This window comes from Canis lupus, chromosome 18 (assembly GCF_003254725.2).
Source record: "Canis lupus dingo isolate Sandy chromosome 18, ASM325472v2, whole genome shotgun sequence".
NCBI classification, from domain to species: domain Eukaryota; kingdom Metazoa; phylum Chordata; class Mammalia; order Carnivora; family Canidae; genus Canis; species Canis lupus.
In genome coordinates this window covers 54,800,186-54,905,094 of record NC_064260.1, presented here as the reverse complement: position 1 = coordinate 54,905,094, position 104,909 = coordinate 54,800,186, and the positions used below count along the sequence as shown (strand labels likewise).

General features: G+C 56.8%; 3 protein-coding genes across 11 annotated transcripts; 2 read left to right on the top strand and 1 right to left on the bottom strand.

Moving 5' to 3' along the window:
• Window positions 1-1,344: 1,344 nt before the first annotated feature.
• On the top strand, window positions 1,345-9,551 carry PPP1R32 (protein phosphatase 1 regulatory subunit 32). Of its 3 annotated transcripts, XM_025446326.3 has the most exons (14): window positions 1,348-1,660; window positions 2,184-2,321; window positions 2,746-2,863; window positions 3,127-3,280; window positions 4,281-4,409; window positions 5,013-5,076; window positions 5,548-5,660; window positions 6,020-6,079; window positions 6,221-6,307; window positions 6,642-6,755; window positions 6,848-6,942; window positions 8,603-8,767; window positions 9,217-9,298; window positions 9,446-9,551. In XM_025446326.3, exons 2-13 carry the CDS (start codon window positions 2,213-2,215, stop codon window positions 9,284-9,286), a joined length of 1,278 nt encoding a protein of 425 aa, XP_025302111.1. In that variant the 5' UTR covers window positions 1,348-1,660; window positions 2,184-2,212; the 3' UTR covers window positions 9,287-9,298; window positions 9,446-9,551. The 3 variants fall into 3 exon arrangements, with proteins under 3 accessions (XP_035557782.1, XP_025302111.1, XP_048952489.1); XM_035701889.2 differs by lacking the exon at window positions 6,020-6,079 and having other exon boundaries at window positions 1,345-1,660; XM_049096532.1 differs by lacking the exon at window positions 2,184-2,321 and having other exon boundaries at window positions 1,349-1,660.
• Window positions 9,552-22,563: 13,012 nt separating this feature from the next.
• Window positions 22,564-29,194, top strand: LRRC10B (leucine rich repeat containing 10B). The gene has a single exon (XM_049096533.1). The coding sequence runs from the start codon at window positions 22,600-22,602 to the stop codon at window positions 23,476-23,478; it is 879 nt and encodes a 292-aa protein (XP_048952490.1). The 5' UTR covers window positions 22,564-22,599; the 3' UTR covers window positions 23,479-29,194.
• On the bottom strand, window positions 28,540-89,936 carry SYT7 (synaptotagmin 7). 7 transcript variants are annotated; one of them, XM_025445674.3, is made up of 13 exons: window positions 89,785-89,936; window positions 66,356-66,459; window positions 62,101-62,180; window positions 57,767-57,898; window positions 56,619-56,846; window positions 52,744-53,112; window positions 48,804-48,926; window positions 43,806-43,941; window positions 39,168-39,438; window positions 35,300-35,469; window positions 34,777-34,891; window positions 34,069-34,268; window positions 28,540-31,784 (listed from the first exon to the last, which is right to left on the bottom strand). In XM_025445674.3, the coding sequence occupies exons 1-13, from the start codon at window positions 89,813-89,815 to the stop codon at window positions 31,680-31,682; spliced, it is 2,064 nt and encodes a 687-aa protein (XP_025301459.1). In that variant the 5' UTR covers window positions 89,816-89,936; the 3' UTR covers window positions 28,540-31,679. The 7 variants fall into 7 exon arrangements, with proteins under 7 accessions (XP_025301459.1, XP_025301461.1, XP_025301460.1 ...); XM_025445676.3 differs by lacking the exon at window positions 56,619-56,846; XM_025445675.3 differs by lacking the exon at window positions 57,767-57,898.
• Window positions 89,937-104,909: the final 14,973 nt, after the last annotated feature.

Here is a 104,909-nt window from a genome sequence, read left to right as displayed (position 1 = left end):
CCCCCTTCCCTGGGTACCCTCTTCACCCACATTTTGCTTTCCCGTAGGAGTCGGGGTGCTCTGGAGCCAACACACCAGCTCGTGAAAGTTGAAGGCAATACCTCCAGGAAATTTGTGAACTGGTTGGTAAATTCTGCCATTGGTAAAAATCAAATTATAAGTACATCTGGGTGGCTCAGTCGGTGAAGCATCTGCCTCCAGCTCTGGTCGTGATCCCGGGGTCCTGGGATCGAGCCCTGTGTTGGGCTTCCTGCTCAGTGGGATGCGTGCTTCTCCCTCTCCCTCTGCCTGCCTCTCCCCCTACTTATACTCTCTCTGTCTCCATCAAATAAATAAAACCTTAAAAAACCAAATTATATAAACTTACAATTTATTAAATTATATTAAAAACAAAGGTAACAAAGACTTCAAGGTCATCACCTCCTTGTTATGGTACTACATTTGTCATCCATGGTCTTGAGGTCACTTCTGACTATTGGATCCATATGGTGCAAAGTCTACCTAGTGGGGGCTCCAGAGAGGCTGAGTATGACTTAGCAGCTCCCTGCTTGGTGACCTTGCCTTGGTAGTTTGAAAGCAGCCATGATGGGAGCACAGAAATGTGGCCAATGCTACATATCAGGGCTCCCCACTCCCACTCTGCCCCCCAGAGATCCAGCTGTTAGACATCTTACATGCCTTAAAGCTCCTGTGGAGCAAATGGGCCAGCACAGGGGGAGCAGGGGCCATGAGCTGGATCACTCCCATTTGAATCCTTCACTGACTCTGAGGCCTGGGCAGTGTCCTTGGGCTTCACCTTTCCCATCTGCAAAATGGGCTGAGAACAGCAGTCTTGAAAAACCCAAGAGCTGAATCCACTCAGCCCCACAAGGCAGGTGCTGTTGCAGTCCTAGGTGGAGAGGAGGGATTGGGGGCCAGGAGAGGCTGGGCCTCTCATCAACAGGGACCCATTAGCCTTGAGCCACTCGCAGCTGCTGGGGCTTGTGGGCCTTGTGATCACAGTGCCCTGCTCACAGGGTGGCTGGGGGGATTGTCTGAGGTAACAATGTGTGTGGAGGACCTCAGCACCAATCTGGCCCCAGCAGGACACAGGAAACAGGATCCCTCACCGAGAGGCTGTTACAGTGGGATCGGGGCCCACCCACCTTTGAGTCTTGGCTCCTCTCTTTATGTTTTCGAGATCTCTGGCCAGTCAAGACACTGCTAGTCTAAGCCTCGTGTTCCCCATGTGAGAAGAGGATACTAATAGCCACCCGGAGGAGCCACTCAGAAGACTGCCCGTAAAGGATGTAAAGTGTCTGCTGAGAAGTGGATACTTAATAAGTGGGAGTGATTGTTCCAGATTATCTTTTATTTGTTGTCACTCACACAGCAACTCTGCCCAGCCCTGTCTGGGGAAGCTGGCAACTGGGGCAGGGGCCGGGAACACAGGACCTTGCCTGGGCAGCTGCCCTCGGCCCCGGCCCCGCCGGGTCAGCCTCTCAGTGGGCCCTGGCCCTAGAAGGCCTTCAGAGGCTGGGGACGCTGTTGCTAGGCACCAGTTGCTAGGCGACACACTGTTTCTCCTGGCCTGGCCACCTCCCAGAGGGCCTGGGCTGCTCTGGAGCAGCTGCCTCCTGCAGCCTCTCTCGCCAGACCTCAGAGCCACAGCAGAGGGCAGGTGAGGGTGGGGCCGGCTGTGGTCGGGGGGGCCCCCCACCCAGGAGGGCAGGCCCGGGAGCTGAGGGAGAGACAAGGAGCCTGAGGTTGGGAGTGAGCTCCAGAGCTGGCGAGGCTAGGAATTGCCAGATGGGAGGGTGTTGGTCCATTCAGCCCCCAGAGGAGGCCCTGAGGGGATTAAGATCAGGAGCTGGGAGAGATACCCTGGACCTGAAGCCTGGCTCCAGTGCCAATTATGAGCTAATCCTTCATTACTTGGAATCTTACTTTCTCGGCCATAAACTGGGGAGATAATAAGGTGGAGGGGAAGGTGGGATGAGTTAGAGGAGTTGTGTGTTGACAATGATCAGTCCTTCCTTTAGTCTGGGGTGTGGGTATCTTGGTGGAGAGGGACAGGCCGAGGGGAAGGAACTGGCTGGGTGGGGTTCGAGCTTCGCCTCCGTGGCCTCTGTAGCCTGGGCCTGAGACAGGCTCAGGGTCTTTGGGCCACTGAACTAATGGGAGTCCTGGTGCTTCCTTCCTAGGCGACCCCCGGGCCCTGCCCCACGGCATCATGATGGGGAAACTCCCCTTGGGGGTTGTCTCCCCTTATGTGAAGATGAGTTCGGGGGGCTGCACGGATCCCCTGAAATTCTATGCCACCAGCTACTGTACAGCCTATGGTGAGGGCACCTTTGTGCAGGAGCCGTCCCAGGACACCGGCAGGATGCAGGGAGGCCCTCCTGCTGAGTGAGGAGCAGCCCCTCTGGCCTGTCACAGTCAGAGGGACCCCAGCACTGAAGTGATCCATCCCCTGAGCCTCCCGAGGCCCGTGCCCACGCTTGTGCTGGCAGGCTGGGTTGGTCCCGCTGCCCCATCCGTGATTCTGCCACACCGACCTTGTGTCTACCCTGTCATTTCCACTTCTTGCTGCCACAGTGTCCAAGGGCCAGGCTTGTGTTCCAGCCCCTGGCTCTATGCCTTCTCCATCCTGAGGACCTTGGGCCCCTGGGAGGTTTGCCAGCCCTGCCTGGGAAGTCCTGCTGACTGTTCTTCCAGTCCGCTGCCCCACGGCCCTGTCCTGTCTCCTGGCTTCCTCTCTGGCAGGTCGGGAGGAGTTCAAGCCCCGCGTGGGCAGTCACGAAGGCACAGGCTACAGATCCAGTTACCGGCCTGTGGTCTCCTACCATGCCAATCTCGATGCCCTGGACAACCCAGCCATGGGGTACAGTCTGTGCAAACCCTTCTCCCTCCCTGCCCCCTGCTGAAACTTAGCTCTCATGGGAGCTCATCCGACCGACTGCAGGCTCCTTGCATGCAGACCCAGAACCTGGCCTGGCCCAGGTCTGGGGCCCTGGGGCACTCGGGTCACAGTGCCCGCCTGGGGCCCCAAGGGAGGCAGACTCCTGAGGCATCTGCTGGAGGTTTGAGGGCACTGTAGCCTCCAGGTGGCCCTGGTAATGGGTCCTGTTCCTGCCTCACCCTCAGGGAACAGGTTGGCCACAATTTCCAGTCGGTGACCAATCAGAGTTACCGCCCCTTGGAGGTGCCTGATGGCAAATACCCACTGCCCTGGAACATGCACCAAACCAACTCTGGCTACTCTCGGGAAAAGCCCAGCACCACGACCCCTACTAAAGAGGTCAGTGCTGGGCTAGGGCCAAGAGAGGGGGAACCCGAAGCTGGGGTGGGGGAAGGAGCGTGAGGATCCCTCCACAGGGTGGAGCTGCACTGCCAAGAGTTGGTCAAGGCTGAGCTCCTGGGCACAGAGGAGCCATATGCAGGCTGGGAGCCTACTCCCCGTATCACCTCTGTCCCCATCCTCGTCTGCACCGTCACCTTCCCTCCACTTTTATCCCTGTCCCTGTTGCTGCCATCACCTCCACCACCCTGACTCCCATCCCAACCACAACCCCAACCCCAACCCCGTCCCATGGTCTCCAGTATCCCATCCACATCCCCAAGCCCACATGACATCCTCACCATCAATGTCACAGTCACTTTTGTCATCGTCATCCCTATCTTCATTTCTATCATCATTATGACCATTGTCATCAGCATCGGCAGCAGAATGGATACTAAGTCACTCCACTCATTCATTCATTCATTCATTCATTCATTCAAGCAATATGTTCTGAAATCTATATAAGAAGGTGCTAAGTCCTGGGGAAAAATTCAACAGGGAAGAGGCAAGGGGTGAAGTTGCATTGAAATGGTTGCGGCTATAAGCCAGGAGGGTGGGGAAAGAGCTGGCTGTGGAGACATTAGTCAAAGACCCAAGGGAGGTTAGTGTTCTCTAAATGTAGCCATGTGAGAGAAAGAGGGTTCCAGGAAGTGCAGACAGCAAGTGCAAGGACCCTGAGGTGCCAGTATCTGATGTGACAAAGAACAGTGAGGAAGTGGGTGGCTGGAGCCAAGTGAGGAGCTAGGGTCCTTGTGGGTCACTGTCAGGCCATGGGGTTCCACTCCAAGTGCCGTAAGAAGATTGCAGGGCTCTGAGCAGAGGAGAGACAGGACCTGACTTTCCTGTAAAAGGACCCCCCAGGCTACAGGTACTCTGTAGGAGTCAAGGGCAGAAGCAGAGTCAAGAAGTGACTGCCACCCCCTCACCTGGAGTGTGATTGGCCATTTCCTCCTCCCAGGTCAGGAAGGTCCATTTTGATACCCAGGACTATGGGGCACAGGCCATCACAGGGCTGGAGCCCAAAGACATGCCCCTGCTCCACCAGCAGCAGGGCAAGGGCTCGCTGGAGTGGGAGAACGCTGGACATGTGAGTAGGCAGCCCCCAGTAAGGGCTGTGAGCTGGGCAGAGGGGCCGACCCACCTCCTCCCCCTCCTAGAGATAGGTACTGCTCCGACTCACCCAAGAAGCCAACCAAATGTGGGCTCTACATACCTAGAAAAGCTGGGGAGAGCCAATGGGACTTGATGTTTCCAAGAAAGCATCCAAGTGGTCGTGACGGGCTTCCTTACCCATGTTTTAGGATTGAAGCCCAGAGGCCCCTTCTCTCCCCTCACCCATCCAGGCTCCCCAAGCTTTGGGTGGTGAAGTGTGATGTGAGCACTTTATTCCCATAGCTTCTCTCCTTGCATTGGGCCCCTGCCTTGTCTGGGTCCCTAGGTCCCAAGTTCATTACAAGGAGTCCAGTGTGGGATGTGATGGGCTTCATTGTCATGTCCCACTGCGTCCCCCTGGTGGAATATATGGTGCTCTGCTGCCCCGTCAGAGAGGGGTGAGTGCTGGGGTGCTGTACTGGCCCTCCCTTTGCAGACTGTATTGCACAGGTCTACCCGGAGCACCGATGACTGAGGAGCTGCCCCCTGGGCCCTGGTCTACCCTGTGGGCCCCAGCCCTCTGCCTTCTATGTTCCAGGGCCCGCGATTCATGACCTCTGAGTATAACTCCAAGTATCTCAAGGAGCCTCCCAACCAGCCAGGTAGGCACATGTCTGAGCTCATGCCTCCCTCCCACTATACTCTCGTACCCCTGACCATGAGGAGAGGCACTGGGGGTTCCAGACAGAGCTGGCAGATGACAAAGAGGGCACCAGTGGAAGAAAAAGGATGTAGAGGCAGCCTGGGGACCTGTGCCTTAGTGCCGACCCCCCAAAAAACAAGTCACTGGCTTAGGAGGGCTGTTGGTCCTGACCACAGCTGCCTCCCAGCCTGCCAGTCCCTGCCCTTCCTTTGCCTCTCCTCTTCTCTTTTCCTGTCTTGTTCTCTGTCCTGGACTCTGAAGTCTTCCTGCTGCCCACGATCCTATAGTTCGGGTGTCCAGATCCTTGGGGCCAGCTCCTTCCCCACTGGCAGGGATGCTGAGCCTTTGGGGGCCATGTGGTTGGGCCGGTGGCCAGGGTCAGGGCAGGGGTGCAGCACACCCTTTTGCAGCACACACATGTCTTTTGCAGATCTCTTGCAGAAGAAATCAATTGGCGCCAAGGAAGAGACTGGCTTCACTGAAGAGTCCCCCAAGAACCCCATTGTCTTCCAGCCGCCCTCCCAGACCCTCCCTGGGGACCCAGTAAGTCAGGTTGGGGCCACTAGCATCTCAGGGTGACTTCTGTTTTTTTGCAAAATATGAGCTCCAGAGCCCTGTGTTCAAACAGATGAAGTGTGGGTAAAAACCACTGCTTTGGTCCATCCCCACCCAGCTTATGGATGAGAAGACTGAGGTCCAAAGAGGAGAAGAGGCAGAGCCAAGGTTATCCAGAGTTTGGACAAGAGCCCTGGCCTGCTGGTTCTCAGCACTGTTTCTCCCCAGACTCTTCCCTATCCTCTGTTACCCCAATTATGCCCACTTGCAGTGAGCCCTCCTTTGGGCTCAGGACACGGGGCGGCTGCCTCTGCTGGGCTGACACGTCTCTGCGGTCCTCTTTCCAGGTCCTCCTACCTGGCAGGAGTGTCACCAGGTCCGACTTTCTCCCCATGACCCACCCTCATGTAAGCTGAGCCCGGGGGGCGGGGGGGAGGCTATCTGACCCCACAGCCCGGGGTCCTTCTGTGCGGCAGTTAGGACAGCACCCGGAAGGCCGCGGGAGGAGGAAGCGTGCTCTGGTGCCAGCAGCTGCTCTGATGCCCTAGGGGGACGAGTTCCTGCCTGTGTTGGCCAGAGGATCCGAGCGGGAGACGGGCTACAGCCGAGTGAATGAGAGGATGCTGAACCTCAGGGTGAGTGGCCTTTTGGGGGGCCTCTCAGAACAGCAGCACTCCCACGGGAGGGGGCAGGGAGTTTCCTTGGACGCAGTGGCATTTGGTCGTTGAAGGATGGGAAGAATCAGGAGATTTGCACCCCCCCCCCCCCCCCGGGGAAGGGCGAAGGCCTAGTTACTGGCAAGTGATGGGTGTCTTTGAACCAGGGAATTCTGTGTGCCTGGAGAGGGAAGGACGAGGTCCAGGGGCTGGAGGCAAGTTAGGGCCACACGTGCCTCTGCCTGCCCTCCCTCTGTCCCAGCTGCCTCATCCTGGCCACTCACCACCCTTCTTGTGGCTCCATTCCCTGCAGGTGTTGCCTTCAGGCCCAGAACCTAGCAGCATGAGCCACCGGCAGTTCCAGCCCCCACAGCGGGTACAACAGACAAACATTGCCCTGCTGGGCCGGGAGACCGTGGGGAACAAGGTGAGGCTGGGGTGCCCAGCACCCCCCTCTCCTGGGGCCAAATCTCCCACCTGCTCTGGACCTGACAAGTCCCCTCCGTACCTCTCGTGCAGGAGCCCACGGGGTACAGCCTTAACAACCCCAGCTACGTCCGGAGCCCCTATGACCCCGACATGGACAATCGGTACCTGAGCACCTACAACCAAGGGTGAGCACCCCCTTCCCCACCAAATCCAGGGCTGGGAAGCTGGCATGCATTTTACAGACAGACTCGGAGACAAGTGATGAGCTCAGAGCCTGTGAAATAGAGCAACACTGGATTAATGTGTGTCCCCCCAGAAGCAGCCCCAGAGCCAAGGATTTGAGTGTCAGCCTCTTCCTGGGGAGTGTGGGGAAGCTGGAAAGTTGAGGGGGGAAGGGAAGGCAGCCCAAAGCCAGCATGTTATTAACCAGATGTCCCAAGGGAGACTCTAGAAAACAGTGCAATCACACAACTCAGAAGGATCCCAGTTGAGGGGAGAGAGCTAGGGTCCTGATACCCTCATTAATTAACGGCTGTCCCCACGGGCTGTCCTAAAAATCCCAGGCACTTCATTGCTAGGAAAGCAAGCTCCAGCAGCCCAAGGGCAGCCAGCCTTCCTGTGTGCTTCTCTCTGATGCAGTGCAGGCCACTGATGCCCAGGCTGGTGGGCAGGGGAAGAGAAAGGGGGCTGAAGGGGGTCAAGGTGGTACAGTACAGTATGGCATCTGCTAAGATATTTGGTGCAGTCCGTGGTGGGATCCCATGGTGGAGTCATCAGTCCCCAGAAAGTAAGCTCTTTGCCGAGCCTCCAGGAGGGCTTCCAGGAGGAAGTGGCCCTAGAACCATGGGGAGGGCTCCCTGGGCCAGGACTGGATGGGGAGTGGTTATAGGAGTGGGCTAAAGGAGGTATAATTAATTACTCTGTCATCTGTCAGCATGTGTCACCTGTTCCTCACTGGCTCCCAACTCCTTGGTCTCCCAAGTTGCCTCCATCCTTGGGGCTAGCCTCCCTCTTTGGGATGGGGACCTTGAGGTTCAGATGGGAGAAGTGGCGCCCGAGCCACGCCGCAGAGCTGTGACACACATGGCTGCTCTACTTCCCATGAGGAGCGAGGGGGAGGCACAGAGACTCTGCGGGGTGTCAGGGGACAACTGTGTCCCTGCAGCTCCCTAGGCAAAGCCCCCTCCTGTGGCTCTGGCAGACCCTCAGCCCCAGCCACGTCTATGGGGTCCTTCTCCCACCAGCCCCTCGGCTTTCTGGAGCTCCTGCCAGGTGTCAGGCAGTGCAGCTCCGGCCCTTGTTTCTCTCTCTGCAAGGCCCCCTTCATAAGCACAAGGGCAAGGCCCACATCTTCCTCGTCTTGGCCCTTTCGGAGCCCAGCCCAGTGCTCAGTGAATAGCAGCAAAACAGAAGCAAAGTGAATGCCTAGAGAGAAATGAATGAGACAGGGTCTCCCCTCCTCACCCCTGAGAAGTTCACAGGCCAGGGAGGGAGGCGGCCCACAAGCAGTCCTTTCTGCTCCAGAGTGCAGGCTGGCACAGCACCAGGCAGGCCCATGTAGCTCAGGGTGGGGGGTGGGGGGTGGAGGGCGGGGGGGGGATGGGTGGCAGGCAGAGCCAGGATGGGCTTCCCGGGGAGGGTCCGCAAAGGGAGGGGGGCTCAGGGAGTGCCTGGCAGAAGGCGCAGCACAGGCAGGATCAGGGAGGCCATCAGGGAGGCAGGAGGATCTGAGGCCACCTGTGCTCTGCTGGAGCCAAGCTTCCTGCCCAAGAAGGGCAGAGACTGCCGAGATGGGCAGAGGCCAGCTGACAGCCGGCATCCCCCCCACCCCCCGCTTTGCTGCAGGTACTTTGAGAATATCCCCAAGGGTCTGGACCGAGAAGGCTGGACTCGAGGTGGCATCCAGCCGCAGAAGCCTGGAGGCTATGCCCTCAACCAGCCAGTCACCCGCACGGAGCCCACTCCCAACCGCATGGAGAGCCTTCGGCGCCTGCACCCCCACGTGGGCAGGTAGCCGGCCCTCCCTCCTACTCTGTCCTTTGTGGCATAGGCTTCTCCCTGGCTGTCCGAGAGGCCCGTTCCCTCTCTCTGGCTTGTTTGCTGCTTTCCCTGCTCCTCCCCTGGGCTCCCCAGTGCCCCCTTCCTCTGCAGGGCTGCCCCCTACACGCCTGTGCCTCATTCCGGTCCCAGAGGCCTGCTCCACACCTGCTCCCCGCCAGGCTGCAGGGCGGGTGGAAACAAGGCTGAGGACACTGTGGTTCTGCTCCACTCTGACTCCTTTCTGCTCAATTCGGTTCCTCAAAAATGACATTTCTAAGACAATGGCCCAGAGTTGTCAGGCAAAGAATGTTTGCGGCTTGGCTGACCTCGCTGAGGGCTGCCCCAGGGGAGGGGCAGGCAGAGGGAAGATCCAACCTTGCCCCACGTCCCCCTCACCTGCACCCCTCTCCTCCCTGCAGACCCCTGACCTCTGCAGACCCCTTCTACCGAGCTGAGTCTCATAGCAGCCGCTTCACAACACCAAACTGAACCCGAGGCTGGGTAAGGGGCTCCCTGCATGGGCCCTAGGGCAAGCAAGCCCTGCTAGGTCCCCAGCCTCAGAGCCAGGGCTGGGAGATGAGGGCCTGTTGGGGTGGGGGAGTGAGAACCACCCTGGAAAACCTCCGGCCACATCTCTGTTCCCCACAGGTTTGCTAACCCAACAGACAGGAGCCAACTACTGTCCCATCCCCATCCTGCCCTGCTGGGACTCCCCTGGCTACTTTCCTAGTGAAATAAAGAGCCACGAAGTGGACCAGTGTGTCTAGTCACTGGCAAGGGGACCTGGGAAAAGGACGGGGTAGTAGGGCGAGAGTGCAGGAGGGGAGGGGCCGGGGCCACTTTTGGAGTCGGGGAGGTCCAGCTGGACTCACCATGACATGTGGACAAAGATGCAGATTCCTCTCCTGTCAGGGGGTCTCCTACAGCCTGTGCTGGGGAAGGCAGGAAGCCCTGGCAGGAAGCTGGGGGGACAGAGTGGGGAGTGGTAGAGGGAGGTAGAGGGGGGCAAAGGGGGCTCGAGGGGACTCAGTGTGTATTTATTTATTTATTTATGAGAGATACAGAGAGAGAGACAGAGACACAGGGAGAGAGAAGCAGGCTCCCCGGAGGAAGCCTGACGCGGGACTTGATCCTGGGACCAGGATCACGCCCTGAGCCAAAAAGCAGACGCTCAACCGCTGAGCCACCCAGGTGTCCCATCAGTGTTCTGTTCTATAAAATGGGGGCAGAGGGATCAGAGTGGTCCTTCCAGGGCCCTTCTGGGTCCCATGTTGATGGTTTAAAGGAGAAAGAGCACAGAGGGGCAGGCACTCACAGAGATCCCTCTCCAGAGACAGACTGACAAGGGTCTGTGATGGATGGACACCTGGACACTGCCGCAGGGAGGGCTGGGGGCTGGCTGAAAGGGCTGGTGTTAGAGAAGCCCTTTTGTGAGAATTAAAACAAGGCATCGCCCTCCCCCCAAGCAGAGTATCTGAAGAGTAGACTTCTTGTGGGAAGGATGCATCCCTTCCTCCAGATGCTGCAGCCAGACACCAGGGCCTCAGCCTACGAGGCAGAACCTGGGCTGCCTCTCAATGTCTTCCGTCACCTCTACCGGGTGCATTTACACAGTGTACAACTACACAACTGTATGCTGTGGCCCTGCCGGTGCCAGCTCCGCATTTTATAAAGGGGAACCTGGACCCAGAAAGATCCCACGAGTTGCTTGAGGTCCTATGGGCAGAGAGGCAGCAGCCACCCAAGGCTGAGATGTCTTCAGCACCTTCCAGGCCAGCCTGCCTGCAGGGGGGCAGCAGTGGTCTAGCTGCTTCCCGCCCCCCCAGTGGGTGTTTGTGGGGCAGTGCCGCTGGCCCCGGGGCCCAGGTGTACCAGCCTTCTTGAACGGCAGGCCTGGGGGCTGTCCTCGCTCGGCCTGGCTGGGGCTCCATGTGGGATGTGGGTGGCTCCAGCTGGCTCCAGCCCTGGAGGAGGGGGAAGCAGGGGACATAGAGTCTCTCGGTTGCAATCCCAGCCAGACTCAGGACCCAGTGACAGCCCCACAGACCGTGGGTGGCTCCTGCTGCTCCGTGGCCTCCAGCACTGTGGGTGAGTTACCCAGTGAGAGATCCAGAGATCTGCCCACTGGGCCAGGTCCCAACAGTGGCCTGGCCACGATGAGCTGGGGCAGGGGACCCCTGGAGATGTGTGCACACTAATCCATTTGGACACATAAATGCCCCCGCTTGAGCACATACAATGCAACACACACATAGGCAGATGCAAACACACACAGATGCGCAGATCTTCGCATAAACACTCAAATGCTGGTCTGTACAGATGCACACACGCAGAGGCAGACCTGCAGACACAGCAACATGCTTAGACACACCCAAGCAGACATACAGAGACAGGACAGACAGACACGCACACCCCCCACTTGACGTCTCCACGTCCTTCCACCACTGTCTTGTTATAGCTCATGTTTCTGCTCCCCTCTCCTCTGTCTGGCTCGGTAGAGGATAGGGTGTCGGGGACCCAGGAGCCTCATACAGCCTTTCTCAGTCCCCTCCCCCTCCCATTGTCCTGCACCCTGTTTCCAGGCATGTGAGCTGGGCTGCCCCATGATGTATCCTGAGTTGGAGGGACCCCACCGGAGGGGGAGGTGGGGCTGAGCAACACCCTCTCTTTCCTTTAGCCCCTGCCTTTGTCCCCTGTGGCCTCTTTCCAGGCAGCCCAACCTTGCCTGCCTGTTTGGATCCTGGGCCCCAACCCAAGGGACTGTGTGAGGACCCGGTGACCCAGGGCAGGTGGGAGCAGGAAGGGGAGCTGGGAGGGGCCAATGCCTGTCTTAGGCAGTTCTGGATCTCCTGCTTGGTGGGGTTGCGAGTCGCCTCCGAGTCACACCTGCCTTCCTGACCTCTGACCACCCCACTGAGTTAGGGCAGGCCCTGCGGGAGAGGGCAGGTGTGAGCCAGACCTTGAAATGGGCAGCATGGTCAGTTGTGGGCGCTGAAGAAAGCCAACCTGCAGGTGAGGACTCAGCACAGGGGCCAGCTTAAGGCTTGGCAGGATGCCAGGGGGCCGGGGACAAGTAAGGCTGTGAGGTGGGCAACCCCACAGGGAAAGGGACTTGGCTAGGTTTCAGGGGTCTTGACTACCACCAGGAGGAGGTCTGTCCTCCTCCCCGGCTATGGGACTCAACAAGGCACATGTCTGTCTTGTTCACAGCTGCGACTCCAAAGCCCAGACAGTGCTTGGCACATTTGCAGGTGTTGAGTAAATATTGCAGAAGGAAAGAAAGAAGGAAGGAAGGAGGGAGAGAGGGAGGGAGACAGGGAGGGAAGGAGGGAGGAAACAACAGAAGGAAGGAAGGAAGCCCCAAATTTGGGCTTCTAGGTGTCACCAGCCTTGGCCACAGGAAGTCAGCCATGCAGGCTCCCTGCATATGCACAGGCTGGCAGCTGAGGCCCTGCTGTGCCCACCCCCACTTGCCTGGATGTCACAACTGTGACCCCACAGGACCCTGTGCTTCAAGCCTCCAGGCCACCCCTTCCCTCTATATGTGCCCTCTTGCTCTCACATCATGCCCAGCCTCTGACCGACCCCAGCCACACTCTCTTGTAGGGTCCCAAGGGCCTCACATCCCAACCTTGACCCCCACAGACCCCTGAGACCAAGACAGGGTCTGTGCAATCCCCTCTGTGTTCCCACGACAGGAGGGATGGAGACTTCCCATCCTGTGACCACTCAGGTTACTGAAACCCCATGGAAGTGAAGGCCTCTGGCCTGTCACTCCCACCCTGTGCTGCCAGGTAAGTGGGGACATGGATACTGTGGGCCCCATCCCCTTGCCCTTCTGAGACTCGTCCTTGGTCTGGCCCCAGCCAGCATCCACCCAGTGTCCTTTCTTCTCCCTGAGCTCTGGAGTCAGACCGCCTGGGATCACTCCTGGCTTTCCACGCCCGAGGCTGCCCCCTGCCTCCAGCTGTGGAGGCCCCCGGACCAGTCTGAGCTGCCGTGGATAGCAGGACCCAAGCCTTGGGTGAAATAAGATGATGGGTATAAAGTGCTCAGCTGGAGACTGGTGGCTGCCTTGATGCTGGAGCAGAGGCAACAGAGGCCCAGGTAGGAGTGGGGACCTGAGATAGTCACAGGGCCTGGCCTTCGTCTGCTGCTTCGCCCCAGACAGGCCTCCTCAGGACCCTTGCCCGGGAGCAGTGCCCTCCTGGGTAAGGTAATCCATGGCCTAGAGGCCAAGGCTGCCCTGTCATGTCTCCGAAGCCAACTTCTGTCAGGTTCTCCTGGAAGCAGCCTGCCTCTGCCTTCACCTGGAAGCCAGGCTTGGGGCGTGGAGGTGAGTGGGTGCTGATCGTAGCTGCTACCAAAAGCTGCTCCTCCTCCCCACAGATACTTTGGAAACCGTTCTGAGGTGTACAATGACAATGATTAGCTTTATTAAGCCCCCACAGCCTGCTGGGTGCTGGGAATATTCCGTGGGTCTTCCTCTTTTCAGCAAGAACATGGAGGGGGCTCCCTCCGGGGAAGTTTTGGGGACACAGGTGGGTGCTGCACTGACAGCAGTGGTGTGGGGGTGTGGAGCCCCGGGGGCTGATGGGACAGCAGGATGGGGAGAAATCTGAATGCCACGCTCTTGGGCCCCACTTCTGATGCACACAGACGCATGTGAGACTGCTGCCTGTCACAGCGTTGTGGCAGCTGATGTTGACAGGTACCATCTGGCCCAGGTCAGGTGGTGACATGTGGTGCCACCAGCTCATGGACTTGACAGCTGGCCAGCTGAGGAAAGGCATCTGTCTGTGGACCTGGAGGCCCCAGTGTGTATGTATGGAGGGTAGCAGGAAGCCTGCATGGGGAGGATGGTGGGTTTGCCACACCCAGACAGATGGAAGGCCTGAACATGAAAATCTGATCTCCACTTTCCTCTCTGACCATCTGGAAGGCCACCCATTCTCCTGGAAATTTTCCGAAGAGCCAAATATGCAAGGGTAGAGGAGGAGTCAGATGCAGGAGATTCCTCCCACTGCAGGCCTCAGTTCAAGGTCAGAGGACAGTCTGCTGGGCCTCCCAGGCACCGAGATACCCTGTGCATCTCAAGAGACGCTGCTACAGACAGGGCTCTGCCAGGGAAGTTCTTGGGATCATCAAACTTCACTCCTGGAAAGACCTTTGTGATCTATCACCAGTTAATCTGGGCCAGAGATGAAGCAGCCTCCAAAGCCACACAGCTTGGTGTGCTCATACTCAGCTGTCTGTGCTCTGAACAAAGGTCTTTCCCATCATCACATGGCTGAAATGGGGCTCTTGAGCAGGCATCAGTGGGGGGTCCAGAAGCTTCCCTGGGAGAGCCAGTCATCGCATTGGCAGTTAGCAAAACAGGGTGCTTTGTTTTCTTTTCCTGAAGAAGGGATGTCTGTGAGTGTGAGTGTGTGTCTTCTGAGGTCCCCAGGTTAAAGGACAGGTCGGAGAGGCATCAGTCTAGCCCACCTATCCTAAGAGAGAGAGCCTGGGTGAGATGCTTCAGCATACCAGGAGTGCTATTTAGGAGAGACTAAGGGGCTCTGGACCCCAACATCCTTACTGAGGCCTCAATGACAAGGTACAGTCTCTATGGTAAGAGACTTGCAGCAGAGCCATGTTCTCCCGGAGGGCTCTGGCACCAGGGGTGGAGGCTAGTTCTGAAGAACATAGGCAAACTGAATTCGAGCATCCACAAGGCACCTGGCGGTGTGGGCACTCCTAAGTGTCACAGTAAACCCCTGTGGCATGGGACAGTGGACCCTCCACTGTGATCATGTGGCTCTCCTACTGTTCTCAGGCTGAAGTCTGATCACATGGGGTAGCGGTCAGAGCTCTTTGCAAGCAACAGACTTTAGCTGATGTAAGCAGAAGAGGAATTTATTAAAAGGATTTCAGAGCTCACAGATCTTCAGGTAGAACCGAGAGCAAAGCTGAGAGCCTATCCAGCCAAAGATGGTGACCACAACGGTCCCATGAGCCTGGGCATGTCTCCCCCACCACCGGCCACTGGACACTAGTCCTGCTGCCCCTTGCCCCCACCCAGCCTTGGAAGGGATCCTGCTCAGTCGGTTCTGCTCTGTGTCTCTCGTTGCCGATTCCACATCAGGGGTGGGTGCGTCTGATGGGTGGCTCCCAGGTCCTACATGTGCACCCAGCTTGCAGGGTGCACGGCAGCAGCTGCTCAGCTGTGTGCACAGCCACTGTGGATTTCACGGACACACAGTCAGGAGCTCAGGAACGTACGCTGCTCATTCTGTACCTGAACTTAACAAAGACATCCACCAACTTCCTCATCCCGTTTGAATTTAAGTTATTCATTCAAGACTCAAATCCCACGAAATCAGGAGTTCTGCCCCTCTTCCCTTGCAAGTCCTTCTCCCTAGGATGGTGTGGAGCTTGCTCTTGGGGGAGAGGCATCCATCTATGTGGAACCCCCCTCAGACGTGTGATCTTTTTTTTTTTTTTTTAAAGAACTTATTTATTTATTCATGAGAGACACAGAGAGAGAGGCAGAGACACAGGCAAAGGGAGAAGCAGGCTCCATGCAGGGAGCCCAATGCGGGACTCGATCCCGGGGTCTCCAGGATCAGGCCCTGAGCTGAAGGCAGATGCTCAACTGCTGAGCCACTCAGGCGTCCCCAGATGTGTGATCTTCATAGGTTGTGGTCAATCCACAATGTGTTCTCCTGGAAGAAACTATGACCCTCTGACCTCTGGTTGCCAGGGTAATGCAAACAACCCTCCAGCTGGAGCACATAGGCAGCCCCTCCAGGTCCATCAGTTGCTGTCAAGCACCCCAAGTCCATCCCAGAGGTGCAGAAACTTCTGGATGTTCTCCCTCGTGATATAGGGGAGCATAAAGGATTCAGGGGAGAGGCTAGCTCACCTTAATTTCTACTCTATTGAGGCTTTTCCATAGAGGCAGCGGGGTTTATGGGAGGCCTCTTGCATTCTTAGGCCACATGTCGCGAGGCAAGGACAGATTCCTTCTGCCCTGGTGTCCCCTATGGGTACCTGGGATGTTTTTCATGCCACCTTCTGCCTCAGTCCAGAGCAGGTGGTGCCCGAGCTCCTTGACAGGCTATCCATCTGTAGGGGTGTTGCTCTGCCTCTTCTTTCCCACCTACCAGTTAAGACTTTATCTCTTTTTGGGTGGGATCCAAGCTCCTGCGATGACACGTTTCCCCACTCTAGGGCTTATAGCATTAGCTCTCTTCTCGCCAAGTTCAAAGCCAAGCTTTTGGACCTTCAAAAAATGTGTCTCTCTCAACCCAGCTCTGGCATGGCTAGAGTCTGAACTCTGGGTTTCAAAGCCTCTCTTGCAACTCAAAGCCAAGGAATTGACTCTTTGTTCTGATTTCCCCTGGAGAGCTGGAATATAGGAAGCCAACTTAGTGTCTGACGGATGGGAATGGATATGTTGAAAGTTGTCCACGGTGGAGCATCACTTAATATCTCAGAACGACAATCCCCAGGTCCTGTATTACTCACTGACGCTTCATGATAACTCTTCAAGGGTGGGTGACTGACCCTGTTCCAGGGCCAGAACTAGGGTGAGGTGAGGGAGGCCTTTACCAGGCACAAAATTCAGAGAAGTGCCGAAAAACTCAGCAATCAAGATAATAGTTTAATGCAATTACTTAAAAAAAAATAAGAGTGAATGCAAAAAATTCACAATGAACAAAATAACATTTTAATAAAGACAGGTTGACTACTACTAATTGTTCCTTTTGCCAAAGGCTCCGATACTGTTCACCTCCACTAGCCCAGTGAGGGTTCAGCACTGATACTGATCCTATCTTCATTTATTTATTTATTTATTTATTTATTTATTTATTTATTTATTTATTTTTTCCTATCTTCATTTAAAATGTTAATATTTTGGGCAGCCCGGGTGGCTCAGCGGTTTAGCGCCGCCTTCAGCCCAGAGTGTGATCCTGGAGACCCGGGATTGAGTCCTATGTCGGGCTCCCTGCATGGAGCCTGCTTCTCCCTCTGCCTGTGTCTCTGCCTCTCTCTGTGTCAATCATGAATAAATAAATAAATAAAATATTTTTTAAAAAAATAAATAAAATAAAATTTTAACATTTTGGGGCGCCTAGGTGGCTCAGTTGGGTAAGTGTCTGAGTTCAGCTCAGGTAATGATCCCAGGGTCCTGGGATCTAACTGCACTGGGCTCCCTGCTCAGCGGGAAGCCTGCTTCTCCCTCTGCCCCCTAGTGCTCTCTGTCTCTCGCTCATAAAAATAAATAAAATCTCTTTAAAAAACTGTATTTCTCATTCACCTGACACTTTAATGTGGGTCAGGTCACTCAGCTCTAAGTGGTGACTTGAGGATCCAGCTTTTCCACCTTTAATACTGCAGAAAATCAAAAAGTAGAGGATTGTGTGTGGATGTGGCATATATCACCTGCCCACCTCCACTAGCCCAATGAGGGTCCAGGCCCCACCTCCTTGGCCTGGGAGAAGTAGTTGGGCTGAGTGCTTGGGAAGAAGAGGGAAACAGAAGTCGAGACCCTCAGCAGCCCAAGCCACAGGGAAGGGGGGGGCCATGCAAGTTTTTGGCGGTCCCCATTGAGACCCGGGTCTATAGTCCGTTTCAGAACAACAGATCCAGCCTTGACCACAGATCTAGGAACGTATTAACATAAGGGCAGCTGCTAGCCATGACCACTGTGGCTGCTTCTTGGGAGAAGGAGCTTTCATGGCCAGAACCCATTAGAAAGATCAGGTTCCTGTCCATGGCAGGGAGGTGCAGCCTTCGCTCTCATGGCCTCTTTTGCGCTACCTCTGGTGTCCTTGGAAGGGACAAAGGAGAAGTCTCACCTTTCAACGAACCAGGCAGGTCACTCTCAGAGCTCAAGTTCCAGGGGAATGTGATCCTCAGGGCATGTCTAGGCTCTAGTTTCAAGGGAGTCTGGGGAGCAGGTTGGCAAGGGCTGAGCTAGCCTCATGAGTTTGGCTACCTATTGACGGGCCCTGGTCTAACAACGGGTCGGAGACTGCCTGGAATTTGCTGATAGAAAACCCTGAGCCCAGATCACAGTCCTGGGGTGCCCCTGGACTTGGGGACCTCTTTGCTCTGTCTTCTTGAACCTGTTTGAGGTTCCTCGGCTTGTCCTGTGGGTTCTAGAATGCTCCCAGTTGGTCAAACACATGGATCCCTGGAGCCTGGGATCAAGATCTCCAAGTAGGGCAGTCCTGGAAGCCTTTTTGCTGTTTGCAGGATGGGAGCAAGCATTTGGACAACCTTGGTGGTTTCTCCCAATTTCCCCCAGCCGAGAGATATAATGAGACATAGTAGGCAAAGCCCAGATGTTGCTTTAGGATGGCCTGGTTTTGCCCCTTCCTAGCTGGGTAACCTTGATCAAGCTACTTCTTTGAATTCATTTCCTCTTCAGTCAAAGAAGGGAGATTTAATACCTGCCTGGCAACCCTGCGTTGGAAGGCAGATGAGAAAACCTACAGGTGATCAATAAGTGATAACCAGCATTTTTCTGTGGAAGAGAACCAAGACGAGAGGGGTACAAGTTGCACAAACTCCTTCCCCGCCAACACACACACACACACACACACACACGCACGCGCGCCTTTCTTGCAGACACAGTCAAGAGATCCTGTTAAAATACGTGTCAGATTGTTTGCCACTAGCTGTCTCTGGACTCATCCACATTCCCCCTTGCTCCCCAGGCTCCTTGCTGCAAGAACACACACACACACACACACACACACACACACACACACACCCCACCCACTCCCTGCACTCCTGTCCCAGGGTGTCAGCACTGCCCTGGAGGACATTTCCCCTAGACATCTGCCTGCATGACTTGCCCCCCTCCTCCTTCCCATCTTTTCTCTGAGGCCACCCTGTCAACGAGGTCTCCCTTGCCACTCTGTTTTAAATGGGGTCCTCCACCCTCCTCCTCTCTCTCCCTTGCTTCATTTCCTGCATCACCTGCCTAGCACCTGACAGACCGTGAATGCATTTTGTTGATTATCTCCACTCACAGGGATAGACATTCTTCAAAGTCAAGGTTTTTTGTCTATAATGTTCACATTCACAGTAATCCCCAGTGCTTAGGCATACAAGTAGGGGCTGCGTGTTTATTGAATGGATGCCTGAGTGGAGAGGAGAACTCACATTGGGAGGAGGTACAGGTCAGGGGAGTGAGCCGTGGAATGGAAGACACGGTCGATCTCCTCTTTCTCCAAATGAGGGAGGTGGACTAGACCCCAGGAGACCATAAACCCCTGGGAATTGTGCACATCGGTGGTGAGTTCCCGCCACCAGGCATTGTTTTGGGATGAGGGTACCTGACTTCTTGCAGACATTTAGCAGAGCTAAGCGTCGTCCCTGCTTTCGTGTTTCAGGGTTGGATCTAAAAGGCTCAAATCCTTGCTAAGAACCTACGATACTGACAATTCCATGATCTTATTCTAGTCTCAGCAGTGACCAGTCCTGCTAAGCGATCCTGGCCCCAAAGAGGGGAATGGGAACCAGAGGGGGCCTTGGCAGGGTCAGCGTAATGGGGCAGAGGTACCCATGGGGACATGGGAAGGCACAAAGGAGACTTCTTGCTGCATGTGTGGCTTTCTTCTTCTTATTTGAAGGACAATAGATATATAGCAAGTATGACAAAATTTGAACAATAGTCAGTGCTGGATACTGGGCACAGGGATGTTTATCACAGAGAGCTTTGTACTTTTTCTATATTTCAAAAAACTCACAGATTTGGAGGTGGGCAGAGCAGTCACAGCTCGTGATTAGGCATAGAGAAGTCGTTCCTGGGGGGCTGGAGAGACTTGCACTTTGGGCATTTTTCTGGTGTGTGTGGGGGCAAAGGGGATGGCCAGGGTCTGAGCCCATCCCTGGAGCAGCTGGAGCCCTTTCTTCCCCCCACTTGCTCCCTCTTCTCGGGTCTCAGTTTCCTGCCTTCCTGGGGAGTAGGGAAAGGCTGAGAGGCCCGGTGCTGGGGGTGAAGCTAATTCATTAGTGACGCTTGACAAGGACTGGGTGCCTGCAGTGCCAGCGTGATTCATCAACATGATTGCCCTGCTGCCAGCCTGCGTGGGCCTGGAACACCAGCACATTTTACCTTTACCCACTGAGAAGGGCCTGGTGGGAGGTGAAGTTACATGATTTACTCAGAGCAAGAAAAAGACTCAGAGGAAAAAGAGGGCTGGTCCCATGCGCCCTTAAACCCAGGAAGCTCTGCTAGGCTTGTGCGGGGAGTTGCAGGGGCTCCTGTAGCTCCTGCCACGCCCACAGAGCTCAAGAGGGCTGCCTGGTGCTGGAGTGCCAGCTCCAAGCATGAGCATGTGGTGACTGGGGGTGGGGCTGGTTGGGCTTCCTCCTCCACAGCGAATGTTCCCTTAGGGAAACTGTTTGGGGGGTGGTGGTGGTGGGGGGTGCTCATCCTCTTCCCCAGCAGCCTGGCTGGGTTTTCTTCAGTCTTTTGGTCTCTTCCAAAAAGTTCTCCCAAATGAGTAGAAGAGAGAGTTGACTGGGGTTTAGATGAGGCCCAGAAGGAACCCAGAACCCTCTTCCACCCCAGGTCTGGTGTCTGGGCTCCACTTACTCTCTGCCTGAGTCCCCTGCCTCAGCTCAGAGTCCCACCTTCATTTTGTCAGTGCCCCTCCCAGGACAGGGGTCTGTGGCTGGGTTCCCAGCTCACAACGATACCTGCCTCTGTCTCCCATCACTTGTTTACCCCATGCCTTCTCATTCCTTTATCCGACAAATATATATTGCACATCTGAGCAAAAGAAGTCAGAAACAAGCAATCAAACAAAAGGCACTGAATAATCTCATTTATATGCAATTCAAGCACAGGCAAAACTGATCCATGAGGATAAAGGTCAGACTCACGGTTGCCTCTGAGAGGCGGGGACTGACTGAGGGACGCACACGGGATCTCTGAGTGATGGAAACATTACACGGGCGTTTACATTTGTCAAAACTCATCAAACCGTACACTTACCATCTCAGCATTTCACGGTATATAAAGTTTGTTCCCATTTACAAGATGTTAAAGTTTTTCATTGAATACCTACTAGGGGGTCGCCTGGGTGGCTCAGCGCTTGAGTGTCTGCCTTTGGCTCAGGGCATGATCCCGGAGTCCCGGGATCGAGTCCTACATCGGGGTCCCTGCATGGAGCCTGCTTCTCCCTCTGCCTGTGTCTCTGCCTCTCTGCCTCTCTCATGAATAAATAAATAAAATCTTAAAAAAAAAAAAAAAAAGAATACCTACTAGGTGCCAGACCCTGTGCCTGCCAGGAAGGAGATAAATTTGCCCCCAGGGGAGCTGACGTTCCAGCTTACAAGGGGTTCTCATGCTCACCTTGCATTGGCCGCTGCTCTCTGCCCCTGGGCTGGCCTCCCTCCCTCCCTGCGGTGGGGATGAGAGTGGATGTGGGTCAGAGGTCTGGGTCCTTGCTGCCTGGACAGGGCCAGTTACAGGGTCACGCCCGCCAGGTTCAAGGGGAGGCAGGGTGGAGGGGAGGAGGCACAGAGCCTGCAGATGCTGCTGCCTGGCTCTAACCTGTAGTCGCTGTGTGACCTAAGACAAGTTCCCTAGTCCCTCTCAGGCCACTTTCCCATGTTTCATATGGGACTAATGATGCTCTCCCTGAAGTTTTGGCGAGAGAGTTAAATGCACTGTTTCTGTTTATTGGTGTGGTACATGATTAGGAGCACGAATCCCAGCCACTCACCAGCGAGTGGCCTTGGGCGAGTCAAACCCTCAGAGCCTTAGCTTCTCCACCTTTGACACCGGGGTGATGAGGGTGCCTACCTCGGAGGTGTGCAAGGATTCGGTGCAGCGCTGGGGACCCGGCAGTCCGGGAGTGGCAGGAGAGCAACGAATGGTGGGGGGGGGGGGGGGGGGGGGGCACAGCTGTCGGAGAGACCGTGCGCGACAGAGCTGCAGAAGGACCGCGGTCGTCCTTGGTGGCGCTCAAAGGGGCCCACGCGTCCCGGTCCTCTGCCCGCCGCAGCCTCGCACAGACCAGGAGGGACGAGGCAGGAGACCCGAGGTGGGCGCGCTACGGGGAGCCTGTGGGGCATGGGGGCGGGGCCTGAGGACGGAGCCAGCCCCGCGTCCCTCCCCGCGTCCCCAGATGTGACCACCCCGGAGAGGGCCGGGAAGCAGCGCCGCTCCGAGCCAGCATCGTGAGGTGACCCCGCGGGGACAACGGCGATGAGTGGCCGAGAGCCTCTTCCCTTGGGTCCTCGGTTCCTTGTGACTCGCGGCGCCCGGTCTCCGAACGGCCCGAGGTGCCGGAGGTGTAGACGGCGTCGGGCGTCGGGCGTCGGGCCGGTGCGGGATGCTCAGGGCGCGGACCCCGGTCCCCCCGCGCGCGCCTGCTGCGGGCCGGGCCGGGCCGGGCCGGGGCGGGCGGGGGCGCGGGGACCCCGGGCGGGTGGCACCAGGCCCCGCCCCGCTCTGCCCCCGTCCGCCTCATTGGCGGCCGCACGCGCGTCGGGGGTTGCCAGGGCGACGGGCCGCGGAGCCGCGAGGCGCAGCGAGCCCGAGTCAGTCGCCTGCGGCGGAGGGAGCGGGGGAGGCGGGGGGCGGCGGCGGCGCAGCCCGAGCGGGCGCCTCCTCCCCGCGCGGCCCGGCCCGGCCCCCCTCCCGGCGCAGGCCCAGGCCCAGGCCCAGGCCGGGGCGGGGGGCCCCAGGAGCCCGCGCAGCCTCGGCCCCGTCGGGGCGGCCCGGGGGCGGCCGGGGCGGGGCGGGGCGGGGCGATGCCGGGCGGCGGCCCCGGCCGGGGCCCGTGACCATGGGCGTCGCCGAGTCCACGCCGGACGCGCTGCCGTCGGGCGCGGAGGAGCAGCTGCGCAGCGGCGAGCAGCAGCTGGAGCTGAGCGGGGGGCGGCTGCGGCGGCTGCCCGGCGCCGTGTGCGCGCTGAGCCGCCTGCAGAAGCTCTACGTGAGCGGCACGGGGCTGCGCGAGCTGCCCGAGGAGATCGAGGAGCTGCGCGAGCTGCGCATCCTGGCGCTCGACTCCAACAAGCTGGAGCGCCTGCCCGACGGCCTGTGTCGCCTGCCGCGCCTCACGCGCCTCTACCTGGGCGGCAACCGGCTGCTGGCGCTGCCCGCGGACTTCGCGCAGCTGCAGAGCCTGCGCTGCCTCTGGATCGAGGGCAACTTCCTGCGGCGCTTCCCGCGGCCGCTCCTGCGCCTGGCGGCGCTGCAGTCGCTGCAGATGGGCGACAACCGGCTGCGCGCGCTGCCCGCCGAGCTGCCGCGCATGACGGGCCTGCGCGGCCTGTGGCTCTACGGCAACCGCTTCGAGGAGTTCCCGCCCGCGCTGCTGCGCATGGGCCGCCTGCACATCCTCGACCTGGACCGCAACCGCCTGGGCGGCTTCCCCGACCTGCACCCGCTGCGCGCGCTGCGCGTCTTCTCCTACGACCACAACCCGGTCACCGGGCCCCCGCGCGTCGCCGACACCGTCTTCCTCGTGGGCGAGGGCGCCGTCGAGCGAATGGCCGAGCGCGACGAGCCCACGCCCCGGCCGCCGCCCCGGCGCGCGGCTCGGGCCTTGGAGGACGAGGACGAGGAGGACCTGCTGGGGGGCAGCAGTGGCTCCCGGGCTCTGGGGCCTCCCGCGGGCAGCCGGCCTGCCCTGGAAGCCGCCCCAGGACCGGGCACCTGAGCCCCGAGCTGCGGGCGGTGGACGGGCCGTTGTGGGACCAGGGCTCCGGGAAGGCCCGTGGGCAGCAGACGGACAGGCAGGCCCGGGGAGAACCTTCACGCATTCCTGTCCCCCCCCCCCCGCCCCCCCCCCAGAGACCCAGAGGTCCCGGCTTAGTCCATGCCCTGGGGCTCTGCAGGCTGCTAGAGCCCCTGACGGCACCGTCGAGATGCTGGCTTCCTTCTGGAACCAGGGCACTGTCCGCAGAATCCTCACCCCTGGCTGAGCCCGGATGTCCGGGGCCCCACACCAACCCTCTTCCTCCTGGAGTTTGGATCTCCCAGACCCGTCCTTTCTGGTACAGGAGCCGCTACCTCTGGGGTGGACCACATGCCTGTGGGAGACAGACTTGACCATGGAAGAGGGCCTGGGCCACGCCCCAGTGCCCGGGAAGGAAGTGGGAAACTGGGATTGGGGCCGCAACGCCGAAGCTGCCCTTGCTCCTCCACCGGGCTCATTGCACATACCTCCCTCTCCAGGCATCCTAAAATGTGCTTGGGGGAGGGGGTGCTTGGAAGGGGGGGTCTCCACCGCCCCCCGCCTTTGGTCTGTTCTGTGCTCTTGGCTCATGCCTGGAATCTTGCTGGAACAAGAGCACGCGCTCTCCCTTTCCCACAGCCTGAGCCTTCCAGCTATCAAGTTTGAAAAGAAGCCACTGTGCCTCTAGGGCCTCCTGCTTGGAAGAGAGAGGTTCTCTGCTCTGGGAATCTGCTCCAGAGCCTCCCCCACTGCCTGCACTCTCCATTCCCTTAAATGGACATAGTCAGGGTGGCTGGCACCGCGTGGGGGCATGGGACAAGCCCTGTGTGCCTCCACTCCGTCACCAGGGACAGCCTCAGGGGTGAGGAGTAGGGTGTCGCTCTGCAATTCCCAGGGCCGAATCTTTCCCATCCAAGCAATAACGGGAAGAGGGGGCCAGGGCCAGGGACACTCAGGGACATCATCAGGGGCTGGGGCCCCACATGGTAGTGTTATCTTTAGGAAGGAAAAAAAACAACTGGCTGTAAACATAAATTATATTTCTTGGAGAAAGAATGTGCGTTTCCCACATGCCTGTTTATTTATAAGCCCTGGGAGCACCGGGTCCCATCGCTATGGGGAACCTGCACTTCCCTTGGCACTGCCCTCTGTCCACATGCCCCCGCTCTGGGTCAGGCTGCCCATGGCCAACAGTCGTGTCCTGACTGGGGAACTAGTATCTGTCCTCAGTTACAAATGGCTTTGGCCGCTCGAGCCTAGTCTCCTGTCTCGTTCTCACTTGCTCTGCCTGCCAGGCACCCCTCTCACCCCCTTTTCTGTCCTTTCCAGCTTAATTTGTAGGTTCCCGGCTCTTAATATAATTTGAATCTCCCTCCAGCTGGGCTGACCTTTCAGTCTTCTTTTCACTGGTACACTCCCCACCCCCACCCTCTCGCCATATTTCTATTCTTCCCTCCTTTCGTATCCCTCGCCTGGTTTTCCCTTTTTTTAGTCTCTCCCTCTTTATCTCTTTTTTACTCTGTCGTGGTATTACTTTCTCCCCTGGTGGTTCAGGGGGAAAAAAAATAAAAATTTTAAGAAAAAAATCTAAAGCATCAAGCCTAGAGGCCCATCTCCCATGAGAAGATGGTGCCAGGCCACCATCACCATGGTGACAGGGCTGATGTCATACAAGACCCAAAGGTCAGGTCCAGCCCAGCAGCTCTAGAGGGAGGCTTGGGATGGATCTGGGAGCAGTCGGCTTGCAAGCGAGAGACAAGACCTTGAACAGACAGAAGGAGCTGGTGTGTGGGGAAGTTGGAGGCTGCCTCCTGCTCCAGGAGGACGAGGGGGTCAGGGGCTTGGCTGCAGACCTTATCCCTCCCAGGGTTCCTCAGGTGCCTCTGCTCCCCTTGCTGAAGCTCTGTCAGGGCCCACGGGCCTTCTGGGATCTGGGACCTGGGAGGAAGGAATTCAAGATTTTAAGATCACTCAAGATGGGAACGCAGCAGACCAGAGACTGTCCTCTTGCTCTATAACTCCTACTAGGGCACAGAGGAACTAGCCCTGGGTCCAAACTCAGAAGGCGTGCGTTCCAGTCCTAGTTCTGCTTTTGACCAAGTGACCCTGGGCAAGTCATGGTCCCCTCGGCCTCAGTTTCCCCATCTGCACACACAGCTGTTGGGTTTATTTAGATCTGATGCTACAGCTCAGGACGCCATGGAACCTGGTGTTTGTCTTCCTTCCTTTCAAGCATATCTTAGATGTAGGGGAAATAGGGGTTTGGGAAGAGCCACAGTCGCCCCAGAATAACTGCTGGCCCCAATAGCCCAGATTTCCTTCCTCTCATTGGTGTATTTCCCTGTGCCTCTCCCACTGCTTCTCTTGCCTGAGAACTCTAGGTGGGGCAGACGCCCCGTGAGTACCCCTGGGCCACTTCCAGGAACAGAGGGCCCTGCCTTGCTGCATTGTCAAACACCCTTATCCACAGCCACTCACTAGCCAAGCGGGGGCTGCCAAGGCTGAGTTTCTCTGCAGGGAGAGTCAGAGCCCAATTCCTAGCTTTGCTATTTGCTTGCTCTACCACCAGGAACCAGTTCCTCTTGGAAAATTAGTTTGGTTAAAGTGGCTGTTGATTCCTGGCTTGAGAGCACTATTGAGGGTAGTCTTGGTCTCCATATGGAAACGGAGAGACCAGGGTAGGAAGGGGGCCATTGCCAAGGACAGCTGGGCATCATAGATCCCCTCAGTGCTGAAGACAGCACAGTATTGGGAGTCCCAGCTCACCCCTCATCTAACTGCCTGTGACTGCTCACTTGGCCTTGGGGCAGCAGGAAGAAGGGGAAAAGACTTTTGGGGGATATTTTTAACAGTGGCCCTGTCCATAGTGCCCCAGGTTGTCTGGGGCAGTCAGTGGCAGGTGGGCTTTGGGGGAGGATGCTGAGGAAGCCCTGCAAGAACTGTGTTTGTGCCAGGAAGTTCGGCATCAGAGCAGGAGGGCAGGCAGTAGGGACTGTGATGACAAATGAGCAGAGGCAGCGGCAGGGCTAAGGACAGGCCCAGTGAGGGAAGGGCTTGCTCATCCATGGGGTTCAGGCCGCCTATCCCAGTGCTGAATCCACACCCTGGGAGATCCCCTCTGTCCTAAGCTGATGGTCAGATCTCCATGTGGAATGGGTGGGACCTGCTCTTGCCCTCTCCCAGAGCCTCTCCAGAGCCAGACCTGGCCAGCAGAACAGCAGAGACTGGTGTGTGTGTGCATGTGTGCATCCTTTCTTAACTTTGGTACAGTCACCCCCGGCTCCTGACCCACCCTCTGGGGCTTGGGAACTGGGGGCCCTGCCCAGAAGCACCTGCCTGCCTCCAAAGCCACTATATTGGCTCGCTCAGCCACCTGCCCCAAAGCTTCCTTAAGACACCTGGGCGCTCTTGTTCTGAGGATGGACGTTTATTAGTACACTTGGGTGTGCCACACAGAACATGTATTCAGACAGGGGTCCCTGCCCAGGGGGGCTTACAATCTAAACAAGACACAACACACACACACACATGCACATACACGCAGGACACAGACACTGGGAGCAGGGCATCTTCAAGGGACACGAATAGTCAGGGGAGCCACAGGCTGGGGCATACAGCATGTTCAATCATTGTCTGTTGGGGAGGGAGAGGAGAGCAGGACGTGGCCCAGGATGGCTTTTGGGAAAGCAGTAGGATCCAGGAGGGAATTGCATGAGGCAGAGCACACCAGAGGCCACCAGTCCCAGGCACAGGGAGAGATGGGTAAATCTCTTGGTGAAGGCATGGATGCAGAGAGAGCCAACAAGGTGGAAGAGGGAGAACCAGGCAAAAAGTCCAGGAGGAGCCCCTGGGCAAGGGGCTGCCACATCTGCCAGGCTTGATGTGTGTGTGGGGGGGTCCCTGCTTTCGGGCCTGGCTTTCCAGAGCCATCGTTCCAGAGAGATCCTGAACAGGCATGGGGTGCTCTTCAAACTACTTACCTGACCTTAGGGCTCCCTCTAATCCCTGGGACAGAGATCAGAAGCCCAAAAGAAAAAAAAAAAAAAAAAAAACACCCACCTTTTAACGAACACTGAAGCGGGGTTGTAAGAAATTCATGGGGCAGAAGGGGACAGGGCAGGCAGCCTTAGGTGGGGGTACCTGGTGCAGGGCAGGGAAGCAGTTGCCCACCCCAGGTGCTGGAAAGCAGGGGTGCAATGGCCCCCTTTGCTCTGGCGGGGGGCAAGGGCAGTGGGGGGACACATGGTAACAGAGGTGCGGTTGTTCCTTTTGTGTCTGCGACAAATTAGCACCTTCCTTCTAAAGTACCCTGAGAGCTGCCAGGCCTCAGCTTCCCCCCAGGCTGTGTGTAGGGTGGCAAGGGAATGGTTATTGCTCTTTCAAGAACTAAGGACACTGGTCCCAGGAGAAGGACATTACTTGCCCGGGACCACAGTGGCTAGAGAAGGAAGACACCAGGGCCCAGTTTCTTCAGACTGGGATTTGACCATGGCCTCTTTGGAGTCGGAAAGACTTTTCTAATCCTACAGGATTAAATCAGAAAAGGGTGGAGAGAAGCCAAAGATCCGGCCAACAGACCCGGAGCTCTTTCTTTGTCCCCACAAGGACCAGGAAGGAGACACTGCTCTGAAACCACGATGGGCCAGCCAGCAATCAGAGGGAGGTCGGGAAGGTGGAGGATCCCGCTTTGGATTGTCTGACCTGCCTTGGAGGGTTGTGATGGTCCCCTGGGAACCAGGAGGTAATGCTGGGCTGGGTGAACCAGAGGGTCTCAAGGAGACTCCACTCCCGACAAGCCTCACTTCAGGCCTGATCAGGATGGATGTATGGCTGCTCTCCTGATTTCTGGGCAGTTGGTGGGTTCAGATTCTCGATCTGAGCATAGGCTGGAAGCTCAGGGAGAGCCTTATCACCAGTGAACCCAAATCCCAAAGGTGACAAGGGGGAGACTCAGTCCCAGGCTCCCCATCCCCCTCACGCCACTGCCTCTTCCCCTGGGAGGTGAGGTAGGACTGGGGCCCGCAGAGGAAACAGCCGAGGCCCTACTTTTTCACGATCCTTTATTGATCAGAACGGGCCCTGCCACAAAAAGCAGGGCCCATTCCCACAAAAATATGATTTTGCAAAGAGGAAATCTTGCTGGCTTAGAGGGTGCATGTGGTGGAAAAATTTCGTATGGTTCTTTTTTTCCTTTTTTTTTTTTTTTTGTCCTGTTTTTCTTCATTTCTCTTTGCTGCATTTTTTTTTTCTCGTCATAGTGGGTTTCTGCCTATCTGTCTCTCTCTCTCTCTCTCTCTTTTTTTTAATAAAACACTTGCACTCAAGGACTCCAACACAATACAAACAGCGGCCACCAACCCCCACCCCTGGGGCCCCAGCCAGGCTGGGGGCTCTGAAGGCCCCCTTGGCTTTTTTTGTGGCTGTTTTCCTTGTCCCTTCCCTGGCGTCTGGCGCCAGTGGGCAGGTGCGGGGTCCTGTGGCAGGTGGAATTTGTACAGCAGTTATGTAGGGAGACGGTCACAAGAAAGGATACCTGAACAGGATAACAGCTAAGTCTGGGGCGCCCACAAAGACAGCAGATGACGCTCATGAAGGGGCCTGGGACACAGTGAAGAAGAGATAGATGGGCCCAGGCCAGCCTCGGCTATCCCTGGAGACTGCAGGGGGAGGGGCAGGCAGGCCTTGCTTTCCGGCTACAGTAATAATACTTTGCTCCCGGGTAGCACCTTCACAGTCCTCCTGCCAAACCCCCAGGTCAGGTGACGGCGGCCTCACAACCTCCCCTGTGAGGTAGGTGAAGTATTATTACCATCATTTTACAGATGGGGAAACTGAGGCCCTGCGAGTGTGGGTGATCTGCCCACGGTCCTGGGCCGGTGGCAGGGCTTCCGTGCCCTCCCCCCAGCCTCAAGCTCCCCATCCCTGTTCTCCTGCAGCTGTAGCCCGCCCCCGCCCTCACGCCTACCGCCCCTCCCGTGCCACCCGCTGCCCCTCCGGCCCTGCTGCCTCTCCCTGGCCTCGCGGCATCGCATCTGGACGTTGGGAAGACGCAGGCGGGCGGGGCTCACCAGCGCGCCCGGGTGGTCCGAGGGGAGCAGGCCCCGCCCCCGAAGGTGCTCTCCGCATACGATTGGCCGAGAGCTGGGGGGCGGGGCTCGGAAAAGGGGGATGCGGTTGCCCCCGTCGCAGGTTGGTTGGTTGGTTCGATCCCCGCCCCCCTCGCGCTCTGCCTGGGGCAGGGGGACACCGGGCGGGGCTGGCACCACGTGGTGGAGGGACACAGGGTCTGGGGGGGCGAGGAGGTGACAGAGCCCTCGTCTTGCAAGGCCTCCCGCAGCCCCCCTGGTCACTTGCACACAACGTGGAGCGCTGCCCTCCCGTCGCGCTGGGGCTGGTCGCCAGCCCGCCCAGTGGCCCCGCAGCTGGTGCATCTTCAACAAAGGTACAATGCAGAGAGATTGGGGCTTACAAGGACTGTGGCTGACTCCTTGCTTTACCAGGGCACTCTTCAATCTACACAGCGACTCCCCCACTCTGGATGCTCCTCCAGACCCTCTGGGGAGGGGACGCGCGCAGGCGTGGGGGATCCAGTGTAAGCCGTGTTGGTGCGCGCAGCTCCTGCGGGCAAAGGGCTCCCAAGTCCCAGGCTTTGGCGATGCTCCAAGCGGGGGCCCTAGCCAGGGAGCCCCTGGGGCCGGGCCCACCCGGGACGCGGCCGTGGACGTGGTGTCCGGCGCCACCCGGCGGCCAGTGCCGGGAGGGTCGGCCCCGCGCGGTGTCAACGCCCGCGCCCCGCGGGGGGCGGAGCGGCCGAGCAGGGATTACCCCAACCTGCTGTCCCCAAGGGGAGGCCAGCTCTCGTCCCTTCCCCCCTTCCCGGCTGACGCAGAGAAGCCACAGCGGCTTTGTGCGGGGCAACCTCCCACTTTGCACAATCTGGACTTTCCCCTGCTTCCTTTGCCTGAACTGAGGGGCAGAAGGCGCTGCTCCCAGGAGATGGGAGGGGGGTCGGGAAAGCTGGGCTACAGACCCCCACCTCAAACGGAAGGGACGGCGTGTGAGCACAGGGGTGGCAGAGGTCTGCACAGACAGGGAAGCAGCCTCCTGGGAAGCAGGGAGAACGCTGCCAGCTGGGCTGGGATCTGAGATCTGGGGAGGCTGAGGGCGTCTGGATGGATGGGTGTGTTAAGGGAAGAGAGCTAGTGGGGGCTTGGGACCCCTGAGGAGGAAGAGAGGGGGCCCTGGTGGATTGTGATACGCCCAGTAGGTGCTGAAGAGGTGTGAAATGATGTTCAAGAGATGAAATCAATGGACAAGGCGCTCCTGGAGAACTTGGAGCAGAGAAGGGCGTGGGGTGGAGGTGGCAGGAGGCAGCTCCAGGGTTTGCTCCCCTTCCCCCACCCCACCTTTCCCCTCCCACCCCGCACCCACCTCTCCTTGCCTACCCCCAGCCCTGTGCGTTGACCTCTCTCAGCCTCCTGCCCCACCCCACTTTACGAAAGCCTGCACTCTCTGCACTGCGGACCCCAGGAGGACAGGGAAAGTGTGCCCCCACCCCCATACACACATGTGCACACACATGCACACGCGCGTGCACGCGCACACACACACACAAACGGTGGACACGACGCCAAGTACACACGTTGCAGCTCCAGGACCCTGGAGCGGGCTATATACTATCCTTGGCATTCAGGGCCCAGCCAGCACCTGAAACTGCCCTGGGATGGGCCTCTCCCATCCATGCTGGGGCCAAACGCCTCAGCCTCCCCTCTCCTGGGCCCACATCGGGAACTAGGGAGAGGGCAGCTTCTCTCCACTCCAGGCGCTGCCTTAAAGAAAACGGGGGACTATGCCCACCTGGCGGGTCTCTGGAGGGATCTGCCCATCTGCCTCTTTGGCCTTCACACTCTCCCCCACTTCTTTAGTATCAGCAAGTTAGGAAGGCAAGGGGCAAAGCAGGAAAATGGCTCCCAGAGCCCCTCCCCCAGAGCTGGACTGGTGGAGGATGAGGCTGGTACTTCCTTGAAATGGGGCCCAACCGACTCCTGGGACCCCTCCCTGGCCAAGCCCTCAGGGTCCTCCCTTCACCTATGGTGGGGGGCCAGGCCAGGCATTGTGCATAAAGTGGTGGGGGCATGATGGGGACCCAGGCCCTCAGCCCCCTGGGCCTCCCTTGGCCCCACTTAGGCCTTGAGCTGGTGCCACTGGGCCACCGGCTGCCGGGGACGGGCAATCATGTCCTTCCAGTGCTTCACCTCCCCGGGCCCGCTCTTCCATGACAGGTAGATCTAGGGAGAAAGGGAAGAGCAGGGTATCAGTGTCGATCTCAGAGGCATTGTCCCCCACCCCCACCAGGGGGTGACATGCCATCTCCTCTGCCTGCATCTTAAGATCAGGATCACGGGGACCAAGGAGCCTCCACCAACAGTGACAACCTACCCTCGGAGGTTCCCTCCTCCTTTCTCCTCGCCAGCCTGACCTATTTTCCTTGCTGTGCTTCCCTCTGGGAGCCTGGGCATGCCTGGCCATTTCTCCTTAGATTCCTGACCTGTTCTGAGGTGGGTGTGGAGGCAGTTAATCCCATGCCCTTTCCTGCCCTGTTGGCCACCATCTACCTCTTCTCACTTTCAATTGCACCCACTTCCTCACCACTTAGTGAGGTGAGGGCTTTATATACTCATAAAGGTCAAGGCTTACTGAAGTCGGGGCTTTATATACACAGATCACTGAATCCTTACCTGTGAGGCAGTTGTATTATCCCCATTTTACAGCTGGAGAAATGAAGGTGCAGAGAGTGAACAGACTCACCTACAGTCATGGAAGTTATAAGTGGTACCGAGGAATTTACATCTAGGCCTTTCTGGCTCTATACTACAAGTCTGTGCCTTCTGGCTTGTTTTAGGGGCTTCGCAGCCTCGTGGAGCTGTGTGCTAGCTGACCCCAGCCTCGTGACTTATAAGCACTGGGCTCCCAAAGCTACCCAGGCCAAAGTGAGAACCAATCCTTCTCCACCTTGGCTCAGTCAGCCGAAGGTAGGACAGTTTCAGAAGGAGCTATAATTGGTATCTCAAGAACACCCAACACCAAAAGGCCAGGCTTCAAAAGAGCTTCGTGGGGTGCCTGGGTGGCTCAGTGGCTGAGTGTCTGCCTTTGGCTCAGGTCGTGATCCCGCTGGTACTAGAATCAAATCCTGCATCGGGCTCCCTGTATGGAGCCTGCTTCTCCCTCTGCCTGTGTCTCTGCCTTTCTCTCTGCATCTCTCATGAATAAAAAAAATAGAATATTAAAAAAAAAAAGAGCTTCAAAGTAGATATGATTACTTGGCCCTTGGCCTGAGCTGGTCAAGGAGGGGGCTTAGTAGGCTGCAGGCTTGCTTGGAACACATGACCCTGCTGGGGTATGGATGATGCTGCCTTGAGGAAGGGTGCTACTGCTGCTACTTGTGCCCATAGGTTGGCCATCATATTCCCTGGCCCTTGCTATCCTCTTTGAGGTCAGCTGCTTCCCTGGACCCCAGTAGCTAAGTTCTCTATCTCCATCTGAGAGTTGTCTCCATCTTGGCCCTCTTCCCCTGTGGGGGCCCAGGTCACTCTTTCTTGTTTATCCCATACAGGGCCATGCCCCAGGTAATGTGAATTTTTTCCTCACATGCTCCTGGTGTCCACCCTTCCCCTTCACGTCATCTGCCCTTCCACCTATCCTGATCACTGTTCTGCACTGCTCCTGGCCAAAGCTCTGTGCCCCAATGGACAAACATGCCCTTAGTAGGAATGCCTCAAAAATTACTTTCATTATAATGGCAGCTCACATATACATGCTTTAAGCGCTGTGCTAAGCACTGATTCCCAAGCCCAAACTCTCGACACTAAACCATAAAAGAACATGGGGACAGACATTTCAAAGTAGAGAAACAGAGGGGTTTATGTCACAGAATCACATCCTGGAAAAGCTCAAGGCCAGATATGGACTTTTTTTTTTTTTTTTTGTGAGTATATGAGGAGAGGTCACTTCCTACAAGGAGAACATCCATGGATCTCAGGCAATGCAATTGTTACACCACTCTGTGAAGGGCTATAGGGTCAGTACTACTGGCTCCATTTTACAAGTGGAGACTCTGGAGGTCAGGGAGACACATGACTTGCCCAAAGTCACACACCATTTAGCAGCACATGAGGTGAGAACTGAAGCCTGGTCTTTGGAGCCTGACTGCAGCTCTCGACTCTGCTCCACATAGCTCACCCTCTGAAGCTGGGACCTGGGTAACACTGCTCTGTGGTCCTTATCCTGCCTGAGGGTCCTGTCCAGAACACTCCTTTTGCAGGGATCCAGGGCACTTCTTTCTCCCACTTCCTCCCTTCCATGCCCTTCCAGTGATCTGTCCTGTGCTGACCAACCCACAGTCAGACACTTGGGGAAGGTTTTGTCCTGTCCCCTCATTTTTGGATGAAATGGAGGCCCAGAGAGGGGAAGGGACTGGCACTTACCTCTCCCACTGCCCATCCCCGAGCTCACCTGCTACCCCTGCTGCTCCTTGTGAGGACAGGTGTGTCGCCCCACCCTCCAGGCCCCTACCTTGCCAATAACGTCATTGCGGCTAAGCTTGTCCTTGTCCATGACGGTGATGATGATGGTCGTCTCCCTCAGCTTCTCTGTGGGTATATCGAAGGCAAAAGACTCGTTGAAGATGGGGTTCAGGTTCCTCTTCATTGTCACCGTCTTCTTCTTCTCCACCCGCTTGTCCTTGTACATCAGCCACACCTTCACGTAGGGGTCTGGGGGATGGGCAGGAGACAGGTCAGAGGGACAGTGAGGGGGCTCCCCAGGAGAGGCTGCTGGGGCAGGAGGGACTGTGTGCTTTCCCTGGAGGGTGAGGAAAGCCCCAAGCAGCAAGGAGAGGCATCTGAGGGACCAGTGCAAACTGGAAGCAAGCTTGGCCATCACCCAGGTGCCCTACTGTGGACACAAACAAGGACACAGAGCCCCACAGAGGCCTGATCTGGCCCAAGGTCATGGATGAGAAGTGTCCAGGCTGGCGCTGGAGCCCAGGTCTCTCCTTCTCCTTGATTCTGGTCAGGACAGAGTCCAAGATGATACAGACCCTAAGGGTTCTCCCATGGGGGCCACCTAGGACTCTAGGGTAGAGGAGCTGAGCCCAGAGGTAGGGGTGAGAGGGCTGGGATGAGTGCCACAGCTCAGACCCTGCTCCCACATCCAGCATGATCCTTGTGTTCCCACAGTCTCCCCGGTCCATCCACCCTCTGTGTTGAGAGGCCTCAGCACCTGATGTGCCCCCGATGTCCATGGCTTTGAGGTTCCGAGCTTTGATGATGTTCACGATGATGGAGTTGGCAGAGGGGTTGTAGCAGAGAGATAAGAGCAGCTCCCCTCGGCTCCCCTGTGGGGGACAAGGTTGGGGGTAAGCCTGGGCCATGGGGAGAGGTGCTCCCCCCTCTTGCCTTGGCTCCCCACGGGATCCGTGTGGGGACTAGGGGAGGGAGGTCAGTTAGAGAACTCTGTGACTGGCCCCACTGCCCCAGGGCCCTCCCTGCTGTGGCCTGGCAGCTCACCCACCCCCATCTGTCACTTCCATCACACCTGGTGTCCCCTCATCTAGCAGCCTTGTGCACCCTCCCATGGGGCCCCTGCTCCCTGAACAGAGTGCCAGGTCCTTCTCACAGCTCAGGCTATTCTCCCCCGGTGCCAGCACCCAGTGCTGAGACCGAGGCTACAGGTGGACTAGGACCAGATCTGCCAGCCCCACCCCACCAGCCCCCACACCAGGGGCCCGCAAGAAGGGCCTTACACTCCCATCGCTGCATGGCTTCAGATCCTTCCAGAAGGTCTGCATCTGGGTCAGGTCCACCTTGTTGAGAGGGATGGACACCTCCCCAATGGGGTCATTGCGGCTGAACCGGTCATAGTCCAGGACCTGGAGGTAGAGGACCCTCTGCACCACCTTCTCGTAGGGGAAACCTGGGAGACAGACAGCATGGATGAAGAGGGGACAGAGGGGCCACATGGGGTCCAAGCAGGTCCGCGCTCCAGGGCAGGAAGTCCCTGAGACCGAGAGGGCTGGCCCTGTGCCTGCCTGCCGTCCCCTCACCGAGGCACAGCACACGATTGCTGAATTCAGACCTTCCTGAAGCTCAGCAAGACCTGTCACTGTCCCATTTGTCCCTCTTAACAATTCTCCAGGTGGACAGCACCTTGTACATTTTACAGGTGAGGAGATGGCACCTCAGGTGGCTTACATCACTGGCCAGAAATCTCCTGGCTAATAAAGAGAAGACCAGGGACTGGTTATGCACTCGTTTGTCACATGTCTGTCTTGGTGGCCAGGGCAGTGGCCCCTCTCTCCCTGGGCAGCCCTGCCACTGCCACTCATCCAGGGACAAGCCTGGGCAAGTGGCCCTGTCTGAGATGGCCACGACTGCCAGAAAGCAAGCCCTAGGAGGACTCAGGCGGAGGCAAGTGGACGTAGGTCCCGAGATTCCACGCTTCCCCTTCTAGTACATTAGCCTGTCCTTCATCGTTCCTCAACAAATCCTGAAGCTGCCCCCTTCTCCACCACCACCCCCTCATCTAAGCTGCTGGAGCGTTTTGCCTAGATAGTCACAAGAGTTTCCAAACCACCCTCCCTGCCTGCGCACTTTCTCCTACCATCCATTGTCAACATAGCAGAGCAATCCCTTAAAAATAGAAATCCCATCACGACACTCTCCCGCTTAAAGCCTTTCGGTGGCTCCCAGGGCACTTAGAGTAAAAGCCATGTGCCCTGCTTTGGCTCCGAGTCCTTCTGTACAACCTGGCTTGACATACTTTCCTGCCCCTCCCATGAGCACTCTTGGCTCAACGGTGGGCTCCGGCCACACCGGCTTCCTTACCAGCTTTCAAGCACCAGCTCCTGTCTGGAGGTCCCTCCACCACCTGCCCTGGCCTAAACAGGTCTCAGCTTTCCTTCCTGATGTCCCAAATGGCATCAGGTCCCCTGTTCTCGATTCCAGCACTTTCTTTTCACATCCCACACTGTGGGCTGTAATACAGACTCATCTGTTTCCTTGAATCTGATTCCCACCAGGCTAGGATTTCCAGGAAGGCATCTCTGTCCTTAGCCACAGGATCCTAGCGTCCAACACTGTTTCTGGCACGTAGTAGGCACTCGATAAATATTTGTTTAAATGAATCAATACTTGAAAGGATAAATAAATAGCAGCCAAATGGCCTGATGGAGCAGCAGGAGTGTGGGGGAGGGGGTGGGGGTGAGGAGGCCATGCAGCAGCCAGGGGAGGGAGGCTGAGGAAGGGCTGAAGCCAGAGTCATCGGGCCTGGGGAGGCTTGGTCAGAGGAGGGGCCAGCCTGGGCAATGCAGGGGCTGCAGGTCAGCCTAGAGACCTGAGGTGGTGAGATCCTGAACCATGGTGTGAGCAAGAAGAAGAGAGGATACCTGACACCTTAGCCCAGCTGGTGGAGAAGATGGAGGGAGAGGAAGAGCTCTGGAGGGTTCTAGCACTTCCAGCCAGATGTTAGAAGCAGAACTGTCTCTGATAGGAACTGGTGTGCTGGAAGAGGAAGTCCTATGTTTCCTAGCCCCTGAATTCCTTCAGGGTTTCCTCCTCGCACCGAAGGGGGCTACATCTGGCTCATCTTGGGTTCCCCTGGGGACCTGCCCAGGTGACCTTTAGCATCGATTCAGGTGAAATGGTTCTAGAAATGTTAGAGGCTCCAAGAGGTCCCCACACCTGAGTCAGCTCTCTCCAACAGCAGAGGAGTGAGTCTCTTATTTGGCAAATGCCTATTCATCCATCAGAACCCATCCTGAATGGCCCCTATTCTGGGAAATGTTTTCCAGCACCATCAAGGGGAGCGTCTAGTAGGTGCCCACAGCATCGGCCATGCAGCGTATGGCTCAATTATCTACACACCTATGTCCTCCATTAGATCAGGAACACCCTGAGGGACAAATGGCTCTTGTTCTCTTTTGCACCCCCAGTACCCAGGATGGTGCCCAGCCCGTCGTCGGTGCTAGATAAATGTCTGCAGAAGAGACCAGGGAATCGAAGTTCTGCCTGTAAATCTCACCCCACCAGCTGGCCTCATTCATCCATCTCCAGACAGCTGAGCCTTCCACTGATTTGTCTCATCTCTAATCTGGCCCCCACACTGACTTGGGGAAGACAAGGGTCTGCAAACACACAAGCACCCACTAGCTCACCCTCAATGATTCAGCTGAGGTGAGCTGGTTGTCATCTTGCAGAAGGGGTGGGGTGCCAAGTGGTTGGGACACCAGGTGGGGAAGATTCCCTGGGACGCACACTGAAAATTCTAGAGGGCCGAGGGGCACCTAGCAGTTGGAGTGGTAGGGTTTATTCTCATTGGCTGACCGTGTCTCAAAAGGATAACAGCTTCTCTAAGTGGAGTCCAGGCACCAAAAAGGCCTGGAACAGAAATCACTCCCTGAACACAGCCCAGCTTCCTGGTTACCTTGGATCCTCAGAGATAAGAGATAAAGGTGGCCTTCAGAAGGGGTGCAGGAGAGAGGAAGGACATTTGTCTCAGTGGCCTCTAGGAGCCAGACACATGTTCAGAGCTGTTATTCCTGTGTGTCTGGATGTGGGCGGGGAGAGCAGTATGCAGGGTAGGGTGGGGAGGGCTCAGAGCAGGGGAACAGACAGTTTCTTTAACAAACTAGTGTAAAGGGTTTTCCAGGTATTATAAGTCCTTTCATAATTTCCTGATTTGTTTCATCCTTGCTATTGCTATCTTTGCTTTTAAAAAAAGATATTTTATTTATTTATTCATGAGAGACACAGAGAGAGAGAGAGGCAGAGACACAGGCAGAGGGAGAAGCAGGCTTCCTAGGGGGAACCCAATGCAGGACTCAATCCCAGGACCTCGGGATCACGCCCTGAGCAGAAGGCAGACACTAAATCACTGAGCCACCCAGGTGTCCCTCTATCTTTGTTTTATAGATGAAGAGAGCACAGCACAGAGAAGTTCGGGAACTTGCCCTGGTCACACAGCCAGGAAATAAGTGGCAGAGCTGTGTTTCAAACAGACAGCCTGGGCCATAGCCCATGTCTCAGCCACTACACTATGCTCCTGGTTCTCCACTTGTGGGTCCTGAGGACGACTCCCTTCCTGCCTGCCCTCCTCAGGATGAGTTCCATGTCTGGGCAGGAACCCCAGATAGTGGCCTAGCTGTGCTCCTCAGCCTCTGGCTGTCATACCCGATCCCAGCTACACATAAAATGCATCAGGTTGGGCAGCCTGGGTGGCTCAGGGGTTTAGTGCCACCTTCGGCCCAGGGCCTGATCCTGGAGACCCGGGATCGAGTCCCACGTCAGGCTCCCTGCATGGAGCCTGCTTCTCCCTCTGCCTGTGTCTCTACCTCTCTTTGTTTCTCATTAATAAATAAATTTTTTATTTAAAAATAAAATAAATAAATTATTTATTTAAAAATAAATAAAATAACGGGGATGATGAATTCCTGAAAAAAAAAAAAGCATCAGGTTAACTGGGCTGAGACACGTGCCTGTGTGGGTGAGTACCAGCAGGCCTGTGCGTGTGTCCATGTGGGCTTCCAGGAGCGCATTGGTGTATGTGCCTCTGGGCAGGGCCTGGTGCAGGGGAAGAGGGGACTTCGGGTGGGGGCGGGGCAGCAGCGGCCTCACCTTCAAAGAGGAAAGTCTCATTCCAGTGGGGGTTCAGGTTCTTCCGCTTCACCTTGGTCTCCAGCTTGTGCTTCTTGTCTGGCAGAAGGTAGATCTTGACAAAGGGGTCGCTGGTGCCACTGAAGTCCTTGGCTGGCAGCTCCTGGGCCTTCATGATCTTCACGGTGAGGGTGGACTCTTGGAAATTGTAGCCGACGCTGAACTGGATCCGGCCCAGGTTCTCCCGGCTGCAGCCCTCGTGGGCCTCATCCTCTTCAGAGCCTGGGGAGAGCTGGGGGTAGGGGGAGAGGGCAGCAGGGTTGGGGAGGATTCTGCTTCCCCCAGGCCCCCACCACAGCCCAACCACACTGAGGAAGCCTCCCTGTGCTTGGAGCCAAGTCCTGCTGCTAGGGGCTTGCTCTCCCTCTGCTCACAATGTGGGACTGGTGGTGGCCCACCTCGGTCATATTCACATCTGGGCGAGGGTGGTCAGGTCACACAGGAGGGGCAGAGCCAGAACAGCCCCTGTCCCCCTACCAGGAACCTGAGAGCAGTGTGCACCCCACTCCCCAGCCTCCCCTAGAAGCTCTGGATCGGCCCACTGGCCCTGACCCCTGACCCAAGCTCCAGCACGCTCAGGTTTTGGCTCCCCACTCTCCTCCCCAACCCCACCCACACAGCTGCCTTGGTGTCCCCTGGGCCCCGAGCTCCCCCTCCTGCTCTCCACCCTTGACAGCCAGGCCAGGCCAGGGCTCACTGTGAAATGCACCAGCACAGAACCTGGGCTACAGAACAGATGAGGGAGGTTGTTCACATCTCAAAAGAGTTTACCGAGATATTTCTTTGGAAAGTGACTCTCCGGGGTTCCAAGGATGATGTGATTTACAAAATGAGAAAGGCGACTTTTCAGGAGCAACGTCTAGTTTGTGTGAGGCATAAATTCTCGTAGGAGTGCTAAAAGTACAGGTGTCCAGGCCCCGTCCTCAGAGAGCCTGATTTGTTGGGGCTGGAGGGGCTAGGCCAGCACAGTGGTTTACAGAGCATCTCAGCTCACTCCTAGGAGGCACCGGGGGCTGAGGGCCATGAGGAGGAAGGGATCTACCCGCATTCAGTCCCCACCTCCCAGGGGCAGGCTCTTGGGCCAGCCCAGCAAGGGACAGGACAATAGGACATAGGCGAGGAGGGAGGCAGGGTCATCACCTTCCCAAGCCAATGATGAAACTCTAGAGGGAGTTAATTTGGGGGAGGGTCTCCCAGCCACATCTCAGCTGTGGCTGCTCAAGGGAATACCTGCAGAAGTGTCCCAGCAGCCCAGGTCCCGTCCCAGAACCATGGGTCCAAGTGGCCCAGGCATCTCTCTCTCTGAAAGCTCCCCAGGTGACTGGATGGGAACCAGAGTTGGAACTCATGGTAACTGCTGGCCCATTTTCCCTCCCCTCTTTCCCTACAGGAGCCTTCCCTGTGCCTCCTTCGTCCTAGGGAGCAGCCCCAGGCTCTGAAATACTAAATAATACAGATAATAAGAATAGACATAGTGTGCACCTACCATGGCGGAAGACTCTTACATCACCTTCTTACTGAATCCTGACAACAAGCAGGGCGAGGCGGTTATCACCACTCCCTAGCTGAGGAGACCATCTCAGAGAGGTTAAGTCACACAGCCAAGATTGCACAGCATTATGGACCCTCTCTGACCTGAAAGCCCACTTTCTACCGCAGAAGACTCATGCCCCAGGGCAATTTGGAGACTCCTCCCCCCCAAACCCACCACCTCAAGACAGGGAGAACTCACCTGCCCCAGGTGAGAAGATTCAAATCATGCTAAGAACAGCAATGACCATGTCTGGCCTCAACCTGTGCCCTGTGTTTTGACTCATTTACTACCTCTCTGCCATCTGCGTGAGGCAGGCACCAGCCCGTACCAGCTGGGTTTTGAGCGCACAGAGGGGACTCACTTGCCTCATGTCACCCGAGTGTACAATAAGTTGAAACTCACAGCCAGGTCAGCGCCCAGCCATCACGGGGGCCCTTCCAGCTCCCCTCACTGACACCGAAATCAGCAACTGGGGCTTCATCAGCCACATGCTGGTCCTGCCTGGAGCTGGAAGGAGGGCTGAGCAGCCTCCCCTGCTCTTCCTCACAGTAGAAGAGGATCCCTCCAGCTCCTACCCAGTTGCCAGATCCAGGCAACCCTGCAGGCTCCCCTCCTGACCCACAGAAAATGTGGCTTCCCTCCCCAGGTACGGTATCCCCCACCCCACCGCCACCCCTGCTCCTGCCTGCTGTTGGAACCAGCCTCACTCCCTGTGCATCTCCGATTCTGCACCTACAGAATGGGACCGTAATATACATCTTGTGGGGTTCCTGGGACGATTAAGTGGGCTCACGTCCTGCTCTGTGGTCTGGCCCCTGCCACTGCTGGCTCCGGAACCCGGAGCCTGGGACATGCATGAGTAGGCAGTGGCAGCAAAGCACTTGCCCCTCCTGTTCCTTGTATAGTTTGGGTGGAGTCCCTGGTGACTGAAGCCCAGTGACCCCAGCCCCTCTGAGGTCCGTCTGGTCACTTGGCTCTCGGTTCCCAAACAGGGTAGTCTGCGGGGTGGGAGGCCCAAGCTGGGCCTGGCTCTGTACCTGTTCCCAGCTTTCCCAAACCATAGTCCCAAGTCCTAATTAAGGAGCTGGGGCAGCTTGAGGAGCTGTTTCCATGGCAACCAGATGGTCATCCCTACCATCTGGTAGATGGTACCGGGACCCCAGGGGAGGTGTCACCTGAGCCCCTGATCCAGTAGAAGCAAGCATCCAAAAGCATGCCAGGGCTGGGGTGACCGGATAAGGGTGAAACTTGGCCTCCTCTCTTGATCCCGTTCCCTTAGTCCCTTCTTCTGGACAGCTATGGTGGGGTGCCTGGCTCCTGACCCCCACCTTCTGATGGCCTGGGGGCTGCTGTCTTCCTCATCACTATGAATGACAATGACCCAGCTCTGGTCTAGGGCTGGGCAATGAGACCTCACCTGCCCATCTCTGAGCATCTGCTGAGCCCTGAGCCCACAAGTGGGCCCTGGGGCCTACGCTCCCTTCCTCTGTCTGAGGCTGTCAGTTCCTCCCTGGGGGCAGTGCAGCAGCCAAGCTGACTGGGAGTGGGCTGTTCCTGTCTGGAACCCAACCACTAGGAAGCTGTAAACAATTAAAAGGATGGGCAGGGAGGCAGCATAGGCTGTGGCATGGCCCATCCAGAGGACAGTATGGCAGGGCCCACCTCCCAGAGGACAGAGGAGGGCCAGGTTCATGGGGGCCTATGGTGGGCCTGGTGGGTGAGGCCCAAGGGAGACCAGATCTGGAACAGGGAGAATCTGATGCCCTAATCTGGATCCGAGAGAGATGCATATCCTAGGGCCCACTCAGTCCTGCTGACTGGGAATCTGCATTTTTAAAAAAGTTTTATGTATCCAAGTCATCTCTACCCTCAGCGTGGGGCTCGAACTCATGATCCCAAGATCTGGAGCTGCAGGCTCTTCCAGCTGAAACAGCCAGGCGCCCCATGGGAATCTACATTTTAACGACCTCCCAGTGATTTGTGTGCTTATTACAATTTGAAAAGTGCTGGCTAGAAAGGGGCAGTGGGGGTGATGGTTGGGGCTGGCTGGAACCCTAAACGGCAGAAGGGGAGGGCCTAGGGCGCTGGGGCCCCAAGGAGCGTGGCAGCTGCAGTGCCAGGGTCTGAGCAAGGGAACCTGGACTGGCAAGGGCTTGAGAGCCCACAAACTTGCTTCCCTCTCTCTACAGGAGGGATTGGGGAGGGGACTTGGGTCAGGAAGTGGAAATGACTTGTCCAGTAAGCAGGCATCAGGTTCTCAAGCTCATGCCCTAACCCTCCTTGGGACTTCTGAGCTGGCAAACCTTTGACTACACCCTACAAACCCCCAGCTGCCCCATCACAATGTCTCCACCTTGGGGCCCTGGCCCTCCTTGGGCTCTTTGGCCAGCACAGGTGAGGCAAACGGCTGGGACTCATGGCTGCCACCAGAGGGTGCAATGCGAAGCCTCAACCTCTGCTTTGGTGAAAACACCCCAGAACTGTAGGGCTGGGAGACTGGGGGTGGGGGAGTGGGGTGTGCACAGAAGACGCTCAGCACAGTGGTTCCCCACTCTCCCCACCCCCGCCAGGAATCAGGACCTGGGGGTTCCTACTCTCCTGTTATTTTTGGGCCCCGCTGGACCCCAGCAACGGGAGTTGAGGGAGGTCCCTGGAGGGAGCTCTGAGACCCGCTCACTGGGAGCTCCACCTCTGATCTCCACTCAGGGGGAAACCACTCCGAGAGAGGGGACACACTCAGCCCCAAGCCTTTCCTCCCACGTTCATAAAAATACCTTCTACGAATCGGTTTACTTGGATCCCCAACTCAAAGACCCAGAGAGAAACTGGAGGAAGTTGGGCATTCTTCTTCTCACTTAACAAATGAGGAAACTGAGGCACAGAGAGCCTGTTCTGGGGGAAAGGCTGAGAAAAGAACCCAAGCCTTGCTTGCTCAGTCACCACGCTGGTTCCCTTTCCTGAGCAGGCAACTCGCGTGCTGTCACCAATTTTCACACACGCCCCTCCCCGGCCCCGGCCTCCCAGCCCAGCTCCTGCCTGGTGCCCCGGCATCCTGCCCTTCTCACCATGAGCATCTCACTGGTGAGGGAGTTGACAAGATCCGAGACGGAGGAGCGTGGCTCGGTCCGGCGGTCAGACTCATCATGGGGTGTCTGGCCTGGCACTGGAGCTGTGTTCACTGCTTTCCCTCCTGCAGGTAACCTGGAGGCGGGGGGAATCTGAATGAGCACAGGTCGGCGGGTGGGCTGGGTTGGGCACCTTTGCCGGGGTGGCGGTGGCACCTCGTCTGAGACCCACGCAGCCACCATCTCCTTCCTGCAGGCCAGCGGGAGCTATGCTCTCGTCCACAGGGAAGCCTGATTTTCCCCTAAACCAGTGCCCAGGGCCCATCTGCCTCACCTGAGCATGATGCGGCTAGACTGCCCCTGTGAGCACCGTTCTGGTGGGTATTCCCACTGTTCCGGTTCCCCAGAAAATCCCCCACCATCCAGTCACTGCCTGAATGGTGGTCTCTGAGCATGGCCCCGTTCCCAGAGGCCCCCTGCCATCCCTGCTTGCTCCAACCTGGCAGGGGAGGCCCCCAAGGTGGCATGTCCAGGTCACCCCCTGCGTCATGACCCTCTGCAAACACACCCAGAGTGCTATCTCCCAGAGGCCCCACCTGTGTTTGTTCAGGCTGAGAACACATGGCCTTCAGCCACGAGACAGACTAGGTGAGGTCAGGACCACTGTCCACACACTGGCCAGTGGAACTTTCTACAATGACAGCAGCGTTCTATTATCTGCACTGTTCATATGTGGCTACTGAGCATTCGAAGTGGCCAGTGCGACTAAGAATAGAATTTTTTAGTTTTGTTCAACCAAAACTAATTCAAACAGCCACCTGTTGGGTAGGGTGAACCTACACCCTCTTGCTCCCCAGTCCCCACCGGCCTCCTGCTCTGAGGACTATGTGTGGGAGAGATGGGGCACCACTGAGAAGCCCTGTATCTGCCATTCCATGCGAGGCCCTGCGTGCACCCCGACTCCATACTGCTCTTGGGAAGCTGGGCTCTGTGGCCCAGCAGCTGGGTGGTGAGCCCAGGCTCTGTCCAGCCGAGGCTCAGAAAGGGGGCACTAAAAACCTGCTCAGGGACCAGGCTGGAACATCTCATGAGAAGGAAAGGTGGGGCAGGCAGCAAGGAAAATATGGGAAGACTGGCAGCACGGGGCTCAGGACAAGCTACCATAGAACAGCTCTGAGAGTACCAGAGCCACAGACTCGGAGACACACACAGGCTGGACAACACCCTTGGTATGGACAGGCTGCTGCTGGCACACGGTTGACCACGACAAGCAGACAGACATGCACAGAATATGCCAGGCCCTGGAGGGGAGATACCAAGACCCAACAGCAAGGTGTGCACAGCATGCCCATGCATGCGTGTGCACTGACGCACAGACACACACACACACACACACACACACACACACGAGTGCACACAAGCCCGGCAGACACCCAAGGGACTGGGGAGAAAATGGCAACGAGGCAGGTCGACCAGAGCAGTGAAATGACACACACACAGCGATGTGCACACTTAGATCCTGGGAGGAAACATCCAGGGAGACTCAGTCATGCCGCCGTGTGCGTGTGAGTCAGGACAGACTGAGTCCGGCTGAGCAGCAAGCACTTCAGGGACACACGGCCTCAAAATTGGACACACACGCACCTGCCATAACTCGGCTCTGCCTTGACAGCGCAAGACACTCCGCCCCGCCTGGGGCCAGCAGGGGGTCCCCTCCCGGAGGCGAGGCCATGGCAACACACGCACGCACACGGGGACACACACGCGGACACGTGCTTACGCAGACAGGCACGGGGAGGAAGAGGACACTGAAATAGCTAGAGAGGTAAAGTCAGGTTAAAAATAGAGCGGGACAGGAGGAGAGCGCCAGATTGACTGCTGAAGGTATGAGAAAGTTGGTTATTTTGGCCACACCACAGCATCAGCACAGCTGTAAAGCAGCCTGGGAAGATGGTCAGCGCCACTGAAGCTACTGGAGGTCACAGGACAGAGAGGGACAGAGAGACAAGTGCACAGAGAGGCAGAGGGGGAGGCGAAGGAGCCTGTCGCTGGCCCAGGGACATCCCTGTGAGGAGCAGATGGGAAGAAGGAGAGGGGGAGAGAGGCCAAGAAAGGTTAGTCGGAGGCCAGTGAAGAAGGCTGCAGGGCGGACAAGGAGACGAGCGAGGCGGCCGAGAGGAGAGGCAGAGAGGAGGCAGGGAACACACACCAGGACAGAGGAAACATGGTGGCTTGGGGGTGAGGGGAGTAATGGGGGGCCAGGTCCCTGCCCTGCCCCGCGCCCCACTTGAGTGGGGGTGGGGCACGGTGAAAACCATTCGGATCCCGAGGAGCCACGGAAGGGATGGCAGAGAGCATGACATGGGGATGGAGGCAGCGCACGGTGGGTGAAGGCAGCAGGGCACGGGAGCCACGGTTGGTTCTGGCCTCCTTCCTTCCTCCCTCCCTCCCCACTGCAAATGCATTCGGGTCTTGGGGCCCACTGAGGCTCAGACACTGGGAGATCCGGGATGGGGGGCTTCCAGGCCACCAAGGATCCTGGGAGCAAGGCAGTGACCAACCTTCCCATCTCCATGATGCTTCTAGATGCACCCCCTCACTGATCTGGGAATTGGAATGGCTGCTCCTCCTTCTGGGGCCTTCCTGTCATCCAGGGATCTGCTGCTGACAGACCTCCCCAGGATAGCCAAGGCCCACCCACACCCCAGGCATCCAGCCAAGGGGTCAGCTGAATGGGAAGGAGGGGTTTGGGGTAAAGGGGCAGACTCTGGGTCTGGAGGCAGAAGCTCAGGCGAAGGGGACAGCTGACCCAAGCCTACCATTCCGAGGTCCAAAGAGCTAGGAGTTCAGAGGAGTGGAGCCCTAAGGTGCCAGATGCCCGGTGGATGGTGTCAGAGCCGCTTGGGGCTAGGGAGGGTGCCAGGAAGGAAGCGCTCAGTTCTGGACACCCTCACAGGGCCCAGTTGCCCAGGAAACACCCCAGAGGCCACGAGACAGAAGGGGTGGGCGTGGCCAGGTAGGAGTGGCAGGTGTCCACCCTGAAAGGAAAGCCAGGGGAGGGGAGGGGGCAGGGGGGGGGGGGTGCAGGGCCCAAGGCCTCCACCTCCACCCACACCCACCCTTCCCAGGAAGGCAGGACAGCTGATGTAATGGTCAGAAGGGATGGGCGTGTTAGAGTACGGAGGGAGACCTACATGGCAGAGGTAAAAATAGGCTGTGGGTGGAAATGGAGCCAGCTAATGAACACATGGGTGACGTGAAATCTCGTTTCCAGCCTGTGTCTGCTCCTGCACACTTCACACCTTTCCCCGGCAAGGAGTCGGGTTCTCAGCAGACTCCCAGAGGCCTCCACCCCCTCCTGCCGCCTCTCCCCCGTGGCCCTGGCCCTCTCTCATGGCACTGTGGTCTGCCCGGGCCCAGTCCAGGACCTCCGCGGTGCCAGGTGGGCTGGAGGTGGCAGGCTCTGTTCCTCCTGCTTCCCAGGACATGGGCTCAGGGTTTGACACCATCTGTGCCACTGAGTGAAAGATCCCATCCCTCTCTTCCCTCCCGCCCTCTGGGGATTTCTGGCTGTGTCCATCATAGACATGCAACTGTGAACTTAGAATGGGAAGAAAATGAGAGAAGCCGCTGGCGGGACAGGCAGTCAGCTGTCTAACTCTTGGCCTACCCTTCGGTAATCCACAGGCCCCTAGTGGCAGCCTGGGACAGTCCCCTCCTGCCTTATGGGCCTCAGGGAATGTCAGCATCCCTGCCCAGTGCACAGGATCTGACAGGCCCCCCAGCCTGAGGGGTTCTTCCCTCATTAGAAGCATAGCATGCCCAAGCTGGAAGGGGTCACCCCCTTCAGTCCTTCGTACAACAGACAAGGAAGCAGAGGCTCAGAGAGGGGCAGAGACTCGCCCAAGTCTGCAGAGCGTGGCTCTGGCACAACCAGAGCTAGAAGGCCAGCATCCTGGCTGTCAGCCCACAGGCTCTCTTGTAGGCCTTTGGAGGAACCCTCCCTCTGTGACTACAGGTGTGTGGCTGACCCAGCCCAAGGCCAGGTGATGGGAGGCAGCCAAACCAGGTGCAGGATCACCCCACCTTTGCGATGCTGCCTGAGCTCCCAGCCCTCCGACCTTTCCCTGTCTCCTTCCCCATGAGTGCTCCTTGCCCTCCCTGAGACAGGCGGGAGATGCTTCCCTGAGTTCCTGGTGGCAAAGACTTGGCTAAATGCCCAGCCCTCTACTTGGCCTGTGCTGTGGCCATACAAGAGATTCCAGAGGACCTGCGTAGGGCTCCCAGTACCAAACAGGGATACTGTTTGGTACTGGGAGCCTAACTGGCACTTGCTGGCTGCTCTCAGCCCCTTACCCTATCCCCTCCTCCTGGTACCTCAGGCTCAGAGCTTCCTTTTGGTTCTTTCTGGTCACCAGGCCTGTCCTATGCCCCAGACCCTCTCCACCAGGGCTCCTCCACAATCAGCCAAGCAGCCCAGCCACACCCACGCAGTACCCCAGCAGTGGGGTACGCTATTACCCCCCTGTGGGACCTCCAGGCAAGAGGGAGGTTGGGGTGGCAGGGATGAGGGAGAATAGGCTGGTGCCCCTTCCCTGCATCCCCCCGCCCACCAACCACCAGAGAAACTGGGATTTCAGGGTTGGGGGTGGGGCAGAGATGAAAGATGAGGGGCAGCAGTGGGCGGGGGGCGGGGGGGGAGCCAAGCAGGGAGATGGGGCAGAAAGGCTGGCTTGCTCGGGCGAGGGCAAGCATGCCTGGGGAGCAGGCTTGATCCAGAATGGTCCCAGGACAGCCACGCTGGCCTCGGACCCATGGGACACCCCAGGGTGGCCTGTGTGAGGGCACCAGCCGGGGAGGGGGCTGTCCTCCCGCTCCAGGATCGCTGAGGGCACCACCGCCTCATCCAGCAGCTGGGCCAGGGCTGGTCAAGGCCAGTAGCCTCTCTGCTCCTCCATCTCTGCCGCTGCCGCTGCAGGCCTTTGCCTGTGCTCGTACCTCTTGTCCCCCTGAGCGTTCTGGTTCTGCTGGGTTCCTGGGTTTTGCAGGTCAGGGATATTGGCAAAGTCATCCTGTTCCGAAAGCCCTAAGACCAAGGATAGCACCACCATCCTGCCTTCCCTGCCCGAGGTGGGCAGCCCACCAGCCGGGAGGAAACGAGGAGGCCCCACGAGTGGGGTCGGGGAGGGGAAAGAGAGAGACAGAGACAGAGACAGAGACAAAGAGAGAGAAGAAAAAAGCGTAAGAAACTGGCCCTGCAGGAGAGAAACCACACTTTAGCACTGTCAACAGTTGTAGTAGAGCAGAGTCGGGCGGAGGCAGGAAGGGAGAGAGGGAATGAGGGAAGGTGTCCATGGCCTGAGACCAAAGCCTGCCTTGGGGCCAGAGAGCAAGATGCTCTGGAGGCATTCGGGGAAGGGGCTGGGCAGAGGCCCGCTGAAGTGGCATGTGCCCGGGATGCTGCCAAAGAAGACTTGGGGCAGGCCGGGGGAGGGGAGCATAGGCTCTGGGGCATGCAGACTTCCAAGGTGAACTCCTCTCCAGCTCAACAAAGACCAGAGGCTACTTGCTCTGGCCATCTGGGCCCCTGGGAGAAGAGGGAGGGCCTCCATTGCCATCGTGCTTTGGGATATGCAGGCAGGTTTGGGCTCCCAGGTGGGAGGTTCTTAGAAAGTTTGGAAATCCGACGGGCATTGCACCCTGTGCTTATGGAAGGCCCTCATAAAGACATCATCTCTGGGACATGGACAGCCAAATGGCCCCGACACCAGGAGGGGTCCCTGAACACACAGCCCCGTAGAGAACGGAAGTCCCTTCTGGCATATCAGGTGTGATGGCCATTGTGGGCCTTCTCTGGAGTTCCCAGGAATAACTACTGAGGCTTTTGGGTCCAGTTCAGCGGCCTTTCCTTGGAGAAGCAGTCCAGAAGTCACCAAAAAGCCAAGGTGGAGAGAGAGAAAGTGCAGGAAGCTGGCAAGGTCTGTAGGCATCCTGGTAGGACTCAAGGGAGCCTGTTTCTGCAGTGAGGGAGATCTGTTAGAGGCTGGAGCCATCCTGCTTTGAGGGAGGCTCGGTCCAGGCAGACAAGGAACTGGCAGCAGCCCGGGGCCAGAGGTCAAGGTATGATGTGATGTTTTCCATATGGGGCATTCTCAGAGAACCCCAGAACAATGGCGGGGTCACCCTGCATTTTCCAGGGACAAAAACGTGACCTGCTGCTCCTCAAATTCATCAGAATTCATGGGCATTTTCTGGGTATTTTGTGGAGCTCATCCGGTGCTGGATCTCTCATTCGAATACAGCAAGAGCGGTATCTCGTTTGGGGGAGGCAGGAAAGCATGTCTCAGGAAGGGCCAAGGGAAGGATGGTGTAAGCTCAACAGACTGTTCCAGAGAGGTGGATCGTGGGTTGATCCACTGTCGAGGAAGGCAAGGTTTAGACAGGAAGAGGTGGCCGTGGTTATTTCCTAGAGAGGTTGTCAGAAAGGGAACTCAAACAGGTGAGAAGTGGCGCCTGGGGCAGGCGGGGAGCAGCAGGAAAAATGGGAGAAGGCAGTGGGGGCTGGGGCAGGGGAGGAAGCTAAGCGGTTGGGCTGCCTTCTGTGCCATGCATCTTGGTCCTGGGCACATTACTCCATGCTGACACTCTTGCTGGCATCTAACTTTTGGGAAACAAGTCCCCCTTCCCTCAGGACAAATCCTCATTTTCTTTGTTCTGCCCACCGAGGTACTGTTTCAGAGTTGGTAAAATTCCATTTGGCTGCTTGGGAGCAGGATGAGCTGGTAGAAGGAGAACCCAACGAAAACAACATGTTTTTCCCTGGTTAATGCATTTTTCAGATACTCCTTTTGCTCTCCTTAAAAACAAAACGGAAAAAAAAAAAGGCTCCTCTGCATAAATTCCCAATTTGTCATTCTTGCCTGCAATACAAGCTGCAAGGGTGAGAATGAGAGGCAAGAGGAGAGTCTGTGGTATTGTGTGTGTGTGTGGGGGGGTCATACCCATCAAGCAAGAGGAGGTGGGGTCCAGGAGGCCTCGCAAGCCCTTCCACCCTGGCTCCCTACCTGGACCAGCAGCATTTGGGACAGGAGAAGGGCCTCAGAAGCACACCAGCTAAACTGTAAGGCGGGGGTCAGAGGTGGGCAAAGTACAGCTGGTGGCCTGTCTTTCTACAGCCCGCAAGCTAAGAATGGCTTGTGCATGTTTAAAGTGTTGCTTTAAAAAAATGTGATCGAGACCACGTGCCCCATAAAGCCTAAAGTATTTATAATCTGGCCCTTTACAGAAAAATAACTTGCCGACCCCTGCCGTGAGGAATGACAAGTGGAGGAGGTGGGGAGTTGTGTGATCTCTAGTGATGGCCAGCAAATGAGAGGCCCATAAAGCCATGGTGGGTGCAGAAGTGCAGACAAAGGATGCTGGCACATGAGTGCTGCTCATCAAATCCCAGTCGACCAGTGCTGCAGCAGGCAGGGAAGAGTTGGTAAACAGAGGCTTTCCTGCATCTGGCTCCCTTCTTCCGGGTGCCTGGGGACAGCCCCCTGCCCTAGTCTGATGGTTCCTAGAACAGGAAGCAGGGTGATAGCTGTGCAAAGAGCAGCCTGAGGGCAGGAGGAGCAGAGGGGTGTGGGGGCCCTCTGGCTCCCTGTTCTGTTCAAGCCACAAAAGAACCAATTCCCTGGACTCTCCTAATCCACACCTGTGCCGCCGTATCTGTCCCAAAACAAACTACCACCAGGAGGCTCTGCTGGGCATCTTGTTTCATGAAGACACCAGCTGGATTCCCAAGGGTCTTTGGGTGGGGGAGAGCCCCTGCAGATGTGCTGCCTGGATGTGCCAAGTAGAGTCGGGGCAGCAGGTGCTGCCAGGCCAGGGCCACAGGCCATTTGCATGGGTGTGGGAAGCCGGCATGGCTAGGCCTCTTCTGTTGGGGTGCCTCTGCCAGGGGCAGGCCTCCCATCTGCCCTGGAAGCCTGGGCAGGGGTCTCAGCTGGAGAGGTAGGATGCATGGAGGGACCTGCTTGCTTTCAGAATCCACACATCTTGCCAGTGAGGTGGGCCTTGATACTGGCCTTCCCCTTCCTTATATTAGGCCAGAGGCGGCAAGTGGTATGAGGGAGGTCCAGGTCTGCCTGGGCTCTGAGAGTGAATGCAGATGCCTGGAGTGATGCCAGAGAGAGGGTGCTCTGGGCAGGGCCCCTACCTGTGTGAGGGGGACAGGGGCGGGACAGCATGTGACCTCGGGGAATGAGGAAGGGCTACAGTTAGATACCCTCAGTGATATGTGGTTACTTCTCAGACCTGTGCCCTTGAAAGAAGGCTCTGATTTAGAAAGAATGTTTTCTAATGCTTTGAGGGGAACATCTGAGGTTTATCCTTAGGGGATGGGTCATTCTGAGAGCTGGATGACAGGTGGCTACAGAAGGTCACAGAGGCAGAGGACAGAGCTGATGGCAGGAACCGGGGAAGTGAGAGGGAGGAAGGAAGTCCGGGAAGGTGAGCAGAGTCGGGTTACAGGGAAGAGGTATTTGGAGGGTTAGAGGCAGGGCCAGGAGCCCAGGTTTGGGAGGAGGGGAGCAGCCTGGGACTAGCAGCAAAAGGAGGCAGACCTGGTGGCCTCAGCAGCATTGTCCGGTGACTGTACTGACTTTTAGCAGGGGGATGTGGGGGTGTGTGGGGCTTCTCCAGGCCCCAGGAGGCACCGAAGAAGGGGAGCTGGGGTCCTCAGAGGGGTGGCTCAGATCCTTCCATGGGGGGGGGGGCTTCAGGCAAGAGCCTCGAGCCACAGGAGGCTGGGGAGGGGTCGGCCAAGTCTGCTCAGCATCCTGCCCCGGAGATGGAGGCCAGGAGTTGTGCAGGGCCAGCCGCTCCCAAGGAGATGAGAGGAGGGAGGTTGGGTTGGGAGGAGGGGGCTGGCCCGCTCAAGGGGGGGACTTACAGGAAGGATTTCATGTCCAAGCCTCGGTTTCGAATCTGCCCCACCACGTGGTCCCAGCTGCCTGGGTTGGAGCGGCTGCGGCCACCGGCCGCCCGGTACTTGGAGCCGGCTGAGGCGCCCTGCCGAGCCTGGACTCGGCCGGAGGCCCGGGGGTTGGGGCCCGGCGCCGAGGCCATGTGGGCCTGCAGCTGGCCCAGGCTCTGGCTGGTGGTGGGCTGGCTGGGCTGCCGGCCCCGCTGGTGCTGGCTCAGCGGCTGCTGCAGGCTCTGCTGCCGCATCAGAGTGCGGGGTCGCTGGCATTTCGGTTCTCCCGCGGAGCTGGGGATAGACTCAAGGGTAGTGGCCGTGGACAGGGTGGAGTCCTCGAAACTTGGGGCAGGTGAAGGAGAGGAGAGAAAGGAGAAGCAGGTGAAGGGATCACAGTGGAGGAGAAAGAAGCCAAGGGTCAGGACTAGGAGGCCCCAGTGCAGGGCGCGCTCTGCTGGACCTCGCTGGGCCTCCATTCCCGATGTCGTTGCTGCTGCTGTAGCTGCCACCACGGTCCCCTGCACCCGCCTGAGGCCCCCGGGTCAGCCCTGCCCGGCCCACCCTCTGGCCTTGGCTCGGCTGGCGCCCGAACGCCTCCTGTCTGAGCAGCTGAGGGAGCTGTGGAGACTGCGTGGTGAAGGCGTCCCCGGGGCCCTGGGCCTGGTGTGCCGAATGGCAGCGGGGAGAGGGAGATGGTGCCACTCCCTCCCCCGGTCTCGCTGGGGGATCCCAGGAAAGTCTGCCTCTGTGATCTAAGGACAATCGGCCTTTGGAGACACAAAGAAATCCAGGCCAGCGCAGAACTGGCCTAATAACGTGTGGCAAGTCAGGGAAAGCCAGCAATTCTTATGCTGGGGTCACGGAGGCTGGGGACGACGGTCTGAGGACACCCTCTGCCCTCAGACCTCTGCCTCGTGGCCAGGGCTGCCTCAGGACTCAGGCTTTGGCACCCATCTCTGCCCTCCTGCCTGGGTTCCTTGTTTCTGAGTTTCTGTGTCCCTTCCTGATATCTTGGGAATGACTCTCAGTCAAAGGAGGGACCCGGGGAAGAAGCAGATGAGGTGGGAGCCCCAGGAACCAAGTGTCTGGCCCCTTCGCCCCAATTCTGATGGAAAACAGGGTGACTATGCATTTGCAAGAGGGCACCCGCCTAACAGGCCCATTGGCATCCCTGAAAAATGCTGATAAGGGGCTGGGACAGGCAGGAAACCGGACATGGCTGATTAGAGGCGGTAGGAGGTCAGAGTGATCTGGGGTTCAAGCCCCAGCTCTACTGCTTCCAAGCTGTGGCATGTTTTGGTGACTCAGTTTCTTCATCTGAGTGTCTTCATAAAATCTGGATGAAAAATCATCTCTGGGCTGCCTGTGTCAGGGCTGCCATGTGGACCAGACCTAAGGAGGTCAGGCCCAGGGACACTGTCAGGGCTGCCATAAGGACCTGATGAAGTCAGGCTAGAGCTCCCCTGCCAGTGGTATCTGCAAACTTCTCAGGAGACGGAGGTAGGAGGAGTCAGAGACCCCTGGCCCGCCCTCTTCCCAGGCAACCTGCCTGCTTTGCTCCCTGGCCAGAGATTTCAGCACATCCCACAGGCAGGGCCAGAGCCTCAGACATCCCAACCTCCTCCTCTGTCCCCTCCCTCCATCTCCCAACCCAGTGGTTGAGGGCAGGGGTTGGCACACTATGGTCTGTGGGCCACATCTGGCCTACCACCTGTCTTTGTAAATAAAACTTTATTGGAACACACTGTCATTCATTTATATCCTGTCTATGGCTGTGACATGCTTGAGTGGCCATCAAAGAGACTCTGGGGCTTGCAAAACCTAAATATTTCCTATCTGGTCCTCTGCAGGGAAAGCTTGCCAACTCCTAGTCTAGGACCACACGGTGGCCATGTACCTCCCACCGGGGCTGCCTGAGGGAGGGGCCCCAGGGCCCTTGGAGCTGCTTTCACCACTGCAACCAGACCTCAGCTTTGCTCCTCCCGAGCCTACCCTGGGAACCAAAGGACATCAGTTAGACTGCCCCTGTGGGCTAGAGAGAGAAAGAGAAAAAGAGTGAGAGCAAAAGAGTGAAAGTCAGAGAATAGTAAAGAGAGAATGAGAGAGAGGGGAGAGAGAGAGAGAGAGACAGAGGCAAAACATGGCTTTAGCTGGGAGCTGGGGGGTCTGGAGGGGGCAGCAGCCTTGCCTAGCTCAGGCCTGGAGCCGGGGCTACCACCAGAGAGAGGTAAAGGCCTGGCTGGCCAGGTAGGCTCACAGCTCCCTGGGGGCAGGCCAAGGCAGGGGAGGACGACACTTGGACGGCCTCCTCCTCCTCTTTGCTGACCTCATTTTGGTTTCCTATCACATCCAAAATTAGTCCAATTTACAACCTCTCAGTCACAGGAAACTAAAATTGGTGCCTCTAGGCCTGGAGCCAGCGGATGGCATGAAGGCTTCAGCCAGCCTGGAGTCTGTGGCCAGAGCAGCCTGGGGAGGGAAGTGTGCTGGGCCTGGCTCTCCAAGGGGGTGTGGGGCTTCCTTCCCTGACCTTACTGAGTCTCTGAAGCTGTTGTCCGGGGAGAAATCGGCCTGTGTGCCCTCAGGCCAACAAGCAGATAAGGTCTCCACACAGTGACCCTCAGTGGTCCCAAAGGCAGGAATCCTAGGCCTTCTGAAGAGAACTGGGGGCAAGAGTGGGGGGTGGAGGCACTGAATGGAGGCAACAAGCTGGCCCCCAGCTAAGGAGGGCTTGGGCCTTCTAAGTGAGAAGTTGCTCCCTTAGCTGAGAATGAAGCTGTTCTGATTGTTGCAAGTGGAGCCTGCGTCCCAATGGGTGAGAACGGTAGGAGTTCAAAGGATTTAGAGAGCCTGGGAGGGCTCAGCTGTGGGGAAATGGAAGTTTCTAAAAGCCAAGATGAGAATGAGGCTGCCCCATGGTAGGGGAGGAGAGAACATATTTTCTGCTGTGAACAGGGGCCAGCCCTATGTACATGGCCCAAGAGATGGACCATCTCGTTTGGCAAAACTCAGAGAGCTACTAAAAAGGAAACAGCTCTTCCATCCGATGTCCAGACCACCCCTGCCAAAAGAGAGAAGCTAGCTGCTGGGGAGGGGAGGGTGCTCAACAACCCAACCGCCAAGAACACACCACCCAACAGCTGCCAGCAGGACAGCTCGCTGCCCAAGACTGGGACAGCCAGTGGGGATGGCTGAGATGAGGATGGACCAATGAGGGTGGCCCAGATGCTCATGGTGGGCTTACAGGACAGATGGTGAGGGGGGCGGGGGCGGGGGAGGGTACAAGCAAGAGTGGGACAAGCCAATGGAGGCAACCTGATGGTCAAAATGGAATGGCTCAGCCTCTGGGTCTGGGGCCATTTGCTGGCTGTAAGAGGGAGGCTCAGTGGCGGATGGGTGGCATCAAACAGAGGCCAACTCCCCAGGGACGGGATGGTCCAATGGCTGAAAACCATGGGTAGTCCACAGAGGGATGACCTGGCGGCTGGGATAGGGAGTCCCGCCAATCAAAGAGAATGGGATGACCTGAGGACTGAAATGAAGCTGCCTGGGGGGTGGGGTGGGGGTGCAGAAAATGAAATGACTTGGTCACCGGCAAGGAAAGGGACGGATGGGGAGGATGGGGACAGCAGCCGGGAGGCTGAGATGTGACATCGTATGGCTGTTAGTTGTGCCCGATGGCAGGGATGATGTGCATCTCATGAAGCGATGGAATGAGCCAGGGGCCAAGGACGGCACCTCTGGGGGGGCAGCAGCGGGGCATGCTGGGGGATCCCCGCTGTCCCCCCGCCCCCTGCGGGCGGTCCGGCCTGAGCTTGGGCTCTGGTGGCCACAGAGCCATGACTCACTTGGACAAGTTGAGCTTCCCTGCGGCCAGGTGGCTCTGTACCGTCCGCCAGCGGCCTCTCCCCGCCTTGCCACTGCTGCCCGGCTCGCTGGGGGCAGCCCCACCGCCGCTTCTCAAGGCGTCCTCTCCGGGTGGCGGCACCGGCGCTGGCTTCTCCCCCGGCCGGCCTTCCCGCTCCACCGCCAGCCCCGCCGCAGCGGCCACCTGGGCGCCCGACAGGAGGGTGCCACTGAGGCACGCGGGAGGCAGCCGGCCAGAGGGGCGCCGGGGGTGGCGGTGGGGGGAGAGGGTGGGCCACACGTGGGGGTGGAGGGGCGAGGGAGAGAAACAATGACAGATAAAAGAAAGAAAGAGACAGAGAGAGAGGAGGAGAGAGACAGACGGACAAGAGACAGACAGAGAGAGAGAGAGAGACATCAGCGCTGCGAGTGGGTTACAGCAGAGCCTGCGGAGAGGAGGGGCCGGGCGGGCTGGGGTCAGAGAACAACGCACCACGACAACGGAGGGGCGGCCCCTCCCCACCGCCTGGGGCAGGGGCAGCGGGGGTGGGGGGAGGGCAGCCACCTCCAACTCTATCCCACAGGACAACGAAGGGTTAACGACGGAGGAAGAGCGGGCTGTCCAGGCCAGGAGGCCCCAAGGCAGGGAGAAAGAGAAAGCCGTGTTAGTCAGAGTTCATCACCACCACCACCGTCACCGCCATCACCGCCACCGCCACCACGACCACGACCACCGACCACCGACCACCACCACCGACCACCACCACCGAGCAGCCAGGGCAGCAGCACACAGCAGGGAGGAGGAAGCGAGCCACACCGAGAGGGGGGACCAACGGGCAACCCCATCCTGACTGCACAGAAGGGGGTGGGGGACCGCGGGGGGCCAGGGGGGAGCCAGGTGTGGCTGCGGAGGGGCTCTCCTGCTCAGCTGGCCCTGGCGGGGAGGGGACAGTGGAGACGGGTGGGCAGGTGAGGGGAGGCAGGAGGGGTTGCTCGTCTCCATGGCCAGCCTGCCCATGGGTGCACGGGTGGGGAGGTGGGGGACGGGGGATGGGAGCCGGAGGGTCAGTGAGGGCCAGGGGGGGAAGGGGGGCGTGCGCGGGTACTCGGATACTCAGTACATATGATCAAACCAGGTAAAGTCACTCACTTGAGGGACAGTCGTGGGTCGCCATAAGGGGCGTAGGGTGAAATGTTTAGAATAAACTCCTTGGGAGGATAGGAGCTCCATTTCTGCTGCACTGTGCTCTCATTGTTATTCCAAAAGTCTCTGTCTAGATCGCTGGAGGGGCAGAGAGAGGGGAGAAAACAGGGAGATACAAGAAGAAACAAGAACCGCAAGTCCTGCGGGGGTAGAGGGGACTGGGGGGGGCAGAAGAGACGGCCCCCACCCCCCCGGGGCAGCACACACAGAGAGCGGAGAGGGCCAGGGTCTGCTCCTGCAGGAGGAAGAGAGGAGGCAGCTGTGCCACGCACACACGCACACACGCACGCCCGCTCACACACGCGTGTCTGCACACGCTCACACACTTGAGGGCCGGGAGAAGCGACGCAGAAAGGAGGCGAGTTGCAGGTGGGCACACTGGAGCCTCACACCCGGGAAGCTGGTGGGAGAGAGAAAGATGGTGAGAGGCGAGGAGAGGGCAGGGGCTACAGGCCTAGGGTAGGATGGTGCAGGGAGCGGGAGAAGGAGAGGGTGCTGGTTTCTGGCTGGAGAGAGCTGAAAGGTAGATCAGACCCTGCTGTCAACTTGCTGGGCACATCCCCCCTCCTGGCCTCAGTCTCCCTGCTTGCCAAACCAGAACATTGGCTGCATCTGCTGGGGTGCCAGCTCTCCTACAATCGAGACCCAAGGTTCTCCCCTCTTCCATGCACCTCCACTGAGCCGCTCCTGGGGCTCAGCTCCCTGCCCATCTTTCTCCTCCTTCCATTGGCCCGAGGTCTTCCAGCCTCCTCTGCTCTCTCCCCTCCTAGGACACAGCCTTTGCATGAGCTCAGTGGGATCTCAGCTGAGCTGAAGACAGTCTCCACTCATCGCAGATGTGGTGGTTGGGTCGTCCCCCAGAAAAGAGAAGCATCTCCAGGCCTCTGATCTTGCTGAGGATGTGACAGGTCACCCAGAGCCCAGCAGGTCCAGTGTTTTGGGCCCGTGTGATGGTAGCCTGTCTTTCTCTGTGGGCGCTGATAGGCAGACTCAGCCTCAGGTCCTCAACACGTACCTGAACTGCCAGCCAGGGCAGCCTCTCCCTGTGCCCTTGATCCTTTCCAAGGTGGAGCTGCTGGGTCTGGAAGGGACCCTCTGACCCAGTCTTCTCACCCCCTCCTGCCCTGAGACAAGTCATATGAATGCAGCAGATGTGCTGGCAGCACAGGGAATGTGGGGACTTACACTGGGGGTTGGCTGCAGAAGGCACAGCCTGGAAATCCCAGAAACCAAAGGCAAGGGGCTCCATCAACTTGTCAGGCTCCTGGGGCCCTGAGGGGCAGGCCTGGGAGCACAGGGAGAGGAAAGGCAGAAGAAACAGGCCACAGGAACATTCCAGAAGGGAGCCATGCCTGAGCCCTCAGAAATGCATCTAGGGGAAGGAACTGGGGGTAGGGGAGTTGGGGGCAGGGCTTGCACTGAGGCTGTGCCAACTACTCAAGGTCAAGGCAAGGGCCCTGTGGAGGGGGGAGGCCACTGGGAAGGAAGGCACATCTCCTGAAGATGGAGCAAACATGTTCTTGGGAAACCTGCTTCTCTCCCCACCCCCTTACCATACCTTGACCTTGACCTTGACCTTGGTTCTTAGCCTCAGACTTGGGAACAAGGCAGAGAAGCTGAGCAGCCACTTCAGGCCCAGAGGAGGTGGTGGTCCTGGCCCAAGGGGGTGAGGACAGTGCCTGCCTTTCCAGAGTGCACCTCAGAAATGTCTCACAGGGACTCCGTACACAGGGTTCAAAGCCAAAGTCCTGGGCCAGTTTGTGAGTGGCACAGTGGAGGCTGAGGTGGGAGAGGCAGGACAGGCCTTCAGCCCTGGGAGGCCTGTCCCTGGGGATGCTGCCTCAACAGAAGACCCTTTTCCTGCCAGAGACATCCTTTTACATCCTCCAGTGTAACAGAGGGATGGAATAGTTGGAAGCCTCCCTCCCCCTGCCCTCTCCAGATCTCCAAAATCAAGGATCATCCGATCCTAGATCCTAGAGAGAAAGATCCATCAAGGTCATTTCTGCCAGGCTGGGATGCTGACTGTTGCGGTACTGGAAAAGATGATCTTTAATTTTAAAAGCTTGGGAAACACAGGTCCCTTTACTGTAGGACTTCTCAGAGCCTTTACTATGTCACTGAATACTGGTATCTCCAAGAGGGAGATAGTGTGCAGTTTTCCCCAAACTTATTTGGTCATGAGACCCATGAAACCACAGTGATTCATGGCATAACTATGAATCATTTATGGAGTGCTTTGAGGAACACAGTTTGGGAAATACTGCTAAAGAATGCAACTTCCCAGAATCCTTGACAAAAGATCCCTTCAGGCATGCCTGGGTGGATGAGCAGTTGAGCGCCTGCCTTCGGCTCAGGGCATGATCCCGGTGTCCTGGGATCGAGTCCTGCATCGGGCTCCCTGCGTGGAGCCTGCTTCTCCCTCTGCCTCTGTCTCTGCCTCTCTCTCTTTCTCTCTCTGTGTGTCTCTCATGAATAAATAAAATCTTTTTTTTTTTTTTTTTTTTTTAGAAAAAAGATCCCTTCGGAGGAGGTCCTAAGTCTATGAAGAGATTGTGCAGGGTAAGCCCTGCCTCCTGCCACCATACTGGCCCTGGGCCCTGGTTAAGAGGTTAAGGCCTAGGAACCCAGGGCATGGAGACTGGAATGGTGGCTTCCTTCCCGTAAGGCGGGGGTTCTGACAGCTCAGCGGGGTGGGAGCGGGCAGCAGCCCAGGGCTATAGAGAAGAGGAGATGGCCACTGTCTTAAAGCATCCGTGGGTGCTGTCCCAGCCTGCCCACTCTGCTGCCTGCCTTCCCCCTTGCCGGGCATCCCATCTCCTCTCACGGGCCCTTTCCACAACTATCCAGAACGCGTACATCCCAGGTTATGGCCACCGGCAGAGACAGGTTCCCTGGCCCAACAGCAAACTGGGTTAGAGGGGCCTGGTCTGGAGGTGGGATAGGTGCTGGGCTGGCCCCTCGTGGTCCTTCCCTGCCTTCAGAAAGCCTGGGGCCTGGGCTCTGCAGCAGCCCCAGAGACCTGCCAGTTCTCAGCTTTGAAGACTGGAGAGTGTGCAGCTGAACCCAGCTTCAAAGGCTCCCTGAGGCCTCCTCCCAAGCCTCCTCCTGCCCGCAACCTCAGCAGGCCCACCTCTACACTTGCCCGCCACCCCCTTCCAGACACACACTGGAAGCTTCTGTGAAGGCCCCAAGCAGGGTCAGAGCAAGAGATAAAAACAGAGGAGGAGCAGGGAAGGAGCCCTCATGAGCCGGGGAGAGGGAGAAGGGAGAGCATGGATAAGAAGGGGAAACAGGACTAGGCTGTGGGAAGGGGGCAGAAGTGAAGGCGTGGGGCACAGATGGTGTGGGCCTTGAGTCACAGGAAGGAGTGGGGGTTAGGGTGGGGCACGGAAGGCTGGGGCGGCTCTCCTTCAGGCAAAGCCCCTTGCTGGCTGGCTCAGCCCTGGCCAGGCTACGATGGAGGGGCACCCAGCCCTATATCAGCCTGACAGCCTCCCAGCGAAGGCCTGGGTTCAGCAGAGAGGAGCCCTCCAGAGAGAACCCTCACTCCCAGAGCTTCCAGCCAGGTGGGGTGGTAGGTGAGGGGGGAAGGGGCTGCCCTTGGTGGTCCCGGCGACCCTCTGCTAACTGGGCTGGCCATGGTGGTCTGTGGTAGGCAAACGTGTCTCCTTGAGGAGGGATCTCAGAGCACAAGTAGGGAGCCTGGCTGAGTCAGAGGCAGCAAGACAGGCCACAGGGACCAGGAGTGACAGGAGGGAAGAGTCCCCATTGTCAGCTTTCCAAGTGGCCCAGAACTGAGGTCTACTCCCCTTCCAAGTCACCCTCAGGCCATTGGTGAGGTCTGAAATAAGAGCCTGAGCCCCACCGGGAGAGGAGACCCCAGCCCAGGGGCTGGGGGAGGAGCCTGGATCCGCAGGACAGCTGGGATGGGGTGATGTGAGATATGAGGGTAGATGGAGGGACAAGCGAGCAGGGTTGGGGGAGGAGGGAGACAGTGCTGGAAGTGACAGCTGCCAGAAAGTGGAGCTCGAGTCCATGTAACATTGTGAGGCTCTGGGGGGCGGGGGTGGGGTGGGGTGAGTGGGCATGGGCACAAAAGGTGGAGCCCCGGAGCCACCCTGAGGTACCACAAGTGTGGGGGAGGGGGCAGGGAGAGACAATGGCCCCAAGGTGTGAGGGGAGACCAAATGTGTGTGTGGCCAGTGGGAGGAGGGGGAAGCTCATCCCACTTGGGCTGCCTGCGTGCTCCCACCCCAAACTTGAAGCCTGGCACCTACTTGATGGCCTTCTTCTCACTGCGCCCACGCCCTGAGTCTGGCGTGCCCACGGTCTCCAAGGAGTTCTTGTAGCGTTTGCCCTGTGGAGATAGCACAAGGGTCACTCCTGGGAGAGAGCACCGCACCCTCCCTACCTCCCCAGAACAGGTCTAGGTAGGGGAGGAGGCTGGGGCCCAGCCTTGGCAGCAAGGTCTGGGGCCAATGTATAAAGGTACCAACTCCACGGCGACCTGTTCCCTGCTTGGTAGCTCCTTGGCCCCATAAGGCTCGAGGACCTACTCCACCCCTTGACTGGCACCCCATCCCTGACCCCCAGGGATGGGGGCCCCTCCTGTCTGCCTGTCTCCCGGAGCTCTGGCCTGGCTCCCAGAACTACATCTCCCTCTGCCACCGACAGACGGCTCTCAGGCGCCTGGCCACATCACACTGGCCACGTCACCACCCCCAGATGGTGGGGGTGGCATCCTGTAGGGCAAGGTTGGCAGTGGCCAGTGACATCAATGGCAGGGGCAGAGAGAGGGCCCCATGCCCAGTCCTGTCCAGGACCATGTCCAGCACTGTTTGGGGGCTCCCTAGGGTCCTCCTGCCTCGGGCACTAAGGCAGGGCAGGGCTGAGCACTCTCCTTGACAGGATGGCAGCCTTAGGAAGAGAGGCTACCTGCAGGCTCTGAAGCTGGGGCAGCCTGGCCAGCACCCCCGGAGTTCCTCACACCAGCATGAGTAGGGGGAAAGGGCATGCAGGATGGGCAGGTGCTCTAGGTCCCCTGGCTACAGAAAAGGCCGGGGCTGCGGTGGGGCCTGGGCCTGCTGCTGGAAAGGTGAGCACCATTCACCTTCTCAGTTTGGGTTTCTAAATTTAGCTCATGCAGAGCCTGGCACCATTAACATTCCTGGCTGCCACCAAGCGTCCTCACGCACACCCATGGGCCATGGGCCTGAGCCAGGCCCAGGGCTGATGCAGGCAGTGGGGTGGTGGCAGCGCGCATGAGCGTGCACACACACTCACACACACACTGACACGTGCACACATGTTTCCCCACCATCCTGTCACCAACACCACAGCCACGACAGATTAGCCCACCCTCCCTAAAGCAAAATAAAAGCCACACCGTGGCCCTATGTTCCCCAACATTCCTGTCAACTGCAGCCCCTTCCAGGGCATGGGAGGCAGCCACTGAGGGAGACGGGCAGAGGTCGCGGGATCCCTGGGATGGTGTAGGCAGAGGGGGTAGGGTCCTCACTCCACCTCCAGCACCCCCAGGTCTCAGGGGCGCCTGGGTCCTGGTGTCAGCAATGCCATGTCACCCCGGTCAAGTCCCTATCCTCTCTGATCTCCTTTCTGAAAAGGAGTGCTGTCACCAGATGAGCCCCAGGTCCCTCATCTTTTCAGGCTCTCATCATCACAGATATTACTATTTCTCTCCTGACTTACTTCCATACCCCCAACCCACCCCGGGGCACAGGGGGGTGGAATGCAGCCCCGAACGGCAGGGACCGTTTGGTCTCTAGTACTTGGTGTAGAAGCGGGTACCCAGCAGTTCTCAAAATGGGCCACATGGGAGTGCCCCCCTAATGCCTCAGTCCCAGGCTGTTGCCTCTGAGCCAAAACTTTAAGAGTGAAAAAAACAGAGCTGTTGGGTCCTCTGAGTCCACAGAAGCTGGCCTCTCTCAGCTCTAGCTCTGCTCTTTCCCATCATTACCCAGAAGTTCAAATCCCAAACAATACCCAGTCCAGACTAGGAAGATCAGGACCTGGAGCTGCCCCATGCTGGCAAGGGCCCTTCTCTGGGCAGGACACAAGGAGGAGCCCACACCCCATGCTCCCCTTCCCCCAACATCTCAGGCAGTGTGGGACAGGGAGGACCCTGCTGCCCGCCACCCCCGCCCCCAGCCCCTACACATCACCCCCTCTCTTCTTTCTCCCTAGTCTTGGCAGGAGAATTTGCCCTAGTCAGCACGTTCTTCTAAGGTGGGTCAGCTGCCCCTTCCCCAAGGCCAGGCACAGCTGAATGCGCTGTCCCCAGTGCTGTGGGGGACAGGAACCAGTGCGACTTGAGGGGCCAGGGGAAGTCATGGGAGCAACAAAAGGAAACCCAGGCAGGGTCCAGGAGACACTAGGTGGCTCTGAGGGAACCCAATACCACCAGCCTACTAATCAGGGGGTTGGCCAGGCTGATCTGGAAAAAGCCAGCTGGAGATTAAGGAAGTTATTAATGTTTGGCAATGGGATCTGGGCTGTCGGGGTATCACATCACTGCTGCTGAGGGGACAGGCGGGCAAGGAGAGTCCAGGAATGGTGCAAGGGGCATCTGAGAGCCCCTCCCCTAAAGCACAGGGACAGCCCAGGCTCCTCAGATGGTGGTTGGGGTAGGGGAGTTGTGGCAGGGTTGGGGGGCTGGGCCACTCAGGGGGGAAAGTCAAAAGGGATAGAGAGACTGTGGCTTGGACCCCTGGGGAAGTTGCTGGCGGCTGAGGGGGGTGGGGATGCTGCACATCTAAGATGCCCAAGGTGCTTCCTGTGCCTGCGGCAGCCCCCCTCCACCTGCTACAAACGTCATTTTGGAACACTGGTCCCCAGGTGAACTGAGTGGGGGAGAGGCTCTCACCACAACACACACACACACACACACACACACACACACACACACACACACACTGCAGCACTTACCAGGAGAGGCCAGGACAGTGGGGATGAAGCAAGTGTCAGCTCACTCAGGTGGAGATCTGATGAGATGAAGCACATCCCACCATGCAGGGGTGAACAGACACACACATACTGTACCAATACCCCCAGGGTCGACACATTCAGCACAGAGACCCCCACTCAAGGTTACTGGCAGCGCCTTCTCATCCACCTTGCTCTGCCCTCAGATGCATACAGACAGACGGCCTAACAGGCCCTGCAACCAACCGAGCAGGGCTGTGGTGAGCATGTGCTCCGGCCCTCCCATGGCCTCTCAGGACACTTACATTCGCAGGCACATGGCCAAACCCCCTCCTCCACCTCCCCTAAAATTCCGAGACAGACGCAGATGCGGGAGATCCAGAAACAATGCGGGGCAGCCAGCCTGACTCCCTGCACCTGCACACCACCTGCACATGGGTTATGCCTGCACTCACATGTGGGGCACACGGGACACACGGGGCACAGCTTGCCTTCTCCAGGGCTCCTCCCCAGGGAAAGCATCTACCTGAAGCTAAGTGTCCCAGAATGAAGAGCCATGTTCCCAGTCCCTGAGTTTGCCTTTCCTGAAGGAGACAAATGGGGTTTTGGGCCTCCTAAGTCCTTCCCACAGTTATCTGCCCCTTCTCTTCCACAGGATTGGGGCTTGAAGCCTACAACTACAGGGTGCCCACCGCCACCGCCCTCCCCCCTCGTCCTTAAGGCCCTCTGCATCAGGGCAGGGAGAGAATGGGGGGGGGTCTCAGCGGTGGCACCTGCCCCCACTCCCACCACTGTCAGTCGAGGGGATGGAGGTGTCCGCCAGGGATGCTTCTTCACCCTAGCTCCAGGAAAGGCCCGTCCACCTTTGGGGATGCCCCACTGCAGTCCCCAAAGCCCCCTCTGCACTTCTGGGCTGGGGCAGCAGGACCCGGGTGGGGGGAGGCGGGGTGTGGTCTAGCCTGTGCCCGTCCCTCCTCAGGGAGCAGCAGGCTGCGGCTGGCGGGGCAGACCCACCGCTCCTGGCTTCCCTCCCCCTCCCGGCCTTCAGGAGATGAATGACCCTCCTGACGGTCTCATTACTTATTGATGGCCTAATCCTGCTCGTTAATTCCCCAGCCCTCGTTAAAAATGAAAAGAAGCCATTTGTGCTTGTACAAACCCCAAGAACCAGGATGGATGTGCCGCGCTGGGGGCGGGGCGGGCGCGCCTCCCACTGGGGGGAGCTGGGGCGGCTGGGGTGGGTGTGAGCCCCGCGGCTGGGGTGGCAGGGGCTACGACTCGGAGGCACTGCGGCTTCTTTCAGTGGGAGGTGGGGCGTGTGAGCCTGAGGCTGCGAACGTGCTCGTGCCTGTGAGACTCTCTGTCCACAGCTGTGTCCCTAGGTGTGTGGTTCTGGGTGTACACGCAGACCTCTGGGCCCACACCCAGGCAAACCCAGTGCGCGCACGCATGTGAATTCCTACGGAAAGGTGCCTGACTATGACAGCAGGTGGGTCATCTGCGTGTATCCTTGAGAGGATTCAAGAGCCCGAACTCTGGGGCGCGGGGTGCAGGGCCAGGCCCCGCCTCCGGGGCCCTCAGGAGCCTCACCAGTTTGCGCTGACACCAGTGGCAGAGGCCACAGAGGACGACGGTGACGCTAAGGCTGACGGTGATGATGGCAGAGACCAGCAGGACATCGCGGGTGGGCGCCCCTGGGGAGGACATGCACAGGTCAGACCCTCATTGGCCGGGGCCGGTGCCCTCCCTCAGCCCAGAGCCCCCCAAGAGCAATTACCCTACCCTTCCATCTGGCCCCCAAACTGGGAGCTCTGGGCCTTGCTGGCTGACCTTGGGAAGTTTCTTCCTTTCTCTATGACTCCGTTTCCTCAGCTGTAAAATGGGCAACTGTGCAGGTTGAAGTTCCTCCCAGGCTCTCCCTGCACGGGCTTTGTGTGAATCCAGATGATCCGCACCATCACCCAAACTTGACACCCCAAAGGGAGAGGCCAAGTATGCCCCCCAGCCCAGCCAGGCCTCAGTGGACACTTCTAATCCCCCTTAAAAAGCCACTGCTTCTGCACGGCCTTCCTGCCCAGCACCATTCCATCCCCTTCAATACTCTGAGCCACAACTCCAGCCCCATTTGCCCAAAGGGCTTATTACTAGTTCCTATAGTCCCTCTAAGGACATTTGCCCCATGGGCGCTAACAGACCCTCAAAAGTGTCTGGCCCAAACTCAACAGCAACATATGTAGTCCAAAAGTGAATTTCTGGAATCCTCTGACCCGCCCTCATCCCCCTTCAGCTCAGCTTTCCTTGGGCTGGAAGCCCACCCATGTACACCCTGTCCTCCCCAACCCTTATCACTGGAGCTTGCCTATGATGCTCCCACTGTGTGGGCTCCAGCCCCACCTACACTGTCTGCAGTGTCGTAAATGCTCTCGAGGGTCACTGGCAGCTTCTGTTCCAAGAGCTCAGGGGTCTTATACTTCAGAAGTGGCCATGTTGACAGACCTGTCCTGGTCCAAAAATCCCAGGTTTTTGTGCAAATCCCACCACTTGCTCACTGTGGCTTTGGACAAGTCACATAACCATTCAGTCTTCTGTGTGAATGCGATTAAACCTCCCTGCCTTCTCACAGGTGGTTGCAAACGTGAGCTCAAACCAAATGCAAGGCAGGCAAAATTTCAGAAATTCTCATGTGGGGGAGTCGAAAGAGAGCAGCATAGATCACACGTGCACTGTAAATATGTATGCACCAGGATGCGTCCTAAAGGCAAATAGACACTGTTTATTTACAGAGGAGCCTGCGTGGGCTTTTCGGTAACAGTGATGGTGGTAATTAAGAGTCGACATATCTGTCTGGTCCTGATTCCTGTGATTTTAGCTTCTAGGCTCCCAGTCTCTCTTGCTTGGCTGTGGGGCCTCATGGGGAAGGGCCGGCAGTTAGCCCAGCTCTCTGGACCCTTGGGGCTCTCTCCTACCACCATTCATTCTAGTGCTCCGGGCAGCCAATTCACCACTTGCTTCCCCGAGAATCCTGCTTGGGCCCCACTTCTCCCTTCCCAACTTCAAATGCCATCTTTGCCCCGTCCCCACCAGTGCACCTGCCAGGCCAACTAAGCTTCCTCCTGTCCCGAGTCCACAGCCTTGCCCCTGGGGAAGCCCTGCACCTAGTTCACTGTCAACTCCAGGGTGCACACAGCACCTAGGCACTCTGACCTGGGCAGCGAGCAGACCCCCAGGACCTGGTCCTGCTCTTCCCTCTCCAGGGTAGAGGAACACAGCTCTGCAAGATGGAGAGGCCACATCTGCCTCCGTCTTTAACCTCCAGGCTTCAGAGAGAAAGGGAGGGGGGCAAGATAAATGGGGAGAGTGATGGCCATCACACCATAGGTCATGCCATCAGGGCCCCAAGACTCGAGTCTGCAGCGAAGAGAGGGGCAAATGCACCTCCTGGGAAGGGGACCTGCGCTTTTTCCAGTTGTCTCCACAGGAACTGCCCCTGCCCTGCTGGAAGAGTCTGGGAGGGGGGTGTGATGTGGGCTGGGAAAGCAGGTGACCTTGCACCTTCCTCTGTTGAACTCACTTTTAAATAAAATAAATTCCATTTTTGGTCTGAGCTTTCTTCAACCACTATCTGTTAAGAATCCACCAGGGGGCACGAGGGACAGGCAAGATGCAAGAATTCAGCTAATTATTTCCTAGCATGTCAGGTGCCCCAGCACCAGTGAGTGGCAGACCACCCAGCCTGGGGCTCCAGATTCCAGAACACTCAAGAAAAGACTGAAGTGTGAGTGCAGCTTCTGCCTAATAGCTGAGTGGCCGTGGACAAGTATCTTAACCACTCATTGTCTTCCAGTAAAGACAACCCACCCCATGGGGTTACTGTTAGCACTGGGTAAATACCTATTATGATGAAGGTTGGTGGTGTTGGTTTTCTTTCAGCAGTAAGCAGAAGGCTATGGGAGCACAAATGAGGAAATAATTGCTGGACTAGAGGGCTATCTGGGAAGGCTTCCCTGAGGGGGTGGTATTTGGTGTAGTTTGGGGATGGTTGTGAGGTGAGTGTGAGATATTTCAGACATAGGGAACAGCAAGAGCAAAGGTGAGAAGGGAGGTGGGGGGAGGGTCAGACACGTTGTTTGAGGAGCTGGTCTAGGTTAGTGGCTGTGAAGTGGTGGAGGACAGGCTGGGAGTGGAGTGGGGCCCGATGGGAAGGGGCTTGTCTATCAGGCTGAGGGGCTTGCTGTGTTTTGTAGGACATGGGAGCCATGGGAGGTTTTTGAGTGGGGGAGAGGCAGGACCAGAGGGGGGTTAGCAAGCTCCTGATCTGATAGCTGTGGTGCTGGGGTAGGAGGCCATGCTCCAGGTGGGCAACTCTTCAAAAAAAAAAAAAAGGCAGCAGTATTTCCCTGTTTCACATCTTGGGCTTTTGTAGAAAGTTCCATTTGAAGAAAAAGCTGTGTTGCCAAGGAAAGCTGAACCCCCTAGATGGGGGGGATCCAGGATCCCCCTCTGGCACGGGAAGGTGGCTGTCACCTTCCAGGCAAGGAGTCTAACTCCTCCCCCACCCAGGCCTCCAGCTGCCCACTGACAGCCCTTGAAGCTGGGGTGAAACAAAGGCTTGTCACTGCAAATTGCATTGATGTGGTGACCAAAGGTGACGGTGTTCTCAGCCAGCAAGCGTTGTTGCCATCGAGGGGTGCAAGCATGTGTTCTTGCCTGCCAGCCAGAGTGAACCCATTCCCAGAGCATGGATCGCTATGTGTGGGGCTGGAAGGCACCTCTGCCATCATGGAGTCTGGCCCCAGCAACGCACAAACACTCTGGGCAGCCCCGTCAGTGACAAGGAGCTGCTTCGGCAGGAGGCAGGCCCTCCACCACCAGGCATTGTTAGGGAGGGTTGCTGTGCCTCATCCTGAGCCTAATCTGTCTCCCTACATCTCGCCCTGCCCACCTCCTGTCCCCCCTCGCTCCCAAGCCTGCCCTCCGGAGCTGCTAGGAACAAGCTGGCTCTCTCTGCCACATGACAGGCCTCCAAATCCTTGCAGACAGCTCTCATGTCCCCTTGCAGTCTTCTCCAGGCGAAGCCGCCCTGGCCCTTCTAACCCTTCCTCCAATGACATACATGGTTTCAAGTCTCCTTAGCATCAGCATATTAACATTTGGGGAAAGAAAATATTGTAGCCCTCGTCAGCCTTTGACAGGGCTGGGTTCCACGACCTATCCTTGGGCAGAGGAGACATCCTGGGTCCTTGGGGGTGAGACACAGACAAGGGCAGATGAATGATGCCAGGAGCCCTGGGCAGCAGGGTGAGCTAGGAGCGGGGAGAGCCAGCCCTCCTGGGTCCAATCCCAGGGCTGTCCTGGGAGTGAGGCGCAAGCTTGGGCACGCTGCTGCCCCTCTGCCCAAGCTTGTGGTGGGCATGTCAGCTGACCAGAGCTTGGGTTTAACGATGATCCAGTGGGGTCCTGTGCTCCTGACCAAGCCACCAGCTAAGGGGCTCTCAGGGTAAAGCCTGTGTGTTCGAGGAGGCAGCCCACCTCTGAGGCTGGACAACAGCTCCATGAGGGCAGGACTAACATTCTGTTCACCACTGTCTTCCCAGGACCAAGGAAGGAGCTGGGCATACAGCAGGTACTTGACGAAAGCTTGCTGAAAGAATAAGTGAGCAGGACCCCAGGCTTCTAGGGATCATGATAATAACAGAGGCTGCCATTTATTAAGCACCTACTGTGTACCAGACTCCAGAGTCCATGAAGGCAAGAGCTGTATCTGCTTTGCTCGTTCCGGATATTCTGTGATAGGCTGACATATGGGAGGTGCTCAGTAAATATTGTTAAATGTTCGGTACTTGCGTGTCATCCTACTTGTCACCAAGACAAGATGGGAGGGAAGAGATGGGAGAGGCTGCTGTGAGAGTTTGAGCCTTTCTTTTACACACACACACCAGGGCCCCTTTCAATCTTCCCCCACACCATCTTTGCCTGACAATTTCTGACTTTTCTAGACCCAGATGAAAAGCACATCCTCCAGGAAGCTTTCCATAAGATCCCCAGTGGGAATTAATTTCTTCTGCCTCTGAGCTTCCATCACACCGTGCCTGCACCCTTCCTTTAGGGGGCAATGATTAAGTGTCAGGGCTCTGGAGCCAGACTCTCTGGGTCAAGTTCTGGCTCTTATTCTTCCAAGGCATGTGACCTAATCTTTGCTTGCCTTTGTGTTCCCTTCTGTAAATGGGGGCTAATAATAGTACAGGTCTCATAGGACAATTGTGAGGTTTAAAGGAATTAGCAAATATAATGCCTTAGCACAGTGTCTGACACAAAATAAGTAGGCAACAAATGCTAGCTATTATCATAGTATTACCACGTCTGCCCCGTATTAGAGACATCTGGGGCTGGGGCGCAGAGCCGGCGCTCAATGAGTGTTGAATAAAATACCAAACTAGATATACATCTAGCTCTTCCCCACAAGACAGCAGAGGCCAGGGGTCCTGTCTTACCCTCAGGCCCTGCCCTGAGGGCTGACCAAGACTGAAAGCACCAGTGAATGCCAGTGGTGAGGATCTACAGGGCTGAGGCAAGGGGGTTGGGGTGGGGCAACAGTTGGAAGCCAGGCTGGGCTTCAGGTGTGAACTGCAGACCTGAGCCTGATCCTTGCCAGGGCTCTGCCCCCATTCCCGACTCCTTCTCATCTCCTCAGCAAGCCATAATTTATGGATGAACAGAATCAAATAGGACTGCTGGCTGCTGGGATGCCCTGGGGAGCTGCTAGAGAGGGAATGGACTTCTGAGGGCATGCTCAGCAGCTGCCCGGGGGTGCGGGGGAAGAACAGGAGCCAGAAGGGGAAGAGGTACACACACGCCCAGGTCACCGACATGGACACCCATGGCTCATATACACACCTGCATATACCAGAGACTTACTCTTGGCACAGACAATCATGTGGCCCACACCCCACACATGTGCATGCACGTGCCCCAGAGACTCACCCCTCGCACAGACACCCATGCTCATTCGCACACATGCATAAACATACACCTATGCACAGATACCCATGTACACACAAATACACACACATGCCAAGCCTTGGAGACTCATACCATGCATGGACACCTGTGTTGACAGTCAAGCACACAAAGACGCACACGCACATGGCCATGGCCATGAGCAGATGCCCAGCCCCCTCTGCCATCCATGAGATCTAGATGTTCATATACTTCCTCTGGCCTGGAATTCTCTCCCATGTCCATTATTCATCTACTCAAATTTTGCCTGTCCTGAGGCAAAGCCGTGGGACAGCAAGAGGAGCTGGAGGCAGATGGCCTGGATTCTAGTCATACCTCTGTCTACAGCCAGTGACCCTGGGGTAACAGTGAACCCTGTACTCACCCCAGTGGTTCATCTTCAAGTGATAACAACCCCTGACTTCCCCTGCTGGGGTTCTGTCAAGATAAAATAATAGCTCACATTACCTGAGCACTCACTTTTTGTGGCCAGACTCTGTGCCAGGAAGTTTATATGAGATCTCCACAACCGGGTACCATTATCATCCCCATTTCACAGACAAAGAAACAGGCACGGCAAATTAAGGACAGGAGCCTGCCCTTCACAGCAACTCCAGCTGCCTCCCTCTGTGCTGAAGGATGTCCCCGCCCTCCACAATGGGCTCCATTGCATGACCCAGGTATGCCTAACTAACTTTTCTTCTTCCTGCAAGAAGGCTAACCCCTTTTCCACTTGGGCACAAGCTCTTCCCTCTGCCTGGAATGCCTTCCTTCTATCTTCTACTGTTAATATCCCTAAACAAGATGGTCTTCATTCCCTCCCACATTCCCTCCTCCGTAACTATGGCAATTCATCATTGTGGGTTAATAAGTAGCACTTTCTGTCTTTCCCCCACTGGAAACACCTGGAGCGCCAAGACCCCAGATCATTCATCTCTGTAGTCCCAGGTCTGGTACCTAGGAGAGGCTGGATAAGTAAGTGCTGAACAAATGCATGAAGTTGTTCAAGGCTCTCCAGGTAAGACTGCCTCTTTCAGGAAGCCCTTCCTGATGACAAGTGCTCACAGCAGTCTCTTCATTCTCCAAACCTCAACTAACTGACCTTCTGTCCAATGCCCTTTTCTTGGGGGTAGGCATCTCCCCCAAGCAGAGTCAAGGGGTAACACTGTGTCTCCCCATCGCTTGGGCTCCCCCATGGTCCACAGCCCAGGATACAAGACAGAGAAGCTGCTTGACATGCTGGAAATCTGTGTACACAGATGCTTTCCCTGAGACTTTGCTTTCTCTTGCACCCTCGGCTGATGACACGCACACTCTCTGTATCTAGGCCTTCCAAAGTTGTCCCATCACCCCCACACCCTCCCAACCTAGACTGCTTTCCTCTTTTTAGATCTTACCAATACCTTTCATCATAGTCACTCAAGTATGCTCAGCATTGAATCATGTTTATAGTCTTCGGCACCCCTCTAGAGGTAAATATTCTCGTGCATGTTTTACAAAGAAACAGGCTCAGAAGGGTTAAATACTTGCCCAAGGGCACAGAGCAGAAGAGAGGTTAAAAAAAAAAAAAAAAAAAAAGGTACCAGAGACAGGGCCCTGGGCAAGTACCTGAGTTACTTCAAGTGCTTTAGCGACTCCGCTCACAAACACCCTTCCCAGGGATCCTTCCTCCTCCAATGGCCCAGCCCTCAGCCTCAATAAATCACCCTCATTAGAGAGAGGCTCAGTGCACCTAAACATCCCCAGAACAGGCTGGGGGTTGGGCCCCTGGGGCTAGACAACGGTGAGCCTGAGCAAAAAACAAAGAAGGGTGGGGTAGCCCAGGACTTGCCCAGGGCCCTGTCTCTGGCACTGCCTAGGGCACAACCACTATTCCAGAGATAAACCAGAGTGATGTTGGGGGTGGTTGGGGCTATATCTGCCAGTGCCTTCCTATCCTAATCCCACCTCCTCCCACTTGATTCTGCACTACTTACGACACAGCATGCCCCAGCACCTCCCCCTATCCTTTGCTGGCTGCATAATGACGTTCAAGGTGGAAAGCAGTGAAATCTGGAGTCACAGGTTTCCAAAGGAAGCACCCCTCTATGTGCATGCTGAGCAGATGGAAATGGGGGGGAAGGTGGGAGAGCATTTACAAGTGCAGAGCCTACCAGCCCTAGGACTTCTTGGGCATGGGAAGGGGGTACATTTTGGTACCTATCCTACCTTCCTTCCTCCTCCTGACCCAACATACATACACAAAGCCAGAAAAAGGCAGAATTGGGGAAAAAGCAACAGAAAACCAAGGAGCAAAACTCTGAACCTACATAGCCACGCAAAGCTCCGGGCCTCCTGTCATGCTGAATTTTCTGCCCTCTTTTTACTCTGTAACTCCCTTCAAGCTACCCACCTTAGGAGAAAAGAAAACAAAGTGGGCTGGTAGAAGGAAAAGGAGGAGAAATAGAGCCTGGCATTCATTTCCCAGGAATGCTGGGCCTCCACCCTACCACCATGCCCCCTGGACAGTCTCCCTGAGTGTTCAATGGAAAGCCAAGGAGACCTGGGGAGGGCACAAGGCTGGTGAAAGAGGAGGCCCCAGGGGATTGTTTTGGAAAGTTACAAGTAGCTGAAAATAGGGGCTTAGCAGGAGCAAGCCTCCTCAGCCTTGACTGTAATAAAAACAGATAATGCACGAGTGAGCTAGGGAGAGTGCCCTGGCAGGGGCCTCAGAGGCCGGCTGGGATCTGTCCGCGGTGCTGAAACAGGTGCCAGCTGCGATACCCCTGGTTTAGAATTCAGAGGAGATGCCAAGTGAGTAAACAGCGAGTGAAGGATTGTCTGGATGGGCCAGGAGCTGTTCTAGCAAGAAACTGGATGGGGACATGTCAGGATCTACCAGCACTTCCACTCCTCATCAGGGGAGAAAGGCCTGGTGAGCTACAGAGGCCTCATCCATGCCTTCTCTACCCTGGCTCTCTTTTCCAACAGAGAGCATTGCCTTGTAATAATGGCTCCCATTTTTTCAGTGAAGAAGAGTTTACAAAGTGCTCTGGAGTTTACCTATGGTTTCATATCTCTTGTCATATTTAATGGTGATGGGGTATATTCTATCTGGTGACCCCTCCCCTCACCACAGCCACTCCCAACTCCCACAATTCCTAGCTTAGGGAAGCCTGGTATGTCTGGCTTCAGTCTTCAGCCTCAAAAGATGGTGTGCGTGGATGTGTGTGTGTGGAGAGGGACCATCTGCAGACTCTAGAGAGCTGCTGAGTCTGGAAGTCATGAGGGTCAAAGGCACCCAGGATAAACAGGATCAGGTGCCAGCCCTGAGTTAGCTGGGAATCAGCCACCCTCCCCAACCACCCTAATCCAAAGCTGATGATCCACCTGGGCAGCCATGACAATGATCATATCCATCACAGCAGCAGGAGCCTAGGAAAGGAGGAACTCAGGTGGAAGGCTTCTCCATCAGGATTGTGGAGCAAGGGTAGGATCAGGGACATGTGAAGATGAAGTGCAGGCCTTTACCACTAGTTACTCCTATGAATAATGCATTGTTGTGCTTTGGCCTAAGTCAGCATCTTATTGTTATTAATAATACACTGCTGCAAAGAAGCTGAGGTTGGAATGGTATGCTCTATTTTATTTGAGGATCTCAGAGCACTTAAGAGTTCCTCATGCTAAAAAAAAAAAAAAAAAAAAAAAAAAAAAAAAAAAAAAAAGAGTTCCTCATGCTGATGACTCAACTCTTGCTCCCCAAGTCAAAGGCTTCCTTACAGGCCAGGGCACCTGTCCTGCCACAACACACTCCCACCTGATGCTTAGAGCCTCAGAGGCTAGGGGTCTTCCATCCTGGGATTCAGATTCTTGACTGGGGTTTTGGTGGGGGAAAGGGTACACTTAATCTTTGCCAGCTCAAGGGCTCTCAGAGATAGAATGGAATGTGAAGCTGCTCCCAGGGATGTTTATGAAGGAGGGAGAAAACTAGTGGAAATCCAGCTGGGAAGAAATGGTTGGAGAGAGACCACTGGGGATCTGAAATCCAGTTCTGCCATCCACTGTGTCACTGTGGGCGCGTGGCCTTAGGCAACAAACTCAACTCTCTGGTCCTAAGTCTCCTCGTTAGAACGTAAGGCAGGTGGCTGAGATTCCGTCTGGGAGGTGCCATTCTACCACATTCTGGGGTATCATTTGCACCATAATTGTTAGGAGGGAGCCCCCCAGAACAGCCCTGGGATCTGTCCGTGGTGCTGAAACAAGTGCCAGCCGCGATGCTCCTGTCCTTGGTGCTGAAATCCATTTTGGTCCTGGGACTGCTCCCTCCTCCAGGCCGACCTTTGCATTGTCCCTAACAAGCAGGAGCCAAAGGACTGGAGCTGTTTTCAGAACTGCAGCATAGTGATCCCACCTTCCTGTGCCAATTCCTCCCTGATCAGCCAGGACCTGAAGCTACGGTGGTGACCAGGAGACTTCAAGAACTCTCTTTCCCCCATGAGGTCCTCAGATGCCGAGGACCCAAGTTAGCACTCAACTCAGGACACAAAAAGCCTCCCCACTGATGTAAATTCCACCTTCCATTCCCTCAAGTGGAGCGCGCCGAACTACTTCCTGGTAGCTGGTGCGGGCACTGTGCTTAGAGCAGAAACAAAAGGTTCCCAGCAGTGGCGTTGGGTGGACAGGGAAGGAGTGGCCTACAGTCCCCCCCGTCGCTGCCCCCTCACCCATGGGAGGTAGGGGGACAAAATATGGCACTCTGAGCTTGCCGCGCTGCCCAATAACCTGCACGTTCCAGGCAGCGTGACTGCCTTGCAGCCACCTTGGAGCACCACACTACCTAGTTCACAGTGAAGACTCAAACCAGTGGTCAACCAGGGCTAAGTGAAAAACTTCTTGCTCCCTCTTCCCAGGAGGGTGGGATAGATCTGTTTAAACAAACACAGCCTTTTCTCCCGCTGTAGGGTAAGTCCTACCAAAATGAACACAAAGACTTGTAAACAGGCCTCCCTGAGGGCAAAGGCTCACCACCTCACAACCACTCAAATAAGAACCTTGCTCACAGCCCCTCTCTAGGAAAAAGTGGGAGTTAGGAGAGAAAGCCACAGCTTCTGCCCACTCCTGTTCCCTACTCCACAGGTGGGGGCTCTTTGAAAAGCAGATCTGCTTGGTGTTTCTAGGGACTGCTTCATATTAGCCTCACTGGGTGTAGAAATCCCTCTTTTCCCAAAAACAAACATCTAAGCAAATAAAACCACCTGAAGACAATGCCCCAAATCACTGCCTCTCTGGATCCAAGTAGGGAGTAAAGATAACAGTCTTTAATTACAGTACACACAGACAATATAATTTATTGAGCAACTACTATAGCCAAGAACTGCTGAAAGCTCTGCAAACACGATCTCATTTAAAACTATAACCCCTCCCCCGGGAGGAAGCATGATGGTCAGCATTCTACAGATGGGGTGAGGTCAAGAGAGATGAGGTGAGCTAGTGCAGCTGGTGGGTGTTGAGACTGGCACTTGAAACACATCTGTCTGCCTTTAATCTTGCAGGTTAGTAGGATCCACCTCCCCCTCCTTCTATGTTCTGGAAGCCTCACTGCTTCACCCCTCCACAACCCCTAATCTCATCTGAGAGCACACTGGAGGAACACAGTAACACTTCACAATCCCACAGCACTTTCCAGCTTGCAAAGTGCTTTCATAGCCATTGTCTGAATCAACCCTCATAATACCGAAGCATTCTTCCAATTTTAAAGGAGAGAAACCTAACGAAGAAATAAGTGGCTTGCCCCAAGTCACACAGTGAGCAGTAGAACCAAAACTCAGATGAAGATGGTAGTACTCTCAGCCCAGTGCTCTCTCTGTACTTCTGGGGTGCTGGGGGGAGGTCAGGAAGGGGGTCCAGGGGCTTCCTGAGATCCTGACCTGGGCTGCTTCCCTCCTCTTGGTTCCCAGGGGCCATCAGTTGGCTCAGCTCTACCTTGGAGTCTCAGAGTCTCGTTCTAAATGAATTTTTTTTTCCAGGCAATTACTTCCTACTAATTAGGAGGCAAGGCTGCCAGTCCCTGGGCCCTGGGCTGACCCCCTTTCTCAACTCACAGGGGTTGGGGGGTTGTTGAGATACTGATTAGCAGCACCAGCCACAGAAACTGCCTGGCTTGCCCCCATTAGCCCCATCATCTCTGAAGGAGACAGGGAAACTTTGAGGGCAGGGTAGCTGGTGGAGGAGTAAGGAGTGCCAAGGAACTGGAAGAATGGAGGTGGAGGTGGGGACGCTGGGGAGGGAGGGACTCTGAAATGGGAGAGAGCCAGGGTACAAGAAGTGAAGGAGCCTAGGTGTGCCCATGCAGAGTAAGAGAGAGACCTAGGCTCAGGGGCAGCAGGGGGAGCCAGGAAGATCCAGAGAAACAGGGATATTTCTTCATGTTGTAGGAAGAGAAAAGAAGGAATCTCAGGAAGCAGAGACAGAGGAGGGGGAAGAGATCTTCCCTCCGCAGAGGAAGAGCAAGGAAGAAGGCACCCTACAAAATGGTCAACATTCCTGAAGTGGAGGAGGCAGAGAGAGGGAGATACTGGGAGACTCTGAGAAGGGGAAGGAGAGAGGAAGGACAGGGAAGAAGGAGGAATTGCTGAAGGCAAGCTCTGGGGAGAAGGAGAGGAGAGCAGGGGAGAATGGCTGCAGTAGCAGTTCCCAGGGCCCCAAGAAGGGCTCTCTCTAGTCATTGTCCTTGAGCCTCCCCCAATGTCAGTGCCCAGCCAGTCGGACCTGCATGCCCTCCTACGCAGCCACAGGTGCGGGCCAGCATGATGGTAGGCCACCAGTCAGTGCAGATCCCAGATGCTCCACTCACCCAGGGCAGCCAGCTGACCTCCCTTCCTGTCCACCTGCCAGCTCAAGGGCTCTCCAGTGGGTTGAGCCAGGGATCCTCCGGGGTCACACAGCAACATGACCAGGAGGCTCTGGGACTAGGGGGTCCAGCCTCTCTACTTTACAGAGGGAGGACCAAGGACCCAAGAGGAAATGATGCTTCTCTGTTCCTATACCAAGTGGGTGATGAGGCCAGATGTAGAGGGTTCAGGGTCTAAGTCCCACTGATGGGTCCTGTTCCCTCCTGAGCAAAGCCAATAACAGGAGACAAAGACAGGTCTCGGTTGCTAGCAAGTCAGTCCCTGATTAATCTAAGCCTGCTGGAATGTGGGGTGACAGGTGGAAGGGAATAGGGGCAGCCAGGGGCTGAAAGAGAAGCAAAGGAAGTGACTGTTTAGGGAGCACTGGGTGGGTGGATTCTGCACGAGCTCTAACTGCAGCTAACATAATTGAACATTTACTAGGTACAGTGTTCCAGCCACTTTAGACACTGCATGCATGATCTCATTTAGTCCTCATGATTACCCTATAAAATATGTATACTGCTACTCCATTATAAGGAAGAAACTGAGACTCAGGAAGGTCAAGTAATTGGCCAAGTCCACAGGCTAATCAGTGGCATGTTTCTAATTCAGGCAACTGACCACTGCCCTGATGACCCATCCACCCAGCATTATCTGAAGATGCTCAGAACACCAAGTTCCCATGATCTCAGCCCAGCCCTGGCAGGATGCAGGCCCCAGATGCCAATGGGGTTACAGTCCTATGTTGCAGGACTTTCTTGTGGTCCAAAGTGGGGGCAGTATCATGAAGTGCTAAATTTGAGCAAGCCTCCATCTTAAGGCAGTGGAACCTGGGTTCCAGTCCTAGGTCTGCCACCAACTTACTGTGTGACTTTGGGCAGGTCATTTGCCCTCTCTGGACGTGATGCTCCCACCTGTGTCACTGAAGGGGGGACCCGATGAGAAGAGCTAACATACGCCTGTGGCTGACTTGACGACAGGAATGGTTCCAGCCAGTTTATATATGTCAACTCGTTGATTCCTCCTCACAGTGCCCTGAAGTGGGTACTATTATCACCTCCCCTTTAGGGATGGGAAAATGAAGCAATGAAAGGTTAAGTGACTTGCTCAAGGGCACACGGCTAGTCAATACATGGTAGAACTGGGATTTGAACCCCATTACTTTAACATTTTTTAAAATTTTTATTTACTTATTTTAAATCATCTCTATACCCAACATAGGGCTTGAACTCATGACCTTGAGATCAAGAGCTTCATGCTCCATCAACTGAGCCAGCCAGGTATTCCCATTACTTTTGATCCCGAGCCCATGCTCTGGCTGCCACTCTGCATTATTTCCCTAATGAGTCTCTTAGGTGACTCGCTTGGTGCTCCAGAGAGGTCTTCCTATGTCCCTCTGCACAGGCATATATACCATCATGTCTCCACATGGGAAGCACACATTACCATCATGTGTCTGTGTGATACATGTGTTTGTTTATACTTCTACACCTGCTCCTGTGCTTTCACCCAGTTTCTGTCTAGAATAGCTACACTCACTCAGTCATACATATCCGCAAGCTTTTTGGCACCCAGGACAGGCCAATTCCGGCAGGTCCACATGCATGCACACGTATGTCCCCTTTCCTGGGCACCGGCTGACTCGTGGCAGGGGGGCCTGTGCCAAGCTTTAGCACATAGACACGTGGCAGTGACGTGGGCCGCCACACCCCTTCTCTTCTGCCCCCCTCTAGTGCTTGGGTGGCTCACACATCACACTGCACACCTGCCAGCACCCCCATCCACGCTGCCTTCCTCACGCCTCTCCCCTCACAGAAGCGGGCACCTCCAGGCAGGAAGCAGGCACAGGCCCAGCCTGGCTCCCACGGCCTAAAGATGCCAGCCAACTCAGGGGTGGAGAGGGAGAAAGAGCCATCGACCAGAGGCTCTGAAGGGCCTGGGTTCCACGGTTCCTGTCTGAGACTAAGCCCTCCCTTAGGTCGAGTGCCAGAGCTCCTGAGATCCAGAAATGGGGTCAGATGAGGGATGGAGGGAATCTCTGCCCATCGTGTTGGAGTAGGACTGTGGAGCCGTGAGGGCTTCTCTGGCCAAGTTAGCATTGCACCCCCCAGCACCCCATCCTGGTCCCTGCTCTCTCCTCCCCCTGCCCAAGCATCTTGGAGTTCTGGGTATTTTTAGGTCTCAGCTGACAGGCTGTGAAATCGCTTCCTTCGCACCTCCCCAACCAGGCGGGGGTTGGAGAGGGAGGAATGGGCCTGGGGGGGCCACACACAGCCGATTCATCAGGCTCCTCCAGGGCTGGCAGGTGCCAAGCAGGGAGTGAGGGGTTCTTCCCTTTCTCCTCAGAGCCTCCCCTTGACTGAGAGGAACCTTCCACTGAGCCTGCAGAGAGGGAAGGCGGGGTAGCTCCACCCTACTCCAGGGACCTGAGAACAAAGGCTTTAGGGGATGCCTCAAGCACTAAAGGAGGCACTGGGGATGCCCTTTGAGTCCAGCTCTGCAGCCAATACCAATTCTCAGCACTCCCTTCCAAGTGATGGGCTGAGAGACAGGCTGGCTCGGATCCCAGTGGGATTAGGGAGGCACCGGAGAGGAGAGCCTGGTGGTTAAAACCCAGGCTTTGGAGTCAGGCTGACCTGCAATCTCATCCCTGCTCTGCTGAGTGACCTGATGAGACACTCCACCTTTCTGTACCTCGGGCTCTTTACCTGTACAACCATGGGAATGATATCTCCCCTGTGGGGCTGCTGTGAAGATGAGAGGAAATGCTGAGTGTGCGGACAAGGTGATCTGTGGACCTGCCAGGCCCTGCTAGGAGACTCTCCCTTGCCACCTTCCCTGACCTGCAGTTCCCTCCCAATTGCCCCTTCTCTGGGCTGCCTTCCTCACCATGATCCCTGAGGCGGAGGCCGACAGTTAATCCTGCCAGTATGCTCTTTAGTGTCCATCCGACCCTCATCCCCAGGGGAATAAATCCCCAGTTAAGATGGGTAGGCAAGGTAGACCATCCCTGCCTCCCTGCCTCCTGCATGCATATACATCACATGGGCACACGGACCCAAATACCAACACGTCCGTGTGCTGCCAGCGCCTGAGTGTGAGGGCGTTTGCCCTGAGACAAGCCCCCAGGGAAGTGGGAAGACATACCCAAGCCCTGCTGGGAATAGGCCCCTGTGCCAGGGGCCGTGGGCACTGAGAGGGAGGTGCCTGCCCAGTTGCCGTGGAGACAGATTGGCTCTGGTGGGGCGCTGGAACTCAGGCCTGGCAGCTGGAGTATGAGCTATGTAGCGCCTGCAGGGCCTGGCCTGGATGCCCATGGTATGGGGTAGGGTGCAGATCCAATCCCCAGGAGCACCAATTGTGTTCACTGGACCCCAGATCTGCCCACCTTGGAGCTACAATCCTCTCTGGAAGGCTTTCTCTGACACCCTATGTCCTGAGGTGAGCCCCCCTGGGAGTGTCCAAACACACCTCTCTTCACCTAGTACCCCCTTGACTGCCTATTAGCTGCCACAAGCTTTCCAAGGGTAGGGCCCAGTCCAGCTGGATGCTGCCGACACCTGGTGCGGTGCCTTGGACTCAGGCCTGGGCAAAGGTGGGGACAAATGTGTTAACCTAGGACTCCAGCTCCATATACCTGCCTGCCTCCAGGTTTCCTAGCCGCCACACTGCTACAGTTAAAGTTCTTTATAGAGATCTGCTTGAAAGTCATCCATGGCTCTCCACTGCCCTAATTTAAGAAAAACAAAAACAAAAACAAAAAACAACCACTTTTCCTGTTTCAGAATGCCAGGACTGGGTCGCCTGGTGGCTCAGTGGTTGAGCTTCTGCCTTCAGCTTAGAACATGATCTCAGGGTCCCAGGATCGAGTCCCACATCGGGCTCCCTGCATGGAGCCTGCTTCTCCCTCTGCCTTTCTCTGTGTGTCTCTCATGAATAAATAAATAAAATCTTTAAAAAAAAAAAATGCCAGGACTTCCCTAACCTGGCCCAACGCACCTTCCCCAAGCCTCAACTCCTGCTGCTGCATGCTCCCCCCCACCAAGACCTCTCTTCTAGACATTCAAGCACTCATTGCTACTCCAGCTGAACAAGCCACTTCATATGCATGTGCTGCCCCCACCACACTGACCACCTCACCCCTGCTGGTCCCATGGCAAGCTCTTATTCTTCCTTCAAATCCCAAGGCCCTGGACTCAAAGCTCATGCTCCCGGGTCTGTTGATGTTTGCTGGAACCCCAAGCCGACTTCTAACTGCATGTTCCCCCTTCCCAGAGTGGTCTAAGGATGGAGGCGCCAACATGTGTCATGTGTTTAGGACAGCACCTGCCACACAGCAATCACTCAACACAGGTTTGCTGTTCCAAAGGTAACTGACTGACACTGCCTCAGGGAAGCCCTCCCCAACTCCTCCTCCACCAGGGTTGAAGCAGGCATGTCCTCCTTGGAGCTTCCAGAATCCTCATTGCAGACATCAATCACTTGGTGCAGGATAATGCTGATGACAGCTATCACTGGCTGAGTGTTTACCATGGGCTAGGCTCTCTGCTAACGATGTTTCCCGCCTTACCTTGCCTCATCCTGCAATCCTGGGAAATAAGAACCATCCCCATACCCATTTAACAGAGAAAGAAACTGAAGCCAGAAGAGCAGAGTAACTTGCTCCAGGGATAGAGCAGCAAGGGTCTCTGCCAAGGTTCTGACAGACAGCTCTTTGACCCCAGAGACCTAGCGGAAGCAAGCCCCTCCCTGCCGCATGCACACAAAATGCTTAGCACAGACAGAGTGCTCCACACATAAGAACCTGCTATTATTACTGTGCTCAGATTATCAAGAGAGGGAAGAAGGTGTGTCGGGTGACCCGAGAGCAACTTCCTTAGGGTGGACCCCATATAGAGCATGAAACCCCCATTCCAAGGACAGTGAGGGCTCTGAGGGGCCTTTAGGCTGCCAGGGGCAGGGGTCAGGACGGTGAGGAGGCATGCAGGGCCTGGCAAATCTGAGGGGTACTGGAGCGAGCATATGCGCCAGGGGGTGGAGCAGGCCCAGGTTGAGCAAGGGGGAGAAGGCCTGCTGTGTGCTGGCTAAGCTGGCCACCGCTCTCTGGCCCCGCTGACACCACCCATGGTAATGAGACGGATCCAATTTGTACCCAGGGCCCCGCTGGGAGCAGCTGCCGCCGCAGGGTTTGAGGTAATTTAATTGGACACATTAGCCACAGAGCTCTCCTCTCTGCTCCTCTCGTGCAAGGCCTCATGCGGGCACCCCTTGTGGCTCCCCATACCCCATGCCACCCCTTCCTGGCTGTGGGCAGGGTACACACTTCACCAACCAGCACCGTGGGACCCCCACCTACTAGGGTTGACCTCCCTCCACCTCCTGAGGGGTTGAGAACCAGAGAGCCGGCTGGGCTCTGTATGCACCAAGTTCTCCACTTTCTTGGATGCAAGCAGCAGCTATGGGTGTCCCCTGGGGCTGGGGCTCAGACCTCTCCCTCCTGTCTCCTCTGATGGGCAGAACGGGTCATCCCCTTTCCCCACCCCAGCCTACCTGAGAGCCCCCAACTTCCTGCACTCCAAGAAGGGCACCAAAGGAGCAGGGCCAATATGGGGGTGGGGCCATCCTCTTCTCAGGGCTCTGGGGAAGGGGTGTGTACACACACACAGAATCAGACATAGTACACACACATAAACACACGCACGCACGCTGACAGCCCCACATGCTGCTGTGGAAATGCCCGGATCTGAACACACCAAAGCTCCAACACCCTCCCGTCCACACCTATGCATGCCCGCGCAGCCAGTTGAGGCCCTCCCTGCTCCCAGCAGATGGAAGCTTCAGAGACAGCCCAGCCAGCAGGTGGGAGGGTGTGGCAGGGGGCAGGCAGGGCCCCTGGAGGGCAGAGGGCCTGCCTGGCTGGGGATCAGGATAGGGGAGACGCCCTCCCCGCGGCTTCCTGTCACAGCTCCCCATGCACCTCGACACACCTAACTACAAACACTCATTAGCTGCTGTTTACAGCTGGCCCGGCGCTCAGAAGAGTGAGCAGAGCGCGGCTCTGACCGAGTCCAGCTGGCACTCATGCTGGCACGTAGGTACACAAAGCACAGTGCTTTCCCCCACTAGCCCCACCCCTCCACTGGTACTGCAGCCCCGCACGCTCCATGACAAGAATATATCAATTCCCCAAACATTCCAGCTCGTGACACAAGTCAGCTCCAGGAGACTCACCTCTTCCAAGGGGCCCTCCAGGAGGGGACTCCAGAGCCCCCCAGAGCTGTCCTGGCATGCCAGCCCACCTCCCAATCCAACTGGGTCCAGAATCCCAGGTGTGGGCTCTGGGCACTGTCCAGCACCTTCCACAGGTCCCATGCTGTCTGCCAACTCCATTCCAACCCTTAGGGAATTCAGCTGGCTGAGACCAAAGCCCTGCCCTCCAGACACAAGTTGGACAGGGCCCAGCAAGTCTGCCCTGACTGCCTAGAAGGTCAGGAACTTCCATGTCCACAGTACTGGCACAATCCTCCTGGCACCATGGGCTGGGGTTCCCTTGCAAGGCAGGCGGGTACCGGGCTGGGCCTGGCCCAGGCTGCCTCCAGCACCTGCCAGACCAGTGACCGCCACGATGGAGAGAGCTGACCTTACCAGCCTCATGTGCCACCTGCCAGGCACTGCCCACGGAGCAGAGAGCTGGCTTCCCACAATGCTGCCCTGGCTCACCCAGGATGCAGGGGTGCCTGTCCGAGGAGACTGTCCAAGCAACACCCCTTCTGGCCAAGAGTCCCTTCCTGGCTCAGGACTAGGCCTCCCGCGCCCCCCAGGCCCTCCTCACTGCTCTTCTCTCTGCCATTTCGCAGCCTCACTCCCCTGGCAGAGGCAGTCTGGACTGAAAACAGTCCATCAGATTCAATAAGGATTCAAAATCCCTCAGAAAATAGAGGGTGGGTGGGGAGTGGGGGGGGAGGAAAGGTAGGGTGCCAGAGGGAAGGAACCACCCACTCCTCCCCTGCCTTTCCCTCAAGGCCTCCTGCAACGGCTGGGTTGTTAGGGGTGAGAGGGGATGGCCCTTGGCTGGTACGCCCTGTTGCCTTCCTTGAGCCTGAGCTCCCTTGAGCCTGAGCTTGGGGTCAGCCAGGGGCAGGGCCCAGCTGCCCAGGCCCTCACACCCACTTATTCCCCTGCCTTCCAGCTGTCCCTCACCTGTCACCTGCTGGCCTTCATGTTCCCAACCCAATCCAACCTGCTCTAGCCTCTCTTCCCCCACTAGGAGGGGCTTCGAGGCTACCTCCCTCCCCATGGTCCCCCAGTTCTTGAGCATCCAGCCTTTCGGTCAAGCTGTTCCCACCAGGCCACCAAACAGCATGACCCAAGGCCTAGGAGGGTCCTGTCTCCACAGTGACACACAGCTTGGAGGCGCTAGCTACTTTGTCCCAAGCCCACCAAAGCCATCCCTTTCACCCAGCGTTTCAGATCTGCCCAGCCCCAGGCACCCCCGTTCCGGCTGTGGCCTATTGGGAGATCATTAGCTTTTCAGCTCTAGATGGGGACCCAAGCCGGAGATGCAACCCAGAAAGGTCTATGACTGTGCAGGTGGGGTAGGTGGGGGGTGAGGGGGTGGAGGGGTAGATGGGCGTGGGGGAGAGTTTGACAGTGAAAGGGTCAGACAGAGTCAGGCCTCTTTGGACCTTCCCACTCCCCAGCCTTCATCCCTAATCCTAGTGGCCCTTTCAGCAGTACCCCGGACTCCTGCCCTACACATCACCCAATGGCCTCTGTCCTTAACTTGTGCCCAGGGGGTGGAAGGTTGGCCTGGACAATCTCATGGATCTTTCTTCCCCGAGGAAGGAGACCCACTGGGCCAAGGCCCCCCACCCCATGCAGTGTGTCCCCTATGCTCCCCGAGAATGACCTTTTTGGCAGAGTTGCTGTAGAGGACAGATCCCACTAACAGGTGGGACATACAAGGCTTCAAACACTGTTACCCCAAAGGACAAGCTCACAGAGGACTGGGAGCAGGGCAGGCAGCCTCAGGATCTGACCTCTCTCCCAGCACTGCTGCACTGGCCCAGACTTTCCCTCTCTGGCCTTGCTCACTCACTCACTACAAGGTCACCTCTCCCTCCTTCCCTCCTTTCCCGAAGCCGCCTAGCCAGCCCACTGCAACTTGCCTGCCCACTGCAACGCTGACCCCTGCAGGCCCGCTGAGGCCCTGCCTGGTCTGGAGCCGGGTCTGAGGGACACAGGGAAGCCAGGCAAAGCCAGCGTCAGGATGAACACAGGACGAAGGCTGACGGCAGGGAGAGAGCTGTCTGCCTCAGGGAGGGGACAGCGAGGAAGTTGCAGGCACAGGCAGGGCTGGGGGGAGTCCGGACAGAGTTTGGAGCAAAGCCAATGGCTGTGGGGGAGGGGGGGCTGGTCTTTGTTCTTCACTGGGCTCTGGCTTTTTTCCTACAGTCCCTTGCTTCAGCTGAGCTAGATCCCAGAAGTGCCTGTGGCTGTGGGCCCAAGTGGGTAGGGAACTCTGAACAGGGTCTTAGCAGCAGGCTGAACCCTGTAGATATCAGGGTGAGTGTGCTGCGGTGGTGGTGGTGGTGGTGGTGGTGGGGAGTACCTCGGGGACACTCTGGAACCAGCCCTGGGACACGGGAGAACAAGAAAACACAGGGGACAGAAAATTGGAAAAAGGACTGGGCCACAGGTGTTCCTGTGAGTGGGATGAGGGGATCCAGACAAACAAGGTACTGGCCCCTTGAGGACCAGAATCACACAGGAATTAATTTGCATAATCTCACTCCTGCCAGGTGCCAGCCAAAGGGGAGGTGGGGGACAGAAATGGGGGACACAAAGGCCTGCCTGGGGGAGAGGACTCTGGGGAGCCTGAGGTGAGCTGGGGCTGGGAGTAATACATCGTCTGGCCTGGAGCTGTAGGGATTCTAGGAGGTAGGCAGGGATGCAGGAGTGGGGTGAGGGGGTTCTGAGGCCAGACTGATGACTCTGGCCCCTCAGAGAGCCCCAAGGGACCAGGATCAGAGGCAGACTCTGACCCCATCCAGTCCAGTGGCCACACCAGAGAGAAGTGAACTTCAGGCCCAACCTGTCCCCAGCACTCCCAGCCCCTGCCCCCAGCCCCTAGCATTCCTGGGCCCTGAAATGGGGCAGAACAGGTCTCCATCCCAGAGGGAGGCTTGTTTGAGAAGGGGAAGACAGAGACACCCTGGGGGGCTGCCAGTATGCCAGGGGCAATGCTGGGTTGCAGGCCCTTTGCCCAGAGGATGCCAAGCATGTCAAGCTGGCCTCCATGGAGAGGGCAGAGGTGCTCAGAGGAGCAGTGATGTCATGGCGCCCAGGCGTGGGAGGAAAGAGGGAGGGAGAGGATGAGGGCATGGACCCAGGCCACTGGGCTAACAAGAAAGGGGAGGCTGCTAGCCTGGTAGGGCAGGGGGAATGGGAGTGTCCTCACTGCATCTCCCCTTCCAACCTCGCACCCTAGGGCTAGCCTCGGAACTAAGCTACTGGTTTCTGAGAAGGTGATCTAAGCCAGAGAACGCCTGCCTCTGCCCTCAGTCGAGTGCTAGAAGCTGGCAGCCTTTTGCGGGAGGATGCTAGGGTCGGTGGTCTGGGTTCAGACAGATGAAGCAAGGGGTCTCCAAAGGCAATGTCCCTTCATCCACCACCTAGAGGATGTTCATAGATGGGCATGAAGTTCCAGAGCTGGAGACTGAGTCTCTCACCCTTCTCCCCAAGCACTGAGTGGGTGCGATGCCTAGCACCCAGTGAGTCCTCCTAGTTGGCCTCAGTAGGCTGCAGTGATTTGATGGGGGTGAGGGCCCAACTCCTTAGAAGGCAGAGACAGGCTGAGGCTGCCCCTAGAGGGAAAACAAATGTGAGGCTGGGACGAGAGTGGACAAAGCTGGTGTCCACTGGACTGCCCTCAAAATCCTTGGGGATCTGGGGCAGCCCCGGTGGTGCAGTGGTTTCGCGCCGCCTGCAGCCCAGGGCGTGACCCTGGAGACCCCGGATCGAGTCCCACGTCGGTCTCTCTGTATGATGCCTGCTTCTCCCTCTGCCTGTGTCTCTGCCTCTCTCTCTCTCTCTGTCTCTATGAATCAATAAATAAAATCTTTTTTAAAAACTATTTTAAAAAATCCCCTTACACACACATCCCCTTTTGCAGAGGGCCTTAGAGCTGTCCCTTCCCCCAGCACCCTCAGCCCTCGGAGGTCAGCAAGCAAGCGGTAAGCCTGCAGGCTCTTCATTTGGGAGCAAGTCCTCGGGCTGGGGTGTCTCGCTTTTCGCATCACAGAGAAACCCAGAAGCAGAGACCCCGCTGACAGAATTGGCAGACCGGGGCGCGGGAGCGGGAGGGGGGGTCGGTGATGGGTCTGGGTTGGGGCACCCCGGGGTGGGAGCTGAGATAGCCTGGGCAAGAGCTGCAGGGGACCTGCCTACAGGTGGGCACCGTGTGAGGAGGCGTCAGGAGCCCAGGAGGAAATGGCAGAGCAATTTCCAAAGGAAGGAAAGATCTTCGGGCTTGGCTTGGAGAACGGCAAGCAGACATGGGATCCTGGGCCACTCCCCAGCTCCCTCGGGAGAGGGGGGGATGCGAAGGGGCGGCCCCTCCTCCCCTCCCCCGACGGGCCCGGAGTGAGTTTGGGGATCTTTGCTTTCCCCCTCCCCAAACGTGGGGGCACAGCCTGGCCCCCCGTTCTCGCCGGTCGCTGTCTTTCCCTCCGGGCACTCCCGCTCGCCTCCTCCTCCGAAGCCCCCGCCCCTGCCCTGCCGCTGCGCCCGGTCCCCGCGTGCCCTCTAGCACCGGGTCCATTCACAGTGGGCGCCGCCGATGTCATTCTGCTCCCCGGTGCCCACAGCCTGGCCCAGGGCCGCCTGGGGTCCTCGCCCGCGGGCGGCCAGCGTTGGCACCAGGGGCGCTGGCGCTGGGGACCCGGGCGCCTCGGAGGGCGCTGCCCGGCCCGCGGGGGCAGTGGCTCCTCGCTCGGCCACACACGCCGTCCTTGGGCCGCGGGGGGGGGGGAGGTCCTTGTGGGGACACTGCGAGGCCGGCGCCGGGCTTGGAGCCTGGAGCACCCGGACTGCGGGGCGGGGAGAGCCCGGGCTGGGGCTCCGGGAGGGCCGGCGCGGGGCCGCGCTTACCTGGGCCGGCCGCCTCCGGGTCCCGGTACATGGTCCCCCCGTCGCCGGCTCGCTCCGGGCCCCTAGAGCCGCCCGCGGCCGCGCGCTCCTCCGCCGCCGCTGCAGGGCATGGGGCTGGGCGACCCCCGGGGGCGGGTCCGAGGGCGGGGGCCGCGCGGGGCCGGGCAGAGCCGAGCCGCCGAGCCGGGGAGCGGGGGCCGCCCGCCAGCCCTCCCGCCGCCGCCGCCGCCGAGCCGAGCCGAGCCGAGCCGAGCCGAGCCGCCTCCCTCCGGCCTGCGCGCCGCGTGTGCGCGCCGGAGCGCGTGTGTGTGCGAGCGCGTGTGTGAGCGCGCCCGGGCCCCGCCGCCTGCACCCGCTGCCGCCGGCTGCCGGCCGCGCCCCGCACTGCAGCCCCGGCGGGAGGCCACGGAGCCCTCGGGTGCGCCCTGCGAGCCGGCGGGTCCGGGGCGCCCCTGAAGGCGGCGGCTTCGAACCGCGCGGGCCGGGGTGGCTGCCCCGCCCCCACCGTGCGAGCGCCCTTTGACTCCATTCCAAAAGGCGCGAAAATCCACTCCGGGTTTCCGGCTGGCGGCGACTCGAGGGCGTCAGCTCGCGCCTCGGCCCCGCGGCGGCCCCGGCGAGCCGGGCTGGTGTGTGCAAAAACCAGGACTGGATTCTTTTTTTGCCAGCGCTGAGCCTGGGCCCGCCACTCTCGCGGTTGCCCGAATCTGAACACAGCTGGAGCAGAAAAGACCGGGATCGCCACCCTCCGTGGGGGACGGGGCCCAGTGACCCTCCCCACTTCACCCAGCCTCAGAAAAGAAAACAGACCCTTTGGCCTCTGTTCATTTCTCTTCCGCAGACTCCTCCACTTCGCTCCCCCCTTCCCTTTCCTGGCACTTGAGTGGGTAAGGAAGACATCCCTCCCTCTTCCAACCCTGGGGCTCTCTTGGTTCTCTAAGCGCCTCTGTCAGTCCCGCACGGCCCAAAACAGGTGAACCCTAGAACTGGAAGTGTTTGGTTCTGGAGCAGGGAAAAGAAGGGACCCTTTCCCCCAGATTTTCAAGGCCTGAAACTGAATGAACTACTGGTGGTTTCGGGGGCAGAGACATCCCAGCACACACCCACACACCGAACCAACTACACCACCACCTCCCCTTACACACGCATACACTGGCACACAAACCCAAGAGATACTCACCCTGAAGCACTGTGAGGTAAGGGGCCCACCTCTACCCTAAGCTGAAGGGGGTAGGCAGGAGGGTAGAGCCCTTGGTCCTGCTGCAGCATCCTGCCCTCCCCGCCACTGAAGTTGGAAGGTGAGCCAAGGTTTCCAAAATCCAGGATTCCTAACCCCACCCAGAGAAATGAACTTAACTGACTTTATACTGCACAGCTCACACCCAACCACACCTTCACTTTCCCCACAACAGGGTAGGCAGCCAGCACCCACAGCGACAAGTCTGTCTCCAGTTTCCCCCAATACTCACTCACACACGCACACAGCCCATACCCTTGAACCTGCAAGGAGCCTATTACACACACACACACACATGCTCGGGCACAGGCACACATTCACCTCCGCCCACAGCTTTTTGGTTGAGAAACAGATAAGAAAATTCCCCTAAGGAAACCTCCATGAAGAGTGTTCCGGTGGAGAACAGATTTCCTTGGATTTAATGTTCTAATTAAAAAGGGAAGATAACAAAAGGCAGCCATAGATTCTAGCCCATAATTAGTCCCTGGCCAGAAATCTCAACCCTCATCCCTTGGTCAAGGGCCATCATGCTTCATATACGCTGCAGCCATGCTCACCCCTCTTTGGCAAACCCCAGGCAGCTAAGGCAAAAGGCTGGGACTCGAGGGTCTCCAGTCTAGACTTGTTAGTGCCCCCACCCCAGCCGCTTTTAGCACCCTAGCTAGTAAAGACCAAACAGTCCACCCCTTCCCATCCCTACCTCATGTTGTCAATGGGATCCACATAGAAAGGTTCCCTGCTGAGGAATCTTCCCATCTATCAACCTGAGCAGGATTCATCATTGAACCCAACAGATCTTTATAAGCGTTTAGGATCCTAGAGCTTCTCACAGTTGGTGGGGAGAGGACCTTTGAGAGGCCACCGCTCTGTGACAGAGGATGAAGATAAGACCTCTATAGGGGGAAAGAACTGGCCAGGGAGCTCAGGGCCCCAGAGCTAGTAGACAGGGAGCTGGGAAGAGAACCAGGAGGAGAACCTTGGTCCTGGCTCCAGCCTTTTGCCAACCACCACGAGATTCATGAGCAGACCCAGTGCTTGCCCTAATCTGAGAGTTGACAGGCTGTTCCTTTCAAACATTAAAAATCCCAATCTCATTCACTCCCAGGAGGCAGTAGTCAGCCATTGTTCCAGAACTTCAGAGATGGACAGTCCTTCAAATACACGAGAAAATGCACGAGATAAATCCCATGAGATGTCGCTGTGGAGATTGAGGCCCTGGAGCATTGGGAATCTCTGGGTTTTACTTCCTGCCTGCATTATTGACACAGGAAAAGCTCTGAAGACACCCTTTCTCTGGGCCTCCATTCACTTTGTCTAGGGGATGCAGAATCCCTGGTAAGAGAAAAGAATACAGATTTACATGGCCCTGCCATTCATAGCTGGGTGACCTTAGGCAGACTACTTGACACCCACTGGGCTTCAGTCCTCATCCATACCATGGAGACAAAAATACCACCTATTTGACTATTATAAACATTAAACGAGATGATACAGGAAGGCACTTCAAATGACACTTGGGACATAAAACATTCCTGATGGATAGCGAACCTACACCTCATAATCATGTTTTTGCCTCTCAAAGAAGTTCTTCCAGATGTCCGACCTCAAAACATTCTGCTGCATTTGAAGACTACTCTCTCCTACTGGGGCATCAGTAAGAGCCAAGCCAACTGTGAGTCCCTGTCTTCTGGGCACTTGGAGAAGGCAGGAAATGAAGTGTGCGGAAGTGAGCAGGTCTTCTGAGAAAAGAAATCGGCGTGAATCACTCGTCTTGCCTCTAAGGTGAGGGGCCTGGGCCTTTGGTGTTCTGCCTCTCTCCTTCCCAGGCCTGGTAGAGGGGGGCCCAGAGAAAGCCTTCTCATTCTGTGACGCTGCTAGCTTCTTTGTCCTGGGTTCCATGACGCGGCAGGAAATGCTGGCAGCACCTGATTCCCCAAGGAATGCCCCACTGAGTACTGTGGGTCCCTCAGGCCTATTTCCGATTTGGTGTGGTCATCAGGGCCCAGATGTTCTGGGTTGGCTTCTAGAGGAACAGAGCAGGGAGGGACGTTCTTTCCCTCCCAAGCAGAGACCAGGCCCACACTCTCCTAAAGAGGGCCCCTGAGGCTGCCTGGCTCCGTTGCTAGGCCATGGCTGGAGGCAGGGCTCCTGGGTTCCCCTCTGGCCCCTACCTGGCATGGTCTCTGATGCTGCTGTCTGCCCACAGCTCCTGTCCCCCTACCCTACCCCCTTGGCCATAGGCTGAATTATTAATAAAAACGCTGAGGAAGATGTTTGTGCAGCTCATATGACAGAACAAACACACCTCTCTCCTTATCACCATCCATGTGGCAAGAGGCTCAGCGCTGAGCATTTGATTGATCCAGGAGGGACAGGTTGAGACCAGTCAGAAGGCAGCTTTGAAGGGCAGCAGCAGAGCCTGCCGATGTGCCAGACCGGCAGCAAGGATATGCTCTGCCACCATGTCCCTGCAGCTAGTCCTCCCCTTCCTCCTCTGCAGAGGGCAAGAGTCTGGAGAAGGTAGAAGCATAAGATGATCAGATATTATCTCCCCGGGAAGGACACAACAACAAAGTCCTAGAAGGCAGCTCCGGCCATTCCTATGCCCACTTCATCCCAATGCTTGCCTCTTCTCCCCAAACCCAGTGATCACTGAATCTCAGAGGCTTACCCAAGGCCTCGGCACACCTGTCACACTTCTGCTGGACCCCACTCTGGAGAGCTGATACTAAAGAGGCATCTAGCATCCAGGGAAGAATCCTAGACTATGGCCTTGCCTCTGCAACATCTAGCTGTTTGGCTTTAGCCAGTTACTTAACATCTCTGGGACTCAGTTTTCTCATCCATAAAATAGGGGTGTAATTACACCATGTGGGGATGGAGAATATACTGGGGAGATAGCAAGGCAAGGGCTGGGTGTCTTTCATGGCTCCCTTGCACCAGGGCACCTAAAACCTCCTGGCCACCAAGGACTCTGCCCCAAGCTGACCTTCCATAGCGCTGGGTCCCCATTCTACATCCTTAGGTCATGTTGCAGGGCCAGAAACCGCTTCTGCACTCCCCACCCCACCCACATCCTTTCTCCCTGAAGCCTCCTCTCCCTCCTGATTCTGTCCCTAAGTCTCTCTCCATCGTCACCCTGCCACCCACACTTCCCCCCTGTGCTTGGCTTAGCCCCTCAAATTCCGAAAGATGAAAGCTGGTGCCCCTTCTTCTTGCCATCTGCTGTGTGGGATAGCCCCAGCCTCAGTCAGAATCTTGGCCTTAGGCCTCTGTTTTGAGATACCACCTATCTCTCGGTCTTGGGCAACTCTGGGCCTTGATATAGGTTGAGAACCATGGGAGCCAGCGAGATGCCCTTATCACCAGGATGCCCCATGGAAGCACTTTGGCTTGCCAATTATAAGCTGACTGACTTGGAGTAAATCACTCAATCCTTCTGAGCTCAGTTTGCCAATCTGTACTGCAAGGATGTTGGTTTTTAATCTCAATTCCGCCTTGGACTCCTTCAGGAATCTAATGAACCCTGTGGACTTCTCCTCCCTAGAAACATGCATATTCAAATACAGACACAATATTTTGCCCATAATTGGGTGGGAGGGGGTCCTATAGGTTTCAGATTAAAATCCCCAGTTCCAAAAAAAAAAAAAAAAAAAAATGAAATCCCCAGTTCCAAGAGGCCTACAACTCTGACAGTCTGTGCCCGGCTCTCTGCCCTACTCACCTCTGCACAGTGATTCTTGGTAGGGGTGGGCTAGGAATCTATCCCCACCATTTTTCCCTCCTGGCTCAGCAGTCCCCTCCCCCAGTGCTTGCTGTGGCTGGAGCCAGCTTGCCAACAGCTCAGACCAGCATTTCAGTACCTCTTGGAGGCGAACAAGCTTCACCTGCCTTTCAAGGTATTTAAAGGTTCTTTGACCAAATGCTTTTTGATCCTTCGCTGATGGGAACCAGCAGAAGCTCTTTCACCAATGGCCCCCCTCCCCTCATATATTAGTGACTAAGAGCTCTTTTGATATTGCAGAAGCCTTCTGTGGTTTGTTCAAAGCCCTGGCCCTTGTGGCCACCTCCCTCAGAGACCCAAGCCGGTCAGCTCCAGCCGCCACCGCCCACCGCCAGCGGTGGCCTAGTTAATAGGGGCCTCCCGGCGCTAGATGGATTCTGCCTGAAACCGTAAGACCCCAGACCTAAGGCCAGCTGCTAGAGCGGCCGCTTCAGTAAAATCTAGCTCCTCCCAGGGAGCAGCCCCCCCCCCCACCGTCTGGATAAGATGGGGTTCGAGTAAGTATCCCTCAGACCCCCTCAGACCGTGGGGAAACACGTCTCTTCTTCCCTACCAACCTAGGCTGCACAGACAGGCATGCGGCCCACCGGATACATTAAGCTGTTTCCAGGGTCCAGTAAATGCAATCTCTTAGCCTGAGGCTGAGAAAGGGAAACTGAGGCCGGGTACAGGCCTCGGTGTACGGTGTACGAGGGACAGGAGTCGGCACCCACTGACTCAAGACCTTCACCGGTGCTCTGCAAGCCCCGAGGGGCGGGTGCACCCAGCATCTAGGAAGGGCGCGACAGGCCGGGAAGGACAGCCAACGTTGACGCCCCGCGCTCCACCTGGAGTTGAAGACTGCAGTGGGGATGGTCCTGTTTCTCAGCAGGTCAAAGTGTTCTCCTGCAAGAGAGGGCTGAGACTCCCCCCATTCCTGAATGCCTGGCTTTGCACTTGCGAGGATAATAGGAGGGGCCCAGCACTCCCTGGAGCTGGGCGGGTTCAGGTCACCTGGCCTCTTTGCTCTTAAAGGCTCCTTGGGGTGCTGGGCTCCTTGGGCCCGTCAGACCAAGCACCAGAATCCAATCCTGGCCTTGTAGTAATTATCAGAGCGGCAGCCACCATTTATTGAACTCTGAGGCTTGACAAGACCAAGTGAGGAACAGGCCAGTGAGGAAGTCTGGTTGTGATCCCCTCCCAAAGATGAAGAGGATGAGGATCAGAGGGAGTATGGCTTGCCTGAGATCACAAAATAAAGAGGGATGAGGGATGGGGGCCGCCAGGAGTCCCACCCAGCTCTGATCCATTCTAGAGTCTAAGCCTTCAACCACTAGGCTTTGCTTTCTTTCACCTTGGAACTTTCTGGAGGCTGGGGGGTGAGGGGTGGGGCAGTTTCTGTCTTCAGCCCAGTTTGGCCCAGCTCATGGAAGATAAGGGGGGAACAGGTGGGGCAGCCCTAGGAAAGAGTGGGACCACCCCTTCTCCTGATTCTCTGGCTGCTCCATTTCCTCCTGGATCCTATCACTTCCTGCCCCCAACTGTGGGTATCCCCCAAGGCTTTGTCCTCAGCTGTCATCTTCTTTCTCACCCCACACTCTCTCCTATGTGAGCTCATGTGCTCCCACTGCTTCAGCCTAACTCCCAACTATGTCTCTGGGGCCCTGACCTCCATCCCAGGCTGGCATCCACTTTGGTGAAGCCCCCACCCCCCAGTGGAGTAAATTCATCGTCTGTCTTAAAACAACTCCTCCCTGGGGCCACACCATGCCTGTTAAGGCTGCATCCCTCTCCCAAGCTCCAGATCAGGTCCCCAAAGCCTCCTACTGCTCTTCCCACACATTGGATGAGTTTTGGATCCTTCAGACCCTTTCTATGGGGATCTTCTCACACCTACATTGTAACCTTGGCAGCAGCCTCCCTCGGTCAGACACTCCCAGCCCTCTGCCTCCACCGGAGCCACCTCTTTTGTCTATTCCAACCCAGTGCCCTCCCCTTGCTCCCTCATGCTGCTCCCCAGCTCTCTGGCCAGCACCCCCAGCCCAAAGCCTTTGATTGCCTCCCCACAGCCTATGGAGTCAGGCACAGGAAACCTTGCTTGAAACAGAGTCGTCCCCAGTATGTGAACCCTGCCCTCCTTGCCCTGCCCAATGCCCTGCCTTCAGTTCAAAAGTGTTCCTGAATTTCTGCTATATGTTTCCACCCTTCAAAGCTCCATCTCAAATGCCACTTCTTCCAAGGAGCCATCCCTGATTCTCCCAGGTGAGTTTGAACTTTCCTCTTCTGTAGTCTCACCACTCATGGAATTATCCACTTTAGTAGTATTTGTACATCTCTCCAATCCTGACCTCTGTCTACCTCTCCCATGTATGCAATGGGTTGGGAGCTCCTATAAAGGCAAGGATGGCCCATTACTATTCTCCTCTTCATTCATTTAAAAAAAAAATTGTTCCAGGGCAGCCCGGGTGGCTCAGCGGTTTAGCACCGCCTTCAGCCCAGGGCCTGATCCTGGAGACCCAGGATCGAGTCCCAGGTTGGGCTCCCTGCGTGGAGCCTGCTTCTCCCTCTGCCTGTGTCTCTGCCTCTCTCTCTCTCTCTCGGATAAATAAATAAAATATTTTAAAAAATTAAAAAATAAAAATAAATAAAAAATTGATCCATTTAGCAAACACTGAGTAGCTACTGTGTACTAGGTACTGCAAATACAGGATCTCTGCTCTGGGCTCCTCCTCTGGATAATTGGCATACAATGGGACAAGGACACTAATGGAGGGATACTCAGGGCACATTCAGGGATAACTTTGCCCTGGGAAAGCATTTCTCCAGGCTCCAGAATGCAAGGCCCTAACCTATGTACTAAGGGTTAATGCAAGCTGGAATAAGACCAAACCCTGCCCTCCAGGACTGCAAATACATAGAAACAATAAGATCTGTGTAAAGATGTGGATCTGAACAGCGTGCTGTGAAACCGTAGTAGATGGAATAATGACTTTGGCCCTGGGGAAATCCAGAAGCTTCCCAAATACCCAGTACTTGCACCAATTAGGAGCCTGTTAAATCTTTGTTGAAATAAATTAGGTGGGGAGAAGGGGGTATAATAGAGGCTGAAGTAAAGGTTATGAGGGGAAGGCAATGACAGACCATTGTCACAACATCTGCACAAAGTGGCCCTGCCACCCACCCTAGAGGGGCAGCTTGTAGATGAATGAGATCATGAGTGTGCAGTGCTCTGAACTTTTGGGAAGAAAGGAGAAAGAGAGAGAGAGAGAGATCACTGGTATTATTAGTCTATTCCCATGAGACCGGTAAGTTCTGCTTTCCAGTAAGTCTATTTCCCCCTCAGAAAATCAGGTGTACCCCATGACAACTTGATGCTCTCTGGGCCTCAGTCTCCCCATCTGCGATCTGAAGATGTGGGATGAGGCAGTCCTGAATGTCTCTGGCTCCTCCAGGGAGTTGCTCTGTGGGATGGCTGTGCCTGCCCAGGAGACGCTCTCTGTCTTCTCCCGCCAAACACACCCTGGGCTGAGCACAGGAGCCCAGATGATTTCACTCCCTGTCTTGTTTATCTTTCCGGTCAAACAAGGGCATGCGGAGAGTGAGACAAGGGTGGACTTTTCAGCTGGAAGCTCCCCTGTAAATTTTGGGGTAGAGGGATCCCTGGGTGGTGCAGCGGTTTGGCGCCTGCCTTTGGCCCAGGGCGCGATCCTGGAGACCCGGGATCGAGTCCCACGTCGGGCTCCCGGTGCATGGAGCCTGCTTCTCCCTCTGCCTGTGTCTCTGCCTCTCTCTCTCTCTCTCTCTCTGTGACTATCATAAATAAATAAAAATTAAAAAAAATAAAATAAAAAATAAATAAAATTTTGGGGTAGAGGCTGCAGGCCTGCATTCTGAACCCCCCCCCCCCGTGTGGGCCCCTCCCCTCCATTCAGGTCTGGGGTCTGGCTTCCCCTGGGGAGCACCTATCTTTCTCCAAAGCCCCATGGGCTTCTCCCTTATGGTCAGAACTGTTGGGGTACCAAATGTCCCCAGTGAATGGGGACGGAGGCTGTAGTAGGGGAGACAGAAGCTTCTGCCAAAAACCTTTACCCCCTCAGCTGAGTGTTCCCCACTCATTCACTGCACCTGACTAGCATGTGCCTGCACCCCTTCTCACAGATCAGACCCCTTGGCCATGTCCCTGCCTCCCCTCTTCTCCTTACCCTGCACACGTGATTGGGGACAAGGTGTGGCCTTTCCACTGTTGGCTATCTTTCCTATCTATCTCAACACCCCTGCCCAAGTCCTCTTGTGTCTCACCAGCTTCCTCCCTGGGCCCCCTCCCACCCACTGTCCTGTGCACATCAAAGCACAAGTGCCACCATGTTGTTCTCCGGCTCAAGGTCCTTTGTGGGTCCCCACTACTCCTAAGGAAAAGCTCTCTTCCTGTCTGGCAGGCAGGGCCTTCTTGACCTACCCAGAGAGGAGAAACAATCTTTGAGAGGGTTCTGGGGGTGAGAAAGAGCTGGCGGAAAGGATGGTGTTGGGGGCACATTTCAAGCAGGCAGCCTGACGGGTAGAGTAGGCAAGGACAAAGTAGGGAGAGGTGGTGGAATCTGGTGTGGAAAAGTCAGAAACCTGACTGGGGTGGGTGGCCACACACCTACCGTGTGCCAGGCGCTGTCCCCATGCTGGGTCTACAGCAGTGACCAAAACAAAGATCCCATCGGGGAGCTGGCATCCAGCACGGGGAAAGAGGCAATGATAAGTAAATGTCCTAGTATGTTAGGGGATGAGGAGTGTGGTAGGAAAACAAATGCTAGAGACAGATTGAGGAGGTGACATCTGGGCAAAGACTTGAGGCAGGTGAGGGATTTAACCCTGTGGCTATCTGGGTAGCAGTATACCAAGAATAGGGAATAGCCAGTGCAAAGGCCCTGGGGTGCAATTGTGCTTAGAGGGTTTGAAGAACAGCCGGGATGCTTGTGGGACTGGAGCAGAGTGAGCAAGGCAGAAAGGAATAGGAGAGGAGGTCTGGAGACAAAGGGGGAATGGGGAGGGTGGGTTCGCTGTAGGAACTGTGGGAGATGGGGAGCTTCTGGAGTGTCTTGTGAGGTGGAGGGACACAAGCTGTCAAAGGATAGTGCTGGCTGTGTGTTGAGGGAGCCGGGGCAGGGAGACCAGTTAGGAGGCTGTTGCAGTGATCGACACGAGAAGCCATGGCAGCTCAGATAATGCTGGTGGTGGGGAGTGGTGGATTCTGGATCTATTTTGAAGGCAGAACCAACAGGATTTCTTGATGGATCATTTATAGGTCATGAGAAAAGGGGAGGAGGCAATGTTACTTCCAAGGTTTGAGCCAGAGAAATGGAAGGATACGATTGCCATCAGCCAAGATGGGCAGCTGGCATTCGAGCAGCGCTGTTCCTGTCTTTTTTTTTTTTTTTTTTTTTTTTTATGATAGCCACAGAAAGAGAGAGAGACGCAGAGGGAGAAGCAGGCTCCATGCACTGGGAGCCCGATGTGGGATTCGATCCCGGATCTCCAGGATCGCGCCCTGGGCCAAAGGCAGGCGCCAAACCGCTGCGCCACCCAGGGATCCCTGTTCCTGTCTTCATTATTCCCCACCCAGAAAGAGCCTTCTTAGACCTTTTTCTCCAGTCATCACCTATGCAATTTTAATATGAGAATTTAAGTTATAATATTATAATACTGTAATAAATCTATGTTCACGGAGTCTGGCCCTTTGGAGAATCACCAATCATTGCAACATCTAAGAGTTTTTATTCCCCAAGAACCAGTTCTCACCCCCCACCCCCCACCAGGGAGATGGGTAGCCCATGGAGAATGGATGGTTCTAGCAATCGAGTTGTGCACAGGAGAGGAGGAGCTCAGGTGCACACCAGTCATTGGATTTGAGCTGTCTGTTCCAGGGAGGAGGTGCCGAAGCCACAGTTGGGTGTTTGAGGTCCAGGCTAGAGGTATGGGTTTGGCCTTCAGAGGCATGCAACTGGTGCTTCAAGCAGCAAGACCAGAGATGGCCAGGGGAGGGAATCCAGACAGAAACCAGGACCGGGCTGGGGGCTGGGAGAAGGGAAGAAACCAGCAGAGGAGACCAAGAAGGAACACACAGACAGGTTTTAGGAGCCAGCTGAGCACAGCAACAAGCCTGGAAGCCAATCGGAAAGAGTTGTTCAGGGGGTGGGGGCACCAAACCGTTACATGTGGTGGGGAGGTCCAGTGGTGGCCACACCGAGCAACGTGGAGGTCCCTGGAGATCTTGATGGGCACCCGAGATGGAGTGGGAGAGGGGGGGAAAGCCAGATTGGAGTGGTTTCGGTGGAACAGGAGAGGAGGGATGACAACTCAGAGGAGCATCCCTGCAGAGGGGAACAGGGACTGAGTGGAAGCAGCAGGGGAGGTGGGATCATGATAGGTTTGAGAGAAACGGGAGGAAGAGCAGTGAGCTGGTGGAGAGCCTTGGGTGGAGGGCAAAACTGATGCTTAGAGGTGGGGGTGGGGAGCACCACCCAGAGACCTGCTGGAGCCGTGTCCTTGAGCAGAGCAGAGGGCTGGGCTCTGGCACCGGTGGAGGTGGGAGCGTGGGCCATCATGCCTCAAAGGACAAGGGAGGCAGAGCGTGTGGGTGCGATCCTGCTGGGGGTGGATGTGTCTGCGAATCCAGAAGCACTGAGAGACTGGATTGTGTTCGGGGAGTGTGGGAAACAAGGTCAACAGCTGAGAGTGAGGGTGGGGGAAGCGAGGGGGGCGGTGAGATCATGAGAAGTAGTCACCCACAAACGGCAGCCGGTATGAAGGGGTCTGCAGCAATGCACCCTCCTGCCCCGGCCCAGGGCTGCATCAGCCGCCCACCTATCCAGCTCCTAGTCTCCCCCACTGGCTGGACTCTGGGTGCTCATTGCTCTGTTTGTCCCAAGAGAGGGCCTCTTCTTTCCCTCAGCATTCCTGTTACCAGGCAGGCAGGCAGGCAGCATTTGAAATGGCCGTGACTCACTTGCTGGGGAACCTTGGGCAAGTATTTTAATGTCCCTGTGCCTCAGTTTCCTCATCTGTGAACTCAGGACAAGGGTGGGAGTGTGCCCTCTTTGCTGCTGCTGTGTTGTACCTGTTGCCTGGCATGGATGAGGGCTCAGGAAATGAAGCGTGACAGCGTGGATGGAGGGAGAGTAGTTTGCTCAGGGCCCGTGGAGGAGTGGGCTGAAGAGGGCTAACAAAAGACTCTGTCCTCCCAGCCCCGGTGCTCAGATTCCACCCTGTAGCTGGGGACCCCGACACTGCTCTCGGATGGGCAGTGGCCAGCTGGGGACAGACCCACAGTGCTCCCCAGGACAGTCCCTAACTCAGCCCAGGGCGAGGCCTCTCAGCAAGGGCCCCCAGTGCAAGGAGGGAGAGTAGGCTGGAGTTGGCATCTCTTCCTCCCCGCCCCACCCTCGGGATTTCCTCCCCAGCCTGGACCTTTCTGTTTTCCTCCTGGGCCCCTGGAGGCCATTTCCTCCAAAGAGTCCAACAGGATGTTGCTTTCTCTCCCCAGATCCCAGAGCTTTCTGGATTTGCGAACTTCCAGATCTGGGCCTTTGATACTCCCTAGGAAATCGTCCGCTGGCTAGCCCCTTCCAGGAGGCTGTGATGCCAGGGGTTCTACTGGGGACGTGCAGTGTGTGTGTATGCGTGTATGGAGTAGATAGGATTCGCGAAGGTGAATGTGGCCTTCATTCCTCCAGTGGGCCGGCAACACACCATGGAAAGACTGGGATGGACCCTGGCATCCCTAGGAGGGGGCTCACAGCCCTGGCCTGGGCACCTGCTCTGCCATGCCCAACTGGGGCCTCTTGCTCCTGGAACTTCACCCATCCCCCACACCCCTACAACCTGGAGGTAGCAATAAAGACTCCATTCCAGGGGGCCTGCCAGGAGCAAGAGCTAATGGCCGGAATGGGCTTTGTAAGCTGCTAGAGATCTGCAGTGTTCCTTACCCTCCCCAAATGCCTGGCAGTGAGGAGAGGGGAGGGAGCTGTTAAGCGCCAGGTGGTATAAGGCTAGAGTGGGGGTGGGGGCTGATGAAGTGCCCAGCAGGGCCCTAGCCCCGCCCTCCATGCAGCCCCTTAATGAACCAGCCAGTGGCCACCATCAGCTCAGTTCTCAGGCCTGGCTGCCCCGCTCATTCATGGGTCCTGCAAGCAGGCAGCCTGACGGGTAGAGTCCGGGGTGGGGGGACTCCCTGAAACTCCCTGAAACTGCCCCCTTCCCATGCATCATGTCTAGCCTTGCCCCCCAGCCCCTCCCAGGGGTACCCCAGAGGGGAAAGGTCAGTGCTCCCAGACAGGAGAGTGTCACAGGGCCCAGGAGGAGTTCCCAAAGCTGGGGGACTTCAGTCATCACGTAGCAATGCCCTCCCTGTACAGCCAGGAGAAACCAAACAGAGTGGGCTTGGGATGTGCCTAAGGATGCGCAGCCATTCTTTCTGGGATATTAGCCACCCCTCTCTGCAACCATCAGATTCCCCCCACTGCCCCTCAGCGGGACTATAGAATTAAAGAGGTCACCCCTTTCTTCTACAGGTGATGGTGACACTGAGCCAGGACCAGCCATGGCACAGAGTGATAAGAACCATTCCCTTTTATTGAGGGCCTGATCTGTGTCAGGCAATGCTCTGACGGCTAGCAACACAGCGGCCGGTGAGGCCAAATCTACTGGGGTTTCTAGGACTGCATTCAATCCTTATATCGCCCTATGCAGTCAGTATTTACAGGTGGAGAAACTGAGTCTCAGAGGGACAGGGAGTGAAGTGAGGTCCTATGGCCAGTGCATGGCAGAGCAGGGATTCGAACCCAGGTCTGTCAGACTCTCCACCCGAAGCCTGATCTCTTAACCACTGTTGAAGCAGGAAGAGCCTGAACTGGGAGGCAGAAGACGTGCACTGGCCACTCCCCGGGGTCTGAGCCTGGGGACAGGTTTCCCCTCCCTGGGCCTCTGTTCCCTCATCCATAGGTGATCCCGAAAGTTTGTTACAGTATTTCTGCAATTCTGAAATGTCAAAAGACCTAGCAGTCTGTCTGTCCAGGAAATCCAGGCAGGAAATCCTTTTCTCCCCACCACTGCACCCCAGGTGGGAGGACAGGAACCCCAACCCCAGCTTGCCCAGGAGCAAAACTTTGTAGCCGAGGGGTGGGATAGAAGCCGCGGTCAGGCTGGCTTTGCCCCGTTCTCAAAGTGACCCTTCCTCCATCCTCACCCCTGGCCCCAGCCCTGACTCTGCCTCCTCTAGCTTGATACCTAACCTTGGGGAAGCCCCCTCAGGCCTAGTTTCCACACTGACTGGATGAAACCATTTCTGATGTGCCCCCCGACTCTGCCAGTCTGATTCTAGAAGCCTGTTGAGGGACACCTGGGTGGCTCAGAGTATGATCTTAGGGTCCTGGGATCTAGTCCCACACTGGGCTCCCCATAGAGAGCCTGCTTCTCCCTCTGCTTGTGTCTCTGCCTCTGTGTGTGTGTATCATGAATAAATAAATAGAAACTTTAAAAATTTTTTTTAAAAATAAAGGTCTGTTGAGTACTTTTTGGGGGGCCCAGACCTTTCTGGGAAGGGAGCCAGACTCAGCCTGTCCGCTGGCTGTGAACTCTATCTACTCCTGCCCCACGCTCTTCCCACAAAGCAGGAGGGAAGAATGACCTGTCTCACACTGGTCTTAGGGCTTCCTAGGACCCTGTCCTCCTCACCCACACTGAGGCTGAGTCAGGGATGTCTCCTCCACCTCCTTCTCCAGCCAGTCACGGGGTGGAGGAGAAAGGAGGTGGGCAGCCGGAGGATCACGACAGGTAGGGCTGGGTGGTAGCAAGGGCTCCACGGAGACCAGGCTCAGCAGAAAGGCATTTCTTATCACGGGTTCGCCTGCCAGTTGGTGGGAGGACCATTGCTTTTCTTTTTTTATCCCCATCCAAAGTGGCTGGGAGGGAGGGAGCCTGGGAGGAGAGACTCCTGGGACAAGAGACAGAGATCTATGGGCTAGACTCAGACAGGTAGGCACTAGCAGCCAGGGTACCTCCCGGCCCCCCTGCAGACCCAGGCCCTAGTCCTCTCCTTGAGATCTTGGGGCTCAAGTGCCCTACCCCACACCCATTTCC

Bases quoted from the DNA above. Each gene is read 5' to 3' on its own strand.
- LRRC10B (XM_049096533.1), top strand. From the start codon at position 22,600: ATGGGCGTCGCCGAGTCCACGCCGGACGCGCTGCCGTCGGGCGCGGAG.
- PPP1R32 (XM_025446326.3), top strand. From the start codon at position 2,213: ATGATGGGGAAACTCCCCTTGGGGGTTGTCTCCCCTTATGTGAAGATG. The intron at 2,322-2,745 runs GTGAGGGCACCT...CCTCTCTGGCAG, and splicing joins CAGCTACTGTACAGCCTATG to GTCGGGAGGAGTTCAAGCCC. The intron at 6,080-6,220 runs GTAAGCTGAGCC...CTGATGCCCTAG, and splicing joins TCCCCATGACCCACCCTCAT to GGGGACGAGTTCCTGCCTGT.
- SYT7 (XM_025445674.3), bottom strand. From the start codon at position 89,815: ATGTACCGGGACCCGGAGGCGGCCGGCCCAG. The intron at 34,892-35,299 runs GTAAGGCCCTTC...TGTCCCCCACAG, and splicing joins AGCCATGCAGCGATGGGAGT to GGGAGCCGAGGGGAGCTGCT. The intron at 34,269-34,776 runs GTGCTGAGGCCT...CCCATCCCCCAG, and splicing joins GGACATCGGGGGCACATCAG to ACCCCTACGTGAAGGTGTGG.